Source organism: Malaclemys terrapin, chromosome 2 (genome assembly GCF_027887155.1).
Source record: "Malaclemys terrapin pileata isolate rMalTer1 chromosome 2, rMalTer1.hap1, whole genome shotgun sequence".
Classification (NCBI taxonomy): Eukaryota; Metazoa; Chordata; order Testudines; family Emydidae; genus Malaclemys; species Malaclemys terrapin.
Genome location: NC_071506.1, coordinates 270,652,349 through 270,796,527, shown reverse-complemented (window position 1 = coordinate 270,796,527; position 144,179 = coordinate 270,652,349). Strand labels below are relative to the sequence as shown.

General features: G+C 43.0%; 2 protein-coding genes across 6 annotated transcripts; one reads left to right on the top strand and one right to left on the bottom strand.

Moving 5' to 3' along the window:
• Window positions 1–1,753: 1,753 nt before the first annotated feature.
• Window positions 1,754–25,796, bottom strand: XRCC2 (X-ray repair cross complementing 2). The gene is made up of 3 exons (XM_054021173.1): window positions 25,661–25,796; window positions 18,880–18,961; window positions 1,754–3,715 (listed from the first exon to the last, which is right to left on the bottom strand). Exons 1-3 carry the CDS (start codon window positions 25,697–25,699, stop codon window positions 3,000–3,002), a joined length of 837 nt encoding a protein of 278 aa, XP_053877148.1. The 5' UTR covers window positions 25,700–25,796; the 3' UTR covers window positions 1,754–2,999.
• A 25,281-nt stretch (window positions 25,797–51,077) lies between these two features.
• ACTR3B (actin related protein 3B) lies at window positions 51,078–96,789 on the top strand. Of its 5 annotated transcripts, none has more exons than XM_054021171.1 (12): window positions 51,078–51,267; window positions 63,863–63,918; window positions 70,283–70,407; window positions 71,525–71,635; window positions 72,925–73,020; window positions 73,178–73,285; window positions 75,094–75,159; window positions 76,059–76,232; window positions 79,692–79,784; window positions 94,231–94,356; window positions 94,966–95,049; window positions 95,659–96,789. In XM_054021171.1, exons 1-12 carry the CDS (start codon window positions 51,224–51,226, stop codon window positions 95,791–95,793), a joined length of 1,218 nt encoding a protein of 405 aa, XP_053877146.1. In that variant the 5' UTR covers window positions 51,078–51,223; the 3' UTR covers window positions 95,794–96,789. The 5 variants fall into 5 exon arrangements, with proteins under 5 accessions (XP_053877146.1, XP_053877145.1, XP_053877143.1 ...); XM_054021170.1 differs by having other exon boundaries at window positions 75,091–75,159; XM_054021168.1 differs by having other exon boundaries at window positions 75,016–75,159.
• Window positions 96,790–144,179: the final 47,390 nt, after the last annotated feature.

Sequence of the window (144,179 nt, the reverse complement as noted above, 5' to 3'; positions counted from 1 at the left end):
ACGTTGTTCCTTGCCAGAACTGCACTGAATTTCCCATATGCTCTGAAGCTTGTTTGCCAGAGCTGCAACACGCCAAATCCTGCACACACATGTTCTACTTGAGCTTCATTCAGGAAGAGCTTCTTCTAGCTGCTTTAATTGTTCTGCAGTTACGTGTAGGAACTTGCAGCATTTGAGATCTCAGCTCAAGCCAAAGGCTAAAATGTGTAAACCCAGACTACACTAAGATACTGCCAAATAAAAGGCTAAACATAGAGGAAAGCAAATAGATTACGTGATGGAGAATTCTTACTGCTAGCCACGTGTTGGGGAACTCAGAGGAGGTAACATCACCCTTGAAACTGGCAGTGCCACTATTGGAGGCATTTTTTCCCTAGCTTGGATAAAGGTTCAGATGGAAATTTGGCCTGGAGTCAGGAGGGCATCCCAACCAGGCTGGGAGTTTGGCATTCAGCCAAGAGGGTATGCTCCAACTCACTGGAGAAATGGAAAGACAGCATGTGGGAAGAATCACATTGCTTTGCAAGCTTCAGATAAAGAAGGGTGGAATTCTAGATTGTCCAATGTAAAAGAAGGGTGATTCCTGGGATGGCCAATTCATCTGTATTAGAACACTAAAACAGCTTCAGTTTAGACTTCTTGAGCAAGATATGATCAGAATGAATTTCACAGACCTAACTTCTCATAGAAACACACACTTCAGAGTTGACACAGGAACCTATCATAATTCAGAGGTTAATTTTTTTTTTGGGGGGGGGAGGTTAAATGGATAGGGAGATGAGGTACAGTAGAAAAGCTGTCTGCTTTCCATGTGAGAAGGGTTCTGATAGGACTGTTCCAAGGGAACCTGAATTCACAGGCACTTCTTGGAAGGAGTGGAGCTCTAGCATGTCAGGCCAATGCATACAGAAGTGGTTACAGTCACGAGGAGGATGTACATTTACTGGATTGCATATTTAGTGTTTCTGAATAAATATGGAAGGAGCAAGCTCAAGTTTGTTTCTTTAGTTATTTCAATAATTTTACAGCACATATTTGAGTTTTCATATATATACTATGTTGCTTGTTTTTCCTGTATACATGATGTTCATTTTACTAGGAAGTGTTTCTGGATTCCTTATCCTCTCCATATACTCCTTGTTTCTTACCATGGTAGCAGTGCATATACATCTTTTTGTTCATTCACTCCTCATTATGTTTACTTTGATCTGCCTTTCAAATCACAATTTTATAATACATAAGTTGTGTCAGGGTGCCTCCATTCTCCCTTAAACAGATACAAACCTAAGATGGTGGTGGTGGTGGTAGTATATTACATTCACCACTGTAAATCAGTCTTTAGTGTCTGTGAAAGGAACCAAAATTAACAGCCATTGAAACTAAAGTATTCTCTATCCACCATTAGGGGCAGGAGGTGTGCAAGCTTTCCTTATCAATCTTCCATTCTCTACCCACTTCCTCTCTAGGCGTGAAAATGCGTCAGTCTCTCTTTATTGAAAATTCTGGGCTTCTGAGACTAGTAATTGTAATACCTTAGTGCTAGGAACTATACTTGGATGAAAATTCATTTCACAGAGGTGAAACAGTTGTAAAAGGGTAGTAACATTTAACAATACCTCTAAAAGGTTATGCAATAAGGAACTTATTGTATGATTACTAAACTAACTGATGCACATGGCTTTGAACATAAAGTGCACCAAGAAATATATGCTGTTTAGCCAGGAGTCTTCTCCTCTGCCTTTTTCAAATCATATGATTTACACATGTGTGTCTTTATTTATTAAAATACAGTGTGCAGGAGATAGCATGGTACAAAGAATGCTCAAATACTGGAGGACATGATATAAAACCTAGATCAAAAGAAAATGAAATGTAGAGGAGCTTTTTGAGAATACATTTTAGCATTATGATGGTCCATGCAATCCCTTGGCTTTGTAGAGCTGATACACCTAAAGGGGGACATAGGGTAGTGGACTGATGAACATTCGAAAGTAAGAGATCCCTAAGTTAGGTATTTACACAATTGGGTGAGCATTTCTGTGGCTAGATTGATTTTCCAAACAGTGTCTGGGATAATAATAAATGAGGATCTAAAACTTGTAACACAAACCACGTTGCTTGTGGTTGTGAGCAACCACAGCCTTTTGGCCCATAAAACTCAGAGATATGGCATTGCAGATTTGGGGGAGAAGGGGAGCTAGAAATTTTATTTAAAAAAATTAAGTTTCTAGCCCTTTTCCTTTCAAATGTTAACTACTTGCTAGGTCTGTCACTAACTTACAGGGGCCTCGAGCTACCTCCTAGGATCAGTCAACTATGGCCCTGTGTCCCTCAACTTTGGGAGGGCTGCAGATGCTTGTAGACTGCTGGCAGAACAGTGACAGCCATAATCCCTATTCCCCCAGCATGTGACACTCCACAAATGGGCAGTGCTGGCTAGGACCACCCTGACCAACACTACATATCTTTCCCTGCAGGAGATGAATCTCTCCGTCCCCTTGGGTGTAACTGTGCCTGCTGACACAGGATGTATGCACAGTGTATAGTCCCATGCTAATGGGAGTGAATTAAGACCAATATTTACAAAGAGCTAACATTTGCCTAAACACAATCACTAGCATAAGTCGCTGGAAGATGGTTATGACACAGAGCTGAAGTCAGTGCATTTGGTTGTATACTCTCTCTGTTACATTACATAAGTATATTAGGAGTTAAAGATGCCCTAAACTTTTAATCTTCTTCATTTAATCTCTTTATGCATCAACCACATACAAGCAGTTTCAACATTCTCCTCTATTTTAAGCTGACCTTCTGCAGAAATTCAAAGCTTTAAACTCCTCTGCCGTTTACTGAGTTTAAGATGTTTAAAGGTGGGTGACAAAATTAACAATCTGAGATAATAAAATAGGTTAAAAGATTTTTTTTTTAAACTACTTAAATTAAAGCTAAGTAGACTGTGATGTGCCAAGATTTACTACAGTTTTAGAGACAGGCTGAAGTTAAAACTGAACTCCACATTCTGCAACACTGAATGAACATTTTATGACATGTTTTTTTTTGGTGTGACAAGAAACAATCGAAAACGCTTTGCTACTGCTAAAATCACATTGCTTAGAGAAAAATATTCTGTGGGTTACCATTTGTTGCCATGATTTACAAAGATAAGGCCTATACTCTACATCAGCTTCACAGTGAAGTTTTAAAGGAATGGCGCTTTCTGTGGAGTTTGAAGATTTCTGCATAATCGTTTGTGTTGTTGCAAACAGGACCAAATGATGCTCCCTTACTAGCGTCTCAAGAAATTCAGCACATCTCTTCAGATTCATCTCCTGAATGTTAAAGCTCTCGCCTCCATTGCTTCTATCTATCCAATAAAAAGCTGATATACTATCTAAAATCACAATGCAGAGAGAAGGGTGAGCACAAAACTTGTTTTCTAGAGAGTAAAGAGTGAGAAGCAACTGGGTGCTGCTATTGCAATTAACCAGGAAAAGCCTTCCAAGGCACTGTTTGATCATTTCTTCTGTGCTTTGGGACAGTCTGTGTTCAAGAATGGTAACTAGGCGAAGCATGTCAAAATGGTAGTCTGTATCAATGAACATGACTTCTACTTCTAGGCCTCCTCCCGATTTTGGAAGGACACAGCGGGCTATCAGGTAATAAAGCATTTCTGTTTTTCCTGTTCCTTCTGGACCATGGAATTCAACGACATCTCCTGAGAATAAAAAAAGAAAACAAAATTAAAAAACCAAGCACATGAGATAGTTTGTAAGCAACATGTGCTCCATTTTCAAGGTTTACTGACCTGATTTTACTTCATTGGGAGCTGCTAGCGCGCATTGACAGCTGCAAGTGCTCATTGCTTCAGAAAAAAGAAGTCCAGAAGAGTATTTTGAGCCCCCTTGATCTACATCTACTAGTTCAGGGGTTCTCAAACTGGGGGTCGGGACCCCTCAAGGGGTCATGAGGCTATTACAAGGGGGGTTGTGAGCGGTCAGTCTCCATCCCAAACCCCACTTTGCCTCCAGCATTTATAATGGTGTTAAATATACAAAAATGTGTTTTTAATTTATAAGGTGTGTCAAGGCTCCTTCCCCACTCTGAACTTTAGGGAAAAGATGTGGGACCTGCATGAAAACTTCTAAGTTTAACTACCAGCTTAGATCTGGTCCGCTGCCACCACTCCTAATGGGCTAACTCCCTTCCCTGGGTAGCCTTGAGACTCTTCCACCAACTCCCTGGTGAACACTGATCCAAAACCCCTTGGATCTTAAAACAAGGAGGAATTAATAATTTCCCCCTCCCCTTCCCTTTCCCCCCCCAATTCCTGGTGAGTCCAGATCAATCCCCTTGGATTTTAGAATAAGGAAAAAATCAATCAGGTTCTTAAAAAGAAGACTTTTAATTAAAGAAAAAGGTAAAAATCATCTCTGTAAAATCAGAATGGAAAATAACTTTACAGGGTAATCAAACTTAAAGAGCCCAGAGGAACCCCCTCTAGCCTTAGGTTCAAAGTTACAGCAAACAGAGGTAAACACCCTAGCAAAAGGTACATTTACAAGTTGAGAAAACAAAGATAAAACTAACACGCCTTGCCTGGCTGTACTTACAAGTTTGAAATATGAGAGACTTGTTCAGAAAGATCTGGAGAGCATGGATTGATGTCTGGTCCCTCTTAGCCCCAAGAGCGAACTCCCCCCAAAACAAAGAGCACAAACAAAAGCCTTCCCCCTCACCAAGATTTGAAAGTATCTTGTCCGCTTATTGGTCCTTTGGGTCAGGTGTCAGCCAAGTTACCTGAGCTTCTTAACCCTTTACAGGTAAAAGGATTTTGGAGTCTCTGGCCAGGAGGGATTTTATAGTATTGTACACATGAGGGCTGTTACCCTTCCCTTTATAGTTATGACAAGGTGGGTGGTGGGGGGGTGTCGCACTCCGAGGCTTGCTATGTGAAAGGGGTCACCAGTAAAAAAAGAAAAGTTTGAGAATCACTGTACTTGTTACTGTTAAACCAGATTGCTACATCCTTATCAGAACTCCTGAAAATAAGCCAATTCTTCCTTTTGGCCCAGGGAACTCTGTGGCTTCTTGTTGTTTTGACAAGTAGAACAAATGTAGAACACTCCCTTCTCCCATTCCTGTCCCAGTCAGCCCCCTGAAAGAAGCAAGGAACATACATCACAGATTCAACTGATGATGCATGTCAATGGTATTCAGTACTAAAACATAAAATAAAGAGATCTCCTAAATGAAATTAAAAAGAACAACCGAGTTTTGACTTTTCACCCCAAAATCCCCAACAGTACATTTGCATTATTTTGCCTAATTTTGATGTCTAATTAAACCCTGCAAAATACAATTCTTCATGCTGCTTTATCAGTATGTCCTACAATGATTACTACAATGGTTAATGCAATATATGATAACACAGAAACTAAAATCACATTTCACATGAAAAATCCATTTTGTGGCTAATAGTTTAACAACTATATGCTACTGATGACTGCACATGAACAAGTAATTTCCTTTTTCTATTCCCCCTCCCACCGCAAACACATAATTAAGTTTCACCTGCTGTTAATTAAGGCTTGTCTATACAAAGGAGTTTAGTCTACACTAACTCAAGTTGGTCTGGTCCGAAAATGCCTTCGTACATGACGCAATTCCTTAGAGTGCACTAGCTCTGTATTTATCACAAACTCTGGAGTCCTCTTTCAAATTGTATTAAGTTTGATGCAAATTAGTGTGCTCTATTGTTCACGTGGATGCAATGATGTTGCACGTTACTTTGGCAGTCATCCAACTGCTATCCCACATTGCTCTGCAGCGCCCATTACTGACCTGTCTGTGCACCTGTGTGCTCTCCACTGCTATTGGGTGAAGTTGACCAGATGTCCCCGCTCCAGTTTAAAAGCTGGCACAATGCCAGGATCACCCCATTTGCTCCTGGATTCCAATATTATTGGCATTATAGCAATATGACTCTCACAGCCTTTACAACATAGCACAGCTCAAAACAGATGCTTGAGGCGAGACTCACTGCCATCTGAGCAGCAGAACTGGGGCAATAAGCTCTTGAGGCCAGCCTCTGCAATAAAGATATGTTTGTGGACACTGCTAGTCAGATGTCCACAGGTCACAACTGGGACACTGAGCAGTGCCAGATAAAGATCAAACAGCTCAAGGAAGCTTACTTTAAAAGTAGGATGCCAAGAAGCGGTCCAGACGTGGAAATATAACCTGCCTATTTTTTAAGAAGTTGGACAAGATATTATGTGATTACACCACTACTGAACCCAAGGAGGCTGTGGACCCTGCACCTCTCCCCCAAGGACAAGCAGCAAGAGTCATTGAAGGAGGGACATGAGGAGGGCAGTGAAGAGCTATCCATAGAAGCCAGGATTTCTTTGGTACTCCAGACCATGAGAGCAGCTGTGTAGAAAGTGAGCCTGATTCCCAGTCAAAAACCCAGCCTGGGACTCAGGAGGCTGATCCTATGGAGGGACCCTCAGCACGCAAGTCCAGTGCAGCTACTGGCCAATACAGGGTACTGGGAACACCATCATAATTTCCTGCTGTACCCGCCCTGCCATGCTCTCAGATGCCATTTATTTCCCTATCATACTGCTGTGCAACCTTCTGTTCCAGGTGCCACACACTGCAGCCATTTTTGTAAGATGTGAGCTGTGAGTTTTTCTGAGTCTCGAGCTCCAGCCTCCCTCAGCCATACGGTCCCTTTTCAAAATGGCAAGTGGATCAGCCAAGCAATCAGCTTCTGTCTTGATGGTCTGTCCTTTGCCCCTCTGAATAAGACCATTCTTTGCACCTGCCTCAGTGTAACGCTGTCCAGAGTCAGGACAGCCTAATAGGGATGCAGAGGGGATTACTGTCCCGTTTGAACATAAGAAAATAAGAATGGCCCTAATGGGTCAGACCAAGGGTCCATCTAGCCCATTATCCTGTCTTCCGACAGTGGCCAGTGCCAGGTGCCCCAGAGGGAATGAACAGAACAGGTAATCATCAAGTGATCCATCCCGTCGCTCATTCCCACCTTCTGGCAAACAGAGGCTAGGGACACCATTCCTGCCCATCCTGGCTAATAGCCATTGATGTACCCATCCTCCATGAATTTATCTAGTTCTTTTTTTGAACCCTGTTATAGTCTTGGCCTTCACAACATCCTCTGGCAAGGAGTTCCACAGGTTGACTGTGCGTTGTGTGAAGCAATACTTCCTTTTATTTGTTTTAAACCTGCTGCCTATTAATTTCATTTGATGACCCCTAGTTCTTGTGTTATGAGAAGTAGTAAACACCACTTCCTTATCTACTTTCTCTATACCAGTCATGATTTTATAGACCTCAATCATATCTCCCCTTCGCTGTCTCTTTTCCAAGCTGAAAAGTCCAAGTCTTAATCTCTCCTCATATGGCAGCTGCTCCATACCCCTAATAATTTTTGTTGCCCCTTTCTGAACCTTTTCCAATTCCAATATATCTTTTTTGAGATGGGGCAACCACATCTGCACACAGTATTCCAGATGTGGGCATAGATATTTGCCTCCAGATGTCCCCTGCTTACTCCTCCAACACTGCATAAGCACCCGCAAGGCACAGCCTAACTAACTACAAACACAGCCATAATTCCCAACCCCCCACAGCCTTCAGGGCACAACTACAAACCCAAAGAGCATACATTGCACACTCAAAAATCCCAAACTAGCCCCCATGCACACACCACTTACCATCTCTGAAGTCCACCCAAGACTGGAAAGAATCTTAGGGAGGGGAAATGAGAAATAGATGTTAAAAGCTATCATAGCCTCTTTGGAATATGAACAATAACCACTTGTTTTTTAACCCTACTCCCTGCAATGGCACCTGCAGCAGGCAGACACTGAAGGTCAGGGATTTATCAATGGCTGAGCGGCTGGCTAACTTTCATAGATTCCAAGGCCAAAAAAGACCATTGTGATCATCTAGTCTCACCTCCTGTATAACACAGGCCACAGACTTTCCCCAAAATAATTCCCAGAGCTGATCTTTTAGAACAAAACATCCAATCTTGATTTAAAAATTGCCAGTGGTGGAGAAGCCACCTTGAGGAGGAAAGAAAACTCAGGATGAAATGTTTGCAAACCTCACTGCAGACTCTCCCCAAAAGCTTGAAACCAATGGTGAGCTGAAGGTTGCACTTGAGGTCAGAGAGAAAAAGACATGGAGCTATCCAGAGAGAGCTGTAAAGTGGCTAGAGACAGTGTTGCTATGGCTAAAGACACTGCAGAGACATGCCGAGGCAACTCCTGGAGGGTAATACAGAAGCAGAATACTCTGCTGCAGTGCATGCTGCTAGTGAACACACAAACAATCCAGTGCCCTCAACCAGGACGCAGCCATGTTCTGCAGCCCTGGACAATACTGGGTACTGGGAACACCATCATAAGTTCCCTTCCTAATCCCACTGCCATTTATTTCCCTATCCCAAGCTCATGACAGCAAGAACAATTGCACTTGGGAGCCCGGCTCTTTCGAGCCATCTAACAGCCCAAAAACTTTGAGCCCTGATACTCGACACCAGAACGGAGAAGAACAAGAAGAGGCAGAGGCAGGGCGTTTACTCATCTATGAATTGGAACCTCTCTTTGCTCCCCCATGCTATTGTGTGCTGCCCTCTAATGCACGGCCTCATTTTAAAGCTGTGTTTCATTGTTGTTCTAATTAAAGGTTTATTTCTGGTTGTCACATACTAAATTGTTGTTTAATTAAAAAAAGGTATTCAGAAAGCATCTGCAATGAATGGTACACAGAAAAACTGTAAATTTTGCATAAGTATAAAGATACAGGCATAAGACAAAATAATGAGTGGCACGATGTTCCACTTCTACCACCCATAAGAGACACTGCAGTGCTCATAAACCATTCCTCCCTGCTCCCAGTTTCAGGCTTGAGACTCAAAGAAAGAGCAATAGGTATCCCTGACAGTATTGCCCAAGCTGTTTCCATTTTCTAGTCGATGCCTTGTTGGATGCTCAGACTGCTGAGCAAGTCTCTACACCTCAACCTCTCACCCATCGTTAAGCCTTTCTCCCTTACTCGCACAAATTCAGTGCAAAATACTACATGCAGCTATAATTTTAGGCAAGGTTTTTTCTGAGGCTTCCAACTTATTCCACAAACAGCACCACCTTCCTTATAGACAGCCAAATGCACACTCCACTCTCATCTGCAACTTCTGAGGTTATAGTTAAACAGTTCCTTCCTTTTGTCCAAGTGGTCTGTGAACAGCTTCACTAGCCAGGGAAGCAGAGGATGTGCTGGGTATCCCAGGATAATCAAACCAACATCCACTCCATTATTGTCCACAGTGATCTTGGGGGCAAAGTCTCCTATATTCATTACGGTCAATAGAGCTGAGTTGCAAAAGATCGTAGCATTGTGGACCCTTCCAGACCATCCCGCATTTATGTTATGAACCTGCCATGGTGGCCAATTAGCCTTGGAGCACCATGGAGAAATTCCCCTTTCTGTTTGTAAACTCAGAGCCCTGGTGTGTGTGGGAAAACAGGCACATGGGTCCCATCCACTGGCACAATACAGTTTGGGAGCCCCACGTATGCATAAGAACATAAGAATGGCTATGCTGGATCAGACCAATGGTATCCTGTCTTCCAACAGTGGCCAATGCCAGGTGCTTCAGAGCCAATGAACAGAACAGGCAATTATTGAGTGACGCATCCGCCGTTGTGCAAAGCCGTCAATAATCTCTTGAGCATTACCAAGCTTTATAACCTGGTGCAACAGTACCTTACCTTATGCATGGCACCACACACCTGCATGACAGGGAGATCGACTGTTGGGGCCACTATGCTGAATTTATTGGCTATGGACTGGTAACGTTCTGGGTGGCCAGCTTCCAGATGGCACCGGTGATCCACTTCTCAAATGATCTGTGTTACCACATGTTGGTACACTGTCACTGCAGCGCCAGTGCTAGTTCAGCACAGATCTGAAAAAAGGTTACCTTTTCCATTCTGAAATTCTCTTGCCACTGCTGGTCAGCCCAGGTCTGCAGAATGATTCTTTCCCACCAATCAACACTGGATTTCTGAGTCTAGAAATAATACTGCCCCATGTGAAGCTGCTCCAGAAAGAGCTCACATACTTGCAGTTGATTGTTGTCATCTTCCTCATCCTCCATCTTCTGCCAACACTGCTGTTGCTACTGGAGGAGCTGTTACTGCCGCCACATCATCTGCTCAGTGGTGCAGTGGGTGAAGTCCAAAGCCAAAGCCCTATAGCTTCAACAGCTCAAAAAAAGCCCAAACAGCCTCTGTATATTTGGGGTTGCCACCAAAGCTGCAAGATGCATTGTTGGTCCACGCTGACCAACAGACAGCAATTTAAAATGGTGCTAGCTTGCCCAGACAGAGAGGAAGCATGAGGTGGAGACAGCAGAATCATAGGATACTTTGAATTTCACCCCAAGTCCTAATATTCCACTGGCTTCCTCTATTCATCCCACAATGTGCAGTGAGAAAAATCCAAGAATGCACATAGGTCAGCAATGAAGCAAAGGACCATGGGATACCATCCTAGACTGCCATATGCTTAGTATGGGGGGTTGGACTAGATGACCTCCTGAGGTCCCTTCCAGCCCTGATATTCTATGATTCTATGCACCAAACCCCAGGCATGTATACACAATGATGCAAACTGAAAAAAGACACAGCTATCCCGAGTGCATGCTATTAGTATGGCGTACTAGTTGGTGTGCAAACTAAACCCCGACCCCCCATATAGACAAGGACTTAGTGTTAAAGAAATTGCTATTGATGAAAGATTGGCAACTGGACAACACTGACTGGCAGCACCTCTGTCATTACAGGTGGATAGGGCTTGAAGAGGGGGCTGCTACATAATAGACTAAGACTGTACTTTTATTTCTGATAAATATACAAAGAAAAAATAAAAATGGAGATAACATAGGGAAGAAAAAACATGTTACATGTCACTGTCATGTTTAGACATGTCTATTTTTGTAGAATCAACAGGCCTGTAGTGTTTCAGGTATGCAATGTGCTTGTTCCCCTTCACTAGCTAGTGATGTGTACCTGTGACTGACAATGGGAAAGTCAGCAGATTACCTTGCCTCAGTGCAGGGGACTGGACTAGATAAGTTAACAAGGTCCCTTCCAGTCCTACATTTCTATAATTCTATGATTTATTACATATTTTCTCAGACAGTGCTTGCAATATGAAACTGCATCTTTTGGGAAGATGGAATTGCAGATTGCAGGGGAGCTAGGAAGCTACTCTTCTGCCATCTGAGGTGGGGATTTTTCTCTTTGCAGGCAGATGCAACCTACTTGGAAAATTCTGCTTCATCTACAATTGAAATAATAAATTAAAAACACACTCCCGAATGCAAAGAAGTGTTAAAAAGACAAACTAGAAAGTATAATCCATTAGTAGGGAGGTGGTTCTTTTGTCAGATACACATGCAAGACACCTAAAAATTCAGTCTTACATCAGAGGAAGATAAAAGTTAACTTATTTATTAATTGCTCTCTTTTTCATTTTAGAAAGCTACTATTCTCTTTTTTATGGTGTATGCTAATTCCATGTAGGGCTTCACCCATTATGGTAAAAGCATATGCAGTAAGGTGGACATTTAACTGCTCTATTCTGGCAGAATTAGAATTGCACAACTGTAACTGCAGCAAGCTTTGCATTTCCATGACCAAGGCAAGTGTAAATGGGGTAAGAGCTTTCCAGAGGAAGGCAAGAGCAGAGAATTAATTGCAGCTTTGCTCCAATATGTTTGTGCCTGTCTGAGTTAATAGGGTTTTTCAAGTCATTACTCAACTTTCATAGGTTATTATTGTTCACAAGTACACAGACTATCATGGAGAAGTTGGGACAAGGGAAGTAGCAGTGAATCGAGACTCTTGCTTCACACACTGGAAGTGTTAGAGGTAATTTACACATGATGTGACAGTTCTAACCACTTCAGCCGCACATGAAAACTCTCTCTCCATGTGAAATTCAGCAGTGTCTTTTCAAACTGGAGTTCAATTTTTGATGTTTCCAAAATTATACGGAAGGGCCTGGGAGGCAGTCAGGGTTTGTTTGTTTGTGCTGAATACCCTTTGCTAGACTAAGGGCAAGGACTATTCAGTATATTAAATAAATCCTCACTTTCCTCTCCTATTCAGAGTTCGCAATATTTAACACTGCTACTTTCAGGCATCTGTTATGTCACATATACTGTGCTGAGGACATGACCACAATCACAGAACCCTGTTACAATATGAACCTGGCATGAAGAAGTCATTTCAAATATGCTGGGTGGTGTCATTTCCTCCAGCTCCTTCTCTGAGCCTTTGAAATATTTTAGAACTAATTTCTCTTTTTCTGAAAAGTGCTTTACAAAATATAGGCTCGGTCCTGGCATTGGCTTCTGCACAAGACTTCCATTGCCTTCAATGGCAATTTTGAATGTTGCTCAGTTACTGGATTTGTCAATTAAACATTAAGAGTTGTTTCATCCATCTCTGAAGTGAAATACAGCTTGTTCAAAACGCACACAACAATGCTACACAATGGTTTAGGTGAAGTAGGGGATAGCACTGTTTCACTGTTCTCAGTGGTGAGTTTAAGAAAATTATAAGTTATTCTATGAAGTAAATATTTGGTTTTGTCAGTTTAAAAGATGTTTTCGTTTTTGTGTGTATTCATATAAAGTTACCTTGTGTAAACTCTGCTTTGGGGAAAGAGTTCTCAGCAAGCATTGGGGACCGGTATGACCTGATAAATGCTTCCAAAAAGTTTAATTACATAAAAATGGTAAGTTTCATGAAAATCTATTCTAAAAGTTTCTCCGAGGGTTTACTGGTTTTAATCTAAGGACAAGACATCTTATTTAAACTCCTTCTGAAGTTTGTTGGATACTGTTAGGTACGACTTATGTCTGAATTGGACTTTGAAGTTAACACCCATTCTCTCAAAAGAAGTGCACTTTGGACTGTAAAAAAACTTGAAGGAGCAGGGAACTTCTGTGCCTTTGTGATTATCAAAGAGGCTGCCCGCAATAAGAACCACTATGTAATGAGAGCCCTTTATAGCATAATTTATAAATTTAGATTTTCACGAAGTTAGTGACTGGGCTGCTTGAGTAAGATAAGAGGAGGAAGTTCACCCTTGCGGATCAGAGCAAGCAAACCATGACACAACAGAGGAAGGAGAACTGGCTGACAACTGGACTTTCAAAAAAATCTTTGACAAAGTCTCTCACAAGAGACTGTTAAGGAAACAAAGTAATAAATATTAATACTACCTAATACCACCTGTTATATTTTTGTCAGTAGATCTCAAAGTGCTCTAAAAGAGGGGAAATAACTATGGGATAAGAAGTACTGTACTGTCATAGACTAAGATACAGAGCAGGAATAAGTGGCCAGTTTAATATGGAAGGAGGTTAACAGAAGGTTTCCATATTAGGACTGGTGATGCCTAATATTTACTAATAGACCATGTAGATGAACAGCAACATGAAAAAATGTGCTGATGGCATGGCAAAGTTTCCAGATGACACAAAGCTAATTAGATCAATCAAGGCTAGAGATTGAGGCCCTATCAGAGCGAGGTGAATGAGCAGCCAGATGTCAGATGAAATTCAGTACTGTAGAATTCAAGTTGATGCACACTGTAAAGAATACCCTGGATTATTCATAAGTACAGATTGGTTCTAATTATCTGTAATCATACAGGGAAAAAGATCTGGGTGTCACTGGCCCAGGAGCAAGGGCCAGAGACCGGAGTGGGACCAAGAGGTCCCCTGAAGGGAAGGGGAGCTGTAGTGCTGGGTGAGGGATGACTCCCAACATCCCGGTGGCCAGAAGTTACCTCCTGCCTGTCAGCTTTGCTCCCTGCTCCAGGCAAGCTCCGTGCAGCAGCAAGGAGGAGCTGGAACAGGAAGGCAGTAATGGTGCTTCCGGCCACTGCACTGGCTGCCTACAACACTGCTCCTCTGCTGCTGGGAACTCTGGGATACACCCAAAGGACTTCCGGGACCTGCAGAGTCCTGGGACCCTAGGTCTAAGCCCTAGGGTAGCACAATTGGTGTGTGCATGTAAAGAGAGTTAGGCTTCAGCCCAGGCTCAAGCCCGAATGTATGCTGCTGTATAGACATACCCTCAAATGCTATTATATAAATAGATGGTATGTTCTCACCTAGAATACTGTGCTTAGTTCTAGCCATCCTATCTCAGAAAGCACACAGCAGTAATTAAGTATTACTAATTAGCAAATGCTGGTAGAACTATTCCATTGCACTGCAGCCCAGTAGATAATTCAAGTCAGGCTATTATCACACTTAGTGCTAGTGATGGTGATGTGTATTATTCTATAGGTAAGGCTACAAGTCCTTCATGGAGGTCAGATTTCATGACTTTCCAGGATCTCTGTGACTTCTGCAGCGGCCAATGCAGCTGACCCCAGGGCCAGCTGCATCGGCCGCTGCTCAGGTGGCCCGGGGCCAGCAGCTGGTCCTGGGCGCTGCCCCAGAGAAGTGATGCCCCGGGCCACCCCCCACCCGGAGCAGCAGCAACGGGGCCCTGGACTGTCCCCTGCCTGGAGCAGCAGTGGCAGGGCCCCGGGCCATCCCTTCCCAGAGCAGCGTCAGCGCCCACTGGAGTGCTCCCGCCCCCCACCCCAACAGCTAAGATTTAGTTAGGGGTATTTATAGTACAAGCCATGGAGAGGTCAGGGGCTGTGACTTTTTGTTTCTTGCCCATGACCTGTGCATGACTTTTACTAAAAATACTCGTGACTAAATCGTAGCCTTAACTATAGGCTGTTGCAGCTTTCACACTATCAGATGCTTTGTGACAATGATAGGTTAGTCATTTAGGAAATTGGGCAGAGGCTGTCACTATTCTCTACTTTTTGCAAGTGAAGGTAGGGGGAGGAAATGTTTACCTCAAATTAATTTTGGGTGTCATATTAAAGCTGAAAATCAGAGCTGTACATTTACACCCACACCTAAGCTTGATATTCAAAGGTGGTAGAGAGAAACTTGATTGGCACTAGTGGAAAATTATTTTTAAAGCTCATGCCATTTCCACTATTTAGGAATACAGTACAGTATTATGTAATGTGCTGATGTATCCTTAAAGGCACAATTCCCTCATGATTAGGAACAGTGGCTGGAATATCACTACAGCTCCAAATGTTCGTTGCTTCTATTTTATGATGCTCTGACTATCCATTATGAATACTTGGTTGCCTATAATGGAATCATGTAGAATTTATTTAAACATTACAGTACATATTGTTCTGTTTCAAATACAATGAAAACAGGAAAAAGCATAGCTAATTTAATAAAATGCTAAAAAATAAATAAAATTTTCTGTGAAGATGTTTATGAAATAATTCACATATATGGCATGGTAACGTGGCTAAGACAACTTACAAAAATGAAACTAATTAAGGTGAGAGGACTAATAGAAAGTTAGATTTTCATCAGGGGTTTAAACCAGCATAGCTAGGAAAAAAGATCAAAATAACAAGTATATGGGCTCAGGTAAGTAAAAATGACTTGCAGGATTCTTTTAAATGAACTTGTAACATTAAGGGTCTGCATAACAAAAATTAATTAATACAGGTCAAAATCTGTACTAGTTTACATCCTGTACAACTCCACTTCTGTGAAGACCATATTTGGCCCTACCTACAAATTTAAGATTGGTATTATTTTGGTTCACATCCACAGAAAAGAGAAGGGCATCGGGGGGAGGGATAGCTTGGTGGTTTGAGCATTGGCCTGCTAAACCCAAAGTTGTGAGTTCAATCCTTGAGGGGGCCACTTAGGGATCTGGGGCAAAATAAGTACTTGGTCCTGCTAGTGAAGGCAGGGGGCTGGACTCAATGATCTTTCAGGGCCCCTTCCAGTTCTATGAGATAGGTATATCTCCATATATTATTATTATAAGAGAAGGGCATCAAGAAATAGTCCCAGCTAAATCTCTATTTGGTACTTTGCACCCAAGAAGTAAAGAACAGACTGAAAAGTCATTAGGTTTTTTTGTGTTTGTTTTAAAAAGAGAGGTTATCCTTTCTGCAAACCCTACAGAACATTATTTAGAGTACTTACCAATTTCAGTAGTTGGTTTTTCTTACTATTATGGAGTAAGAAAGCAGTCCTGAGCTGAGAAAACTTCACTAATGTGAATTAGCCTTATTGTGAAAGTGTTCAAACTTCTCTGAACCAAAAGGTTTCACCTGTATGACAGTTTGCTGGTGCAGGAAGCTGGAACAGGCACCCAAAAAAGCAGCTGTTACAGTGAATCTGTTTAATGCTTTCCCACTGGAAATGACAACTGCAAAATTTAATTCTTGAAACAAATATTAAATTGAGTCCATCTTTCAACAAAAGTAAATGTTGAGAAGATGAATATCTCAGTAAAAGTCCATACACTGATAGAGTACAAATAGGAGTTGCAAAAGCCATTGGATAAATTTTAATTTAGGTTATGAATTCGTACACTGAATACTAATCTAGGTGAGGGGGAGCCACGCATACATAGAGAGAATCTGTGCCCTCCCTACCCGCAAAGAAGGGCCTTTTGAAAGACAGTTGGTTCAAAAGTTTTACATGAATTCTCTCATTCAATTTTAAGTTGCCATATTTCCCCAATTATGACCCAGCCACTCCATGTGTCTGATAGCCTTAAAATACACATGCAATATGGCTGCAACAACTGCTGTAAGATCATACTGGCCAGTTTTCCCTACAACTGGGTTTATGCTTTCTTTCATGTTACCCACTATCATGGAACAGCCTTCCTGAGCTGATACTCCAGGCCATTACCCTTTTCCTCATTCAAATCCCTCCTGTTGATCTCCCAGTTCTTCTGCAAAGACTAAAAGAAATTAGTCATCTAAATCATCTACTTATTTTTTCATCTTTAAAAACCAACAACAAAAATCTTCACTTCATCATATTGTGCTCTACCCTTCATATAGTCTTACTGATGTTGCCTTGTTCTCCCAACTAGCCACCATCTTTGTTCCACATGTAGTCTAAATTCTATAAATACACAAATGCTCCACAATTAATCTTTTTTTAGACAGTACACACTTTCTTTTTCTCAGTCATCATGATCCTTTTTATTGCCTGTTATTTGTTCTAATTCTTCCTATACTCGTAGTAATTTGGAGGAATCAGAAGTATACACAATGAGTCAGATGCAGTTGCACCAGGGTTACGTAGAGTGGCACTACTGCCTCTCTAATTTTACATTAAATTCCCTCAGACAAACATAACAGCATTGGCATCTCACTGCAAGGTCCTTTTAGTTTATCATATTTGCTGCTTTCCAGATGGTGGTCCCCAAATTGACATGTATGCTGTTTGATTTCATAGATTCTAAGGTCAGAAGGGACCATTGCGATCATCTAGTCTGACCTCCTATACAACTCAGGCCATAAGACTCTGAATTAATTCCTGTTTGAACTACAGCATATCTTTTAGAAGAATTTCCAATCTGGATTTAAAAATCGCCAGTGATAAGAGTTTGCACCACAGCCCTAGGTAAGCAGTTCCACTGGTTAATTACACCCACTGTTAAAAGTGTGTGCCTTATTTTGAGACTCAGTTTGTCTAGCTCCAAATTCTGGCCATTTGATCTTGTTATATTTTTGTCTGCTAGATTGAACAGCCTTGTATTATCCAATTTCTGTATCCCAAACTTACAGACTGATCAAGTCACCCCTTAATCTTTTTGGTAAAACTAAACAGATTGAACTCTTTGAGTCTTTCACTATCAGGCATATCTTTCAGTCCTTTAACAGTTCTTGGGGCTCTCCAGTTTACCAACATCATTCCTGAATTGGACATCAGAACAGAACACAACAGTTCAGCAGCAGTTGCACCAGTGCCAAATACAGAGGTAATAACACTTCCCTATTCCTACTAGAGATTCCCTTGTTCCTGCACCCAAGGATTGCATTAGCCTTTTTGGCCACAATATTGCCCGTGGAACTCATGTTCAGTTGCTTATTCATTGTTACCCCCAAGTCTTTTTCAGAGTCACTGCTTCCCAGGACAGCATGGCCTTTGATCCTACATGAATGACTTTACATTCGGTCATATCAAAAAGTATATTATTTGCTTGTGTAACACTGACAGACCCCGGTCATCAGCGGGTGGGATTGAACCAGGGACCTCTGGCGCTTAGTGCATGTGCCTCTAATGCAGGAGCTAAAAGCCAAGTGGCTGTTAGCTAAGGCTGAGGAGCAGACTCATTTAACTCTCTCTAAGTGGTCTTGGTGCCACTAGATGTGACAGAACACCACACTAAGGAGGTGTCTGGGTTACACTTGCACCCAGTTTACTAAGTGATCTAGATTGCTCTGTATCAGTGACCTGTCCTCTTCATTATTAGCCATTCCCCCATTCTTTGTCTCATCTATAATTTTATATTTTCCTTTAGGTCACTGATAAAAATGCTAAATAGCACAAGGCCAAGAACTGATCCTTGCAGGACCCAGTAGTAACACACCCAGTCAAAGATGATTCCCCTTTTACAATTATATTTTCAGACCTATCAGTTAGTTAGTTTTCAATCCATTAAATGTGTGTCATGTTGATATACTATTCCAGTCTCATAATCAAAATGTTTTACAGTACCGATAGATGTAAATGCCTTACAGAAGTCTAAGTATATTATGTCAACATTTAGTCTCTCCCTGAATTTGGGATTTTACAGCTATTTGCATGCTCGAAGTAACCTGACTGACATAAACTTACTTTGATACTGTACAGTTTTGTAAGATCACACACACACATATATATATAAAATATATATATATATATTTTACCATAAATGGGAAATCCTTCATCTGCAAACAGACAAGGTTCAAGATTTTTCAGAGAACTTCTGCCCTCAAGTCGTGCAAGTAGCTTTAAAAACAAAAGATAAAAAGACGTCGTGTTAACTAAAAATAATGGGTCATGAGAATCAAGATACAACAGAACCACAGAACTTAGGGGGTTTTCAATGATAGCTCTGTCAACAGATTAATTTGATTTTAAAATGCCTTTCTGCAGACATGTGGCAAGCTCAGAGATTGGACAGTACAGTAATAGACGTTGACTTTCTATCTCTCCTAGCAACGAGCACCAGGATTCCATGGCGATAAGTGCCATGTAAGAACCTGTATTTACAAAACCACAAGAATGAGCTATGGCAGATAAAACTGCTGCAAGAATGGATGTCTTTGAAATATGGAAATGTTGCCATTTTATAGGATGAAAGGAAAGAAGCTCCTTTTGTAACAGCCATCAGACAGTGACTTCAAAGTAACGATCTGGAGGTGAAAGGCTGTATTCCCCATTATCAGTCTCCTGAGTCATCCAGTCCCTCAGCTCATTTATAAGTAAAAGCGTCTTACATATTTCAACTTACATTAGATGTGGGACTCCGATGGGCTACAGATCCTATCACCTCACCGTCACTTGTTCAAACACAGCACAGGCTGGTAGTTACCAAAAGTCATTACACGATGGCTGTTCAACAGCCTTTGTAAGGCAAGTGGGTGTTCTTAGGCCAGTTCTTAAATGGACAGGTGTCCACATAAAAAATGCACTATAGTTGGCAGTCTCAACAAAGAGGCCAACAATTCAAGAAATGAACACTTCACCCACTGTTAGAAATGTCCTTCCATACATGGATTAAAGCACATTGGCAAAAAAGCTTGCACTGCTGCCAGAGTACACGTCCTGAAGACAGAGCACTTCAGTCTCCATGAACCATCCATAAGCTCTAAATTAATGATTTTTAGAATAAAATAAATTCTGTACAAGTGTCTCAAATCTCCCTCCTAGCCATATCCTTTGGGCACTCAGCACATAACTCTAAACATAACTTCCCAGCACACATTTCTCCCTCCTCCACACTATATTTGATGGACTTTTCTTCTGAATCCCCTAGCTATTGTCAATTTAAATGATTTAAAAAACAATTTTCTGTGTTTTCTTTTAATGGTAGTATAAAAACTCTAAGTGACACTGAATTTGCTTCAAGAGGTTATGATGTGAATCCAAGTAAGACACTTCCACAGACATTGTACCATTCATTTCTATTAATAAAATGTCAATGTATTTGCCTTCGTAACTGTTCTGTTCAGGTGTGTTGATAAGAGTCTCATGAGATGCTCATTAAAAGTAGAATAAAAACACTTTAATAGACATTATACTGGATCTATTATTCATGCATTTGGTCAATGCATGAAATACTTGTATAATACATGTTAGATCCATGGTTACAGTTTTGACACTGCAACTTGTTACCAATGTTCACTGAAAAAATATATTATAGTATTCTGTATAAACAGGATCAGGGAAGAGACTGAATATAACTTGCTCTGTTATATTGTGCTGCTGCTGTTCCCTCGTGCTTATGGAATCTCTCCCTCCCGTGTTTATGTTCTCTCCATTCTCATCATCCTGCACTGCATCTTTCCCCTTTGTGAGTCTCCTGTTCCCTTCTGTCTTTGCTTACCTGCTTTCTCTGAACCATGACTTTTACTGCTCCACTGTGTTTAATATGATGGCAGCCAAGTGAAATTTACCAGAATATCATGATATGCAAGAACTCTAAAGAGTGTTTTAACACATTTACTTAGCTGTGAGACATTTTCATAGCAAATGGTTCATATTTACAAATGTCATTCATTTTATATATGTCCAGAAGATAACACATATCCATTAGTAATTGAAAAGGTTAGCTTGTTATCCTGCTATCTAGCCTTTTTCTCCTTACATTCTTTTGCTGCTATTTACTAGACAAAACACTCAGTCTACTTTGTTCTGCAAGTCAAATAAAGTTTACTAAAAAACTTACATAACAGTTCGGCTGGGAACAGTAATATTATATGAATATCTGTTTTAGAGATCCAAGTCTCGCAAGATCATGGACTGCTTTACTTTGATGCTTAAGAAGTCCTCAGCCATCAGGAGACACAGGCTGTCAAGCTGAGACACTAAGAATATATTTAAGACTTTTGAACAAACAGCCTTGCCTCTAGAATGATAAATTATTAGATTTCAGCTAAGTATGGTTTTTGAAGGCAAAGTTCCAATAGTGTTACTCTCTTTCAACCTAAAAAAAGGCATAAAGAGGGAGCAGCAAATAGACGTGTTTCTGTATTCATGTTTATTAAAACATTATTAAACGTTTAAGACTCTTTTAAATCCACAACACAAAGTGTGTTTAGGGCTCCCACAGCATCCTCGGCACAACCATGATATGATTAATTATTGCATTACATTACAGTGTTGCCAACTCTCATGATTTTTTTTGTGAATGACAAGATTTTGGCTGGGCCTGGAGCCTGTCTGGAGATGATGTGAGAAGCTCCACCCTTTATGCAAATTTAAGCCCTGCCTGGGGAAACCCCCTCTGATTTGCTGCATGCCTCACTTGCCAGCCTTCTAGGGCAAAGTAATCCATCAGAGCTGCTATAGCTAGAGCACTATCTCTCCCTCCCCTCAGCAACCTGAAGCCATTCTCATTGGGAGAGCACAGGGGATTGAACGAGCCCAGCAGCTCTGCTCCCTATTCCTCCACGCTTTTGAGCAAAGGAGAAAGCTCCTATGCTCCTCCCCCTCACACCCAGCCTGGGAAGATGCTGTTACAGCTCCTCTCCCCCCAGGCCTGGGAGATGGGGGTGAAGAGTCTAGGAGGAGCAGAGGTGAGGCTGTCGGGGCTGAACTGATGGGGTGTGGAGGGATGAGTTGAACTGATGTGGGGGAAGAACCGATGCAGGGACAGACAGGACAAGATAGATTTGGACAGTGGGGTGCAGAATTAATTACTGGGGAAATGATGTGCAGATGTGAGCATGAGAGCTCCTGCTGAGATCAAAATCATCTTAGCCAATAATTTTGGAAGAGTGAGAAACAAAATCTCACACACATACTGTGGATGGGCAAGGGGAGTTAAAAAAAAACAACAACAAAAAACAAAAAAACTCAACAAGACAGACCAAAACCCACCACAATATAATCTTTTACATATTTTATTTTTTTGGAGTCTGACTTATGATTTTTGATCTTCTGAATTTGGCAATACTACATTTATTTATCACAGCACTGCTCATCCACCATTCTGAAATTTCTTGTACTAGAATGCCTCTAAACATGAATGGGGGAAGACTTAAGTATGTTTTGAGATGTTCTTGCTTAAAAGGGTATAACTCAATATTTAGCTGGTATAGTGTTCAAGTTTTTCTTTCTTTTTAAAAAAAGGAAGATCTATGACATTTGGTGGTGTTCAAACTGAAATTATTCCCTACTTTTTAAATAGAACACACTTTATTGGAAAAGTTAGTAGTATGGATGTTTCAACAACTCTCCTGATACAAATTAAGACAAAATTACATTCAACTAACTCGGCAGTTTTGCATGGACAAGAAAATTCAATTTAGAAACTATGATTGAGATTTTCAGACCAGTGCAGGATTTAGCCACACATCTTAAAAGGATGGAGGATGTGAGGCTAAGTCACTTGTACTGCTCTACAAATATAAGGTACCCTGCTATGATGGCTGAACGTAGGCACCACTTCAAAAACTGCCATATCATTGCATCAAAGATTACCTTAATATGCATTTCCTAGTTTGTATTAAAAGCATGTACTTGTTTTTTGTAAGTCTCTGTACATTATGAAAACTACAAAAACAAGTGTGTCTTAGAACTAATGGCTCCTTGGAATCTCAAGAGAATATGAAGTGTGCTGGAAACCTGCCCTATGCTTTGCAGGTTCCTATTGTTTTACAAGGCTCTGCAAATGTGTACATGTAGTTGTTCACATTTAGTTAGTTGCTGAATGCTAAGGTAATATAAGCAGTCTGACTACTGGATGCAGCATTAATTTTAAAGAAGTGCTATTTCAGTTCCAGCTAAACGTGCATCTTTTTTTTTTAATCCATACTCTTCCCCTCCCCAACTTTCATTTTAGAATAGAAAATACTTTCTGTATAGGGCATTTCCTGGGGATTAGTTAGTAGTTCCTGATTGTTCCAGCTCCTTTCATCCAGTCATTAGTCCTCAGAAAATATCTGGTGCATTGATTATAGCTTAAATATGAACCTGTGGTTATCTGAACTGAATACTTACATATTTGAATGAAAATAACTACAGGTGCTTATCTTGAGCACTAAACAGATTATTCACAATTCATTGATGATAATGCATCTGTGTTTCTATGAAACTTGTGTTTTCTTCCTAGTTTTGAAGCAGAATCTCCACAGACACTTGCTCTGTTGGTATCATGCTATGCACCGTGGGATTTCCTGGCAGGATCAACAAGCAACTTTGCAATAAACTCTCTGAAAGGTCTGTCCATACTACACCTAATGAGGCTGAAGCAAAACTATGTTCAGATAAGACACAAGAGAGGAGACCTTACCATTTGTGGTTGTTAAAGATATATTGAACTTTTCGTGAGAGCTGGGACTACCTAGTCTCTTGGCCATATTCTGGCATAGGCAGTTTCATATTACCTTCTTAACATTTCTACTGTATAGGGTAAAATATTTGTAGTGATCAAAGGATCAGTCTGCAATAACAGAAATCACTTGCTTCTACCTTCTGTTGTGAATGGCTTAAATAACCAGTTAACACAGCACTGCTAAAGAAAGCAACTGAACAGAAAAAAATGGAAAAGATACAGCAACATCTGGTCACTATTGAGATCAGCATGCCATAATTTAATTATGGGTGCTTACTTCTTCCTTCACATAAACGTAACCTTTTTCCACAAAATGATTACCTTCCAGTGCTTTTCTGTGTGTATCTACCTTAGTAAGAGAGTAGCCTAGATGTGTTTTCAATACATTTCTGAATAATTGCACTTTACATTCTATCACAGTTGATCTTTTTGTGTGATTATTGGTGTGTAGAAAATAGGGGTCCCTGTGGACAAAAGACATTTGCCCATGTGGAATAAGTTTCAGGACAGGGGCCTTAAATGGTAAGTTTGCTGAGGAAAGGACACTGGGAAAATTTTTCAAAAAATGTCAAAATCACTTAGGAGCCTCAGTCCAATTGAAAATTAATGGTACTTTAAGTTCCATTGAAGAGTTTTTCCCTATGGCTTTTGGGAGGTACTCAGCACATTTTTGGGTGCCATTCAATAATATGCAACATTTCTCAGCAATATATTAAAAGTGTTAAGAGACCCACTGGTCAAAAAATGAGAGAGAGACATTTTTACCTTTCACAAGCTATTTGCTTAATCAAAATTCACTTACTCTTTTTTACTACCTTCACCTCTTACAGCTTCCATTATCACTCTGTTTTTACAAAGCTCATTTTATGAGATTTTTTGAAGAATTATTTGTTTGGCACAGAATTTTTTTACTTATGAGCTACACAACATTCTACAAGGAAGTGTTGCTGCAAGATTTAGACTTTCAGAGCATTGGTCAGGGTCAAAAGGTCAGAGAAAGAGGGTGGGTGGTGGGAGGGTGGAGAAAAACTGGATGAAGAGTTAAAGAAACATAAGCCTTATTGCTAGGAGCAAAACTTCACAGGGCAATTTTAAAATCTTCCAAGTTTTTAAAAAAGTGCTTACGTGACCACAATTCATCTCTACCTTTACGTCCATTAAGGTGAACAACAGTCTCTCAAACTTTCTGAGGCCTTATCTACACTATAAAAGTAGGGCTGTTTAACTACATCACTCAGGTGTGTGAAAGATCCAACGCCCTGAGTGATGCCATTAAGACAGCCTAACCCCCCCATATAGACAGTGCTACGTTGACAGAACCTTTTGGGGAGGTGGATTCCTACCCCAACGGGAACCCCTCTTGGCAGGATGGGAGGGATAGCTCAGTGGTTTGAGCATTGGCTTGCTAAACCCAGGGTTGTGAGCTCAATCCTTGAGGGGGCCACTTAGGGATCTAGGGCAAAAATCAGTACTTGGTCCTGCTAGTGAAGGTGGGGGTGGGGCTGCTGGACTTGATGACCTTTCGAGGTCCCTTCCAGCTTTTTGAGATAGGTGGATAGGTAGTGTTATCCACACTACTGAAGCTCTACAAGTCCCATGCATGGTTAATATCAGCATGCAGCTGTGTGTGGATACAGGCCCTGATTCAGCCATTCACCCTATTCAGCAAAGTATTTAAACATTTGCTTAACTCAAGTCACATACTTAAGCCCCGTTTTCTTCCACGGGAATTAAGCGCATACTTCAACACTTGGCGGCTTGGCCGGAGCGGGCCAGGGGCGCATATCTTGGGACACAGCCCCGCCGTGTCCGGGCAGGATGCAGTCTGCAGCGAGGCGAAACGGACGAGCCAGCGGGCAGAGACCGCGGCCGGGAGTTCCTGGGTTCCCAGCCCACATCCGAGGCGGGGCTTTTCAACGTGTCCGTGTCCTCCCTGCCCCCGCCAAAGGGGAACCCCTGCCCCGGCCAGGGTGCTGCGAGGGGCGGCACCACCCGGGACAGGCCGGCCCGGCCCGGCCCGCGCTGCGCTGCGCTACTCCGAGCCCCGCGTGGGGGCGGTGCGGGGAAGGCCGCTCCAGTCCTGGCGCCCGGGCCCTGCGGGGGCAGAGTGGCCAGGCCCGGGCCGGGGGGAGGGGGCGCTGCCTCACCTGAGTGCCCGACTCCGCCTTCCGGAACCCGTCACTCATAGCGCTGAGGAGGGGGTGGGGAGCGGGACCGGGCCCAGTAGCAGCGGCGCCTCCCGCCCCACCGCCCACTCGTCGCACATGCGCAGTGCACCACGTCCCTTCGCCCCCCTAGACTGGCACGACCAGTCCTTCTTGGGGCGCTGATGCTGCACATGCGCAGTGTCGCAGTAGTTTGTTCTGTTGCGGTTGCGCGTTAGGGGATTGAGTTGGTTCCCTGGACAGCTCAGCGTGCGCGAGCTCCAGGGGGGGGGTAAGGTTGTTATGGGGAGGGGTTAATTATGCACCTTGCATGGTCATCGCTCTATTTAAATTATTTTCGGTGATCATCAGAGGCCAGTAATGTTAAGGGGTGAGATTTTTAATTTATTTGGTGGCCAGAGTGGAATACTCACATGTGAAATAGAAACACTGGGCCAAAATCAGCCCTGATAAAGTGCGTGCAAATTCCACTGAAGGCCATTACATCAGGCAGGGATTTAGGATAACATTTTAAAATGTGGGACTCTAACACCGTACTTATCTGGCACGTTCCAGCTGAAGATCTCAAAGCACTTTGCAAACATTACTGTCTTTAATCCTGACAACATCTTGGAAAAGTACGATTATTGTTACAGGTGAATTCTGAGAAACAAGGGCATTATCTAATAAAATTAATGGCACACATTGAATGACAAAGGAAATAGTTCTCCGTGCGGCATATAGCTTTCGCCTGTGGAATTCACTCCTGCAACAAATCAGATTCAGTTTCTATAGCTGATTTTGAAAAGGGTCTGGAAATTTTTACAAGCCATAATTATTGGAATTATGTAGGCTAAAATAGGGTATACTCATGCTTTAGGGCATAAACTGATCACTGCAGGGATCTGAAAGGATGTCCAGGGGACTATGTACATTATGGAGATTTTCTGTGCCTTCACCAGAAGCTATGGACAGGATAGTGCACTTGACTTGAAGGGCCAATTATATGATCTAGAATGGCCCATCTTTTGTGGCTGTGTAGCTCCAGTTATGAGAGAGGATAGACTGTAGGGAGACATGGGAAACTCATTTGTAGGAGCTCTCCTCACATTGGTACAAAAAGGTTGGAAAATAATAACACGATCATTCATCATATCTACCTTTCAGCAGGTGCTAATTCAGAGTCCAGTGATGATACTTTAAATGCCAACATTGCTAATTATGTCACTGATCATTAAAACATGGAAGAAAGGAGAGGAAGTATCATGAAGATCTACGGCAGCCAAAGTTGGGAGCGTGGGGCAGAGGGGGAGGAAGACGTGCAAAGGACTAGCCAGGGCAGTAGCAGCTTGTGTATACAGGTTGTTGGGACAAGCACCCATCATATGTGTGTCATTAAATATTAATCTCAAATACAACAAATTTATATTAGCCTGCTATAGCTTTCTTGTGTTTGCAATTTGTATTTAGTACAGCAGCGAGGTGTTGTGCTCCACAGTCTCTGTGGCACATGCACAGATTGTGTGATCAAGATTTCACAGGAAGCAAAGACACAGTGATTTCCATTGGATTTGGGGTGGTGGATTCATTGTCCGATCTACAGGCTGTGCTGACTGGAGAGCATTCTAAAGTGTTGCGCTCTAACTGCCCTACGTAGACCTTGCTGGTGCACTCTAAAAAGTCCCTAGTTTGAGTTGATGTAGTTCTGTTTAAACAGAACTGCTTTAATGTGGCCTAGAAACTCATTAGAGCACGCCAGCAGGGTCTACACAGGGCAGTTAGAGCACAACATTTTAAAGCATTCTACAATTTACACATCTCCAGTCCTGACACAGATTAGTGGGAGTTGCTAAAGGTTAGCAGAACAGGGGGTAGGACCAGCTTAGGTGGCAGGCTTTCACTCCCTCTCTTGGTTTCTGCTGGCTGGGGCTGTGAGACATAGTGCTGCAGTGAAGGCCATGGAGCTGCTGGAGGAGACCTCGTGGAACAGGGCAGGAGGAGGTGTTGGCAGAGAGAGGGAATGCGAAAGAGGAAGAGGAGGATCCTGGGAAGGAGGTACAGGCCTGGGACTGGCAAAAGTAATTAAGGGCTGTATATGGTATAGGAGGGCAATTTGCCTAGGGTCAATCCTCCCCTTCTCCGGGTTTGGGGTATTGTGGTGCCATGGGAGGAAGCAGGCATGTTTTGTTTCTGCTACACTCCCTTTGCCCCAAAAGTTTTCCATCCACCACTGAGCCAGAGGGCACAGGAGATGCATGAATTAAGATGGATTGGCCTTTAATAATACGTGATGGGACTGCGATCAGGCACAGTTGGTTTCATTTTCCTGAAGAAAGGCTCATCTTTCCCAAGTTTGGGAAACATTGTAAGGAATAGAACTTCAAGAACTGTGATGACTGTGTCTGGAATGTTCTGTGTGGCAGAGTCCAAAAGGCTTGTTAGTTGTAAGAAATTGTACTTGGGAAGTGGTTGGAGGATGAACCTTCGTCAAGAATACCATGAACCCTACCTACTAACTGTGTCAACTGAATTAATTTTGTTGTTAATTGGTTCTGAGTTTAATCACTGCTGTAATTTAAAAAAGCCTGATTGTGTTATTTGGATCCAGAGACATAGACTATATTATGAAAACACCACTTGTCTCAAACCCCACCGCTAGCCTACCATTGACCATACTTCACTAGCGTTCTGTGGGAGCTTTTCTCCTTTCATGTCTGTAAAGTGTCATGCAAACCTATGAGATTAAATAAATAAGAATTATAAACCGATGGAATGTTACAATATAGTGCTGACTGGGTACCACAACTGAGGGGCAGACAGCTGCCCAACCCCCAAACAGAATAAAGCATAATGTTAGGATTCACTTCACAGATGAATTTATCTTCTATTCCCTGATGCATTCAGCACATAGCGTTTGACTCACTGTAGCAGGTCAGTTTGAAAGCCAGCTGGCCTACTGATCAGGCCATAGCTCCACAGTTCTTTTCAGTCTCTCTGCTTTTGAGGGGCCTGTTGGATTGTATACAGCAAGTCTCAGCCCCTCCTGTTTGTTTCCTCTTCTCCCCTTGGGGCTCTGCAATGACAGAGGGAGGGGGAAGGCTCTACTGGGTCCCAGCCCAGGGCCTTAAAGGGGTGTTGCAGTGTCCAGACCACCTGTTGGTTTACCCCAAGTTATACTTCCCCCTGGGTCTCTTCCTATCGGACTCCAGCTCCTCCCTTTTTTTGGAGCATGGTCACAGTTTTAGTAGTAGCAGTTTAGTCTGCCTGATAGGGTAACGTCCTGCTCTTTGAGGCCTCTCGTGAGTTCCCACCGCTGAAGGGAGACCACTGCTTCCATAGTGGTTTTATCAGAACCATAGTCACTCTGCCCCTAGCGCCACGCTTCAACCTCAATGCTATCCCCCGGCTGCCAGGGCACTTTTAAACTCTCTCTCCAACCAGAGCATGCCTCACAGCTGCTGAGGGGCAGGGCCTCCCTAGCTTAGTACTTATGCCTTGCTCTGGGTTAGTGTGGGGTTTGTAAACCTCATCACACACCCTCCCCTTCAGCTCTGGGCAGACATGTGCTGAGAGTACCCCCCATATCTCATGAAAAGAAGTGCATTTTATGGTCCTTGCTGGTTTGATATAGCACTTCAACGTACTATGGCTAGAGAGACAAATACCACTGCATGACTTGGGAGTTGGTGACCTTCATAGACTGTAGAGGTGCATGGTCAGTCACTAGCCAAAAGTGGGGACCCCATAGGCAGTGGTGCAGGGATTCTGCAGGCCCCTTTACTGCTAGGTCCTCCTCGATCACCAAGTAGGTGACTTCCTTCCAGGGATACAACTTCCTGCTAAGATAGAGGACAGGATGTTCCTATCGCCCCATCTTTTATGACAGTATGGCTCCAAGGCTGACATCAAATGCATCCATCTGCTAAATAAAAGACTGTGACAAGGCAAAGTGAAACAAAACAGTTCCTGATTTCTCCTGTTTTAGTAGCTGTTGTTGACATACTTCATTGTTGACCCCAGGCAAGCTGTTCGTAGGCTCACCTCATTATCAGAGCAACTTTTTGTTGTTCAATTGAGTCAACTTGCTTTGAGAGTAGGTCTGTACTGAGTTGTGTGATATATGGGTCCTTGGCTTGAGTCCCCATGGGGTTTAGGCCATCAGTAGGTGTGGGGCCATTCACTGGGGACATGGAGGTCACTTCCCCATGGTCATTGTCCCTCCCCAGCCCGGCCATTCCCTTGGGTTCTTCTATTGTTCTGTCCACAGACTTTGTCTTTTCTTCCTTCAGGGATTTCCCTTGCCCTGCCTCTATCAAGTACTGAAAGAACTTCCAGTCCCACCCAATTATCATGGGATAGGCCAGGTTTGTGGCTACCCCCTTGCAGGCTGTGTCCACATAGTACTTTCTAGTTAACTGCAATCATCTCATGGGGTTGGGGTGAATACCCTCTGGATGCATTGTAGAAATATGGTACTTGAGGGCTCTCCCTTGGCCCTTGCCAAACATTCTCTGATAGTTGTCTGACTACATCCTTAGTCTATTAAGCCTTAGACTCTGACATTATTAACCTGCACTGGGACCACCAGTTTTTCTGGTGCCTTTTTGCAGGCTCTGGATTCCATCACCAGACACACTCATAATTACAATCCATGAATGGGCAATCCCACCCAGAAGTGGCCCCGTTGTCCCATCTCTACATGAAGACGAATTCCAGATGGTGGTCTCTGCTTGGCTGACAACCTCACCCCTGGGTTGGGTAGCAAGGTTCCTCTCGCACCTCCTCTCCTCGCCCATCCTCTGGTTGTCTGAGTTGGTCAGGACTGGACCGGGTCCCCCCTTCATGTTTTTTGGACAGCATGTAGTTCTCGGTCAGCGTCCCCATTTCTGACAGAGTTTCCAGTTGATGTTAGGGATGTAAATATCGGTTAAAAAAGTTAACCGGTTAAATGATTAAAATTATATTGTTTAACCGGTTAACCGTTAACCAAGGTAGCTCAGGAGGTCTGGCATGGCCGGGACTGGGGCCTGCTCTGGCCTGGCTAGGGTTGGGGTCCGGCTGGTGCAGCTGGGGCTGGGGTCCCTCTGGCTGGCCGGCCCGATGTGGCTGGGGTTGCTCTACGCTACCGGCGTCCCTCCCGCTAGCACGGCACGGTCGGGGCTGGGGTCCATCACGCTGGCGCAGGACCGCTGGGGTTAACGATTATGGTCGGTTAACCGGTTAACCTTTTACATCCCGAGTTGATGTTGTACCATCCTCTCCCATACTCTGAGTGGGAGAATTTGGAGGAACTGCTCCAACACAATATTTTCCATCACCCATACTCTTGTTCTTTCCTGCGATTGGAGCCACTGTTAGCAGTGGTCCTTTAGAGTCTAGGCTACCGGCCTAGATCAAACTGCAGCTGAAAATCTCTCTTGCTCACCCTCTGGTGGTGCGTCTTGTTTTAAATGCCAAAAGTGTCTCGGATGGCTACTTTGAGTAGGGAATAGTCCTGCACAGCTGTCATGTGGAGGCTTGAGTATATGGCCTGGGCCATCCCTGTCAAGTATGGGGTGACCAGGATGGCCCAACTCTCCACTGGCCAAAAGACCGCCATGTGTGAGACCCTCTCAAATGTGACCAGGGATGCTTCAAGTCCATCATCTGGTTCCCTTTTTGTCAGTTTCAAGGTGAGGTTTGAAGCAGAGTTGGGGTTAACTGCTCCCACCAATGAGTTAGATGGCATGTTTTGGGGCTGCACCAGTGGCACCACCTGTTGCACCAGCTGTTGCTCCCTGTGTTGAGTGGCCAACTCCCTAATAAGCTACTGCTGCTGTTGCTGCAGAACCTGTTGCCGTTGTTCTTTTGCCAATTGCTGCAGCAATTGGGTCTGTTGATTCGCCATAACCCATTTTAGCAATTTGTCAAGATCCATCTCCAGGGCTCCCCTGCCCCCCTCCTTTAAAAAAAATACACCTCAGGCCATCAAAGCCATGTCATGGGTGACTCGTGGGCACAGAGTGAGATGCTCAGTAGCAGGGTCAACAGTCAGAGATCATTCAGGGCAAGGCCAGGTCAAAATAACAAAGTCAGAATCCATTGCTAAATTGAGAGCAACCAGCAAGAATTGGGATTGCGCCACACCAGAATCTTTCACCAGGGCAGCAATGGTCTTAAGCCGAAGACAGTAAACCAGGATCAGGGTCAGCAGTCTGGGATGAGGACAAGTTGCAGTGAGGCAGGATCTAAGGCAGAAGCCCACTGGAGGTCTGTATTCCTCAGCAAGCTCCTAAACATGTCTTCATGGTTTATATGGGGAGTGCCAGCCAAGCAGGGAATCGTGGACGGCTGTCGCTTATGCCCTTTAGGGTGGAACTTCCTGCAGGCCTCAGCCTCTCAGTACATCTTGGTGCCCCTATTGGTGATAAGGGAGCAGTGCCTCCTACACACCCCAGTTTTAGGCCCAGGGGTTCTTACACAGACTCCCTTCAGTTACAAAGTTGTTGCCTGCATTCTCCACGAATTTTTGTAGCGGGTCAGTCTGAAAGTCAGCTGGCCTAGTAGTCAGGCCGTAGCTCTACAATTCTTTTCAGTCTCTCTGGTCTGGAAGTCCAGGGGGTGGGGGAGCATTGCTGGGTTGTATACAGCAAGCTTCAGCCCCTCCTGTATGTTTCCTATTTTCCTCTTGGGGCTCGGTCACAACAGGCTGGGGGGAATGCTTTACTGGGTCCCAACCCAGGGCCCTAAAGGGGTGCTATAGTGTCCAGAATACCTGTTGGTCTACCCCAAGTTATACTCCCCCTGGATCTCTTCCTACCAGGCTGGAGCGCCTCCCTTTGGGGCATGGTCATAGACTTAGTAGTAGCAGTTTAGTCAGCCTGGGGGTGCAACATCCTGCTCTTCAGGGCCTCTTGTGGATTCCCACCATCGAAGGGGGAAGGGAATGCAGATCACCGCTTCTGGAGTGGTCTTACCAGGGCCCTCATCACTCTGCCCACAGCTCCAGGCCTCAGCTTCACTTCCTAGGGCAGCTGGTATCTCCCTTGGGCTACCAGTGCCATTTTAAATTGTCCCTCCACCTGGAGCATGCCTCACACCTGCTGAGTTGCAGAGCTTTCCTAACCCCAGTATTGCTCCATGTCTTGGTCTGGTATAGTGTGGGGTTGGTAAACTCCATCACACTCACACACATACAATTTTTTTTAAGTCAGTCTGTCTTTCATCATCAGTAGCATGTTGTTATTTTTTATTCTGTAAGGAAGACAATGTGCTTGGTACTATACAGTTAGCAAAATTCATTGTTACCTTGACATTGCTTCTACCCTCATTCATGCTTTTTATATTTAATTATCAATATCATTATCTTTTCTTTGGGTGCAGATGTGACAATCTGATACTGACAATGCTGCAAGTATCAAACCTTATCCAATTCAACACTCTGCTGTTTTTCAAAGCTCTCCATTGACTTTTCATCCACTGACTGACCTCTTTGATCTTAAATCTGCTTGTACAGTACATCTCTGCCAACTCTCTTTGCTCTCTCAGGGTGAAATCTTGGGCCCTGTGAAGTAAATAGCAAAACGCCCATTGACTTCAATGGAGCCAAGGTTTCACCCTCAATATTTGCCTCTTTTCTTTAGTTTTATTTGCAATCCTCCACATTTCTCAAGTAGTAGCCCAGAGATAATATACTGTGTGAGTGCAGGAGGCTATTCACACTTCCATTGCTCTCTCTTTTTTACAAAATAGAATCCTCCGTTAGTGTAGCAGGGCCAGACAGTAGAATATAGTGTCCAGGGACCTTGCGCACCAGCAGTTCCATTTATAGAGGTAGGAAATTAGGCTTTTTCTGCTTGGCATGTGAACAGCCTGAGGGTGCCCCTTGAGCCATCAGCACTGCTTGCATAGCAGTTACAGCTGCAAAAGATGCCAAAGCAATAGCTTTTCTGCAAGGAGAGCAGATGCTATGGGCATGCATCTCTTTCTTTCTGAACTTGTCTACTGGAGTATCTCCCTCCCACTCAATACAGGTTTGGAAAACAGAGTGAACATCCTGCATGGTGAGTTTCTGTGTTTCCCATTGCACGTGTTTAAGATACTCACTGTGCTAGATCAGTTCTTGAGAAGAAAGTGTTTAAAGTTGAACTGCAGCCCTAGGCAAAATGAGTTTGCTGGTTCTGCTCTTTTCCCACTGAAGGTTATATGTCAGTCACAACTAGTTTAATCCAACAGAAGGAGGCTAGTTAGTATGGGTCATGTGGTTAGTATGGATCCTGGGGAGGAAAAGACCAGCACAGCTCTCTGAGTGCTCTAGAGACATCAGAATTTAATCTTCAGTGCAGCAAAAGTTATTTTCTTAAAATAAAGCTTCATTTTAAATCAACAATTCGCCATTGAAGAATTATTACCGTTCTGTTCCAAATTTTACATTTGCCTATAAATTCCTTGAACAAAGATACAGTCTAAATATTTAAAAGCAAGAAACAAAAGCATTAAGGAAGCAAAAACACACTAAGAATCTAATAATATGGTATAAAGACATCTGTGAAAGGCTCAGTCTATAAAAGACGTCAACCCTTAGAAGTTAGGTAACAGCTGAGTTAGAAACTGGAATTAAAGTGAGCTAAGTAAGAGCTTCCTGTCTTCAATGTTCATTCTGCCAACGAGTTTCTTCCAAAAGGAGTTTTGTTATGTGTATTGTCACTTAATTTGCACTTGGTGGAACTGTATGGGTGACATTCGTTTGGCACTGGTTTGGGCTTGAATTCTCCTGCTTGGAGAAGATTCTCTCTCCATTCATATTGTTGAATTAAACTCTTTTAATAAAGTCAGTTGCTATTTTTCTAATTAACCTGTAGATTATTAAATACATTTACTCCAAACATGACAAATTGAAGGCCCCAGATTCATTAGGCAGCAGAACTACCCTGAGAGAGACAATAGAAAAGTTTAATTTCCTCTGTGTGTGTAATCTACCCATCTATCAGAAAACACCAGGCTTTCCAAGTAAAGCCTATCTCAGAGCTGTAAGTAAGACGCAATAAGAATGAATAAAAAAGGAAGCCTTCAGGCAGACACTGAATCCACCTGTGGCAGAACGAACAGGGAACTACTACTTGTTTCTGGGTGCACCTCTTCTGTTTCCAATCTCATGTGGCAATTCTCTGCCCCAGTGTTCCAAAAATTCTGTTGATCACTGATGTTATCTGTCAATAGGTTTCATTAGATCTTTCCTGAGCAGGATTGTTCCTCACACTTTTCACCTGTGAAGAGACCTGCATTTTTCCATTCATGACAGACTGAATTACACTGGTGCAAGCTCGTGGATTTTAGCAATAGTATGATGAGTTCGGTGTATAAAATGGAAAATATCAACCGAGAAGAAAATTTATTCCATTGATAGCCATGCCACTTTTAGAGAAAGGGATCTGTGGCCTCGACTGAGTTCTGTCATTTGCTATGTGAAAGTTTCATAGTTGGACACTTGACACTTTTCTATTTCATTGCTAATAATATTGTTAATATTGCAGATCATGGAGTTACATCAGGGTGAATCAGGCCTATGTGCCAATTCATGCTTTGAAAATATTTCCTATTCCTAAAGGCCAGTTTTCACCATTTTGCATTACTGAATTGGAATGATCCTTTTGTTGTTCATGCCAGGCTGTCTCCTTTACTCCTCTTCTCTCCTCCTTCAGAGCAGCTCTGCCCCACCTCATGGTGGAACAGATAGGTGCTCCTTGCCACAGTGATTAACTAGAATGGGTGAATATTGGTTTTGTGTACATTACATGAAGTTATGTTGGGAGAATGGTTTTTGTTACTTCTACAAAAATTGCCTTTATTTGGGACATAATCTGGTTTCATGGACTTAGTTTAGAATCCTTAAGATTCTCAGCGGTCAAGAGTGAGTGAATGCTTGATCAAACATGCTTAATAACCAGAGATGGCTGTCTGTCAAATTTCATTTTGGGCCTGATCCAAATCCCTCTGAATCCACTGGGCAAGCCTGTATCCCTCCATAGCTGTTCCGATACTCATGAAGGGCCTGATCCTGCACCCATTGAAGTTAATGGCACAGGATCGTGCCTTAATTAAAGGCACTTCTGAAAGTGTTCCTCAGTCCTCTGTTATGGCTGCCCAGCTATTCAGTGAAGTGGAAATGATCTTCCTAAAGTCCACCTGTTGTGCCCCCCACCACCCTACTGGAATGTATGCTACATCGTCACAGCCTATGCCCCTTATAAAAAGCAACTTTTGTAAATGTAACAAAAGAGCTATTCATACAGCATGATCTTCCAAGCAATTGGCACAAGCTCTCCTGCAGATTTACATTTAATTGTTCCACAAGGAGGGTAATCAGAGATGCAGCCATGTAGCTGAGGGTGAGATTTGGGCCTAATGGTGTTACACAGATGTAGCAGAACAGAATTTGCCCCTGATTGTCCTTTGAAAATACTGAGAAATACAGTCAAATAATACTGAGAAATAATGTCCAGTGTTCATGTCTAACCACTGAATAAAAACAAGAGGAATAACTGATTAATCCAGGCCATTTGCTCCCTTAAAGGGAAGAAAACTGACTAGGGAATCCCCATTTTTACCTTTTTTACACAAATTTAGCATTAAAGTTTCTGTTTTTTGTAATCCCCATAGACCTCCTGTCAGAATAAAATATACATCTATTTCTTTTCTTTTTGATCTTAACATTTGTAAGTAATAAATAATTGATTGCCGAAGGAATTCTGGGAATATATTCAGCTTAAATTGAGTACTAAACTATTTGCAAATGTACTTAGGCAGCAGCCCAAAAGATACATCAAAAGAATGTCAATTGGATATTGGGAAGTGAAGTGTCACCATATGTTAGAATTAGGAGGCATGAAATATAATAGAAGGATAATAGCTGTCAGATCTACTACCAGTAAAAATAGGAAAAGGTCTATTTCTACAGAGGGATATTAACTTTTATTCAAGCTAGACCACACTTTCAACCCAGCACTCTGGGTTGCATTAATTTATCTAGTTCTCTTTTGAACCCTGTTATAGTCCTAGTCTTCACAACCTCCTCAGGCAAGGAGTTCCACAGGTTGACTGTGCGCTGTCTGAAGAAGAACTTCCTTTTATTTGTTTTAAACCTGCTGCCCATTAATTTCATTTGGTGGCCCCAGTTCTTATATTATGGGAACAAGTAAATAACTTTTCCTTATTCACTTTCTCCACACCACTCATGATTTTATATACCTCTATCATGTCCCCCCTTAGTCTCCTCTTTTCCAAGATGAAAAGTCCTAGTCTCTTTAATCTCTCCTCATATGGGACCTGTTCCAAACCCCTAATCATTTTAGTTGCCCTTCTCTGAACCTTTTCTAATGCCAGTATATCTTTTTTGAGATGAGGAGGCCACATCTGTACGCAGTATTCAAGATGTGGGGGTACCATGGATTTATATAAGGGCAATAAGATATTCTCCATCTTATTCTCTATCCCCTTTTTAATGATTCCTAACATCCAAACCAATTTTTATTTGTGCTGTCAATTTGCAAAAATTTGTTGAGATTTTGACTTTTCGTCCCGCTTTAGGCTGGTAAAGCTTGGATGGTATGATATAGTGTACAGACCCCATCCTGGTACCGAAGGGATTAAAGGACAATATTGGGTCGATAGCCCTGCCCCTCCAGACCTGCAGTGCATGCTCCAGCTGGAGAGGAAACTTAAAAGGGAGCAACTCAACTCAGAAGATGGGGCTCGGGAGGAAGGCAGACCTACCTTGGGGGCTCCTGAACAAGGGTGCCAAAGAAGTCTTCCTGTGTGAGGAACAGAACTACATGCTGTGCCCAGTTGGGGCTAAAGGTTTAGTTGTCTTTTCTTTTTCTTTTGTTACCTTATATTAGATTTGAAGCCATGGGGAGAGAGAGATGGTAGGAAGTGACTCAGGGAAGATAACTCGGAGGGCACCTCAAGATACCGGACACTGTTAACCCTCACAGAGCCCCGACTCAGAGCCTGCTGGGGTGAAGCTAAGCCCATCCTTGGGTGAGGAACTGGACTGAAAGGGCCTCCCGCTGAGAGACAGTATTGAGTGCATTATCCACTGGACCACCTGGCCCTCCAAGGGCTCCATTACAGATGGGAAGATTGTTTTCTGCCCTACTTTAGCAAAGAGATGGGGTAACCCTCCAAGAATTCTATTAAGGTAGAGCAGAACAAAACATCCTTCTTAGGGATTGTCTATGCTTGAAAAGCTACAGCAGCACAGCTGCAGTGCTTCTATGTAGACCCTACCTACTCCAATGGAAGAGTAGGTAATCACCTCCCGAGAGGTGGTAGCTAGCTCAGTGGAAGAATTCTACTGTTGACCTAGCACTGTCTACATTGGGGCTTAGGTTGGCTTAACAACATCATCCCTGAGTGATGTAGCTGAGTCGACCTAACTTTTTAGTGTAGACCAGGCTTTATGATTTGACTATGTTTGCATATCCTGTAGTGAAACAAAAGTCAATTTAGCCTGGTTAATCTTTTAAAGTTCACCTAACAATAATAAAGAGTTATATGTGCTAAGAAAGAGGTTAGTTCTACTGGAAGAACTATCTGACATGCCCATTCAATAGGTACAATGCATAGCCTGAGCCTGCTCCTATTCTGATCATTGTTGAGAATTTTGCCATTATTTCACTGGGGGCAGTTTCAGCCCCATAATGTATGAGAGAAATGCAGGAGGTATGTGGGCAAACTCATCCTTGATGTAAGTCCCCTGAAGTCAATGGAGTTGCACCAGAAATGAGTTTGGCAGAATACATCAGCCTGTACTAAAGCATTTGATACATTCCTTAACAAAGTCTTGGATATGAGCACTACCTCGGATATGTCAAACAAGGACCCTCCACCAGAGTAGATAGTATCATGGAATGGGCCATAATACCCCTGAGAGAACCTGCTTCAATACACACACGCACAAAACCCCCTCTGATGTCACACTCCTTGTTGTCACCTACCTACCTTGCATTGGAATTCATATGGAGTATCATTAAACAATTACAATCCATACTTGAAGGGGACCACATTCTGAAATAAATCTTTCCTGAACTTCCTCTTTTGCCCTATAAACAACCCCCCAACCTTGCCATGCTCATCATCAGAGGCAAGCTCCCTGCAGACCAGGACCCAGCAACTCAAAGCAGCACCAGACCTTGCCATAACAAAAGATGCAAATGCTGCAGACATATCTCTACTGCTATGATGATCAACATCCTCCATAACACATCTTTCAAGATCCATGGGTCCTACACATGCCTACTACTACATGTGGTCCAGCTCATCCAGTGTACTAAATGCCCTAAAAAAACAACTATGTGGGTGAAATGAGACAATCACTATGCTCTCAAATGAACTCACATAGAAAAATGATAGAAGACAAAAACACCATATCACCTGTGTGTGAACCATTTTGACAAAACAATCATTTCATATCTGATCACCCAGTCCTTGTCCTCACAGGAAACCAGCACAACACCTTCAAAAGATGAGCCTGGGAGCTTAAATTCATAACTTTGTTTGGCACTAAAAATCATGGACTCAATAAAGACACTGGATTTATGACTAATTACTATGTCTTTGTCTACAGTGGTAATTGAATGACAAAACTTTTGTTTTTCAGAGGTGTTAAGAAAAAACACCCACCTGAAAGATAAGTTTTGCCAACGACAAGTGCCAGTGTGAGCAGCACTTTAGGAGAGCTCTCCTGCTGACAAAGCTAACCCAGCTCGTTGGGGGTGGAAGTTTTTGTTGGCAGGAGGGCCGACAAACAGGGACTACACTGCGCGACTTTTAGTGACACAGCTGTAGCGACACAGCCATGTCGCTATAAGCTATGTAGTGTAGACATAGCCTTAAATATATAAACCACTAACCCTCCTTTGTCCTACAACTGCAGAGATGTTAACTGCCCACTTCACCTTGAATTGTCTCTTACTACATATTAACTCCTTATGATAAACAATCTGTTCCACATTGTATTTAGCTGTGGCACCCTGAGTACCTGAAGAAGAGCTCTGTTTGAGCTCAAAAACTTGTCTCTTTCACCAATAGAAGTTGGTCCAATAAAATATATTAATTACCTCACCCACCTTGTCTCTCTAATATCCTTGGATCAACATGGCTACAACAACACTGCATACAAATGAAGTCAGTGGAAGTTTTGCTTAATTTACATCTACAGAATTTAGCTCTGAGTTATTTAGCTCCTATGAAAATAGGAGCTATTTAAAAAAAATTATCTGCAAAGGAGTTTTAAGTTTTAAATATAGCACAAAACTCAAACTTTATAATTTGGAGAATTTTTCTTCTTATTATTTATTTACAGGCGTGGCTACAAAGTGCTAAAATGCTTTCCAGATTTTCAAGAAGGATTGGTCCCTGCTCTGAGTACCTCATACTCTAAGGACAAACAGACAAGGGGACAGAAGAACACAAACAGGGCAGCTTGATTTCATTGTAAGTAGTGCCACATATGTCTTTTAAAAGGACGTAAAACTGGATGAAATGGTAACAATTTGAATCAATAAACATTGACAGTGTTCCTTCAAGGTAAATTTTTGTTGTTTATTTATCTGAATCTTCAGTATTTTCTTCTCTCACTCTCTCTTGGCAGCATGTAGTACTGAAGATGAACCGTAGGATTTCACATTGCACAATCTAAGTCATTCAGCCAACAATTTGATCTAAGCCATTGATTTCAAGAATTCACTCTTGGGTGTGTGTGCCTTGGCCTTTGCAAAGATCGATGTGCCCCTTGCTGTGACAACTCCTCCATTATTTGATGACATGCCTCTCTTCTTTGTATACTGAGGTTTGCATGCTGCACTCTGCATGTGGGTGTTCTTCAAGGCAGGTGGCTGCTACATTCTTCCCTCTTCATAAGCAGTTATTTTACTTCATTCCTGTGGTAGGATGCACTTTCCCACTGGCATATTGGACTCTCGATGGCATCAGTGGCTTGGCCCAGAAAGCCCTTGCTGGGTGATTATTATAACACTGCCTTCACAGTAACAACCACATGGTGACCACAGTACAAAAAATAGATTTCTTTGATTTTTTCCCCATAGGTTATCCAATCCCTTCCAGTTAAACAAATAACAGGTGAATCAGGCCTAGCCTGCATTGAGAAGATTGCTAATATTCTCCAGCTGTGAGTTTATAATTTTTTTTTTTTTTGTAGGATGAAAGTAATGACAATGTAGATTCTAAATATATCTGAGTTGTTCTCAGGTTCTGTGATTGTGCTGTAGGCTGTGTGAAATCTGTATTCTATGACATGCCTGCCTGCAATATTGCTTTAAGTGAGAACCTGTCTAATGCCCTAAGACAAAATCAGACACACACAAAGACCCAAAGGGAAATATACAGTAGTAATAGGCTGGCAGTGTTTGCCAGGAACTCTTATTCTGTTAGCAGGAGATGAGCCTGCTGGAAAATGTTTAGTGTATTGCTTGCTCACCATTACAGGAGGTTACCCACTGTGACAAAGTGGGGGATTTTCTTAGTGTTTTGTGTGAATACTATGTGTGTGTCAGTTTCCCCTGTGTGCTGTGTATTTAACGAGGTGGTGGGAGAGGGTGTTTGTTGTTGCAGAGGACCAGGTGTGACCTTGCTTACTACGCTGGACCCCAGACAATGGCCTGGAAATTGGGTACTGTAGCAACTGGTGACCCGGAGGCCCAACCCATCTTGGAAGTCAGTCAGTTCTGGCCAGTGGGAGGACAAAGGGCTGAGGAGAGAGGACCCCAGTGACCTGACCAGCCAGTTCCAGCCAGTGGGGGAACAAAGGATGGAAGAGAGAGGGCCCAGGTAACCTTTTTGCCTGGGACAGAAGACAAAGGATGGGGGAGGGGCTTTTGGGAAGGTGATATAGGATGATCGGCTGAAAGGAGCGGGGTGCTGGAGTGTGGACAAAGGGCAGCCTGAGCCACCTGGACTGGGACAGACCCAGATGGATGGTGCTGAGACTTTCTAGGCTCGAGGGCCTTGAGAACCTCCTGTGCTGCATTCAGAAGTTCAATAAACCCTTTTGTTTTACGCTGGCTCAGAGTCACTGCAGTCTAGAGATCGGGATTGCATTGCTCCCTCTGGGTGTGGAGGCCCCAAGGGTCCAGAGCGAGTTGGGATCTCCAATTGGCTAGTTTAGGCAGCTCCTCATCTAGCATGCTGGCTTTGTGAATCCCATTCTAAGGTGCCTATTTCTCCCCATTCATTGTATAGGGATTCTAGTACCTGATTTGGGTGTTGTGGATGGTAGTATTGTTCCTATGATTTTCTATGCACCTAAACGTTAGGTATTGTGATGCTGAATCCATTTTGTGGATTTAGGCCTTAGCCTCTCTGTACTTCAATTTCCCTCTGTAAAATGGGGATAATGCTACTTTTTTAGCACACAGGGGTGCTGTAAGGATAAATACATTAAAGATCATGAGGCACTCAGATACTATGGTAATGGGGTCCATATAAGTACCAAAGATAGATAGACATTTGTTATTTATTTTGATATTAAATTCAATTTATTTTATGTTGCCCCTGTTTTTCCCATTTTCAATGTGGGCAAATATTTGTATGGACAAAACATAACTACATCTCAGATGTTGTCAAGGGGAAGGTGGGGATGAATGGAGTGATTCACACCTCCTTTAGAGTTATTGTTTAGGCTCTCTGCAAATTCAGGAAGACAACACTGTTTTCAAGGTTTTCTTACACTTGTTGTCAAGGTTTCCTTCACAAACATGAGGGATTAGATTGTGGAGCACTATTTAGCAGCAAGAGGTTAATTTTGTGGCAAATTCTATGGGTGCAGAATCATGGAGTACACTGCGCCCTGAGTATATGGTACAAAATTGCTTGCTCCATTCTTTTATTTCTGTAATGCAGCAATGTCAGATGCATTTGAAATTTGCATTATATAGCTGTTAAAACATTTCTGCAGTATGCAGCTAAGAGATGGAAACCATAAATGTTGATGACAGCTATCCTCAGCTAGAACAAGGAGGGTGTCACTTTCAAGAATGAGACTCATGAGTGCAAGGGCCGAGCTTCCTTGGCGGATGGTTCTCAACTGTGGGACTAACTCCTAGATCACATTAGACTGACTTCAGTTCTCATGGTGTTCAGGGCAACATACAAAGGGGCAGATCTTCAGCTGGTGTGAGCTGAAGTCAATGGGCCTATGATAATTTATACCAGCTGATGCTCAGCCCCAAAATTCACTGTTTTGACTTTGCTTTCCCATAATAAACCAAAAGCAAAGAAATAAAGCCTGTTTATTAGGAGGGAATGCGAGCAACTTAAGATATAAGCCGTGTCAGTCCCCCTCCCATTTAAAAAAAAATTGTAATGTGTTCAGCTACCATGGTGATGAGTATGATATAAATAGAACATAGATTAGCTAGAACTACTCAAACACATTGCTGGATTCTACATTAACAGTAACCACTCAGGAAAGAGAACTAAGAAGTCATTGTGGACAGCTCAAGGAAAACATCTGCTAAATGTGCAAGCAGTGGTCAGAAAATCAAACAAAAATGATAGACTGTAGAGTGAATGGGATAGGAAATAGTTCTAAGAATATTATAATGCTATTGTATATATTGATGTTATGCCACCACCTAAAATACAAGATTCAGTTTTAATCACCCCTAGCCAGGGGTGCTGGAACAATTTTTATGAGGGGGGGTGGGGTGCTGAGAACCCTTGAACCAAACTGTTAGACCTGTATATAATGGAAACCACTTCAAGCTGGGGGGGCGGGAGGGGAGTGGGGCAGCGCCCCCAGCACCTCTAGTTCCAGCACCTATGCCCCTTGCTCAAAAAAGTTATAGAAAAAAATAGAAGGGATCCAGAAATGGGCAATGAAAATTAATAGAGGCATTGAAAGACGTTCATGAAGATAGACTGAAAGTTCTTTGGGGTAGGGTCTGTCATTTTAATAAGTGTTTGCCAGTGTCTAGCATAATGGGGCCCTGAATTCCTGATGAGACAAATATGAGTAATGACAGTGGTATATAAAATCATGAAAGACATACAAAAAAATAAATTAGGTGCTTCTGTTTACTCTGTCTCATAACACAAGACTATCCAATGCAATTGAAAGGCAACACATTTAAAAGTGATAAAGGAAGTACTTTTTTACACAATTACACAATAGATCTTTTACCTGTAGAATCCGCTACCATAAGACACTGAGTCCAAGAGCTCAGTAAGATTGAAACAGTTTAAGTTCCTTACTGAAGCAAGGTATTAGACATTTATAAGGATAATGAAAACAAGACAGTTATATTAAATAGCATAAAAATAGTATAAGTGATGTAACCCCTCTTGATTCAAGGCATAAGTGAACTACAAAGTTATAGAGTTAGGAAGAAACTTCCCATATTGGCTGGTTATTCCATAATTGCCTGTTTAGGAGATTTATGGATCTTCCTTTGAGGATCTAAGTCCTGGCTGAGACACTACACCCCATATTCGTCATAGTGATATTATTATGATATGAGTATAACATAATTATGATGCATCTGGTACAAGATATGTCTTGTGAGGTATCATTGAAAAAGTTATAATTTGCGGAATATGATTATCCTATTTGTGTGCAAGTATCATTTTTGTATCTGAAGTTATGAATATTGACTATGTATCTGTACTTCAAATGTGGTTACACCTGGGTGACACCCACTAGGCAAAATGCATCCAGTCTAGACAGTTGGTAGTGAAGGCCCTATTCAAGATAATGGGCCATTAGGGGAAACAATAGACCTTAGGAGAAGCTTATCCCCCACCTGGTGAGCCAGTCAGTCCAGACAGTCTATGGATAATGGGTGCTATGAGTCAGCAAGCCATGCAAGGGGATGTGACCAGAGATGACAACCTGAACTCCGTTTTTGTACCTGTACTTTTCCACAAACTGCACTGGGAACTGAGCTTGGAACAAAGGATTCCCGCCATATGGAAAAGCTATATAAGTTGGGGTGTGACATCATCTCTGGGTCTCACTGCCCACACAGAACTCTTGGAAACACCTGAGAAACAAAGACTGAACTGGGATGAGTGCTGGTCCCAGGCTAAAGGGATTTCTAACCTGTGTATGGAAACTTGGTGAACTGCTTGTATCATTAGTCAGGGTGAGAAATTGCCAGTTCAAATCCTATCTATCTAGTATGTTAGACTTAGTTTGCATTTTTGTTTATTTGCTAGGTAATCTGCTTTGATCTGTTTGCTATCACTTATAATAATTTAAAATCTATCTTTTGTAGTTAATAAACCTCTTTTATGTTTTATCTAAACCAGAGTGCCTTTAAGTGAAGTGTCTGGGGAAAATCTCAGCTTAGGTAACACCAGCTTGTTGTGCATATCTTTCACACATTGAGGGGAAAGCAAACTATATTAATGAGCTTACATTGTACAAATCCCTGTGAAGTGTAAAATGGTATAATTCTGGGTTTATATTTCAGCAGGAGTGCAAAGCTGGGAAGCTGGGAAATTCACTTTATGTCCTTGAGTGGCTTAGGTAAAGCACTCAGGTAACTCAATTCGGTGTGTGGTGTCACCTGCTGCCATGTTGGGTGATAACAGGGCCTGATGAGGTTGGCTGAATCTCCAGCAAAGCAGTGTGAGAGAGGCCTGCCCATCTGGGGAGTGAGAGCCCACAGTGGTTCCCACAGCTCCCAGACTGCACCCCGGGTGTGACAACACGTCACATTGGCCACTGTCTGAGAGGATATGGACAACATGGAGCATTGGTCTGCTCCACTATGGCAATTTATATGTAGATGGATAGATATGAAGAAAGAAAATCTCCAACAACATGATCTGTACTCTACAGGTGTCTACTTGCATTGCTACTTATGCTGTCTTGCTGCTTTTTCAATCAGCAGCTCTGAGGAAAGATCAGTTTTCCCAGCAATTGCATTTCCACTGACTGGAAAATACCAGAATCTGCTCCATCCCTGCAAGAGTGGTACACCGTACCATTGACAACCTTTCCTAATAATTGTATGATGACAGCTGCACAATATCTGCAATTATGTCTCCAAACTGACATCATATTTCAGCTGATCAGGAATATAACTTTGTCTTTTGTGTACCTACTTCTTGAATTTTTTTGTTTGTTATCTTTATTGTTTGCTACCAAGAAAACAAAAAGTCTGTACCAGCCAAAGCTGTAATCAAATCTTTATGACTAAGGAAAAAAATATGGTCCTTTGCTGGTCAGATCAGTGAAAATGGAGGGTATGGTGTAAATGACTTGAAAGTAATGTCTACCAGAATTGGATTGTCACCCTGTACTTGTGTGACGGAGCAGGGAGCAGGGCAGATTTGACCTGGGAATGTTGCAGGGGGGTTGCAGTGGGGATGTGGGACTTCCCTTGAAGGAAGCTACCTGAGCTGTAACCTGAGCCAGGAACGGGGGTGGGGAGAATTAACACCTTCTGCCCGGGAGACTGAACAAAGGAGAGGAGCAGCGGGAGGAGTTTTGAGTTTAGTTTCGGTTGGGGCTGGGTGGTGCAACGCAGGGAACCCCAAGCTGGGGTCTAAGCTCCCTGAACCTCCCAGAGGGACCTAATTGAGGGGGTCTGGTCGTACCTACACGCTCTGCTTGAGACTGTGTTCCTGTCCTTAAATAAACCTTCTGCTTTACTGGCTGGTTGAGAGTCGCAGTGAATCTCGGGAAGAGGGGTGCAGGGCCCTAACTCCCCCACACTCCGCAACAACTTGCTAGAACAAAGTGTAAATAATCAATGCCAAGATGCCTTTTGTCCAGATTTTTTTATTATATTTTTCTCCCTGTTTTTTGTAGTACTCTGCTTTAATTGTTTTTTTGGAGAGTAGTCAAGTATCAGAGGGGTAGCTGTGTTAGTCTGGATCTGTAAAAAGCAACAGAGAGTCCTGTGGCACCTTTAAGACTAACAGATGTATTAGTCTTGGAACGTGTATTGGAACGTGTATTGGAAGTGGGTATTCACCCACGAAAGCTTATGCTCCAATACATCTGTTAGTTTTAAAGGTGCCACAGGACTCTGTTGCTTTTTGGAGAGCAGCAGTCAGCCAGCACACAGCCTCAGGGGTAGTACTCTTCCAGCCTATCGCATCTAGATTCTGCTGTCCCACCTGAGCGGGGTCCAGGGTCCATTGGAATGCACTAAAGTGGTGTGACTCCTTTCTAGAGGGATGCACCCAAACAGCAGTGATGGGAAATTGCACCTTTGCCACTAGATCCCTTGCTTGTGGAGTCCCACAAGGATCAATTCTCTTCCTGGTCCTATTCAACATCTCCATGCAGCTAAACTGCTCAGGTGACATGAACTCACAGCCAGCAATATGGAGATGACACACAATTTGAGCTATCCTTAACCACATCTGACCACACCATTGTGGCCAAAATGGCATAGTGCTTGGATGAGATCAGCTCATGGATGAAGAACAGCTGCATGAACCCAAGCAAGACAGAGGTTATATTTGTGGGCAGAGGAAAACATTTTGAAGAGTTTGCAGCTACAGTACAGTCTCCTTTATTTGAAAGTACACACCCACAACCAGGTCCGTCTCTAGGTTTTTTTGCCGCCCCAAGCAAAAAAATTTGTGGCTGCCCCCGGCCCCAGCCCTGGGCTTCCCCCCCAAAACGTGACTTCCTCATTCACCACAGCAATCCCCGTTTACACTTGCAGTGGGGATCAAACCGTTTCTCCTATTTTTATTTCACTTTAGTATAAATCTGCCCCCCCCCCCGTCACCCCATCTTTAGTGTTCCAAATGCACATGGAAGGCATAGGGACTAACTCTCAAACCTTGTACCCGGAAAGAGATGGGGATCTAGTAAAGAGGGTTCAGGCAGGGGGAGCTGGGATCCGCGCCCCCTGCCCAGCCCAGCGGCACCCTGCACAGCCCACTCGGACAGGGAAACTCCACGCCGCCCTGGGGAGACTCAGAGCAGCAGCGGCAGCAGGACCCCTCCTCCCTCCCTGCATCCCGGACCCTGCTTCCCTCCCTCCCCCCCTCCCCGGCTCCTCACACACTCCGGGAGCCCCTCTCGCCGCCGCAGCCCGGCCTCGGCTCGAGGGGATGATGCTCTGACTCCTCAGTGGCAGGGCTCTGGCCAGGGCCGGCTCCCAGCTTTTTGCCATCCCAAGCACACACACACAAAAAATGGAGGGGGCGGAGTGCCGCCCCTTGGAAAGTGCTGCCCCAAGCACATGCTTGGAGTGCTGGTGCCTAGAGCCGGCCCTGCCCACAACTAGTCAATTCCGTCCTTAGTTTAGGAGTGCTCTTGGATTGCTGGGTGCTGCTAAGTTCTCACATAACAGCATTCCTGAGTAACCCTATCTACCATCTCTGGTGGCTAGAAGACTCCATCTCTTCCTGGCATTTGGGCACCTGGTCTCAGTTATAAAAGCCTTCATCACCTCATGGTCCCAGCATATCTAAAAGATTGCCTAAAGCTCCAGGATGAAGATTGTTGTTGACAACTTCCCTCCTCAGGTACAATGGAACTTTCTACTGTAAGGATAAACCTTGTTTTTGTAGGAGACAAAGCTTTGTTGAGGGCTGGTCTAAAACTGTGAAACAAATACCCATGGGAACTAAAGATCATCAGTAACCTCATGACTTTCTGCTCCAAGTGCAAAGTGCACTTCTTCATCCTGCCTTCTCTAATATAAACAAGACCAGTGTGTACAAAACACTACACTACACACACAATTCTCCCTCTGAGAAGAGGATAAAAGAAAGAACAAACAATACATGAGAAATCCGAAGAAGTGGGCTGTAGTCCATGAAAGCTTATGCTCTAATAAATTTGTTAGTCTCTAAGGTGCCACAAGTACTCCTGTTCTTCTTTTTGCGGATACAGACTAACACGGCTGCTACTCTGATACATGAGAAATGTTAGTCATGTGATTTAATACTATGTTGGAAGACACTCAGATACTACAGTGATGAGGATTGTATAAGAGCCTATTTAGAATAGCTCCATCCTGTGAGTTGCAAACATGAGACAACACACACAGTAGATTTGAAGATATTCAAAATATGATAGTCTGTGCTGCTTGGTTCCTCTTTTAAATCTGGCTCCTCCTTGGTGCAGTTTGAATACTAGGTAAAATTTTATGTCCTGTGTTATGCAAGAGGTCAGACTAGATGATCAAAATGGTCTCTTCTGGCCTTAAAATCGGTGTATCTATGCATATGCCCATGGGCTCTACCGGCCCTTGGTCTTGGCTCTTTGATAGGGAGGGGAAGCAGTGGTATCTCCCAAATCCCAGCCACTTGGGGCACCAAAAGAAGACTTAACTTACAGTAAATTGTCCAAACCAGAGATATTCCCTCTCCATTCTTCCATGAGGAATTAAATAGTTAACAATGTTGGCATTTAAATTGTTGCCACTGGGAAATACCTCTTTTGAGATGAATGAGGCAGCTCATACCACTCAGAGCTCATGGGGCAGATCCTCAGCTGGTTTAAATTGTCACAGATCAATGACACAGTTGTTCCAGACTTTCTGCTGACTCATCTCTATATCAGTTATATTTGGTTCACATTTTTGAAGTTTTTCTCCACAACCGTAACAGTTAGAGTTTTACTTAAAAAAAAAAAAGAGTGCTGAGATTCTAGAGAAAAGGATAGTATCTATATAGAGGTGCCCATATGGGTGCGTAACAGCTTTTTCTCAGCCCTGCACCATATATTGTACAACAGTGTGAGGGAGAGAAAATTTTAGTCAATGAAGTAGGACAAATCCCTATTTTCATATTATTTGATCTTTAATCAATGCCTTGGACTACTTTCAAAGGAGGCTGGGTGATCCCTATCAGGCTTTGAATCTGTAGTTCTGGAGTATAAATATTTTATACTGACTGCTTAAATTGCTAAAACAGCCCTCCCAGCAAACTAAATTTGGCTGGCTTCCATCATGTCATGGTGGATGAGCATATCTTCCAACATGTGTGAGAAAAATGGCATGAACAAGCATACTCTCAGGCCTGGTCTACATGAGGAAATTAGGTTGGTATAACTATGTAATCTGAGATGTGAAAAATCCACATCCCTGAGCAATTCAGTTAAACCAGCCTAAACCCTGGTATAAACAGCGCTAAGTCGATGGGAGAGTTCTCCCATCAGTGTAGCTACTGCCTGTCAGGGAGGTGGATATGCCAATGGGAGAACCCCTCCTGTTAATATAGGCAGCGTCTTCACCAAAGTGTTATAGTTGCTGTAATTGTTTAAACTCAGTCTGTGTTAAGTGACTGAACAAGCCACACGCATAGTGTATTTTTTGTTATCAGCCTGAACATATGGAATTCCTACAACTTGGAGAGCAATTTTTTTTGTTTTTTTAAATACAAACCCCAATTTTCTTAATAGGTGAGCCTTTGCTTAAGGAGTTGGAGGTTGAAGAGAGGGTGATAGAAAACCATACTCTTACCAGAAGGAGGTGGGTCTTGTGGTTAAGCATTGAGAGTAGGAGTCAGAAAAATGTGGGTTCTAGCTCTATCAGTCTTGCAATATGATCATGGGTAAGTCACAGGTATAAGACATTTCCCCATTTGTGAAATGGTGGCTAATAACCCCCTAGTTGACCAGGGTGTTGAAACTTAATTAATCATTTTTGTTTCAAGCTTGAGATCTTTGCATGGAACGTGTTATACTTTTCTTAGTGTGCCAAATACCACCTGTGATTAGGATGTCCAGACAGCAAATGTGAAAAATTGGGACAGGGATGGTGGTGGTGTAATAGGAACCTATATAGGAAAAAGACCCCAAAATTGGAACTGTTCCTATAAAATCGGGACATCTGGTCACCCTACGTGATTAAGATACTGTGGGTTCAATTGGAGAGTGTTGTACTGTAGGGTACCCACATACACCTAAAGAAACACAGGACAAGATTTTTATGATTTAATAAAGGGTTAGTGGCTATGACAGAAACTGAGTTTGAAACCTCATATTGACTGAAAAATGCAAAAGGCGGCAGAGTTTATTTTGAACTGGGTCGGCACCCATAACGTTACAGTCACAGGACACTCCACATCCCTACTGCATCCTTGGCAGAGCTAACGGCTTGAAAAAGATGCTTTTGATCGGATCAGATGCACCTTGGTCCTTACAGGACATGCCCTGTAGAGGGTGGCAGGCCGGCCGGCCACTAGGCTCCCAGTTAAGGGGTGGCCTGTAAAGTGCAGAGGAGAGGGTGGCTCTGTCTTTCCCTCCCTGGCGTTTCTGGCGCTGGGGGGCGCTGCGCAGCCCGCTGGGCTTGGGGCGCGGGGAGGGGCGGACGCGCGAGACTGGCCCGCAGCGCTGCCCGGGGACTATGGGGGCGGGGCGCTCCCAGCGGGCAGGCCCCCGAGGGGGAAGCCGGGTCACGTGGCGTGGGCGTGCACGGCGCATGCGTCCTGAAGCCGGCGCTGTCAGCCGGCTGCGGCATGGTGCCCGGGTCTCCTGCGCCGATGCAGTGAGGGCCGCGCGAGCGGCGGTGGCAGGCAGCGCCCGGGGCCGTCTCAGCCTCGGCGGCCTGGATGGTTGTGTAGGGTCCGTGGTGCCGCCTCCCGAGCATGGCGAGCTTCCTGCCCCCGTGTGTGATAGACGGAGGCACCGGGTAAGTGCGGGCAGGACCGGCCCGCCCGCAGCTCCCCCTCCCCGGGAACGGGCTCCCCCGGCCCGCCCGCAGCTCCCTCCCCCCAGCCCCCCGGGAACGGGCTCCCCCGGCCCGCCCGCAGCTCCCTCCCCCCAGCCCCCCGGGAACGGGCTCCCCCGGCCCGCCCGCAGCTCCCTCCCCCCAGCCCCCCGGGAACGGGCTCCCCCGGCCCGCCCGCAGCTCCCTCCCCCCAGCCCCCCGGGAACGGGCTCCCCCGGCCCGCCCGCAGCTCCCTCCCCCCAGCCCCCCGGGAACGGGCTCCCCCGGCCCGCCCGCAGCTCCCTCCCCCCAGCCCCCCGGGAACGGGCTCCCCCGGCCCGCCCGCAGCTCCCTCCCCCCAGCCCCCCGGGAACGGGCTCCCCCGGCCCGCCCGCAGCTCCCTCCCCCCAGCCCCCCGGGAACGGGCTCCCCCGGCCCGCCCGCAGCTCCCTCCCCCCAGCCCCCCGGGAACGGGCTCCCCCGGCCCGCCCGCAGCTCCCTCCCCCCAGCCCCCCGGGAACGGGCTCCCCCGGCCCGCCCGCAGCTCCCTCCCCCCAGCCCCCCGGGAACGGGCTCCCCCGGCCCGCCCGCAGCTCCCTCCCCCCAGCCCCCCGGGAACGGGCTCCCCCGGCCCGCCCGCAGCTCCCTCCCCCCAGCCCCCCGGGAACGGGCTCCCCCGGCCCGCCCGCAGCTCCCGCTCCCCCGACGCCCCACCCCGGCCTCGCCCCCCTGTACCCTTGGGGACCCAGCCCCTCTTTCCTCCGCAGGGGCACCATCTTCTCTCTGCCCTTGGGGAATCTCCTCTGCTGTCCTGCCCATTCTCCCAGGGAACCATCTCTTCTGCTTCCCTTCCCTACTGGGAGCCGGACCCTAACCCCCGGGAGGCATCCTCCCTCTGTCCCCTGGGAAATCACTTCTAGCTCCCTATCCCATAGCCTGGAGACTCTCACACACCCTCCCTCCCCCTGCAGATGTCCTCCATGGCACCACAACCCTACAACTCTTGTTAATTTTTGGTAAAGGTCTTTAATGTTTTTAAGGGATCATGGTTAAAATGTGAATTAATTACTCAAAATGACTAAGTTAGCAAAGGGATCACAGTTGGGAAGCTGGCTGTTTTATGCTGATAGTATTTTTTGGGTATTGGGCATCTTCTCCCAGTCTTTCCAAGTCATTCTGGGACTTTATCTTACCTGCTGCCTGTGATGATGAGTGGGAGATGGATGAAACTTCGGGAAAGTTCTAGATAAGCACTTCATTGGAGGATAAAATGAACACAGCAGCTTCAGCGCTCACAGCCCATAGATGTGAAAGGAGGCAGGTTGCCTCTCTGAGGAACAGATCCTATCACTTGTCTTTGGCCACAGAAGCTCATCTTGTGGAACTACTGTCTTTCTGCTGAGGTTTATTGGCCATTCCTGTTATGTGTCATGGGTGGAAGGCACAGAAGCTACTTTAACCTGAGGCTGGAGTAGCAAACATATAGTAGCTTCACTGCCTGAGTGCTCTGAGGAAGGGAGGAGATCTTGTCCCCCAAGGAACTATCCAGCGAACACCTTGGCTACTCAAGCTGTGCTCTGAGATCAGTCTCCCAGCAGAGTCAGGAAGACAACATTGCATTGGTTGAGTTTGTTTTACTTTTGGAAAATAATGTTCTCAGTCATAAAAGCTAAGAATGTTTTTTTTTTTTTGTTTAGTTTAGAGACTGATAGGTGAGCTCACCAGAGCTCCTACCACCATTGATGTGGAGTTGCTGTGAGTTCTTCTGTAGGAGGATGCCATACATTCATGTACATCTTTAATTACCCCAAATTGGATTAGTTACTTCTCCAGCAAAACTTAAAATAAATCTCACCTATATGTACACCAGTCTGTCACAAATTTATTATGGCCCTCTCAAGGCAGGTATGGTATAGTCCACAGTCCCCGTTGAGGGTTCCAGTAGTCCAGTATTCTCCGACATCAGTGGGATGGAGTACTTTGTCTCCCATTCTGCACATAGTTCTGCCTCTGTTTTAGATTCCTTTGGGCAGTTGGTGATTCTCACTCTGATTTACTTGAAATGAGTTGTGCCCTAGAGAAGTGTTAGTGTTACAGAAATATTTCCTACCAGATTGACCTAAAGAGTGTTTTCTCTTCGATGGAGATCTGTGGAAGTCTCAGAGTGGATCCCTCAGAAAAGTAGCACCATAAAATCCAGAAAATGCATTAAATATAATAGCTCTCTTTGGCAGGACACAAAACTTTTTGTTTTCTGTTTGAGGAGTGATTCCAAGACCTCACCATTTCAGACTTTACAGGTGAGGTACATCTGATCAGTTGTTATACAAAACAACTGAATGAGGAGACAAACCTCCTGCCAGTTATTGAAAAATGACCAAGCACATGGTTTGAGAGAGTAATAATTCAAGGTAAATGAAGAGATTGCTATTAGTTGATCTGGTGTATAGGGATTAAATTATAGGGGATTCCCCAGAAAATCTTCAATCAGACCATATCTGAAAAAAGCAATGCCTGTGATTTCCCAGTCCTTGCTTCCACCTCATCTTAATTCAAATAAGACAGGGCAGTGTCCTAAATTTACTAACATTTGGTTGGCTTGTAGTCTGCTCTCAGATGGAAAAGATTTTTCAGCAAAGGGATTTTAAATCCAAGATGAACAAGATTAAATCAGGAAGGAATGGGAACAAATACCGGAACAAGCCAGGCAAGGGCCAATCGTAGTGTTAATATCAAGAAATAGCTTGTGACTCACTGGTAGTCTCTAGAATGTTCCCATTGTATGTGTTGAAGACTGTCTTATTTTGTGGAATGATTGAAGGTGATTATAGACAAATGATAGAAGTAATTACAAAGGGATATGCCGGGGTGGCCAAACTTACTGACTCTCCAAGCTGAATACGACAATCTTCAGAAGTTTGAGAGCCGGGGCACACCTGCTGGGGCTTGGGGCTTCAGCCCTGCAGGAGGTGCCTGATTGAGCTCGGGGCTTCAGCCCCACTCTTGCTGAAGCCCCGAGACACTCCTCCCTGCTGCGCAGAAGACCACCCTCCTGCAAGGCAGAGGTCCCAAGCTCCTCCCCATCCAGTCTGGTAGGTGGAGAATGGACAGAGGCGTGGGGGGCTCCATGAGCTGCACTTTAATGCTAAAAGAGCCACATGTTGGCCACCCCTGGGATATGCTATTTAACTTGATCCATTTCCCATACAGGCTTCAGATTAATTAATTCAAATTCCCAAGGAAAAACTTAAAAATACAGATGTTTGGGAGTGCATAACAATAACTGAAGGATAAAAGTCCTTACTAGAACAAAATAGTTGGTTAACATTAAAAACAATCTCTCCCCCCACCCTCCCAGGCCTCCCCTGGGGAACTCAGAGTGAAGGTTAAAGTTAGAAGAACCTGAAATATTTGGAGGTATGGATATTCATAATTAAATTTGCCAAACTACCTTTATTCTGCTCTGGAGACATGCTTTTCCTTTTTTGCATCTTGAGTCCTGAAAATGTGCACCACAAGGATTGATTTTGTATTTTCTCCTACATGCATATCTCTGACACTGAAATCTGATGCTTTGTCCATGCATTAACCTTTGTTCTTCTCATGTAAGTAGGCCTACTAGGAGGTTTGTACATAGGAAACATACCGTGTCTCGGAGAGTTGCTTAACTGGCGGACACATGGAATTATAGGGTGTGCAGGAAGTGGGGATAGTGGGCTAGCTGGGAACTTATCATGACAGCAGAACAGGGATGCATACCTCCCCTGTCAGAAAGATGAATCTAAAAAACAATTTTAATTACTTCTCCATCTTCATTTGCAAACAAAGATGTGGTATGAAGTATTTTTTTTTATCTGGGGTGACCACTGCTTTTTAAAATGTCTTAGGTTGCAAACAGCTTGTCTGACTAACTTCATTTTTGGTGGACGAAATCATCCTTTCTCCATGGATGATTTTACTTAGTGATCAGTTTACATGTTCACATCAATCTCCACCTGGAAAAGGTCGATCTATTTTAAGACCATTAGACCTGATTTGCCTTTCTGACACTATTGAAATTGTTGTCAACTTTCAAAACTAGTTTTATTGCCTAATCTTTAGTTATGTGTATTAGATTGCTACTAGATAGACCCAGTAAACTGTTTAAAAAATAAATAAATCTGTATCTCCTACAGTTTTGCAACAAAGTATGTGTGTGTGGGAAGTTAGAAAACTTTACCTCCATTTTGCATGTGCGATAATTCTGGACCCCCTTTTTTAATTCACTTCACATTTGTTAAAAATATCCTTCTTTAGCCCAATCTCATCTGTCAGCTTCAAGGCAGATATTCCATTGTTTGTGGATTTTTTGGGGAAGAAGTGGTAGTCCAAAATTGGGCTTAAAATGGAAATTCAGATACACCTCTAATTACCGAAGTGTCTACTGCCACTCCATAATAATCTTTGAACAGCCATAATACACCAACATTATATTATTTCCCCTGTTAACCCTATTTAAGCATTTATTTGATCTCTACTCGCTCTTCTTTTTTAGTGCTTCTCAAAAAGTTGGGGAATATATGAGCAGTGTTGACCATAATCTCTCAGAAAATACAAGGAACTCAAACTTTTGTATGGAAATCCTGCACTGATATTAGTTTACTCTTCTGCAGTGGGGGATGTGACATACCAGAGTACAATTCAGACTAGTGGGGGGCTCTGTGACCCCTAACTTGTAGCCTTAGGTGCCTTACAATGCCTTGCTGAAGCAGCCTGGGTGGGAGCTGCTTTAGCAAGGCATTCACAAAGGCTTTTGGCATTAAGTAACAGTTTAATAACTATCACAGACTCTAAAACTTGTTTAAAATTGCCAGAACTGTTGTATCCATAAGACCTGAACCAAAAAGCATCAAGAACTGAAAAGAATTTGAAAGCTTCAACAGCAAGGTTTATCTTTGAGTTTTAACTTTACTACTATAAAAGTGAAAGCAACATCGGTGAGCCATGTATTGAGGTGGATAAAGTCAGCCACCTGAGTTTAAGCATTTATATTTCTAGATTATATAGCTTTAGTTGTTATGCTCCAAAAGCCAATTCCTGGGTTGGAATTTGAATCGGAAATATAGTCATTTTAAAAAAATGAGTTAAAAGTAGTTCAGGGTGCTGTATTCATTTCTGAGTCCTCCTGTCATCTTTACAATCACTTTTTCCTATTTTTAAAAAGTTTTTCTCTACTCACACAAGAAAACTGATTAAACCTATGTGGGAATCAGTAATATTGATTATATCCAAACTAAATAACTGAAAAAAGGTATCTATTCATAAGAATATAAGAACGGCCGTACCGGGTCAGACCAAAGGTCCATCTAGCCCAGTATCCTGTCTACTGACAGTGGCCAATGCCAGGTGCCCCAGAGGGAGTGGACCAACAGGCAATGATCAAGTGATCTCTCTCCTGCCATCCATCTCCATCCTCTGACAAACAGAGGCTAGGGACACCATTCCTTACCCATCCTGGCTAATAGCCATTAATGGACTTAACCACCATGAATTTATCCAGTTCTCTTCCTGTGCATGTAATATACTTTTTCTAATGTCTTTGTTCTATTAATCTTAAGGGTTACTTGTCACAACAGGTTATACTTTCAGGCAAAAGTGCGACTTTTAATAACAGTGGTCCTTTAAATGCCTTTTTAAAAAAGCATCTTGATCCTCTTAAATGGTTTCTCAGCTATTATGTATGCTCAGGAGAGTTTCCAATAGGCTTCTATCTCATTGGCAATAAATGCTGTAATTTTTGTGAAATTAATATGGAATTATAAGCATCTGCAGGATTCATTCCTTAATTTACAGATCACAGGACATTGCATTAGCATTATTCTACTATCCTGTAATAGAGGAGAAAAAAAGCAAGGCATAAACTGAAAATTCAGAAAAAATAAGAGTAAAAGAACTGAGGTTTTGAGGAAATTACCATGATTTTGTTGTCTTCTCAGTCCTATGTGAAGAAGAAATAAAATATCCAAAGTTATTGTCTTGCAATGATTGTCTTAATCAGAAACCTATGCCTCAAGATCCATAGGATCTTTAGCAGAGAAATTCAGTCAAGGACATTAGTAAGCCTGCAAGATAGTGAGCTGTGCATTTTTGTTGAGCATTCTAAGTTACCCTACAGGCCCCCTCTGATGCATCATTTGAGAGAAAAAGCTGTTTCAAACTCCAGTCCAAAGAGGTTCTTGAAACATGATTTTTTTTCATATTAAGTTGTAATTTGGCAAGTCAGATGAGTCTAGTAAGTATGGAGGAGTCTAAGTTATGTGCTCTGGGAGTGTGAAGGAGGTGTAAATTACACCAATTTAGACTCTCTCTGAATTTGGGTCAGTGTTTATTTTAGAGAAACTGATCCTGAATAATTTAAAGCTTCCTGAAACTTATACATATTTTGTTCTAACTTTCAGTCTGTTGGACAGTTGGGTCTCAATATGTTGAAGTAGGACCATTTGTGATTAAATGGAGTTGCAGCTAGCAAGGGATGTGAAGGATAACAAGAAGGATTTCTACAGGAATGTTAGTAACAAGAAGGTGGTCAGGGAAAGTGTGGGACCCTTACTGTATGGGGAAGGCAACGTAGTGACAGATGATGTGGAAAAAGCTGAAGTACTCAATGCTTTTTTTGCCTCGGTCTTGACAGACAAGGTCAGCTCCCAGACTGCTGCACTGGGCAACACAGTATGGGGAGGAGGTGAGCGGCTCCCAATGGTGAAAGAACAGGTTAATGACTATTTAGAAAAGCTGGACATGCACAAGTCCGTGGGTCCAGATTTAATGCATCCAAGGGTGCTGAGGGAGTTGGCTGATGTGATTGCAGAGTCATTGGCCATTATCTTCGAAACCTCGTGGCAATCAGGGGAGGTGCCGGATGATCGGAAAAAGGCAAATATAGTGCCCATATTTAAAAAAGGGAAGAAAGAGAACCCGGGGAACTACAGACAGGTCAGCCTTATTTTAGTCCCCAGCAAAATCATGGAGCAGGTCCTCAAGGAATCCATTTTGAAGCACTTAGAGGAGAGGAAGGTGATCAGGAACAGTCAACATGGATTCATCAAAGGCAAGTCATGCCAGACCAACCTGATTGCCTTCTATGATGAGATAACTGGCACTGTGGATATGGGGAAAGTGGTGGATGTGATGTATCTTGACTTTAGCAAAGCTTTTGATCCGGTTTCCCACAGTATTCTTGCCAGTAAGTTAAAAAAGTATGGATTGGATGAATGGACTATAAGATGGATAGAAAGCTGGCTAGATTGTCGGGCTCAACGGGTAGTGATCAATGACTCGATGTCTAGTTGCAGCTGGTATCAAGCGGAGTGCCTCAGGGGTCGGTCCTGAGGCCGTTTTTGTTCAACATCTTTATTAATGATCTGGATGATGGGATTAATTGCACCCTCAGCAAGTTCGTAGATGACACTAAGCTGGGGGGAGAGGTCTAGGTTGGATATCAGGAAACACTATTTCACTAGGAGGGTGGTGAAGCACTGGAATGGCTTACCTAGGGAGGTGGTGGAATCTCCATCCTTAGAGGTTTTTAAAGCCCGTCTTGACAAAGCCCTGGCTAGGATGATTGAGTGGGTGTTAGTCCTGCTTTCAGCTGGGGGTTGGACTAGATGACCTCCTGAGGTCTCTTCCAACCCTAATATTTTATGATTTTATCATTCTAAATCAGAGAAACAGATCTTTTAGATTACAGCCTCGCTTGTTCTTGCGGCAGGCATTTGAGCAAAGCCCACTTAACAAAAACCAAAGGTAAATATCAGAGTTCTTGAGATCCTATTCATACTCCTTAGAAGCATGGTTCTGTCACTCACTTAGTTGGGTATTCACTCCAGGCTTCATCATAAAACTTTAAACGAATTCTTATGGTGCTAATCATAAAGTGTCAGTTTTGTGCATAAACCAGTCCATTTAGGGACTGTAATTGAAACCTCTCTGAAGCTTTAGTAAATATCCAAGGCACTTCAGAATGAGAGCTATAGCATATGTCCAGGTAAAATTATATCGTCCCTATCTTGTTAGCCTTGAAAAGGTTTTAAAGAGACCAGATAATATAAAAGTATGATCCTTTTGTATAATTGAAAATTGTGGCTGGATCTTGGAAAAGATTTTGAAATGGGCAGTATCTAACAGGCAGGGTCACAGCTAATTTGATTTAATTTCTTAAGCTAACAGACTGTCTGTTAATGAGTTTTTACAGTACATACTCCATAAAGAAACATTTATTGTTTAAGCTGCTATGTGGTAAGGAGGAAAAAACTTTCTACTATAGGGATAGCCTAATAGTGTTTGAGCTATTTGTAGTGGGCTCTATGGAGACTGTAAGATTTTAAATGTGCCTATGCACTGACAATGCAGCTCCCTAGCTTTGTGTGGAACGAGTGCAGTTTACCTGCATCGCACTCTCTGTGTGCTTTTATCCTGACTTGAGGGGAGAGCACCTCTAAGGGTAGGAAGGCAATTCAATCTTCAGGATACCAGTGTTGTTACTTTTGTAATGTGGACACTTGTGCTTGAGGCAACCAGTCCTTGTAGTCTCAGATGTTAACTACTTTTGCTTGCTACTGACCTGAGCTAGATTGCAACCAGTGATCTAATGCAGTAGATTTAGGCTCCACATTGGAGCACCCATTTCCAGAGCCTTCTGTTTCTCTTTTCTGTTGATCGATATAAAAGGAATTTTTCTGACACTCTCTCAACCTACTTGTAATGATTTCTTCATATTGTCCATTCTGTCATCAAGACAATTTATCAATTCATTGTCACTGCTATGAAGTAGGTAAATATCACCATTTCACAGATGCAGGAAATTGAGGTAAAGAAGTAGGGTGGAGTGATTTAAATCGCCAAGTGGAAAGCCTTGATTTAAATAATTGATTATAATCAACTTTTCCATTTGTATTTCAGTTATTTGCTAAAGAAAGGCACATTCTGATTGGTTGATATAACCATTAAAAATGTTGATTTACAACTAAATAGCATCTTTGCACTAGATTTGGTGCATCTTTTTGCTATATGAGGGAGTACATTTTAATTATATACACTTATTTAAGCAATTATACAGCTTATTATTTCAGATTCTTATAAACTGTATATGTTTAGTATGTTACAAAATGGTGAATGATAATTAACTTTTTGCTTCTGATTTGTGTCAAGCTATATGAAGATGGTATTTAATTTAAACACACAAACCAGCATATAACACTTACTTTTATTAAACAAAACCTTAAATGTTTTGGATGCTACTTTTTTTTATCAAAACATGTTTCACATTTACAACTAAATGATTTACTAAAGGAACAGAGGGATTAACTTTAGTCAGTGAATTAAACAGATTATTTCAGGTCAGCCTGGAAAATTTTCAAATGTGCCTAAGTGAAAGTGACTGGAGCTTAAATTCTCACTTGTCTAAATCTCTTGAAAAAGAGACTGACTCCTAAGTAAGTTAAGTTGTCTTTCAAACTTTTAAAACTGGTAGATCTCGTCCCTTCCTTCCTCATTTTTATTCATAGACTGGAAGAATGAGACAAGTTTTCCTGCTTTTTTTAACTCCCGGTCGATTTCTCAACTTCGAATGAATGAAGAAAATATTATTTCTGTGCCCGCAGAAGAGGCTACTGCCTGTTTAGGTCTTCAGAAAACTCTGGTTCCAGCTGCTTTGCTAGTAATATCTATCAGTAGAGTCATATGACTTTCTTTTAAACTTCAGCAAATGTGTAGTGTTTGAATGGTTCACCTTCAGCCCTGAAATTTATTATGGCTGTCGTTATTGATGGGTGATTATTAGATGCCCATGTCATAGCAGCAGCATCTTCTTCAGTGGTTAGGGATTTACCCTGGGTAGATCATATTCGCAAGAAAACATGGCAGAGTAAGTGCTACATCCGTCTGCTTTTTTACTGCCTGCAATTTAACTGTGTTATCGCTGGTATTTCTTTGTCCAATGTTTCAAAGTTCTTTCCAAATTTCAACAGCATTGCAATACCGCTGCAATCTTTCTGCAGTTTGTCCAAGGCCATGGAAATAGATTCCATATTTCTGTTTAGTCCAATGTTCACTGCTTTGGCTGTGCTAGTTTCATTAATTTTGTTCTCAATTTTCTTCACAAATTGTCATCAGAATAGGCCAGTTCTTAATAAAAAGCTTAAAACAGTCGACCACTGAATTCCATCATAGTTCTTGGGGGAGAATTAGTTTGGATTCCCCTGCGCTTTTCAGTGAAGCTGAAGGAAGTGTTTGCTATGGAAGTGTTTTGCAATTTCAGCAACATTTTTCTATATTTCCGGAGTTGTACTTCAGTTTTCGGCAGAAAGATGCATCAAATAAGCTCCGTACCCATATTTTAGAAGTTTCAGATTCTCTTCGTTATCTTCTAGATTTCTTCTTGTTTTTGCTGCATTTGCAACATTGTGTGGGACAAAGCTATGCACTTGATACTTGAATTTTTGTTCAGTTTGTTATAGCTTTGACTGCTACTTCTTAAGTGTTCTGCTCTATGGGCATTTCCTGAAGTATCAGTTGTTTCTGTAAGATAGACAATGCCATATTCTGTTGTCACACAAGCACATATTACTGAATCCTTGTGTACATTGCACCACCCATCAAAACTCAGGTTAACCAATTTCCTATCAATGTTTTTTGCACACTGTTCAATTTCCTTCTCATACGCTGTATCTAGCAACCTTACAGCATCGTCTGCTCTGCCAGGCTTAATATAGCCTGGTCATAACGATTGAACCGTGTCAATGAAATGTCCCTTCTGAACAAGATGAAAGGGAAAATTTGTTGCGTAAATGAACCAAACAATCTTTTCATCTTGGAGTCAAAATGGAGTCATGTTGCAGTTTGCTGGTCCTTATTATGAACTCATCCTTGGTTTTACTAGACAAAGACAGCCTTTTTTTTTTTTTTTTTTTTTTTCTTTTGATACAGCTAATTTACTGACATGTTTAGTTGCAGCACTGCTGGTGGTACCAGCAGACAACTGAAGTTGTAGACATTACAGATGGTGGTACTGTTGAGATAGCTGGTGCACAGCTTCATAAGCCAGGAAAGCAAATAGGTAGGCTGGGTTACCCAGGATCATTATTGGCAATTCCAACATTCCCAGTGGTAATCTGCTAGTTGGGAAAGAAAGTGCCTGATTGCACCTTTCTGAAAAGTCCTGTGTCCTTTACCTTCCCTGACCAGCTAACACTGTCAGTGAAGCACTCCCAGTGATCCACCAGTGCTTGCATAACCATAGAAAAGTAGCCTTTTCTGTTGATATGCTTTGTGGCAAGATGATTTGATATCCAAATAGCACACACATCCCTATCTGTCACTCCAGCGCAATTCGGGAACCCCATTTTTGCAGATCCATCCACTATGTTGTTCATATTGCCGAGAGTCACAATCCGACATAGCAGGAGGTGATTAGTGGTTCAGCACATTTGCATGACAGTGGCCTCCAAGGTGGATTTCCTGACTCCAAATTGATTTACAACGGACCAGTAGCAATTGGTATTGCAGGTTTCCACAGTGCAATTGCCACTCGCTTCTCCACTGTCAGCGCAGCTTTCATTTTAGTGTTGCTGTGCAGGAGGTCTGGGGTGAGCTCAGCGCATAGATCCAGGAATGTTGGCTTGCATATCTGAAAGTTCTGCAGCCACTGCTTGTCATCCTAAGCCTACGTTACGATGCGATCCCACCAGTCAGTGGTCATTTCTTGGGTCCAGAAGTGGCACTCCACCATCTGCAGCTGCTCCGTGCATGCCGCCAACAGCCTTGAATTAGTTCTCATTATGTTCCACAGCACTCTGTCCTCCAAGAAATCGTCATGTTCCCCACTGTTTTGGTTTTTCTAGTGGCTTTGCAAATACTGCAAGATTATATCTGCTTGCAGTGCTCATGATGGTAGTGCAGAATGGTGCAGGCTCCATGGTTCTGTCAAAGATGGTAGACGGTAAGGGGGGCCATGTGGGTTTGTGGGATTTTGAGAAAAGGCACAAAAATTATGGGATGCAGGTGACATTATGGGAACTGAAGCTGGGAATGGGTGACAGGGGATGGATCTCTTGATGATTGCCTGTTCTGTTCATTCCCTCTATGGCACCTGGCATTGGCCACTGTCGGAAGACAGGATACTGGGCTAGATGGACCTTTGGTCTGACCCAGTATGGCTGTTCTTATGTTCTTAACAGAATAATATGTCCTGCAGAATCTTTTTCTCTCGCTCTTTTTTTTTTTTTACAGGTGATAAGTGAGATGGAGAAAACCTAAGTTGAGTTGATAATTAGAAGGGGGGGAGGAATACCTTTTCACTTGTAAACTAAGAATGTTTGATACTTAAATAATTGGACATAAATATGGAACTCCACTATATGACGTTTGGTCATTTTTTCAGAGCAGAGCTGTGCTTAACAATGTAGATAGTCCATACTTTTGTTTGGCTTTCACACCGCAAGAAGCATGATTAGTGTCTTTACTTTGTATAGTCCGTATTGAGCTTGAAAATGAACTGATTTTTTTCTTGATGCATCTAAAGACCTGTTGATAACTCTTTTAGGTACACAAAACTTGGCTATGCAGGAAATACGGAACCACAGTTCATTATTCCATCATGTAAGTAACTTTTGCCCCAGCTTCTGATGTACAAAGTTATTCATGAAAATGATGAGCAATAAATAATTTGCTTTTCAGATCTTAACTCAGTCTTCCAAGGTCTCTTGTCCATATTCACTATATCTGCATCTTTGACTCGAGTATAGCTAATGAAAACTCTTTCCTGCAGTTTGCCAGGACTATTCCTCATTAAATCAGTTTCTGGTTGCTATGACTGAGATGAAAAGAGCTCTAGTACCATTTCCTTCCTATCTCTATTGTTTTTCTGCCAGGATTCTGGCTTAGACAGAATACAAGGTACTTCCTCTTTACCTGACTCTGTGGTTACAGCTTGGGTAGTATGAGGGAGGCCTCTTGTCAATTTCAGTACTGAAATGCAGGTACCACTTGGCAGCAATGTGTATCCATCTTTATGCTGACTAGGACTCTAGACAGAGAAAAAAAAATTAAATAACAGTGTCCCTGGTTGGGAGTCTTATACGGTATACTCCTATATATCTGAACCTCCACATTATCAGAATCCCTTCCTTGTCCCCCAGCATGAGATACATGCTGCAGAGGGCATAGAATTCATGTATCTCATGCTGGGGAACAAGGAAGGAATTCTGATAATGTGGCGGTTTGGATAATAGAGCAGAGCCCCCAGCCAGACTGTGAGGAGGAGGAGGAGCAGGACAAACCCTTGGCTGCCAGGGAGGTCACCCTGGTGCTGAATGGCTCTTGCAGCAGTGCAGGGAGCCCATTGCAGCCCAGCTGTCCGTGAGCAGGGTTGTGACAGCTGAGCTGCAGAGGGCTCCCTGTGCTGCTGCAGGCTGGTGATACCCAACCCCGGCCAGGTGCAAGATGTAAGCAGGGAGGCTGCAGTCCTAGTAGGGCAGAGCAGAGATCCCTGGCCAAGATTCTGCTTTGCCCTGTCAGGACTGCAGCCTCTGCACCTTGCTCCTGCAGGGATTGGGTATCACCAGCTCTGCGGCAGCGCAGGGATCCCTCTGCAGTTCCACTGTCATGGCAGTGGGGCCGTGACACTGGAGCTGCAGAGAGCTTCCTGTGCTGCTGCTGAGCTGATGACACCTAATCCCTTCAGGCGCAAGGTGTGGGGAGAGGCTGCAGTCCTGGCGGGGCAGAGCAGAGACCCCTGGCCAGCACTGCAAGGAAAAGGAAGAGCTCCTGGCTGTGGGGGAGGCCACCCTGCAGCTGAATGGTTCCTGCCCTCTCAATTATCTGAATAAAATCCATAACTCCCACGCTATTCAGATAAGAGGAGGTTACTTACCTGTAACTGGAGGTTCTTCGAGATGTGTGGTCCCTATTTGTATTCCACTCAGGGTTATACACGTGCCCCTGGAGCTGGAGCTTTTCAAAGTAGTGTTGCACGGGGGTCAGAGCATGCGCCCCTGTCCTGCCTCCTGTTTTCACCCAAGGTGATAAAGAGTGGGGCGGACTGGCCACGTCTCCAGTTCCTTCTCCACCGTAGACCTACAGAGCTGTGGCAGAGGGGAAGGAGGGTGGGATTGGAATACAGATAGAGCCCACACATCTTGAAGAACTCCAGTTACCGGTAAGTAACCTCCTCTTCTTCAAGTGATGGTCCGAGTTGTATTCCATTGAGGGTGATTGATAAGCAATACTTAGATAGGAGGAGGGTGTGAGGAAGATGGTCCTTTGTTCTGTGGTTCCGCTGCTGCACCGAATGAGGATAATGAGAGGAAAAGGTGTGTACCGAACTCCACATGGCCTCCTTACATATGTTCGTAAGGGGTTTGTCGTGGAGTGCGGCTGTGGTCGATGCTTGTACTCTCATGGAATGGGCTTGTATCCTATCTGGTGGGGAGAGCCTTGACAAGTGATAGCAGCGCGTAATGCACTCTGAGATCCACTTAGAGATTCTCTGGGTGGAAATGGCCTATCCTTTAATTCTCTCCGCTATGATGACAAATAGTCTGGGAGACTTCCAGAATGGCTTTGTCCCAGGGCCCTATGCACTTTGAGGGAATGAAGCCACTGTTCCTCATTCGAGGCATGTGGGTTTGGAAAGAAGGTAGGCAGATGTATGGGTTGGTTGAGGTGGACTTGGAATAGCACCTTTGGCAGAAACTAGGGAAGCAGTTGTAGGTAGACCTTGTCCTTATGGAATGCAGTAAAAGGGGGGTTTGCCATCATGGCTCCCAGCTCACCAGCCTTCCTCGCTGAGGTAATGGCAGCAAGGAAAGTGACCTTCATGGAGAGGGGGGAGAGAGAGAGGGCAGGAGGCCAGTGGTTCAAAGAGAGAGTTCACTAAAGAGATAAGGACCCATTGGGGAGTAATGGGCTGAATGAGTGGATATTTACATAAAAGGCCCTTTCAGAATTGAGTGGTCAAGGTTTGGATAAAAATGGACTGCCCTTCCACTGGAGGATGGAAAGTGCTAATGGCTGCTGCATGCACTCTGATAGAGCAGAGAGCCAGTCCCTAGGTTTTCATGTCGAGGAAATAGCCTAAGAGCACTTAGGGGATGCTCACAGCTTCGGGGGCAAGACCTTGCTGTTGGGTCCAGGACTCATACCCTTTAAGGTCGGAAGGGACCATTGTGATCAAGTCTGACTTCCTGCACATTGTAGGCCACAGAACCTAACCCAGCCATTCCTAAAATAGACCCCTAAGCTCTGGTTGAGTTACTGATGTCCTCAAATCATGGTTTAAAGACTTCAAGTTATAAAGAATTCAGCATTTACACTAGTTTAAATCTGCAAGTGACCCAGGCCCAATGCTGCAGAGGAAGGAGAACCCCACCCCTAAAGGTCTCTGTCAATCTGACCTGGAGGTGAAGTGTGTCCATTTGCCTGATAGGATCGCCTTGTGAAGTCCTTTCAGCTACTGGAGAGGATATCTTGCACTGCCAATGAGCATTCTTGTACAAATGGAAGTGTCTATCCAAAACCCATGCTGTCAGTTGTAGCGTCCATGGGTCTGGATGTCCGAGTCTGCCGTTGTTTTGTGTCAGTAGTTCCAGAAATGTATGTAGCAGGAGTGGAGGTTATTTCAACAGACAGAGAAGATGAGGGAGCCAGAATTGGCGAGGTCAGAATGGAGTGATCAGAATGGCTGTCGCTTTCTCCTGCCAGAGTTTATGGAGGAAGCGGGATAGGAGTGTGGGTGGGTGGGTGGGGGAGGCGTAGTTCATCTGATCTGACCAATCCATGACTAGAGCATTGCCAGTGAGTGGGCACAGAGTCCTCCTGTGGAGCAATACTGGGTACATTTGGTGTTGGTGTGAGATGCAAAGAGGTCTTTGGTGTACCCCAGTGACCAAAGATGTCCACGATTATTGTGTCGTGCAACTCCCATTTGTAGTCCGTTGCAAAGTTCCTGCTGAGAGAATCTTCAATCACGTTCTAGGTGCCAGGCAGGTAGGCTGCTGGCAAAAGGATATGTGGTTTGATGCACCATTCCCAGGGGCAAATCGCTTCCATACACAGTGCTGGGGACCTCGTGCCCCCTTGTTTGTTTATGAAGTATACTGTGGTGGTGGTGTCTGACATGATGAGGATGTGGCAATAACAGATAGCTGGTAAGAACACGTGGCATTCTTCGTGTACTGCCCAAAGTTTGAGAATGTTTATGTGCATCCTGGCCTCTTGTGTGGGTCAGGTGTCTTGTGTCATGTGATCTCCAGTGTGAGTGCCCCAGCCTGAGAGTGACGCATCTGTTATGACTGTCATGGTCAGCGAGGATGGGAGGAAGGGCATCCCGGAGCAGACTTGTATTGGGTCTGTCCACCATTGAAGAGAAGAGATGATTTCTGGTGGAAAGTTGAGCATAGTGCATAAGGGAATAAACTCTTTGCAGCCACAGCTGTAGACAGTGAAGGTGCAGGCGGGTGAAGGACGTGATATATGTACACACCACCATGTGCCCTAGGATGGAGAGGTAAGTCCTGGCTGAGACAGAAGGGTTGGACTTTATCCGTGCTATTTGCTCCAGTAGGCTCTGGGATCTGTCTTGTGGCAGATAAGCTCAGGCAGAGGTCAAATTGATGCGAGCTCCTATGAATTCCAGGGGCCGAGTATGGTGCAAGGTTTATTTTTCAACATTCTTGCTCACTCCTAGGGAGGAGAAGAGTAGAAGAAGCTGGGATGTGCATGCTTCCATGGCTCCTGGCTAGACCACAATGCGGGGTCTGTAGCACGGATACTGGTTGATCTGGACGGAGGCTCCAGGGTACGGGGAGTGCTCTTGTATTGCTCAGACTGATGTATGGGGATGGTTCCTGGCCAGGATCCGACTTTGGGCCCATAGGGTGCTTCTTGAGGTGGAGAGCTCAGCCTTCCTGTGTACGGGCTGTGAAGGAGAGGCAGATACTGCCATGTGGCCTTCCCCCAAACAACATAAACAGCCTTGGTGTTCGTTGCTGATGGAAAATGAGTGAGGGCAGGAAGCACAGGCTTTGAATCCTGGCATCTTCAGCATAAACCAGTACCCAGACCTGGGAGCTGCGTGGGGGTAAAAGAGGGGGAGATTGTTTGGGGAGAAAAACTGCTGAAGCGGCATCCCAAATCCTTAATTATAAAAAATACTAGGAATTACCAAAGTACAACGAAAAACAATAAAATTTTAACTAATGAATGAAAATAAGAACTGTTTTTGTAAAATTTTTTGAAAACGCGTCACTAACAATGAGAGGGCAGCAGAAGCTTCAGCTTGGACCATGTGGCCGTGAGAAGGAATTGGAGACGTGGACGATCTTTCCCACCCTTTATCGCCTCAGGAGAAACTATAAGGCAATACAAGAGTGCATGTGTGGACCGCCAGGCAATACTACTTTGAACAGCTCTGCAGGCATGGTGCACGTGCATAACTCTCAATAGAATACAATAGGGACCATCACTCGAAGAAGAATCAGGAATATACTGCACCACTTTTTGTGGTGCGTACATGCTGTGCCCATAGCATATTAAAATGATCTCATTATTTGGATTTGCTACCTATTTTTTTTATTGGCCCATATTAACACCAAAAATTTTTAAATCTAAAGTTGATACCTTTCTAAACTCCATTGATTTTAGTTTTCCTTTATTTCAGTAATGTCTTGTAGTCTTGTATCTTAAGCTTAAAAACTTTGTATGGACTACATATTGCTTTAAATTTGAGGTGCTAATTATGCTTCTGCTGTATTTGAAAAGGTTTATGGGACTTTGTTCAGTTAATCTAACAAAACATCTAGTTTTCTAATGTCCACAGTATTTTTTTGCCTGTCTTGAATGCTGACTTTTTTTTTTTTTTTGATAGATGCTACAAGGTAAGGAAATATTAAATAAACCCAGAGGTCCAAAGAAGTAACTGGGGAAGCACTCTCTATCAGAACTACAGTGTAGTAACTATGTAGTTTAGTTAACATAGTTTTAAGTGTTAAAGCAATTTTCTAAATCAAGAGTTTATAAAGATATATGTATGTGTTGTGCTAAATAGGTTTATGTATTCACCATATGGTAGAAAATATTTCCCATAACTATTAATTTAATATAAATCCTGCTTTTGTCAATTGGAATATTTTGTGGGGGTCTGGTGTATGTTTCTGAAAGAAGTTTTCAAACTGAAGAATCCTTTGGCATAATACTATTAAAAGCATTCTTAAGTGATTATTCTACATACTGCCTGTTCTCCATTATAAGTTGTTGAGTGTGTGATTCTGGCTTACTGAAACAAGATTGTAAATAAACAGGCTACGTTTTATTCTGTTTTTATTTATAGTTTGCCCTAGATTTCTTGCTGCTTAATCTTTCTGTCTACACTAGCCTTCTGCTAGTGATTTTAGTGATAGGTGCCTCCTGCTAAAAGCAAGCATGAATGTCTCAATAGGCTTCTCTGTAGGGCTGCAAATTGATTTTTTTTCTACCAGCCAGAATAATGGCTCAGTAATTTAATGTTTTCGAATATTTTCTTCATGCTCCCACTTCCTCCCCTTTTTCTTAATTCTCCAACTTGCCTGGTATATTGAGACCCAGAAAAACCTGTCATTTCCTCACTTCAGGAGTGCCTACTGGATTGGAAATCAAAAGTATACAGTTCTCTTGAGCGCTATACTTGGTAATGGGTTAAATTTTTAAAGTGGTGTGAGTGAGTGAGAGGGGATTTGGGCGCAACTCCCACTGATGTTAATTGGAGATAAGTGACCAAATCCCCTGCACTGCACTGAAGATGTACCCTAACATATTAGTGTCAGCTTATCACTTCCTACATTCCAGTCTTTGTTTTTGAGAAAAGAAACCTTGTTTGCTTTATTTAAAGCAGGAAAGGGGAACACTTAACACCTCACATTGTTCTATGTTTAGAAAAGGAGTTTCATTTTCAATGTATTCTTTTGTGATGGATTATTTATTTATTTAGGTATTGCAATCAGAGAGTCACCAAAAGTAGGCGACCAAGCCCAGAGGAGAGTATTGAAGGGAGTTGATGATCTAGACTTCTTCATAGGAGATGAAGCCATAGATAAACCTACCTATGCTACAAAAGTAAGAATATATAATGAAGCTTTAAACATCTTTCAGAAATCTTTTAGAATTGACTCTATATTTTTATTATTGTAGATTGTTTAAATGCCTCTCAAGAAGATTTGAAATAAACACTTATCTGAAGTTTGCTATCATTAAGTATACTAGTCATTGAAGTTGCAGAATGAAAGGATTGAATTTAGTTGGCTTCAGTTTAGCATGTACAAATTTTGTTGGTTGGCCTCGTTTAAAATAGTTGTTCTACCAATGCTTTAGCAACAGTTGATGACAGATCCATTTTGGGAGGATCCATTAATATAATGCGATTTCTTTTCCCCTGTAATGTCAGTAGCTAATATAGTCATAGATACCAAATCTTTTTATTTCCTCTTGCCGAAAATTATATGGGACTTATATTGATAAAATTACTGACTATTTTGGTGCTGATCAGTTTGCTTTGAGAAATGTCAGAACATGTCCCCTGGCCCCTGTGCACAGGGTCATCCTATAAGTCCATTTCTCTGTGAGTCAGTTTTTCTTTTTCCTGTAAAGGATCCTTTTCTGTGGGGGCTTAATGAAGTAAGGTATATGTTAAATATTCATAAAATACATTTCCGATATTAGTTTCTTATATATTAGATTAAGCACCAACTGTGTGCTGGGCACTAAACAAAATGCAAAGATAGCCGCTGCTTATAGGAACCTATGGTCTAAAATAATATAATACTGAAGTCTTGGTTTGTCTTCTTACCTCTGATCATTCATAGATTGCAAAATGCTTACAAAGGATCAGAAGTATCATTATCCCTAGTTTACAGATGGGGTAACTGATGCACAGGGAGGTGAAGTGCCTTGCCCAGGTCACACAGTAAAGCAGTTGCAGAACTAAGAATAGAACCTAGGTCTTCTGACTCCCAGTCCAGTCCCCTATCCACAAACAGAATCATAATGAGAGATCCAGGAGAGGATGATGACTTAAAAATTATTGGCTTTCTTTTAAAAGTAGAACAGTGACGCAACGTTTCTATAGGCGAGTATTTATGGTTCTCATAGATACTAGGATTTTGCTTCCCGTGTTCATTGTATTGTTACCTACTGGCTCATACACTGACATGTTTAAAATGTTCTCTTGCTTCAGTGGCCCATACGACACGGTCTTGTTGAAGACTGGGATCTCATGGAGAGATTCATGGAGCAAGTAATTTTTAAATATCTTCGCGCTGAACCCGAGGATCATTACTTTTTAATGGTGAGTAATAGAACTGGGTAAGAAAATGCTTCCACAAATGGGAGATGGTATAATTGTGGTGGATAACATTCAAGTAGGTTTTGTTATGTATATAAAGCCTAGAAGCCTTTTGTAACTTTTCATTTTTTTTTATTGTTGTAGAAATAATATATAAAATCGCATTAGAGCCAGTTTCCAGTACACTTCTGAAACAGGCTTCTTGGTTTGGGCTTTATTTTTTTAAAAAAGCTTTGGATGGTTTGATTGAATTACAGATGCTGCTTAAAATAATTGGCTGACTTCAGTCAAACAAAATAAAGCATTACAGTGAAATAGGGGGAAATGTCACTTAGCAATATGCTGTATGTTAGCAATCGTGCACAATTATGTATTACCTTCTGTGAAAGGTTTCTGTTGAAGATGAAATTAGTTACTTAATGCAAAATGCTTTTTAAAAAATCAGTGGTTTTGCATAGGAGGAGATAAATATAAAGAATACATAATTCATAGCTGGACTTTTTTTTTTAAAATAAAGACCACTGTTAAGTAGTTAAGGTCCCAAATTGGATCAGCCTTGAAACTTGTTCACCACTAAACATCAGGCTGTTTATATGAATTGTTTGGAAAGATGGTTGTAATTTATTACACTAGGTAGTTGTATGCAACCGGATTTCCTTGTTTGTTTTGCAGGATTCCACATAATCTAATTTTAGTTTATTTTAAAATTAATGCACATTCTTTCATCTGTTTTCCTTGGTAATTCATCCCATCCCAGGTAGGAGTAGCAGCGATGTGAAGAATCCTTAGACGTTAAGTTTGTTCCCTGTACATAATGCAGATTATCCCTTATACACCAGTCTTGCAAACACACATACACTGTGTTTAACTTTATTATGGTGAGTAGTCCTGTTGAGATCAATGGGACCATTTACGGTAGGAAAGTTAGGCAGTTGCAGAAGTGTTTGCAGGATCAGTTTCTTACTCTGGATGTGTTTCCTCCTTACATGTACTTATATGTCAAAGTCATACTACTTATTGTGCTCACAGTGTCATTTCTGTTCACATGTCAAACCAAACTTTTTTGCTAATCATCAGTAATTTTTCAAAGAAATGTTAACAACCATGTTGTGGAAGGTTGGGTCTGTGTCTACCGGCCAAAGAGTAAATGGATCAGGTCTATTTACCTGGGACTTATTTGGGATTCTTGAGCGCACTTATAAACTGAAAAATTGGTTACTGCTGCATCAGGAGCCAAGTTTAATAAAGTCTGAACTGCATTTGATATTTAATAAGGTGACTTTTCTTTACAGACAGAACCTCCACTGAACACTCCAGAAAACAGAGAGTATCTTGCAGAAATCATGTTTGAATCTTTTAACGTACCAGGACTTTACATTGCTGTTCAGGTGAACAAAGTGAATCTATACTTCTAAAGTACAGTATAGCTGGAGTATGTATGGTCTTCTGCAAGCATATACCTGAAATGTTTGAAGCAGGATCTTCTAAGATTATCTGTTAACATGTTCTATCCATATCTAAATATTAACTTTGTTTCTTATCTAGGCAGTGTTGGCCTTAGCCGCATCTTGGACTTCACGGCAGGTTGGCGAACGTACATTAACAGGAATAGTCATTGACAGTGGTGATGGAGTAACACATGTAATTCCTGTGGTAGGTGGTAGGATGCAGTTTAAGATCTTAAATTGTTTGTGTGACTGAAAGTTTTCTTGGTCTTCAGTTAATAGACCAATTTTATTTTTTCCAGATTTTGTGGATATTAATGGTGACACTGTGGAGGAGTAGTGGAGGTTAGGGAAAAGGAATGTGTATATATAATGTGTTAAAGGGACACTGTCATATTAATTTTAGGACCAAATTATAGATAATGCATTAGAAATTTATGCAATAGAAGATATGTAACTATAAATCAGATTTTTAAAATTTTAAACTTTATAGTGGTGATATTTTACATAAAAAAGTCAGCATTTTTCAAATGAGTCTTCATAATGTGGTTACAGTAGTTGTGGTTTTGGAAAAAATTGAAATCCAAGTTCATTAAATACCATTACAGCTTTTTCTCTTTGAGGTCAGTAAGAACTGCCATACTGGCTCAGACCAATAGGTCCCTCTAGCCCAGTATCCTGTCTTCCGATATGAAGGCCATGAAAAAGGAGCCAATATGCCTATTGGAGATTCCTATTCTTGTATAAATCCTGTCCACACATCCTGCTGTATCCAAAATTTTCCCATGACCAATATTTGTTAATACTGCTCAAATTTAGAAAGTTGGTCAGTGTAGTGGATATTCTCACATGATGGAGAGATTTCATCTTTGCCTGAATGAGTAGCACTTTTCTGTGTGTTGAGTTCCATATCCAAAAAGTTTTTGGCTGGACATTTGTATAGTATTCTTCCTTTCACATATGGGGTATTTCCTTATGCTATTCTCAAAAAAATTAGAGTGCACGTTACTTGTGTGAAACAAAGGCAAGCTTATATAAATACAACACAAGCATCTAGTCAATTTCTAATTGTCTAAACCTCTCAGGATACAAAGATGTAATCATTATTTATGCACTCTAATTTCTGTTCCAATTATGCCATCCAGTATATTTGCGAAACAGGTAATGTGCCTGAATGATATCTAAGTACTGCCATATATTATAGTGCTGTGGGCTCCATTAACATTTTTAAGCTTATTGCATGTTGGTAGTTATCTATACCCTGCAGTATTTGCTATACGGAACTTAAAATGGGAACTATTAGAAACAACACAAGCTTGCCATATGAATAGTCATTGCTGTGTTTACTATTACTAGCTATGGCCAATATATTACCCTGTTCCTTTTTCTCTTGTCTTTATTTATTACCTTTTTCACAATGCATTTTAAAACATCACTTTTCCTTACTGTGATTTTTGGTCACTTTCCCTTCCTTTAATAGTTTTTGTTGTTGTTTCTTCGGTATTTTTTGTAACCTTTGTTCTTCTCTATCCATTTTTCAGTCTCTCATGCAGGTTACCTACTTTCTCTTCTCATGAATACTTTTTGCCTTTTTAGATCATTCCTGAAAAAGACCTCATAGTTGGAACGTCTCTATCTTCAGCATGCATTTAAGATTATCCTTTAACTTTTTTTTTTTTTACATTCACTGCTGATTTTTGTATTAGATAATATTAAGCAGCATCAGTTCTGCAAATAGTAATCAAGGGCCTTAGAAAGTAGCATCTAGCATCATTAGGGTTTACAAATTTGAGGTCACTTTGAAAGGTGCCAAAATTTCACTTTTAGTTTTTTTTTAAAAAACCCAAGAAGCTGCTGGGGAAAAAAATGAAATTATATTCTGCTGTTAACTTTTGGTACTTCATACACCAGCTTTTTCTAAGCATTTTTTTTCCATAGGCAGAAGGTTATGTAATTGGAAGTTGCATCAAACATATCCCTATTGCAGGTAGAGATATTACATATTTCATTCAGCAGATCCTAAGGGAGAGGGAGGTAGGAATTCCCCCTGAACAATCTCTGGAGACAGCAAAAGCCATAAAGGTAAAAATTTGATGTGAAATTTACCTTTCTTTTAAGAGAGGTAGATTTTTGTTTTTTGTTTTAACATATTGCCAGTGACCCTTTTTACATATACAAATATAGGAATTGTCTAACTATACTTTTCCTTCTATTTAAGTTCTTCACAAAATGAGGGGGAAAAGATGTAAAGCGGAAACCAGGAGAAATATGAATAATTATCAAGCAAGACTTTTCTTTAGAATTAATATGTACGTGTTTTAAAGGTGAAATTGGGATTTGATTCAGGCTTTAGTATTTGCTTCAAATTTGAACTATGCTAGTTAAGAAAATTCTCCATAAAACCTCGACCTCTGAGTCTTGCATATATTGCATAATATCACTGGGATGATCACCAGGGATATCTCAGTGGTTTGACCGTTGGCCTGCTAAACCCAGGGTTGTGAGTTCAATTCTTGAGGGAGCCATTTAGAGATCGGGGCAAAAATTGGGGATTGGTCCTGCTTTGAGCAGGGGGTTGGACTAGATGACCTCCTGAGGTCCCTTCCAACCCTGATATTCTATGATTCTATGAAATGCATACAGGTGGAGCGATTTCAGAGACATTCCATGTAAGTTAAGGAGTTTGCCAGTGCGGAGCCCCATTGAAATTAATGGGGTCTTGTGCATCTCTTAATGCAGGATTGGGGGCCTTACCAATTGATTATGTAGGACTTTTCCTGACCAGTCTGTTCCTTAAGAATAAGGTTAGAATTGTAAGAACAGTAGTTACCAAATGTGAATCGTAGGTTAATAGATTTAGACCTTGCTTTTGATTCTCCAATTAAGTAATTTTCACTGTTTTTCTGAAATATTCCTTAATGTATTTAATAATTACGTATGATCAATTTAGGCAACTTTTAATGCATGGTATTTCTTTACAGGAAAAATATTGTTACATTTGCCCTGACATAGTAAAAGAATTTGCCAAATATGATATAAATCCACAAAAATGGATCAAACAGTACACAGGCATCAATGCAATCAACAAAAATAAATTCACTATAGATATTGGTTATGAAAGGTTTCTTGGACCTGAAATTTTCTTTCATCCTGAGGTAAGAAACAGTGCCTAGCATTGCATTTTTATTTTTTTTGTAAAAAAAGTGCAATATAATTCTTGATGCAAGAGCACCACCTTGTGGAAATTAATACCAGTAAGCCTTGTCTGAGAGGGCTGGAAGACTTGTGGTTAATATATGCACAGATGCACAATAATAGGTAGATAACTGCCTAATCTTTTGTTTTTCCTGTTGAGGTATATAATGTCTAAATCTTTCAGTTTTTCAGAAACATAAACTAAAACAAAAAACATTTACCTGAAATCTCAGATCTTGACTGAGGCTTTTTTTTTTTTTTTTTTTAAATACTGGTTTAAATTTGCAAACTTCATGAATTATATACAGCATATTTAGTTGTATAGTCAAACCCTTTGAACATCACTCCTGCTTATAGCAATTTACCAGAAGTAGTATTTTAATTCTTGGACACTTATATTTGAGGTGCCTTTTAGGTAAGGAAACTCCAATAAACAGATCCTATTATAGTGACTGTCCTTGTAAAACTGAAGGCCAAATTCATCCTTGAATCAAGTCTCTTAAAATTGGTTGTCATTAAGCAGGTCTGAGTAGATTTAAAATTACCATTGATTGTATAAGCCTAACTGACATGTCATGATGTTTCCCACCTAACAAACAACCCGCACAGCAAGTAATTCACTTGCGAGAGCTGCGTCAAGTAGGCCCCCCATGGCAGGGGAAAGAACCCAGTTTATATGACTCAGACAGATAGCGTACAGGGCGAAGGCTAGGAAGCAGAGATGCTCACCTTTCTTCCAGGCAGACAGCCTGTGGAGTGAATCCTGTAGGTGGTAGGTAGGCTCCTGCAAAAGACCCTGGGTGAGGGGAAAAGGACATAATCGATATGTTGAACTTGTGTTAAACAACTTAATCTGAAGAAATAAAACTGAACCCAGAAAGGAAAGGGATGGCAATCCTGTGGCTGGAAAGGGTTTTCTGGTGCATGGTTCAGTGAGTTAGCCCACCTGCTTGAAGTCATGGAGTATACTGCAGTGATTCTGGACTATGCTAAAGCATCTATCCACCCTGAAAACACTTACTCTTCCTGCTGGGTGTATCTTGTTTAGAGCTCTTATAGGGTACACAGAAGGGTTTTTTTGACATCCAAACTTTAAATACAAAAAACCCAGAACCCTTTCAACATCTGTGCAAATGCTACATGTTTGGTGTAAAGTCAATCATGATCAAAATTGGAAAGATACTGAACATACAGCTAGATCCAAGCTGCAGCATGATCAGGAAAGAATAGAATAATGCTGGCTATGGCAGTTGTGGAGATCTGGTACTGACAAACACAAAAATCATATATCTAAAGAGGGGAAAAACAACAGGTGCAAAATGTGGGGGAATTTAATGTAACCGCTGCATCCATCCCCATTAAAGAAACGTTTATTTTCATCTTGTCTCATTTATACTGCCCGAATGTTACTAATGTATGTCACCAAAAAGTGTTGTAATTGGAAGGAAAAGTTGGCCCATAAGGGAATCTCTGAGAAGTGTCCACAATATGAAAAAGTTTCACCCATATGTGTCGTCTTATGTGTTGGTACTGGCTTCAGACAGCACCTCTAAGCCCATATTCATCCCTAGCATCTGAGTGAAGGGCTGTGATCCTTGAAAGTCCTAAGATCTCTGCTCACTTAATTTTTTTAAGTGTTTTTAATCATTCTTCAGGTCCCTACCCTACATTATTACAAAGACATGGCAGGCTGGGTGTAGTTCCCTCTGGAGCCTTCTAGCACTGATCTTGACATGACAGGAGGCCAAGTGCACTGCCTGCACTTTGCTCCCGGATTCTGGAGTAGAACCACTGTTGAATGTCTGATCCCTACCCCAGATTGAATTGGGTTGGCATGCCAGCTGAATGTGTCAATTCTGTTAAAACACAAAACAAAACTAAACAAAAATGCTTCAGTCCATTCATGCCACACCGTGGTGCAGGGTCTGCAAGAAACATATCCTGTGACATTTTTAATAAACACACCACAGATGGTCCCAGCTGTGGTGAAATGCTTTATTTTCATCTATTGGAGTGACTTGATCACTGACTTGTAACTCTCTATTACTTTGCCACATGTGAGCAAAGTCTATAATTAATTTAGGCTGCAAGCTACTGGTGTGTAGTGCTTGTGTACACATACTCGTGCCGTCTCTCATCGAGCTAGAGCAAGTATAAATAGTGATGTAGCAGTGGGAGCGTGGGGAGTGGTAGTAAAGAGACAGCAGAGCCATGCTGACTACGTATCCTTGGTTTCAAGAAGACTTGTATTCAGCACGGTTCAGCCGTACCTCTGCTGCCACTACTAGTGTTACTGTGTCTACCCTACTGTTTATATTCTCGCTAGCTCAGTGATGGCCAGCTCAAGTATGTGCATGTGAGCAGTGGAATCACAGCCCTAACTCGTAGTGTAAGACAGCCTTAGAAAAACCATGTCCATTAAGTCTAACTTACATAAAGATATTGGGACACTTGAATATTTGGATACCAGGCCATTTGGCTCTTCAATTTTAGAGGACGTTAGCCAGGTTTGCATTTAACTGAGTGTGTGCTTGGCCATGTACAAATAAGAACAAGACTTGTTTTACCTTTTTTTAAAGGGAATTTAAACTAATGTTAATGCAGTGTTGGAGTGATCCATGCTAACATTGTGGCTCTCTGACCGCTCTAGTGGCCAGATAATTTATTATAGATTTGAGTCTGCTACTGCCTCTGAGCTAGTGGACCTTATTCGTTAGCTCAGTAAACTTTTGGATCCAGAGATCCCACGTTCAATCCCTGCAGATAGCGGAACAGGAGCATTGTTACATTAGGGTTAAGATGTCTAGCACTGAAGTCAGAAAATTCCAAATCTCTCTCCTGCCTCAATGTTAATCTATCCATGCTGCATATGTGTTATATCTTCTTCTGTCCCTTTTCCTTAAATGTAAATGCTATTAATATGCGCAATATGGCTGAGTTTAATATTGCGGAAGAGCTCATAATTAATTTCCTAAAGCATGAGTGCTTGATTTCTCAATCTTAATTTTTTATATGTCCTATATATACACACACACACACACATGAACTTTAGATTGTGTATGTTTACATATCTGTTGATATACCCTCTTGATATACAACTCTATTGGCAGTGAAATACACGATTTGGAGTTGAGGCAGGGCAAATATTAAGATTAGTCTAAAGATTTGGAGAGTGAAATAAAGCCTATATTTTACTACAACAGTAAAAATTTTTAACACCTCTGTGGCATTATTTCCCTTTTATTTATATGGAGGAGTTTATTTTGGTCACTACAAGTACATACCATATTGAATAAGGAGAAGCAACATCAGCCCCTGTGAATTTTTTACAGAAAAATGTTGCTGTAACATATTGTTCATGGAAATTAACTCTAGAGTCCTCTCATGTCATTTGTATGTCTGTATTCCACTTCTTTTAGCTTGCTAATCCAGATTTTATGGAATCCATTTCGGATGTAGTTGATGAAGTTATACAGAACTGTCCCATTGATGTTCGTCGTCCATTATATAAGGTATGGTCTTTTTGTGGTAAGACTGACTCACTTCACCTGAAAATTAAAGGCCCATATTCTCACAATGAACTATTTAATCATGTAAGTACCATTCCCATCTGGTATGGGAAAGGCAAGCTCTAGGTATAAGTACTACACCTCTACCCCGATATAATGCTGTCCCCGGGAGCCAAAAAATCTTACCGTGTTATAGGTGAAACCGTGTTCTATCGAACTTGCTTTGATCTGCCGGAGCACGCAGCCCCGCCCCCCTGGAGATCTGCTTTACCACGTTGTATCCGAATTCGTGTTATATCGGGTCGCGTTATGTCGGGGTAGAGGTGTACTAGAAAAAAACTTTCTGCGGGAATCCAAATAACTTGGATTTCTTATTGAAAGGTACTTAGTATTTACCGTTTTTCATTTTTGAAGCACTTGAATTCTTGCAACAGCCATGTGAAATCGGTAAGTGTTATCTCCATGTTACCAATGGAGGAACTGAGGCAGAGAAGTTAAGTAACCTGCCCAAGCCACATGTGGAGTCTGTAGCAGAGCTGGGATTATAACTTGAGTTCCTAGAAATTTATTAATATACCATGGCTTGAAAACTTGTATGTTTTTGGTAATCTTGACTCTTGCATTTCCCCCTTCCCTCCCCCTTCCCCCCAAATAGCTAAATACTAAAGCTAGGTATTAAAATATGTAAAGAAGAAAAAATAGTGACGTAATCCAGGCTATTAACCCTGTATACGTTTATCAGGCCTCAGCCAAGAGAGATCTTTGTTACCGGCTTGTTAGAATATGAAAATGGAGATTCCTTAACTACAGCCCATAAATCCTCAGTCTGACTTTAAAACATAGGCCTGCAGTGAGCTTTCTCTCTGAGTTGGAAGGACAACCTATGTTCGTTGTTTTTCACCATTGCAGCTGTGATGCACTTCAGATGAGTAAAAGATGCCAGGTTATTGTGGAGGTTTGTTTGTTTACCTATATAAGTGGTGATGGTTTTCTCCTAAGTTGACTAAGAAGATAGCTTGATCTCCTCACAGCTGACCTCAAATGCATCTTCCCTGGTTGTTGAATGTGGTGGTGTTTGTTGAGGTGTCTGAGTTACATAGTAATGTTGGCCTTTCAAAGGTGGTGTATGTGGGATGGTGCTGGAAAACATTTTGCTCAGTAAAGCAGGTATGCTAAGTAAGGGCTCGTCTACACTACTTGCCAGGTTGGCGGGCAGCTATTGATCCAGCGGGGGTCAATTTATCGCGTCTAGTATAGACACGATAAATCAACAACTGAGCGCTCTGCCATCGACTCCGGTACTCCATCAGAATGAGGAGCGCAAGCGGAGTTGACGGGAGAGCGTCAGCTGTTGACTTACCGCAGTGAAGACACCGAAGTAAATAGATCTATGTCGACTTCAGCTACGCTATTCACATAGCTGAAGTTGTGTATCTTAGATCAACCCCACGCGGTAGTGTAGACAAGCCCTAAGTCAGCTCTCGGGGCCACTTGAAACCAGTAGATGTTTTGTGACCAAATTTGTGAGTGGCTTATTTACTTAACAGCTCAGTCTGGTCTTTCCAGACTTGAGTGCGTTTTTTTTATTTGAAGTCTCCATTTTTAATGCACTCTTCCTTTTTCTTTGCTTGCTAAAAATATCTTATTTCTATAGTGCCTTCTGTAAATAGAGACCTAATGAACCCTGCACAGCAAGTCTGCACAACAGTTCAGGACAGGAAGTAAAAAATACTGTATAAAGTTGACACAGTTGGGATAACTGGCATTTTGATTAGGACCCCAAGATTAATTTTTTTCTAGTTTTGTAAAAAATCTAATGAGAGCTTCAGTGCCCACAGGTATTTAGTCTGTCCATACTTCTTTTTTTCTAAGAGACCACAACTCCAAAAGGGCATTTCCTGCACCCAGTGCTAGGGAATTGATTAGTGCCACCTCCTGAATTGCTAGTACCACTCTCCTCCGCATGTAGGTGTTTCTTTTTTGGGGAGAAGTTGGTCTCCCTGTCAAATATTGATTAGTTCCATGCTGAATTAATCTGAGGTCTGTCAGGATCACAATGAGATGGCATGGCTGCATGCACTAACCAGGGTTGCCACTTCGCTAGTTTATAAAAGCTAAATCTGGCTCCCCTTTTTAGCATCAAAGTCAGCCTGGCAAATAACCTTTCCTTGGCTAAGTCACCAAGTGAGATATTTATTTGCCTTTTCTCCTTGTTCACTTTATTACTTTTTAGGCATAGTACTGCCAGTGGTTTTTTTTTTTTTTTTAAACTCCTGTTACTCCATCTTGACTTTACTTCTGGGAAGCATTGATTCCTTTGTCTCTCTTTACATGGAGTTAATAGTTCCAAAATAATTGATGGGAAGTGCTGCTCTTTCCTTAGATGGAAGATGATGGGCAGGTCACTAGGGACTGGAAGCAGAGAGAAGACATAATACAGAGGCTTATTTTTATGATTTTATTTCTGTACTTGGAATAGGGGAAAGGAAAATAGAAGGAAACTGTTTGAGGTGAACTACCAGTCCAGAAATCATAGCGTCTAGTGGGGATTTTTACTTGGTGACTAAGTAATAGGCTTTCTTCCACTCTGATCCCTGTCTGTGTATCTTAAGTATTTCTAGAATGCAGCAGTAACTTAAAAGCTAAACACAGTACTATAGATTCCCTTAGGATGTCCCCTATGGACACTGTTAGTAGATCACACTCTTTTGTTGTTCTCTCTCTCTTCCATTCTGTTCCTTTTCCCTCTCACCGGTTTTCACTCACGTACAGATTTTCCATTCTGGCTGAGAGATCTTAGGGCTTCCCTGCTGTGCTGCCCTTTCTCATTGTGCTGAACTTTCAGAAGGTAGAAATCCCGTGAATGACTGATAAGGGGGGAGGGATAGCTCAGTGGTTTGAGCATTGGCCTGTTAAACCCAGGGTTGTGAGTTCAATCCTTGAGGGGGTCATTTAGGGAACTGGGGTAAAAATCTGTCTGGGGATTGGTCCTGCTTTGAGCAGGGGGTTGGACTAGATGACTTCCTGAGGTCCTTTCCAACCCTGAGAGTCTATGATTCTATAAGAGGCGCGTCTTCCACCTGGGCTCAGTCAGGGCAACAGGGGACAAGTCCACCCACCAGTGGGAGCCTCCAAGTAAAAGTTAAGTTCAGATCTCCCCAAAGGGTCCAGCTTCTCTAGTTCTACTTAAGGATGGGTTCCAGACTTGTTGCTTCACTCTTGTAATTTTTGCCCTGTTGAGCACCTATGATGATTTTTACCCTTTCCATTCCCCTGTTTTCCCCCAATTTATCCTTTTTTCTAACCCTTATGTTAATTATTTTGAAGTCAAAGTTGCTGTTGGTAAAAGTGGCTAAAGAGGGAGAGAGCAATAGGATGGAAAAGAATTTTACTTGGGTTTGGCAGAGGCACATAAGTTTGTTTGAGTCACTAGGTAAATAGTAAGTGTACTTATTTTCAGTATTATAGGGAATAATACACACCCAGTCTACTTCCGAGCTGAAAACCCACCTCCGCTTTCTATAGCTGTCTGGCTCCCTGTTGTCTCTACAGGTAATAACATGACTGTAGCAGATGTTAGTACTGGATGATCTTCAGTGGTGTTGTCCCGAGATTACCATTTTATTTATCTGAAAGTGTTATGGGAAGTCTTGAAACTAAAGCTCACCATGTCTCTTGCACACCAATGATTCCATAATATGATGAAATCTGGGGCCTGGACTACACTGGGGGCAGGAGGGGCGAGCTAAGTCGGTCTAAGTTACGCAACTTCAGCTACGAAAATAGTGTTTTCACTGCAGTAGGTCGACTGCTGACGCTCCTCTGTCAACTGCGCATATGCTTCTTGCTCCAGTGGAGTACTGGAGTTGACGGGAGAGCACTCGCCGGTTGATATATCACATCTTCACTAGATGCGATAAATCGACCCCCGCTGGATCGATCGCTCTGGAGGTAAGTGTAGACATGCCCTGAGTGTTGTGAAGGGAGCAGTAGTCAAACATCCAAGGCCCATGGTGCAATTCTGGATATAGTTACAGTAATTTTACAGATGCGCTCAATGGTCTTATATAATTCTTGTAAAATTTCTCGATCTTTGTAAAAGAACATTTCTGTTGGTGACAGGTAGCTACAGAAAATTCACGGCATGCCGTTGTTCTTACCTATCTGATCTGCCTCATTTTTGCTCAATTAAAATTTCTCAGTAGTACCTTCTAGTTTTTTTGGTGGCTGCTGTAATCTCATCTGACCAGGAGGCTCGAATTGATTGCCAGCTCCTAAGATCTGTGCCTGTCTTGGTCAGCAGGAGGGGCTCTAAGAGTAGTGCAGCTGGCATCCCCATCACTCATTTCTTTATTCCCTCCCGTTCTCTCATCTACTGAGAGCAAATGTGTGGAAGCAGGGAGGGGTGAAGCGTTGGGGAAAAAAATGTTCAGGTTATGTGAGGGAGTTAGTACCACCTGTATTCAGAGGTGACTGCAAAAGATCTTGAATGAATGTGTTTTAATATGATTAATTTAGATCTGGGTTTATGTAGTAGTTCTAATAGCCATAGCATCATAAGTCTTTTTAAAATAATGCATTAAATTTTGGCTGGACAATGGTTGTGAAGTTGACTGGAGAGCATTACTCACAAGTTTGACATAGTTCACATATAGTCATTTCAGAGTAACAGCCGTGTTAGTCTGTATCCGCAAAAAGAAGAACAGGAATACTTGTGGCACCTTAGAGACTAACAAATTTATTAGAGCATAAGCTTTCGTGGACTACAGCCCACTTCTTCGGATGCATATAGAATGGAACATATATTGAGGAGATATATATACACACATACAGAGAGCATAAACAGGTGGGAGTTGTCTTACCAACTCTGAGAGGCCAATTAATTAAGAGAAAAAAAACTTTTGAAGTGATAATCAAGCTAGCCCAGTACAGACAGTTTGATAAGTGTGAGAGTAGTTACAAGGGGAGATAGAGTCAATGTTTGTAATGGCTCAGCCATTCCCAGTCCTTATTCAAACCGGAGTTGATTGTGTCTAGTTTGCATATCAATTCTAGCTCTGCAGTCTCTCTTTGGAGTCTGTTTTTGAAGTTTTTCTGTTGTAACTAAAACCTCTCCAGCGCATCATCAGAGATCTACAACCTATCCTGAAAGATGATCCTTTACTCTCACAGATCTTGGGAGACAGACCTGTCCTCGCTTACAGACAACCCCCCAACCTAAAGCAAATACTCACCAGCAACCACACATCACTGAACAAAACCACTAACCCAGGAACCTATCCTTGTAACAAACCCCGATGCCAACTCTGTCCACATATCTATTCAAGTGACATCATCATAGGACCTAATCACATCAGCCATACCATCAGGGGCTCGTTCACCTGCACATCTACCAATGTGATATATGCCATCATGTGCCAGCAATGCCCCTCTGCCATGTACATTGGCCAAACCGGACAGTCTCTACGCAAAAGAATTAATAGCCACAAATCTGACATCAGGAATCAAAATACTCAAAAACCAGTGGGAGAACACTTTAACCTGTCTGGTCATTCAGTGACAGACCTGCGGGTGGCTATATTACAACAGAAAAACTTCAAAAACAGACTCCAAAGAGAGACTGCAGAGCTAGAATTGATATGCAATATAGTCATTGACAGTCTCAGGGTTTTTATGGGAGGAATGGTGCTCATTGGCCAGAATTCTGAGAATATCAGCTCTTTTTGAACTCTCATTCTGTCTTTAACTTCCACTTGGACATGCAACTGAGATGGTGTCACATTCCAGGGTGCAATCCAGGTGGTGTGTCACTGCCTGCCCTGCAGCCTTGGGTGCCTCACAGTGCTTTGCTGTTGTAGCTCCCAGCCTGCGCTGCTCACAAACAGCATATCAATAAACAATACGAATGTCTGTATATAGCTACTGCCCTAGTACAGCAAGTCTGATCCCAGCAGCCTGTCAGCAATATGCCAGCCACACTCAAGCAAGGCTGTTGGAAGCTAATTACTTGCAGGGTGACCCCCAACACGCCCCCAATCCTGAATTTTCCCCCAAAACATGGTCTGCACTGTCCAGCCCTCTCCTAAGCAATTCAGGTATTAGAGGTTCATTACCCCTGTAAAAGATCAATATTCAACAGTTTTCTGCTTTAACTGGAGTTACCAAACAGTTCAGTTTAAACACAACACTGGATTCATTTAGATTAAAAATAAAACAAGATTATTTATCTACAAAGAAAGAGATTTTAAGTGAATTCACATATCATTAAAGTCAGAAATGGTTACAGAAAAATAAAGATAAAATGTTTTCTAGTAGCTAAAACTTAAGAAGCTAGACTTGGTTCAAGGTAAAAAAAATAATCCTTACCATAAGTTCCCAGTAACAGGGATAACCAAATTCTCAGGCCAGAATCTTCCCCAGGATCAAAAGGCCGGTTCCTTTGTCATCTTAGGTGAGAGAGGGAGAGATGCTTTGGGGTGTTTTTGCCCCTCACTTTTATGGTCTGGTCACCCTTTGAAGTGCACTCTTCTGAGGATTACCCCTCAAAGCAAAGTTCATTCAAACAGTAATGAAGGTGACATGGAGTCTGGTGATGCTCTTTCTGAAATACAGATGTGCATGTGGGGGGAGGGATAGCTCAGTGGTTTGAGCATTGGCCTGCTAAACCCAGGGTTGTGAGTTCAATCCTTGAGGGGGCCACTTGGGGATCTGGGGCAAAATCAGTATTTGGTCCTGCTAGTGAAGGCAGGGGGCTGGACTGGATGACCTTTCAAGGTCCCTTCCAGTTCTAGGAGATGGGATATCTCCATTATTTATTTATATTTATTTATATTGTCTCTTGCCATTTCTCCCTCTTGCTGTCTCCAGGACTCTGTTTACTACTTACATGTAAACTGAGGTTAACATACATTCCTTTGTTTAGGATTTAACAAATGCCTAGTCAGGGCTGTGTGGGTCTGAACATGTGCTAACATCATCATACAGGGGGAATTAATAACTTTACATATAATGTTGCTATGTACATTTCAGCATGATTTTATTGACCAGCAAGTTGTTAGTTTTCAAATGATACCTCGCAGGGCATATTTTGTACAAAGATTATTACAGTAGCATGTAGGTTACTTTTGGTCACAAATGGGCAACAGTGATCTCTGCTCACTGTTTAAGGTTTCACTTGAAAAATAGAGTTTCAGGGTGCAGTATCTCCCTACTGCTGCACTATGGGGTCAGCATTAGGTGTGAATCTGTGTTTTGTCATGAGACTTGAGCTCTAGCTCCCAGCTGAACCATCCTGACATCTAACTGAGTTTCTGGTAGCACATTCTGCTTCTGAGCATGTGTCATGTCTCTCCCCCAAGCTGTAAGATACTCTCCACAATATGTGGCACATAGGAGTTCTACTTGTGCATATCTGTTGGAATGTGGAGGGTTAAGAACAATTATGGGTGGTGGTGAAAATTTTCCTCTGAAGTCTTCTAACATATCATGCCATTTTAAACCCTTTCTGAAGGTTGCTTAAAAAAATGCACTGAATGATAGGTAGGTGGCACTGTCTGACCGTCATACTGTGCATGTTTTCAGGTCCAATAACCAAATATGGTGATTTGTGAATTACAAATGAGGATTTATTCTGCAGCAGTTCCCAGCTCAATTGTCCTCAGTTTTCTTTTCTGCATTTTTGGTTCTTCGGAAACTATGTGAAGCTTTGGAAATGTTATCGAGAATCTCGCTGATCTGTGCTTCAGCAAATAGAAAATCCACAGTTGGCAGTTTAATGGGAGTGCAGAGCAGGGAGGCTGGCAGGAGGGACCAGTGCTGGTGGTGATGCCATTAGGTCCATGTTAAAGCATCTCTTGGCACTGAGTTTTGACTACAGAAGTTAAGCAACTTATTTCTATCTTTCTTCCTGTTGCTCAGCGTGGGGCGTGCCATCCTATCAGTACTGTTGCCATAGTGCAGCCCCTGCAGGAGCATTAAGGAGGAACCCTTCTCTTCCTCTTCAGTGGCAGCTCTTAAGAGAGCCCATGTCACTTCTTTACTCTATGGCATTCAGCCCAGCTGTTGGGAGAGATTAAAGATGGCTGCTGCTATCTCCCTGTGCTGCGGAGAAAAGATCTCCCCATAGTTCCAACCTCCACTTTTTCTCATCCAGTGAGAAGTGATGTGCATTCCCTTAGCGGGCTGTGAAGTGTATGACTACATACTGCACATGGATGACTAAAAATGGTGGTGATGGACACATGCTCCAAGTACGGTGTGTTCAGATGCTGCATAAAGTATGTTAGACTTGACTTACCCACACGGTCTGGGTCCTTTCAAGGCTTCTGCTTATGCCAAACTCTGTGGTGGTTTTACAGTTCTGACAAATGGGGACTAGGATTGAGCAATGCCTATTTTAGCTTGTTACAACTGGAATTTGACCCCTATTCATTGTTATGAAGAACTAGTACATGAACCAGTTACATCACCTAAACCTTTGCTGTTACAAATTATAAGTGAGTGGGAACTATACCCAAAACAAATGATTGTCTGCTTGTACAAAATGTAGTGTAAGAAGTAGGTTAAACTTTACATTATTGTTATTTGGGATGAGCTGAATTAATCTGTATGATCTTGGAATTTGCTAACAGATTGTTAAATTGATTCTGTGGTAATGTCTTAATTTATTTACAGTCTGATTGGAGACTTACTAATGACGTAGTCTGGTTACAGGCTTGACATACTGTGCCTCTCTTAATCATTCAGAAGAACAGCTGAGGTGACCCTCTTAAGGTATGATGTGGAGATGGAGGTGTCATTTCCAGTTGGGGTAGGCATATCTGAGCTAGCAGGCTAAAGATCGCAGTGAAGCTGTGACTGCACAGGCAGTAGGGCGGGCTGGCTGCCCCGAGTGCAATCCCATCTGAAACCCCAGGTGCATACTCTGGGCAGCCCGCAGGTGCTGCTACACTGCTGTTTTTAGTGTATTCGTGCGGGTATGTCTACCTGAGCTGGAAATTACACCCAAATGTTAAGTATGTACTGAAAATGTACTTTTAAGGGAATTTTAAGTCCTGCTTATTCCTGTCTAAAAGTCAAGTTTAGTTCAGAAATACATTGTTGATTACAAGGCATCTTCCTGACATGCAGTGTAGTTGTAATAGGATTTTAATCAAATAATTAAAAATATGGCTCCAGTTGTGACTCAATTTATTTACCTTTACCTCTAAATAGGTTGTTTTCCTACATTGAAGATTTGGGAGAAGAACCAGTCTAGTTGCTTTCATAGATTAATTAAAAGAATAAGCAAACAAATATGAAGCTAAAAAAATCACTATCTAATTTACTCCTGACTTCCCCAAACTAATGAAATATAACACAATGCAATGATCAAATTAAGGTTACAATTGAAATTCGATCAATAGATCAGCAGTTCAATTTATCCAGCTCACCAATACAAAGATTATTAAATCAATTTATAAAGTTAACATAAGAATTACTTCAGTGCTTCCCAGGGAATTAAGGAAGAATGCCTTTCTTTTAATCTAATAAATTGGGCTAAGAGTCTGCTAAAAGCAGAAGCGCCACAGCTGCAGCTGTGCTGCTGTAGCGCTAGATGCTCCCCATGATGACGGAAGGGGCTTTTTGGTCTATGTAGTTAATCCACCCCCTGAGAGATGGTGGCTAGGTTGACAGAAGAATTGTTCCATCAACCTAGCCGCATGGACACCGGGGTTAGGTCAATCTAGCTACGGTGCCCAGGACATGAAACTTTTCACACCCCTGAGCTAAGTAACTAGGTTACTTAGTAAATCTAATTTTTAAGTGTACACCAGGTCATAGAATCTGGAATTCATGTGATTGGTCTTAGCTAAGAACTAGTTCCGGTGTTGTAAATAACTTGAGCTTGTTTCATATGCAAGGGGAGGTGGTCGGTTTCTTCTCTCTGTTAGTTGTAGACTTAAGGCTTGGCTTAGCTGATGATCAGTCTTTCACTTCTTCTCTGGATGGCTAGTCCAGGGAAGATAGCAGGATACAGGTTCAGGTGTTGATGTGAGAGAATCCCCGCTTTCCTTCTGCATGGTTAGTCTTGTATAGGGTTCAGTGTCCCCTTGCTCTGCCTCAGGGACCATCCTTTTCCACTTAGAGATTCCAGTGTGTTGGCTATAGCTCATCATGGACCAATCATTTGGTTTCTTGATCTGAGGTCATAGTAGAAGATTCCAATCGAGGTGGACATTTTCTTGCAAAATCTGTTGCTGACCAGCAGCTGATGTCTTCATTGTAAGTCAATAAAATCAGGCTGGTATGAGGAGCTGGCAAAAGACTTCTAACTAATGGAATAAGGCACAGTCTCACTTCACTAAATATAATTAAAGGTTAATTGTCAATTATCCTTTCACACACTTTCCTTGTGACAGTAAACATGACAGGGCAAAAGGGACTCTGAGAGGAGGCCAAGCCCAGGATGAGTGCATGGCCTACTCCAGTGTCCTTTCACCTAAAATCAGAGCTGCTTTAGCATTCCATAATATAAACTCCATTTAGCATTTGACCAAATAAAGTTATCCAAGCCCAAACTCAAGTCTGGCACATGTTCCCTACAGCAAGGTACTGTCTAATCTTTTGTCTCAGTGTAATACTTGTGTGTGTAATTATCCCAATCATATTTGCTATTTGTATAGCCCTTTATCTTAAAACTGCTTTACAAATATTAAACCCCATAATGTGTCTGAGAGGCTGGTAAATATTGTTCCTTTTAACGGAGAACCGAGACCAAGAAATTAATTGACTTGCTGAAGTCACATGTGGCTTCAACTGATTTTCCGTTGTTGCCCAGCAATAAGTCTTATTAGTGCTTGCATCAAATTTCTGTGGCATGTTAAGCCAGTTTTATTTCAGGTAATCAATAGGAAGGAGAGACCCATTTGACAAGCTTTTGAAAGTGAGAAGTTGAAACTGGTAAATATGAAAGGCAATGAAACCTGTTCAGCCTAGTACAGCAAGGGCTGGGAGATGTCTCATCTGTACCATCTCTCAGACTTCAGTATCCCAGGGGGCATTTGCTTAATATTAAAAGCAAGGGAAGCAAGTGTAAGGGGAAGTCTTTTGTTCCTGCCAGTCACTTGAGAGCAGTGGTTTTCAACCTGTGGTCCTTGGACCTCTCAGTGTGGGCAGACTATGTCTAAGATTTCCAAAGGGGTCCGTACCTCGATTCAAAATTTTGTAGGGGTCCACAAATTAAAAATATTGAAACCCACTGCTTTAGAGGGTAATGTGTTCTCTACTTGGAGGGGTGGAGTTAATTTTCCTAGTTGTCCCTGAAATGTGAACTCACATGGGGCTCACTGTATTGTTCAGTCCATCCCGTGTAGCTAGTCTTGCATATATATGTTATTTGTCCATTAAGGAAAAGCACGTTTTAAAACCCGCTTCTTGTTTAGGGCTATCTCTTTGAAAAATAAGATCTTTTAACTGGATCTGTCTGGCTCCTGAGGGATATCATGACAGTGTCTGCAGTGGGTCCTGTGGTCTGCTTAGTTTTCTTCTGAGTCTACAGATTCTCCATGTTCAAGCACAATATTTTAAAAATCTTGATTAAAAGAACTGCCTGGATGAGAACAGCTGTTTAGACTTCACCTTCCCTGACAGGCTTCCTCTAGAAGGCTGAAGAATTCCAGGGCATGTCACTGTGGTGAAATGCTGAGGTTTTTAGTATGACCAATCTTTTTTAACATGCTTCACAGAAGTCTTTTGCTCTAGTAGCTTTTTGAATGTAATGCTGAGTTCTACCTGGTAAAATGTCCAAGACAATAGGGTTTTGGGTTTTTGTAATGTTTTGGTTGAGTGACAAAAATGTATGCAGATTCCTTTTGCCTTGTGCACAAAAACATTTTGGCTTTTGTTCTCCTGGGAGAAAACAGATCTCCTGAGTTCAGGCAATGTGTTGAAGCCTAGATGTGAACACAGCTGTCTTCTGTCAAAGCGGTCTTAGGTTTGGCCCAGCACTGGCAGCCACACATTTAACAGAAGAATTCTGAGAGGTTATCTAATAATCTATTAACAAGTGTGATCTAATGTTAAAAAAAATATTTGGTATAGCAAATGCGCCATTAAAGAAATACTTAAGATCTGCAACAAATTTGACCTGGCTTGTCCAGATATCAGTTGAGATGATTCACTATTTTCCCAACATGTTTTAATGCCTCTGATGATCTTCATGTACAACAGCGTTTACAGTCATTTAGAAATAATATTTTCTGTGTTCTGTTATAGTATATCCAAGTTGGAAGTACCTTCTGAACAACGTGTAATTTGCCCCCTTAAAAAGTTTGCTGTAATAGCAACAGTAGCAGTGGGAGGATATTAGGTTTGTAGTTAGTTGCACACTTCCTTTCTAGGAAGACCATTTTAAATCATGTGCTCTATAAGACTCTTACAAATCTCCTCTTTTTTTTTTTTTTTTATCGCTCTCACTTCATCCAAGAAATTTACAGTTGAACTTGCTTAAATCCTGAACAGAATTATCACTGTCCCTCTCTAGGCTATCTTCCAAGCAATAGATTTTGATGGCATCTTCTTAATTCCCATTTCATCAAATAAGTTCCAATGGTCCCCCCCCCCTTTTTTTTTTTTTAAACCACCTCTGTTTTGCTTTTGCATATTGAACTGTTTTCCTTTTGCATATTCCATCTGCAGCTAGTAACTCATCTGGACAGAGAGAAGACCTTGCTTAATTTTTCTGCACTTCATTTTGGTATTTGCTGCAGCTGCTCTGGTTTTGATGGCAGATTCAAGCTTTTTTTTATTTTTTTTAAACTCTTTATTAATGTGTGTGTGTGTGTGTGTATATATATATATATATGTATGTATGTGTGTGTATATATATATATGTATGTATGTGTGTATATATATTTTTGCAAGGACCTCTTCTCCATAGTATTCTTTTTTTGCTTATGTTATTAAATGTAATCTGAATGAACCCCCAAGTCACACTTTTTCTGTCAACAGGACTTTGACAAATGCCCAGATTATCATCATAAACAGAGAAGCAAGCTGTTCTTTTATTTTACAAGGGAAAACAAGGTTTTCTTCTATCCATTATTAAAATTAACCCCAAGCAGTTAATTCTGCATCCTGCAAGATGAATGTTTATTACAGATGTCATGGACTCCAGGACTTTCTTTATTTAAAAAAAAATCTACATGGGGACTGGATAGTTCAAAGGATTGCTACAGGGAATCTTTCACTTCTGGTTCAGTGGCTGAATTCCAGTCTAGGTCTGTGGTGTCAGAAAACTTTTACCATCTGATAGAAGCTTGGTCTGCATGAAATGAGTGCCTGATCACATTTAGTAAAGCTCCTAGTATATGTGGTCCGCACCACAAAAGTGATTGCAGTAAGTACTAATTGGCACCTTGGTTTGTAGTTGCAGCAGAGTGAACGGACACAGACTGAGTTTCTTTCTGACCCTTATGGAGCATGTCTTCAGTCAGGGATTAGACACCTTGTAGAGGTGCTTGCTGTGCCACTGCCTGGGCTGTGTTAGATACACAGCATTTAAGTTTCCAGGCTCCTGTTTGTCATCTTCCAAAGCACTGAAACAATTTCATTAATTCTCAGAGTTGCAGGACAGTAAGTGAATGTACATATGATTTTTCAATGTCCTGTATTTAGTGTCTTAACACAATCCATTGGAGTGCACAGGACCAGACTAGTGGGCTTTCAATAGGGCCCTGAAAACCTAGGGCAATACAAGACAATCAGGTATAGGTGGGCACCCTCTGAAGTAAGACACTTAAAGAAAAGAGAAGTCTGGGATATTGTACCTCTCTCTGTTATAGAGTTTGTTGGCCAGGTACCTTTGAAATCATGAAGTGGCACAAAACTCAACAGTAACTATATTTGGAGGGCTGGGTCTGAAAAGGTCAATTGGTTAATGAAATATGTAACTTGTCATTGTTGTTATGATTTCCCAAAACATATCATGACAAACCTAAAGCTTTATTTGACGCCAAGAATAAAACTCCTTATCTGGATTATCTCCAGTAACTTCACTGATGATGCAGTATAGAATACATGTGCTTTGATTTATGCAGCTATATTGCTTTTGCAAGAGGGTAATAAAAGTTTAAAAACACATTAAGAAGTGGCTAGCAGTAAGCAGGTACATGGATCACCAACATGCCATTTTAATGTCTGTTTTTCTCTTTTTAATCACATACTTGTCTTAAAACCCTGAAATGTAGCTCAAAGCTGGTATTTTTAACATTTTTTTGTCAAGCATAAAGTGAAATGTAAAGAAACCAATTCAAGAAAACTAACTTGCCTCCAAGTAAGACAGAGTTGCGGGCCTGCTGTGCGAATGAGGGGGTGGGGTATTTTATATATTTTGACAGCTTCAGAACAGTTCTTGTTGGGAAATTGACTTTTGCATGTAAAGGAAGAGTTTCTTGTCTTTGTCTTGTAGAATGTGGTTCTTTCAGGAGGATCCACAATGTTCAGGGATTTTGGACGTCGACTACAGAGAGACTTGAAAAGAATAGTGGATGCAAGATTGAAACTTAGCGAAGAACTCAGTGGTGGTCGGATAAAGGTGAACAAGAATTTCAAATATATCGGTTACATGAGTGAGTGAAATGAATGTGAATGCTTTAAAGCAACTATTGCGTTAATTAATAGATTTCATTTCTGCATAAGAACCCAGGGAGCATGGGACATATGAGGGTAACCAGATGTAGAGTTCAGCTGCGTCTGCACCATATTAATAAAATTACGTTGTATGTACCATTAAAACAGGTGGTTAACCATACACCTGGTGGTGCAGTGGCAACCTGTTGTATTGCCTTATAGGAGACGTAGGTTAGCAAGCAGCATCAAGGGCCCCTTCTCTCAATGACAATGGAAACTAGGTGCAGAGTGATAATAGAACTTAATCTCTAGTGGGGAAGGATGTGTCCATTGCAATCCCCTTCCGTGTATGGTATAACTCAGGGCATGGAACTTCATTAACAAGTCCTGAGGAGGCACTGAGACCTGCTTTCCTGAAGGAAGGTTTGGATTGTGTGCTCTGCAGTGGGGGTGGAGGAACACGGGAGCTTCCAGCCCTGGGTAAAGATGTGTGCCTCTCTCATTCAGAGAAGAGACACTTGCCAGCAAAATAAAATTATATGATTGACTAAATTTGAACCATTTTACTTTCTAGCCCAAACCAGTTGAAGTTCAAGTGATAACACACCAGATGCAGCGCTATGCAGTTTGGTTTGGAGGTTCCATGCTTGCTTCAACAGTATGTCTTCATGAAAATCTTTCTGAATTGTCCTTTCTGTGCAATCTTTCTGCCATTGGACATGTTTGATATGCATACCCAGTTTAATATGCTTTCACTTTGGTGAAATGGTACATGCTATACTGAAACTTAACAAATCCTGGAATCTTTACCCAGTTTTTAATTGGGAAAACCCCCCATTGAACCGATGAGTTTTATCTGATTAAGGACTTCAGAATTTGACCCACTTTTGAACTATCCCGTATTTGACATCTATAACATGGGATCACCCGAATTCCATAAATCAGTGCTTAAGAATTGCAAAGACTCTTGGGATTCAAGGCCCAATCCTAGCTTATTAATCATAAGAGAAACAAATACAAGAAAACTGGGCACAATTTATACTGACTTCACTAGACCCTCCCCCAGACAGATTTCCACTCATTAACTTTCATTTGATTCGCCAAAGAGTTCCTAGCTTGCTCTGCTCTTAAGGGGATAGCACCATGTCCCAGCACTGTAGTCCAGAAAAAATACAGTTATATAGATGATCCTTTACTGGTGTATAGATTTATTGACAGGTTTCTGCAGTTTTATGTTCTTGATTTATTTTTGTTTTTCCTTAGACAGAGTTTTTCCAAGTATGTCACACCAAGAAGGACTATGAAGAATATGGCCCTAGTATTTGTCGTCATAATCCTGTCTTTGGAGTCATGTCATAGCACTTGTCTAATGGAAGTCATGGGTCAGATATCTTGCTGGTGAAGAAACTCTTCTGAAATGGAAGAAGGCAGCAGTTACTGTAAATATTGAAGCAAGAAGTGGACGTTCATCTCTTGGAGCGTTTGGATCTCATAGTGTACTACATACGGCCCAAAACCATTTCAGTGAAAGCCATTTATGTGCCAACTACCTTTAAAACCTATCCCTCTCTTCCTTCCTAAATGTGAGCTTCTAGGTAATAGACACGTCTCTGTTTAGGAGAATGTGCAAAACACTATTGGAGTCAGTCTAGAAGATTACAGCATTGTCTTACTGCCTCTGGAAAGGAAAAAGGATTTAAGCCTTTCCCACTTCGGCTGTTATCCTGCAATCCAACCTCAATGGATGGATCGCTGTACCTGTGTGGAGTCCCATTGCCTTCAGTGGGACTCTGCATGGGTATAAGTGTCCACCTGCACAGATTACATTGCGGGATTGGGGCCTTTCTTTGTACATAAATGTTCTAAACTTGGAATACAAATGTATGTTTCACATTATTTTCAAGTTGATGATATTGGGAGGGTGAAATGCGAGTTCGAAGCACAAACAGCTATCAGTGGCATGGAGTGATGTTACAAGTTTCCAATTGCGAGGCATGTACTGGATTTGTACTGGTGCGTCTTGTTGGCAAAACAAAAAAAGATTTTTTTTTATTTTTATTTTTTTGCCACGTGTGCTAGAAAATGGTATTTTGTTTGAGTGACATGAACTTTAAGCAGTTTACTGGATTGTTTGAGATTTATTACAGCCTATATCAGGGGTCGGCAACGTTTGGCACGCGGCTCGCCAGGGTAAGCACCCTGGCGGGCCGGGCCAGTTTTATTTACCTGCTGACGCGTCAGGTTCGGCCGATCGCGGCCCCCACTGGCCGCGATTCGCTGTCCCGGGCCAATGGGGGCGGCGAGAAGTTGCGGCCAGCACATCCCTCGCCCGTGCTGCTTCTCGTCGCCCCCATTGGCCCGGGACGGCGAACCGCGGCCAGTGGGGGCCGCGATCGACCGAACCTGCCGCGTCAGCAGGTAAATAAAACTGGCCCGGCCTCCCAGGGTGCTTACCCTGGTGAGCCGTGTGCCGAACGTTGCCGACCCCTGGCCTATATACTACTTTTTGTTATGTTTGAATTTTCTGAAGCTATTTGATAGACAATTAAATTTTGTTTTGGTGTTGGTGAGTGGTGTATGAAATGCTGCCTTGCACCGGTGAAATAAAAGCTGTTAATGTCTTTACAAATACTGTTGTAGTTTGATTTATAAATTCCTTTACCTCCATTTTATGTTTGTCAAAGATGTGTTTTTAATTCCCAGGACAGCTTTCCATATGTTCATCAATGTATATGATGCACCTATTGCAAACTGTAGATGTAGGTACATAATTATTTAAATCACTTACTTTATCGTCATTCTATATCTGTTTTAATGTATCCACCTAGGGTCTCAAAGAACTTGGCAAAAAACTCCCCTTCCACCCAGTTCAGGTCACCTCTTTAAGCAAAAGCCCGAGTAAATGGAAAGCCTGGGAACCAGGGCTTGAATGTCAATGAATTTGTCAAAAAATCAGAGGAAATTAATCCTGAAGTCAGAGGCCCTCCATTGAGAATGCCCTGCTTCCAGCTCCCACATGTGAAATCTAAAGGTTATTAGTAAAGTCTCTTCAGCTGGTCTCTACCGAGGTGGAAGGTGAGGATAGAAGTGGACACTTAGTCTTAGTTAGGTGCTGCAATACAAAGGCGATGGGACAGATTAGTGAGCCTAAACATAAAACGTAGGATTTCATAGAACAAAACCAGTGTTGACAGTTAAAGTAGAGAGACCATTAATTAATGCTAGACATCAGCTGTGTGATGTTTTTTACAAGTCATTTTTAAATGAATACTGATGCATTGTAAGAGGTCAGCCTGGATTAAACTGGATATTTTTGCCTTTCAACAGGATGTAAAATCCCACAAAATGCTAGTTATTTTGGAACCTCATACCCCAGGGCAATGACCAACTCCACTGGTATTGAGACAAAGCTACATGGTACTCAAACTGAAGGGTAAAATAATTAGGAAATAGATCTGGCCACTTGAGCAAGTTTATTCTTTATTTTGTGTATGTGTGTGAACTTAGTGCTTCTGAAAAGAAACAATTAGTTCACCATCCTGGAGACGGAAGGTTCCTAACCACAGAAAGAAGACCAAGAACAGTCACGATGCAAACTCACAAACACTGCTTCTGCCAAATACGTTTCAATTCTGAACTAGAGAAGAATCTCCTTTAGGAATGACAAATTGGTTCTGTTTCCAGGCTCATTTCAGTTCTTCGTGTATCTGAGACTAACGGACACAAGTTGCAGTGTGGGTTAGTAGATAGAGCTCTGGTCTGGGACTTGAGCCTTGCATTCTATCCCTCACTGTGCTGCTCTCCTGCTGGGTGACCTCAAGCAAGTCGTTTCACCTCTCTGGGCCTCAGTTGGCGGTAATGATATTGACCTCCTTTGTAAAGCACTTTGAGTCATACTGATGTGTAGTAGTATTCAAGAGCTAGGTATTAGTGTTTAAACCAACCTGAACTGCTGTCAGAAGTTAGAGCTGTGTAGAGCAGACTTAACTTCTGTTGGTGAGAGAGAGAGAGAGCTTGTCTCTCTCACCAACAGAAATTGGTCCAATAAATGATATTGCCTCATCCACCTCTCTGATATCCTGGGATTGACACGGCTACAACAACACTGCATACTTCACAGGTCTAACGGGCGTAAATTTTGATGGTTTATAATGTGGTCATTTGACTATCAATTAGGAATTGAGACCACCAGCCCATTTCACTGAATCACCAAAGAGTTATCAGCTAATGGTTTTTAGTTTAGTCCAGCTCAGGCTGGATTTGAGCCAGCACCCTGAAGGCGGAAGGCAACATCTCCCATTACCAATCCCCTGAGCGGTCTCCTTTTCCAGTAGTAAGTGTTTAATAGCACTGAAGGTTTTTTATGAACCTAACGAATAGTGTGCATATGTTCACTGTGGTACTTTCAATTAAATACAATTAGTGAAGCCCTGATGTGACCCGAAGTACTAATCTGTCTGTAAATAATTCATTCTTTATGATTGCTGTGTTCTCTCTCATTTTGAAAAAATATGGTTGTGTCAAACACGCAGCTGAGACGGATCATGTGACAAGCTTCTTTAAACCTGCTAGCGATATCAAGCAGGAATAGATCACCTCATTCTTAATTGAAGAGCATTACATAATGTTAAAAATTATGTGCAGCGGTGGTGAAATAATTATGGTAAATGGAGGCTCTGAGGTAAAATTGTGTGGTACAGTTATAGCTAGTTATGTCAGTCTTGAATGGCCAGATTTTTGAAACAGCATTTTTAAATGGGGAAAGGGAAATGGTTAGGAGAAAAACTGCCACCTAGCGTATTTGTGTGATTTTAAAAGATTGTGTTTCCACACAGAATGCTTGTGACATTTGAGAGGTTCAGACTCTAACACAATCCTTGTAGGTGGACAATTTGTTGGTTCTGTGGTCTGTTTTAGTCAATGTTTCAACTCTGACAATTCTGCCAAGGGCTCAGAGCAGGGGTGGGCAAAATTTTGGCCCAAGGGCCACATCTGGGTGGGGAAATTGCATGCAGGGCCATGAATGTAGGGCTGGGGCAGGGGGTTGGGGTGCGGGAGGGAGTGCAGGGTATGGGGGGGGTGCAGTGTGCAGGAAGGGGCTCAGGGCAAGGGCTTGGGTGGAGGAGGGGTGCGGGGTGGAGGAGGGGTGCGGGGTGGAGGAGGGGGCTCAGGGCAGGGCGTTGGGGTGTAGGAGGGGTGCAGAATGCGGGAGGGGATTCAGGGCAAGGGCTTGGGGTGCAGGAGGGGTGTGGGGTGCAGCAGGGGATTGGGGACTCGGCAGGGAGTTGGGCTGCAGGAGGGGTGTGGCAGGGAGATCAGGGCAGGGAGTTGGGGTGCAGGAGGGGGTGCAGCAGGGGGCTCAGGGCAGGGGGTTTGGGTGCAAGAGGGGTTATGCCTCACCGCCTACACTGCTGTTATACCTGCACTGCCTGGGTGTGCAGTGTCTGTGCTGCACATGCTGCTGTAAGTGTACATGTACTTGGTGGCTTGTTTTGGTTTTCACAGCTTTATTCTAGCTCAGTGCAAGTCCAATATTTTTGGGTGACAATTTACTACAGTTTTTGTCAGCAATTTAAAACTGACTCATATAAAATGCAGCGTATTCTCATACAGGTAAAGCATGTGTTGAGACAGCAGATTTGACAAACTGCAGGAAATGCCAGATCCTCCAATAGCAGCCATGTTGCATTCCGGACATAACTAATGCCATACAGTAGGAAGTGAGTTTTACTAATCTGCCCTGACTTATGGCATGTTATTGTGTGAGAGGAGAAAACTCCACCATCCACCAGTATATAGACAGCATTTTAAAAGGGCAGTTATGTCTTAAAGCATTCTTCCAGTCTTCTGATTGAGTCTAAGAACCTACATACGTAGCCTTCAGTTATTGTAAAAGTAAAAGACAAGATAAATCAAAACGTATGGCCTCTCATACAAACCAAAACTGAGCAGAATTAGGGGGAGGGGTATGATTTGCGCAGGTATTGTAAGTTTTATCATTGCACTAAGTATAGGAGTGCAAGCTGGATTTTTTGTGTTGTGCGGGGTACAGGGTTAATGATCTAACAAGTATTCATAAATAAGAAAATGGAAATCTCCCATATATTGCAAAGGGTAAAGGAAATACTTTCTTTTCAACTTATCTTTTTCCACACTTAGGACAAATTCAAGTGGTAATAATGTTAAATATGATGAGTGACATTTAACCCTTCTGTCTGTGTAAATGGGAGGAGAGAAGGAACTAATCTGGACCCTAAAAGCAATGTTTCAACATCACATCACTTTGTGGTGAGTGATGACTTATTGGTGGGATAGCCTCTGGGCGTTGCAATGTTGAGATGTCTCTGAGACCATGTTGTGCTTCTCTGCAACAACATTTAATCATAGAATCATAGAATATCAGAGTTGGAAGGGACCTCAAGAGGTCATCTAGTCCAACCCCCTGCTCAAAGCAGGACCAATTCCCAGCTAAATCATCCCAGCCAGGGCTTTGTCAAGCCGGGCCTTAAAAACCTCCAAGGAAGGAGACTCCACCACCTCCCTAGGTAACACATTCCAGTGTTTCACCACCCTCCTAGTGAAATAGTTTTTCCTGATATCCAACCTGTACCTCCCCCACTGCAACTTGAGACCATTGCTCCTTGTTCTGTCATCTGCCACCACTGAGAACAGCCGAGCTCCATCCTCTTTGGAACCTCCCTTCAGGTAGTTGAAGGCTACTATCAAATCCCCCCTCATTCTTCTCTTCTGGAGACTAAACAATCCCAGTTCCCTCAGCCTCTCCTCATAAGTCATGTGCTCCAGACCCCTAATCATTTTTGTTGCCCTCCACTGGACTCTTTCCAATTTTTCCACATCTTTCTTGTAGTGTGGGGCCCAAAACTGGACACAGTATTCCAGATGAGGCCTCACCAATGTCGAATAAAGGGGGAACGATCACGTTCCTCGATCTGCTGGCAATGCCCCTACTTATACAGCCCAAAATGCCGTTAGCCTTCTTGGCAGCAAGAGCACACTGTTGACTCATATCCAGCTTCTCGTCCCCTGTGACCCCTAGGTCCTTTTCTGCAGAACTGCTTCCTAGCCATTCGGTCCCTAGTCTGTAGCAGTGCATGGGATTCTTCCGTCCTAAGTGCAGGACTCTGCACTTGTCCTTGTTGAACCTCATCAGGTTTTTTTCGGCCCAATCCTCTAATTTGTCTAGGTCCCTCTGTATCCGATCCCTACCCTCTAGTGTATCTACCATGCCTCCTAGTTTAGTGTCATCTGCAAACTTGCTGAGAGTGCAGTCCACACCATCCTCCAGATCGTTAATAAAGATATTAAACGAAACCGGCCCCAGGACCGACCCTTGGGGCACTCCGCTTGAAACCGGCTGCCAACTAGACATGGAGCCATTGATCACTACCCGTTGAGCCCGGCGATCTAGCCAGCTTTCTATCCACCTTACAGTCCATTCATCCAGCCCATACTTCTTTAACTTGGCGGCAAGAATACTGTGGGAGACCGTATCAAAAGCTTTGCTAAAGTCAAGGAATAATACATCCACTGCTTTCTCCTCATCCACAGAGCCAGTTATCTCATCATAGAAGGCAATTAGGTTAGTCAGGCACGACTTCCCCTTCGTGAATCCATGCTGACTGTTCCTGATCACTTTCCTTTCCTCTAAATGTTTCATAATTGATTCCTTGAGGACCTGCTCCATGATTTTTCCAGGGACTGAGGTGAGGCTGACTGGCCTGTAGTTCCCCGGATCATCCTCCTTCCCTTTTTTAAAGATGGGCACTACATTAGCCTTTTTCCAGTCATCTGGGACCTCCCCTGATCGCCATGAGTTTTCAAAAATAATGGCTAATGGCTCTGCAATCTCACCCGCCAACTCCTTTAGCACCCTCGGATGCAGCGCATCCGGCCCCATGGACTTGTGCACATCCAGTTTTTCTAAATAGTCCCGAACCACTTCTTTCTCCACAGAGGGTTGGTCATCTTCTCCCCATGCTGTACTGCCCAGTGCAGCAATCTGGGAGCTGACCTTGTGCGTGAAGACAGAGGCAAAAAAATCATTGAGTACATTAGCTTTTTCCACATCCTCGGTCACTAGGTTGCCTCCCTCATTCAGTAAGGGGCCCACACATTCCTTGATTTTCTTCTTGTTGCTAACATACCTGAAGAAACCCTTCTTGTTACTCTTAACATCTCTTGCTAACTGCAACTCCAAGTGTGATTTGGCCTTCCTGATTTCACTCCTGCACGCCTGAGCAATATTTTTATACTCCTCCCTGGTCATTTGTCCAATCTTCCACTTCTTGTAAGCTTCTTTTTTGCGTTTAAGATCAGCAAGGATTTCACTGTTTAGCCAAGCTGGTCGCCTGCCATATTTATTATTCTTTCTACACATCGGGATGGTTTGTTCCTGCAACCTCAATAAGGATTCTTTAAAATACAGCCAGCTCTCCTGGACCCCTTTGCCCTTCACGTTATTCTCCCAGGGGATCCTGCCCATCTGTTCCCTGAGGGAGTCAAAGTCTGCTTTTCTGAAGTCCAGGTTCCGTATTCTGCTGCTCTCCTTTCTTCCTTGTGTTCAGGATCCTGAACATCTCATGGTCACTGCCTCCCAGGTTCCCATCCACTTTTGCTTCCCCTACTAGTTCTTCCCTGTTTGTGAGTAGCAGGTCAAGAAAAGCTTTGCCCCTAGTCGGTTCCTCCAGCACTTGCACCAGGAAATTGTCCCCTACACTATCCAAAAATTTTCTGGATTGCCTGTGCACCGCTGTATTGCTCTCCCAGCAGATATCAGGGTGATTAAAGTCTCCCATGAGAACCAGGGCCTGCGATCTAGCAACTGTGACTCTCCTGCCATGAAAAAGTGACTCTCCTGCCATGAAAACTATGCTTTGATGGACAAACAGATGGTGCAATTTTTAAAGCTGGAAAGTGAAATTCAACCCTGGTATAATCTTTAGTGTCTGCTTTGGCGTGTCGTTGGTTCCCCACTATCTTAGGGGACAACAGCAAAATGGCAGCTACTTTTATAAGGGAAAAAAGTCCACACAGGTGTGAACGGGTGGTTGGTTTTTATATGGATTATGGATATTGATTCCCCCCCCTCCCCGCAGACCCATATGGTAGCCTAATCTCAATTAACGTGGTGATTTTAGTTTTGTGTAGGAGATTGAGACTGTGTGTGTCTGGGTTATAATTCACATCTATGCTGAGGACCAACACGAGGCCTGTGCAGTGCAGCCGAACTGATAGGGCTTCAGTGGGACTGAAGTGGTGCATAATAGACTTTGTCTTTCTGCACAGGAGTGAATTTCACCCTGTGTGAATAGTGTGCTGTAACCTTGTATGAAAGGTTGCCCAGAAAGATACTGGACTGCACCCAAATCTCACTCTCTGTAGTACATGCTGTGCTCTTTTATTTACAAAAATGGCATAAGTTTGTCAGCCTCAGTTTACTGAGCTAAAAGTGGGAGGATGTTGACAATAGCATGGAGAATATAAATTACAGATATGGCTGCACTCTAATCCACAAGGGCCTCAGGGTAAATGTTCGGTTGCAGTTTTATTTCACTTTGGTGTGGGTCAGCATTTACTGCAATCAAATTAATGACTTCTATTCAAACGTCAGTCCCAAGAAATGTATTCCTGCCCCTCTGCTTGATGTGATTGACTGGTGGCAGTTTGACACATTTTGCTCTGCAGTTAATATTCTGTACATCCCAGGACCTAGGGAACCCAACTGTCGATGTGACAAAGGTACAGATTGGCACTATGGATTTTGATATTTCTATACCATATTTTCCATTCCTTATTACCCATGCATCATGTTTAAGACCCTGCTTTGCTGGCTCGGCTGTCACTTTTATGTGGCTGACTTAGAGAATGTTTTAGTTCATTTAGTTCTACGGTATGTCTTTAATGCATTAAAGGATTATGGCCAGGATATAATTATGGCCCTGTGGAATAAAGGCTTCAAATGATTTTGCTGCAGTCTATAACTGTACTGCATGTGCCCTGATGGCAAGGATTAATAGAGGATTACAAACTGTTTTCTTGTACCATGCAGTTCATAGCTATGCCATTTACAGTTCAGTGGCTTTAAGAAGTTAGTGACCTCTCCCTGGAAATTTTATTAAAGGACAGTTCCTAAGTGGAATTTCTCCCATATCATATTTTGCTTATGTCTGTCCATCACTTCAGATTTATCACCCTGTGAGTAGCTGAGATCAGCTGAGGTTCTTGAGCCAAAAATCCCTAGGTCTAAATAGCTGGAGACTGAAAGCAGAGTGGCCATAGTTTGGTTTTGTGTGAGTGGAAAGTTGGCAATCCTAATATACTTGCCCCACCCCCAACCCCTCCCCTTCTCTGAGGCCCCACCCACAGTCACTCCATTCCCCCCTCCTTTGGTCGGTCGCTCGCTCTCCCCACACTCACTCATTTTCACCAGGCTGTCTCGGGGTTGGGGCGCAGGAGGAGGTCACGGATGCCGACTCCGGGCGGCATTTACCTCAAGCATCTCCCGGAAGCAGGGGCATGTCCCCACTCCAGCTCCTATGCGGAACTGCGGCCAAGTGGCTCTGTGTGCAGCTCCCTCTGCAGGCACCACCCCTGCAGCTTCCATTGGCTGTGGTTCCCTGCCAATGGGAGCTGCCCGAGCCAGTGCTTGGGGTGGGGCCAGTGTATGGAGCTCCCTGGTTGCCCCTACGCATAGGAGTCAGAATGGGGACATGCCGCTGCTTCCAGGAGCCGCGCAGAGCCACGGCAGGCAGGGAACCTGTCTTAGCCCCGCTGCCCCGTGGAGCGGACTTTTAATGTCATAAAAAAATGGACACCTGGCAACCCTAACCGTAGTGCAGGGCCCTTGATTTTCAAACTTGATCTTCTTCTTGGTCTGCTAGAGCTGGACATGGTATAAGGCTCATCCATTGACTCAGACTTCTTCCTTAGTGGAGTAGGGGTGGAGCTGCGTGGGTGGGTAATGGATTGTCTGTTAAATATTGCACAAGTACTAGGAGTGTGTTAGACCCTCACTTATAAATCAGAAAATGATTCTCTATGAGAGAGGGCTTTAATTGTAGGGATTTTGAAAGGGAGAACTGCAGCGATTTTGTTATACTGCAGATACATGACTAGTAATACCAGTCACGTTAGATAAGAATACAATAGTCTAAGTATCATCTTTGGTATAGCTAGGCTCCCTTGAGCCACAGGTTCAAATCCCACTATGGTTGACTTATCTGTCATCCTTTTAAATTACAGTAGATAGAAAACTGCATGGTCCTTATTTTATTTGTCTTTTAGATCAATGGTTCTCAAAGCCGGTCCGCCGCTTGTTCAGGGAAAGTCCCTGGCGGGCAGGATCGGTTTGTTTACCTGCCACGTCTGCAGGTTCGGCCGATCGCGGCTCCCACTGTCAGTGGTTTGCCGCTCCAGGCCAATGAGGGCTGCGGGAAGCGGCACGGGCCAAGGATATGCTGGCCTCCCTTCCCGTAGCCTCCATTGGCCTGGAGTGGTGAACTGCGGCCAGTGGGAGCCGCGATCAGCCGAACCTGCAGACGTGGCAGGTAAATAAAGCGGCCCGGCCCGCCAGGGGCTTTTCCTGAACAAGCGGCGGACTGGCTTTTAGAACCACTGTTTTAGATGACACTTTTTTGCATAGAATTACTCTAAAATGACATATTTTCACTACCCAAATCTGTTCCCTGTGCATATGCAGTGGCAGTGTTGTCAACATTTGACTCCTGTGATATTTGATGTGTTTCTTAAACTCCCAGCTCTTGGAGTCATGTTATTTAATATGTGAGAATATCAGCTTTTTCAGAACAAGAAAAGCAAATTTCTAGCTATCATGAGTGCAGAGAAAATGTGAACCTTAAAGACTGAAATACCAGTGGTAAATAAAAGATCGAAGATTTATTATTTTAAAATCTCATGATTTTTTAAGACATTCTAATTATTCTGCCTCATGAAATTTGAGAGCATGGGGTTACCAATACTGCATAGCTGCTATCTTCACTGACCTAAATCATCCTTTTGCTGTTCTGTACTCCTGTTAGCCCTGCAGTGCTGATAGTTAAGAGAATGTGAGATGATGTATTTAACTATTTATAGATATATTTTTTGCATCAGTAACATAATTGTTTACTAAGTTCTAATCAGTTATATTTATGTAAGCTTACCTGAGGGCTCTAGGGTTGCACAGGTGTAACTGAAGGTCTAATTTGGCTTGCAGAATCTTTTCTGCTGATGGTGTGTGAGAAAGAAAGGAGAACCAGTTTGACTCTCAGATCACAGGGTGAGGTTGTAGGGCTGGTAGACAGAGAAAACAGCTCCTTTTTCTGTAAACTGAGCATACTTGATTTGGAAATCTTTTTGATATACACAAAACATGGAACTGTGCAGTGCTTTTTTGTCATAGTTAGAACTGACTTTTTAAAATCTGTCCTGCATGAACAGGAAAGGACCCATGTCTTTTCTTCCCCTCAAGAGTAGTTTACCCTACCATCAAAATTCCCTTCTTTCCAATCTAATGTGTGTAGTATGCTTACACTACTCTAAGATCTTCAGCAATCTAAAAATGCCAGATGCTCTGTTTGCACAGGCAGTTTCAGAAGAAAAAAATGCAACACCCACCATCCAGCAAGGCATAATCTTTCAAAACTGTGGAATCCCAACTAAGATGGAAAGTTAATGAATATGTAAAGCTGAATTAAAATCTGTTGCTAGATGCAGTTGCCATGGTTGTTTGTCTAGAAGCTGCATAACAATGAAAGGCAAATTGTGACACTAGCCCAAGAAGAGTGCAGCTACGTATGCTGTGGGGTTTTTTTGTTTGTTTTTTTTTCAGCCTGGATCATTCTCTTTCAAATTCTATATTGGGACTGGATAATACAGAAAGGCTAAATGCACAAAGTAAAACGTAAGCAAACAAACATCTAAGGGAATAAAATTTGTACTACTTAAGGCATAGACACCCAGCTGAGGGAATTCCTAACTTTTATAACTAGTACTTCTTTAAAAACAACAATCCTGCGTTTCTTTCTTTGGGGACAGATGTAATCAGACATTGCAGCCATATTATCATTAGTTATACAGTGTAAAAAAAAAATCCAAAAGATTACGCTAAACAAATTGTAGCAAAGCCAAAGCAGTTTTGTCCCAAGGGGAAGCCTGCGTGTTAAAATCATTACGGGTACCTTAGGTTTTTATAACAGGAACCTTATAAAAAAAAGTCTCATTAAAGTAGGATCAGCCAGTCTTAAACACATTAGGCTTCTAACCATGAGCAAATTTATATCACAAGCCCAAAACCTTTGGTGCAATGTTCCTAATTTCTTAAAAATCTTTTCTTAATGGTGTCTATTATTAAAGCTACTTTTTCCTCCTGGGTGTATGCAGAGACAAACAGCTCATGAATAAATACACCTCAGGGGTGCAGGCTGTGGTATTTATTGATTTATGAGCTGTTGTCTTCTCAGAAGGCAAAAAAACCCCACATTTTAATTTTTAAAGCAGGCACATGAAACTTTTACACTCAAATAATACATTCTAGGGAAGCAGGTCTGCCCTGAGGAACTTCTCTACACCTGCTCCAGCCATCACTGGAAACCATGGGTCAGATCCAAAACACCACTGAAGTCAATGAGAGTCTTTTCAATGCCTTCAAGAGGTTTTTGATTAGGTCCTCTGAGATGGAGTTCAACAGATGTTCATTTTTTGAATGCAATCTGGCCAGGGAGCCTCTCTCATACAGGAGAATAGGAGCATAATGCACCTGAACTGTGGGCTCAAAACATTCCGTTTTGAATTGCAATATTTCAGTTTTCAGCCAGTATTTCACTTTCAATCCTTGGCTGAAAAGTTGAAATTTTTCACTGAGAACTTCAATGAAAAATATCATTTGGAGCAAATTTTTCTGTAGACCAGCTGTACTTAACTGAGCCATGCACATCTGGCACACTCCGAAACAGTAACTCTCACCCACCACTACTTCTCTACAATCCAAGTCTTATCCAGAATAAACACTCCTAGGAAGGGCAGACCTGCACTCGGAACACATATCACTAGACACCGGTGGCCAATCAAATACAGTCAGGCAGCAACCGCTTCACACAGGCGTGCAACAGGGACAGGTAAACACCAGGATCTCAAGCTCCTACTGAGCAATGCAAGATCAGTGCTTAGGAGGACCCTTATTCAGAACTTTAGCACAAACGACTCCCCCCCCCCCCCCCCCCCCCCCCCAAAGTGGCCCGCGTGATGGGAGCTGCAGGCTTGGTGCTAGCTCATGTCAGACAGCCAGGTTACTCACTGCTTCTCAGACTTAGACCCCTAAAAACTCAAACGCAAGAAAGGACACTTGGAGGCAAATTCATTTGAGCACTTTCAACTACTCTGAATCCAGAGACAAGTCCAACATGTGCATTCTGCTCACATATGGAACTGCAGAAAGCAAAGGGTTCTGGCGGGGAGCACGTTGTGATACTGTCTGACATGGTGGTGAAGTTACTAAAACATATTGTCCTGGGAGCCTTCAGCATCCAGGTTGACAATGTTTCTGATGCAATGACCCAAAACTTCATCTTCACAATACTTACCCTAGGTTTCTCCCAGTTAGTCTCTGGACATAGGCATGCAGCTGAGTTTACTCTGAACCAGTTTTTCAGCTTATATATAAATATAGGGAATGCAAGAAACACATCCCTATCAGACATGCCAAACCCGTGAAAAAAACACAGAAATTGGGCTTGTTTTTGGCTTAATTGGCTTGTGATTTGCTTGTTGGCTAGTTTTTGGCTTGTAGCTTGTTACTTGTTTGGCTTGTAGCTTGTTGCGTCTTTTTTTTTTTTTTTTGATCGGCTCCTGGCAAGCAGGGACAAGGGGGAGGTAGGGGAAAGAGAGTCGGGATGCACAGCAGGCCCACCACAGTCCTAGACTGCATGGCAGGGGGATCTAGTCACACAGCGTTGGAGTTCTTAGGGATTGGCTTGTTTTGGCCTTGTTTTGAAATGGGATTAGCTTGATTTTTGGCTTATTGTGAAAGTCAGGGTGCTTATTTACCATGTGAAGGTTGGTAACTGTGGTCCCTATGCTGGATTTTCCTTCTTCTGTGGGATGAGAGCAGAATCCTTCTGGTCTTCAGGCACAAAGCAACAATAATAGATTACTCCTGGGATCTCCTAGATACAGTCAAATTCCAAAACTTCCTTGCAAGTCCTTCTAGTCCACCAAAAGGCCATGGAATAGAAGGTCTAGTAAATCACTATGATTGCTCATTTTCCACTACCGCTCCCACTCTGTGGCATTAAAGCATCAACTCCCTCCCCATCAGCCTCCCAGATCTCCTTTGTTTTCAGACCTGTAACAGCATAAGCAGGAATGAAAAAAAAAAACTTACGGCTCAGTGCAGAAAATCATGGATAGAAGCAGGCTCCAGCACAAGGAATTTTTTCCAGCTGGTCTTGGCCATGAAAGAGGCATAGAAAGCCCACCTCTCTTCCATCATAGCAGCTGAGAAGTCACATCCTGCTGACTTATTCCACAAATCATCTTGTTAAGTCAGAATACCTCCACCTATCTCCAGAATCCAACACCATCACTTCATAGGACTGTTAGCCTTATGTCAGATGGCTTTTGAGGAACCACACCTAGGCCCTTCCCTCTCTGAGTTTTGCCCAGTCACACAACAGGAAGCCCTAGAAGTGCTTCATTTGTGTTTCATAGTTCCACTTTTGAGGCCACCTTGCTTCCTATTGATACAGAACCTTCAACATTTCTCTTCTCTTTAGCAAACAACATTGAAGTCACTCCCCCTCACTGTGATCTTAACAAATACTATAGGCATAGATTAAGCTGAGTTGTTTATTATTTGTACTGCGGTAACATCTAAGAGCCCCAGTCATGGACCAGGGCCACATTGTTCTAGGCACTGTACAAGTTCATGACAAAGATGGCCCCTGCCTCAGAGTCAATACTTGGATCAGAGATCTCAAAGGAAAACCACTTTCTGCAGACGTCTGGATTTTAGTGATGGAGATGGTTGACACTCCACTATGTGAGACCCTCTGGAATGAAGGGCCACAGCATGGTACTATAGATCATTGTACTACCAGAGGTGTTGTCTTGTGGATGGCATGTACAAGCAAGTTCCTGATTATTTTTTGTTAAAGATCCCCCCCAACACAATTTATCAACCTGGCTTCCAGGAAACATTCCATTTCAAGTAAGTACTATTTTGCCTAAATGTCTCCTTGTAGTTTTAAACTGGATGAAATATTCTTTACATCCTATTCTAAGCTGTTGTGTTGTACAATCACCCTATCATCCTAATGGTGGATGTACTTCAGCAGAAGATGAATTATGGGGCCTATTCCTGCAACCAAATCAAAGGCCAAATTCCCCAAATCAGTTTTGTAAATTGCTCTGAGATCCTTTGGGATGCACATCTTTAGCCTAACTTGTCCAAAACGAGAGCAAGAGCTACTGAAAAAAAGGTTGCGGAGGAAGAGGAGGTGCTCATCTCTCTCTCTTACGTGTGCACACGCACGCACTTGCACACACACGAAAGGAACAAAACATTCCATTAACTTTCTAGGGAGGAAGGAAAAATTCAAAGTACTTGTTGGAACCTTCCTTGTGTTGTTTCTTTTTTAGGAGGCGCTCAGATACTGCAGAGGAGAGTGCCCGATAAGGACCTAGATGGATGGGGCTGGAAGGTGCCATATAACTGCCACCTTGTTATCTCGATTGCTCATCTGTTGTTCTCAGATTAATGTTAATGGGAGTTACTGAGAACTCAAAGCCATTATGGCACCAGAGAGAGAGATGCAGATGTCTTTGCTGTAACGAAGCATTTTCAACAACTGATCTGCTGCTTTTCGTGTCTCTAATTGATGTATGCTCTAGGCCAGACAGCACCTGCCCTTGAATTTTAATACCCAACTTAAGATTCTCTTCCATGTCTATGAAAAATGTGATGCAATGTTATGTTGAAGATCACAGAAGAAATGTTGTTTTTGTTCTCATTTGACCTAGGCTGATTTGCTATGCAATCCTCTAGCTTGTGTATAAGGAATTGGTAAAAATAGATAAGGTATTTCCCTCATTTACTGTAAATGAATATACAGAACAATGCAAGGTTCATTACCTAACACATTTTAAATTCATGTGTGGTTCAATTCTAGAAATAAAATAGCCCATATTCAGATTGGCACTCACCAACCGAAAAATTGTGTGACTTGCATCCATCTACTCTTGTCGCCTTACCCAGTAAGTTACTTTCCAGCATCTCTGGTTTCAGCCATCTTTTTCTCACAAGGTCATTATCTGTCTAGTCTACATATCTTCACATAGTGTGGCATCAGAATGGTTACTGACATAGTTGCTTTCTTCTTGGCTAGCGATGGAAGTCCACTTAAGAACTTTTGTCAATGAATCTTGAGGCACATCACAAGTTTTTCTCATCATGGGAAGGTCAGTCAGTGTGATTGGGTGTCCTGCTTTAATTGTGAATTTGGTGAAACCAAATGAACAAGAAAATGTAGCATGTAGAGAATGTGTGCGTATGCTATATTCACCTATAGATTTTTGTGCAGTATAGTGCCTGTTTAGGCAACATCTTGAAGATTGCATATTGTTAAAAAAACTGTAACCTAGCAGAAAATATAATCACCCCCAAATAGGTACAATAAACTATGCAAACTTAAACTAATAATACTTAGCATTTATATAGGGTTTTCATCCTTAGAGCTCAAAGCATTTTACCAAGGTGAGTAAATGTTTCTCCATCTGTAAAAGGGGGATAACTGAGACACCGGAAGGTTGTAACATTCCCCAAGTCACACAAAGGGTCAATGACTGAGCTGGGAATAGAATATTGGTATGCTAAAGTTCCTCTGTCACCTGCCAGCTTAGATGGGAGAATTCCCCTCTTTACAGAGAGATCTGGATATTAACATTCTCCTTCTATGGATGTGATGTTGCTCTAACATATTGCTCATAGGATGGAGTTCTAATTAAATTGTTTGCAAATGTGTGATTTACTGAACTACCCTAATGCTGTCTTAATAAAACTGGCTTCCCTGAGGGGTCAGTGTTTTAATGTAAAGGGTATTTCAGCTGAATTGAGCTGGAGCACCAGCCACATCCAAGGGTTGTTAGGTTCATCATAAAGAAATTTTCTTCATGCATAACCCAGGAAAGGTCGGCAGCACTGCTTTCTGAGTGAATGAAAAGACACGAGTAGCCCAAATGTTGCTGTGACACTTCGTTAGAACTGTGAGTAACCTTGTTTACCCCTCTGCCTCAGCTAGAGAGAGATTTGCTGCTGCTGCTATACTGTGCGTCAGCTGCCAGCCCAACAAACTTCTCAGGACTCTGCGGGTCCCTTTCCTTGCCTTGGAGATAACTCTTGGTGTCCCCAATTCTCGAACCACCCGGAAGAGCGTTCCTCTGCAGTATCCAGCCCCTTTTCCTGGACACTTGCAGAAATTACCAAGTTAGCTGCCTCCAAAGAGACAGAATACACACCAGTCTGTTGGCTCAGCTGAGGATGCACATCTGACTCTGACAGGTCTGAGATGAATTTATAATAAAACAAGAATAAGTTTATTAATAAAAAAACAGAGATTTCAGTGTTTTACTCAAGCGTCCTTGTATATTCACACTCCTGGGATGCTCCAGACTGGTGAAGCCTGACAGGTGGAGCATTAGCTAGCAGTAGCCATTGGAGCACACGCATGCATGTCCCTCCCCTCAGTGAGCATAGAGTGTTCCAGGGTGAAGATATAAAGGGGCATGGCAATCCAGTCACCTCACTTCCTTCTAACTGCGACCAGCTGAATGATTTGTGTGGAGCTCCAGAATCCTCCCGGTTTCATGATTAGTTAGCTGGCTTATATCTTAGTTGTTAAGAAGGCTGTAGTTAGTTTAGTTTTACAGTTAGTTATAATAGGATAGTTGGTACTTAATGGAGCCAAAAGAAGAAACCTGGTTTCAAAAGATGTGCATCTTGTCCGGGGTTTTTCTGGCGTCTGATACATGTGCTAGGTGGCTGTCATGTTTAGGTGCAGGACACTCACCTTCCAAGTGTTCAATTTGCACTACATTTACATCGAGAGCAAAGAAAGAGACAGAATAGACTACAAGCAATTATGTTAGCAGTCGTGTTGGCAAATACATCTGGAACCAGCAGAGAATAGAGTCCCAAGACAATGCATAGACCATCATCAGCTCCGGATAATTCCACCAAGAAAAAAAAATAGTCTTCCTCCAACTTTGAGAGGTCCAGTGACAAAGTCCAGAGAAAGATAACTTCTCAGGTGTCGGCCTCTGTGTCTAGAGCCAATTGTAACCACTTAGTTCCTTTTATCATCCATTTATCATAGTGGTAGTTAGTCTTTATATGAACATAGTAGAGCTGAGAACAATCAGATTGGTCTTAGTCATTTTTACCTTAGGTCCAATACGAGGTAGTTCAGGTAGGAAAGATAATATACTGGTTTATATTATTTGAACAAACAAGGAGTGGGCTTATTCTCTACAGTTATGCACGGAGGTGAAGAGCTTTGGAACTGGTGGATAGATCACAATGTTCACCCAATGGCAATCAATGTAGCAGGGGAACAAAACACCCTTGCAGCCCAACAGAGCAGGTCAAAATGTCAGATGCATGAGTGGTTTCTGAAGGACATAATAACACAGCTTTTCAATTTATGGGGGAACTTGATGACCTCTATTTGCATCCAGCAATAGCAAGAAGTGCCAGAATTTTTGCTCGAGAGCAGGCTGAGATGTAATCAATATTGGCTGCCTTTCTATTACTTTGGGGTCAGAGTCTGATGTATGCATTTCTCCCAAGTCCCCTCATTCAGAAAATCATAAACAAGATAAGTGCTGCTGGAGCTGTGTCAGCCCCAGGATATTAGAGAGACAAGGTTGGTGAGGTAATATCTTTTATTGGACCAACTTCTGTTGGGGGGAGAGAAAAGCTTTTGAGCTTACATAGAGCTCTTTGTCAGGTCTGTGTAAGCTCAAAAGCTTGTCTCTCTCACCAACTGAAGCTGGTCCAATAAAAGATATTATCTCCCCCATCTTGTCCCTCAAATAAATAAGCTAAGAAAGGACAAGGCCAGTGTAATTTTAATAGTGCCAGCATGGCCCAGACAGCAGTGGTATCAGGACTTAGTTCACCTACCACAAAGCCTAATGGAGCCCTTACCTCTGGTACAAGACTTGCTGGCCCAGCAATATGGGATGATCTATCACCCAGATCTTCAGTCATTCCATCTAACAATGGGGGGTAGGGGATGTAGCATCCTGGGACTGTTAGAAAAGAATTGCTCATTAGAGATGCAAAATGTATTGTTGCATTCTAGGAAAGAGTCCATAAGATAATGCTACAGTCATAAATGAAAAGGATTTTAATGTGGATTTCTATGTATGGGATAGAGTCACTTATGGGACCAATTAGTTACATTTTATAATATTTGTGGCACTTAAAAAAAAAAAAAAAAAAAAAAAAAAAAAAGCAGATCGCTCTCACTGATGGTAAAGGTAAAGCCCTGAGCCATATCTGCATATCATGTATCTATGGAGAGAAAATTAATTTTTACTAATAGGGCAGTTAAAAGGTTATTTAAAGGGCTTAACAATTTATGCCCTCCAATAAGATGCATTATGCCATTTTGGGATTGAAACATAGTACTCTCTCAACTGATGAGACCTCCTTTTGAGTCTTTGGGAAGCTGTAATTTATTTCATTTGTCCATTAAGACTATGTTTTGATAGTCACTATGTCTGCAAGACCTCTCAGTGAATTGCATGCGTCGATGGCTGATCTGTCATTCACTCTTTTTCTCATAAAGACCAGGTAGTTCTTTGTACACACCCAAGCTTTTTACCAAAAGTGGTCTCATCAGCTTTCCATGTAAGCGAGTCCATGTGTTTGCTGGTTTTCTTTCCAAAACACCATACACGTGATGTGGAGACTGTGTTGCATACTCTGGATGTTTGAAGGGCTTTAGCCTTTTATTTAAATAGGACCAAATTGTTTATTGCTTATGGAAGAAAGAACAAGGGAAAACCTATTTCTATACAAACACTTTCTAGATGCATTAGATTATGTATTAAAGTAACTTATGAATTGAAGTGGTTGTCCTTTCCCTAAGGAGTTAGGAAACATTCTACTTGATTGAAGACAGGGTCTATGGTCTTTTCTAGGCAAATTCCTCTAATAAAAGTCTGCAGAATGGCAACGTGGAGTTCTGTCCACACCTTTACTTAATGCTACGCTGTAGATTTTGAATCTAGATCTGATGTAAGATTTGGCAAAGCAGTGCTTATTTAATTCAAACTCTGTGTTCCCACCTGGTCTAGTCTGCCTATTAATCTATTTTATGAGTGGGAATATGCAGAGGACATTTGAAAGGAGGAATGAAGGTTATTTATCTGTAAATGAGGTTCTTTGAGCTGGACTTTGCATTGTCACACTTCCCGCTTGCCTTTCCACACTATCTTGGAGCGCTACTTATCAAAGGGCTTGGGGTCCCGGGGGAATGAACTGAGGTAGCTGGTAGGCCATGCCCTTTTCATACTCTCACTCTGGAATGTTCTATGTTCTCTGAGGGGAGGGACAAGGGAGGCATGTGAGCTCACCAACAGCTACCATTCAGGCTGCACTAGTCTGGAGCCTCCCGTGAATGTGCAGAGTCCATCTTGAAGAATCTCAGTTACAGTTAAGTAACCTGGAGATACTAAGCAGAGATAATAGAAGCAGAAATGATTACAAACAAAACAAAAGTAGAACATGCTTTGAAGAGCCTACATACAACACTAGTTGACTCCAAGCTTTGTCTAAAGCAGTTCTCACCTACAGCTATTTCATTAGTGTTACTAACCACATGGTTGGGGAGCCATTGTTCATAGATGCAAAGAGCACTGGCCTCTTTGTTCCCTGAGTGATGAAGAACAACATGCCCTTTTGCTTCTCCTTGGATTCCCAAATTGCGTTGTCTTTGTCTCAAGAGTCAAAGTTCCCCGCAGAGTTCAGCTGCTTTGTGTCCGGTGTGCTGATACCATGCTCTTTCCTCACCCTCATGATAATGTGATTACCTCAGATGCAAATGAACTGCCCATTGTCTCTGGCATCACCGTGCTCAATTTACATGAGAGATGCAGGCAAATCAACATTCCTTTGTCTAGGACACACTTGTTGATCAAGTCTGCCTCCAAAACATATTTTAGGAACACTTTTCCAGCAGAGATACATAACTCTTTATACACCATCTATACATACATCACACAATGATATTAATGCCTGGTATGCCACTAGCTTTCATTTGATACGTCACACAATACCCTTTACAGAGAAATACTATGAGAGCAATGTGTTTAGGTCTAGTGACTGTAATGGTCCAATAGGAGTTACAGAACAGCAGGCCCGCTGCCAGTTGGCATTAAGGAGCTCTTAGGGTCAAAGCTGCTTCTCAATGTCATTTTTAATCCTATTCAAGACAATAATTTTTTCTTCATCGTGACCTCTATCATGAAGATTTTGAGGCCTATATTATGTAGGTAGATCAGGCAGATCAATAGTCCGTGTCTGCATGCCCCAGGAGTCTTTTAATAGTTTTAGAGCAAGCCAAGTCTCTAGGCACTAGCATGCGTTGTTGGGTAAATCCTGTCTCTCTTCTGTGGCTGTGGAGAGCCTTGGCTATAGCAGACCCCACATCATTCTGATGTGCAGGGTGAAGATTGAGGGGGGAAGGGACTGGTGCAGGAGGTTCCTGAAGAAGGAATGAATTGGAGGAATAGACCATCATTGTTGCTGCTGTGTTGGATGCATTAGCTGTTGCTTCCTGCAGGACAGGGATGCAGAAGCAACACAGATTATATCAATGCTGCAAACTGGCTCTGGATACTGCTCTTTTACCCATGGGAAGGGTTTCTTCCTCTCTTGGGGACCAGACTTAGCCCTATAAGCCACACTTGTGATGATATGTGGGATGTAATTTTAAGAAACTTTCCTAGAAGGTCCAGAATAATTGAAACAGAAATAGCATACGAGAGCCAAATGGCCAGTGCAGGGTGGGAATGATAAACGAGATTCCAGGAACATAAAGAATTGTTTGACACGAAAAGGCTGGGTTACAGCTGTTCGCCTTAGTATTTATTGTTAAACCTATTTCTCTTATTTGTGACTGATTCATTTTGCCTTGGCTGCTCTTACTTGAACATTACATGTACCGGTAGAGTGAAATGTGGAACAGTACGTCCAGAAATTGTCAATTTCATCTTAATTTTTAAATTCTGTCCTTTGATTAAAGTGACACTTAAGATCAAAGTTATGAGTCAGATCCTCAGCTGGTGTAAATTTGTGTAGCCCCATGATACCAATGGAGCAATGCCGATGGACACCATGTGAGGATCAGGGCCCAGGCTTTTAAGAAAATTTCTTGCATGTATAACTTTTGCTATTTAACTGGAAATTATTAAAAGCCTCAATACCTTTAAAATGTGACTTACCTGGACCAAAACGACTTTGTGGTGTTCTCCAGTAAGGAAAGGTCTTAACTCCTTTACAATTTCTTCTTAACAAACATTCCTATAACTTGGAATCATACTAGCTACTCTGACAAAGTGGGTATTCACCCATGAAAACTTATGCTCCAATACGTCTGTTAGTCTATAAGGTGCCACCGGACTCTTTGTTGCTTTTTACAGATCCAGACTAACACGGCTCCCCCTCTGATACTAGCTACTTTCTGTTTCTTCTTCCCTGGGGCAATCATTCTTTTATAAGGCAAAGTGAATAAAACCCCAAGGACTTCAGATGGGGCCTTGCTTTTTCTGAATACAGGTTTTGTTTGTATTCTTTTTTTGTATACCTTCAAGGTCTCCCGCTACACCATTTGCTTTTTGTTGTTGATGCAGATATTCACTGTGCTAATGGCTTCAAGGACTTCTCTGCAATAATTGCAAAATTCTTTTTCTATTCTGAGCAAGGACATGAAACAATGAACAAAGTATGAATGTACAGTAGCCTTTTATATATGTAAAATATGTAGTTAGTAGAAAAGGATGAGTAGGATAGTAAGCAATGTGTGCAGCTGTGGCCCAGCATGTAGTGCAGTGTCTGAACAGTTCATGAGCTAGATGGGAATTGGCCAGTCATAAAGTGCATGATCTGATATGATAGTATTAAGTATGAGTGTGGTAGGTGGGCCAATTAAATGCCCAGGCTGCACCTGGAGGAGGATCCCGGGAGCAGGGATTAATTTGATGTAACTTTAGTGCCCTCGTGGCCAAGATGGAGTCTGCTCTGCAGGCAGTTCTGGCCAAGAGATGGCGCGCGCAGGAATGCAGCAGGAGAAATCCCTTCCATCCCAGGGGCACCTGTTCCAAACCCCCCAGGATGAACACACCCACCCCAGGAAAAGTACAGTGGATATAACAAGGGAAATATTTATTTACAGAGGGATGAGAGGAGAAAAACAACAAGGGGAAATATAGGGGGAGCAGTTAAAACAGGGTTGCATCCAAACCAAGGCCCTACAGGCCCAGTGGTAGCACAGTCTGGAAGGGCAGACACCGAGCAATGTGTCTGCACACAGAGTTCAAGAGTCCTGAGCAAGTTCCAATACAGTCATTGTGGTTTTAGAGATGTTGGTATCTCAGAAATAGGCCGAGACCATCAACTCATTTCGCATAAGTCAGTGGTGCTCACACTTTTTCAGTAACATCCCCATTTATTAGTAACAGAATCTGGCTGTGCCCCCTTCCCCCTACCCCCCCATTACTGTACAGCCCAGGCTTCCTCAGGAGTAGAGCTTGAGTTGAAGGCGGAACTGATCTTGGGGCTAAGAAGGAATGAGGGCAGAGTCTGGCTAGGGGCAGAATGGATCTGTTGCTGGGGTCGGAGCTGGTCTGAGGGCGGAGAGGGAATGAAGGCAGTGCTGGGCCTGGAGGTGGAGCAGGACTGGGGACTGAGTGGGGTTGGGGGAGGTGTGAGGCTGGGGGCAGAGCTGGTCTGGGGGTGGAACGGGGCTGGAAGCATGGCGCTCCCTCTTCACCCCCCCGTGGGAGCTGGCCCTGGCCCTACCACGCACCCCCCGGAATGTTCCTTCTTACCCCCTTAGGGGGCTGCACCCCACAGTTTGGGGACCACTGGCATGGCTACTGAACATGCTTTATAATGTGGAAACTTTCAGCCATGACCCACCACCAGCCTGAACTAATTGTGAACTAGTGATGGGCAGAGGAAAGTTTCTATATCACATTATCAACCCCTTGAGCTATCCAGTCCTCCAGCAACACAAATAACTTAATTTAAAAGCCTAGTTTTCAAATGCATTTCACGGATTTTACATAGTAAGAAGAGAATCTGATATGATGAGCCAAACTGGTTCAAGATTTCCTTTGAAGAAGATCGTTTACCTGCCTCACGTATTGCCGAGACAAGATCGGTGAGGTAATATCTTTTATTGAAGCAACTTCTGTTGGTGAGAGGGACAAGCTTTCAAGCTTACACAGAGCTTTCTAGAGTGAAGCGGGATCATTTAAAAGTAGGTTTAAAAAAAAACTCTGAAAAATCTAAACATGGACAGACTGAATCCTGAAAGCCTTCCTGCTAACTTGAACTTCTTTTAATGTCCACGGCAGTTTCAAAACATCTTTCTTCTTCTCCACCTTCCTCTTCTTTTTTCTCAGGACTAAAAATAGTCTGACTTCTTAGATTATGTTCAGTTCTGTCTTAACTTTTATAATACAAGTCCACTTTATAGCAGTGTTTAGACATCACTACCAAGCAGTAAACTTCCCAGAGAGCCACCCATATATGGTAGATGTGTTTTAACATCTTTTTGAGTGTGTGAATTAAAATAAAGTGGCAAACTAATACAAACAAGTTCCATCCTTATGGAAAGGCGATTTAAGGTACTAATTGGAAAGGATTTGCATTAATTTGACCAGCATGACTAGGGAAATGCCTGAGGAAGCCAACAATCCATCTCCGCAATCGTGTTTCTCAGAAATTCTAATTAGAGATATCAACTGGGTTCTTTAAAAACATTTTTTTTTGCATGCACTCCAAGCAACATGAAACCAATTAACTTTCTTATTACATCTATATGCTACTTTATATACAGAGTAGAGTGATAGAAGACATTTCTATTTAACTCTTGCCTCTTGGCCTTTAATAGAGAATCAGTTAGTTGCAGTTTATTAGCCTATTAGAGAGCACACAGGAAATCAAACTTTTATCATTTCCAGCAGTAAGAAAATTCTAGACCTTCATATGCACTGTACAAAGTTTCTAAAACTGTGATTTTTCAGCAATTTTATAAACCCTGATAAGAATACACATGAATTAAAGCTTAGCTGAAAAAAACATCTTTGCAATTAATCTCTAAAGTCCAACTGCAGTTCTATACAGAAAGCTTTCCTTTGATATGAACAGGCATTTAACCAGGATTTTGTTCTTAAGAAAAGAGACATATAAGCTTGAGTCGGAGCACTGTGTATAATCACACAAGGGATGAGCGCTAACTAGGGCTGTCAATTAATTGCAGTTAACTCACGTGATTAACTCAAATATTAATCGTGATTAAAAAAATTAATTGTGATTAATCACAGTTTTAATCACACTGTTAAACAATAGAATACCAACTGAAATTTTCTTAAATATTTTTGGATGTTTTTCTACATTCTCAAATATATTCATTTCAGTTATAACCCAGAATACAAACTGTACAGTGGCCACTTTATATTATTTTTTATTACAAATATTTGCACTGTAAAACTGATAAACAAAAGAAACAGTATTTTTCAATTCACCTCATACAAGTACTGTAGTGCAATCTCTTTATTGTGAAAGTGCCACTTACAATGTAGGTTTTTTTGTTACATAACTGCACTCAAAACAAAACAATGTAGAACTGTAGAGCCTACAAGTCCACTCAATCCTACTTCTTTTTCAGCCAATCGCTCAGACAAACAAGTTTGTTTACATTTACAGGAGATAATGCTGCCCACCCCCTCTCTCAATGTGGTGAGGAATACACAACAGCTTTCTGCCCCAAGTTATGATTCCCACACACTGGTTTTAAACAAAGCTAAAACAAGTTTATTAACTACAAAAGATAGATTATAAGGGACAGCAAACAGATCAAAGCAGATTACCTAGCAAATAAACAAAACCGCAATCTAAGCTTAATATACTACAGTAAAAGCTTTTTTATCCATCAAGTTGGGGGAATGGGGGATGCCGGTAAGTGAAAAATTCTGGTTAACTAAGAGCAAGGGAGTTTGGGCATGGGATGGGGTGTGGGGCTAGGGGTTGGGGCATGCGGGGGGTTGGGGCACGGGGGGAGGGCTGGGTATGGGCTCTGGGAGGGAGTTTGGGTGTGAGAGGGGGCTCAGGGCAGGGGGTTGGGGCACAGGAGGGGTTTTGGGGTGCCAGATCAAGGGGGCGCTCCCCTCGGGTGGCTCCACACAAGCAGCGACCTGTCCCTGCTGCTCCTAGATGGAGGTGTGGTAGGTGGCTCTGCATGCTGCCCCCACCCCAAGCGCTGGCTCTGAAGCTACCATTGGCCGGGGAAGGGGGTGGCATCTGTGGGCGGAGGCAGTGTGCAGAGCCGCCTGCCACGCCTCTGTCTAGGAGCAGCAGGGACAGATTGCCGCTTGCGGGAACCCATCCGAGTTGAGCACCCCCCAAATCCGGCACCCTGAAATCCCTCCCATGCCCCAACCCTCTGTCCCGAGCCCCCGCCCATCTCCCCCTCCCATGTCCCAACCCCCAGCCCCACACCCCCTCCCACACTCTGAACTCTTCATGGCTGTTCCTCCATTTAGGAGGAGCAGGGACATGTTGCTGCTTCCGGTGAGCCACACAGAGCCTGGTAGGGAGCCTGCTGGCCCCATGCCAACCGGACTATAAACTGGGCTTTCTGTGAAGATTAGAAATGCCGGTTTATAGAGCGTTCCAGTTGGTACAGGGCTGGATAACACAGCTTTTACTGTACATAGATTGGATATGAATAGCAAATCCTCACCCTAAGTGATGATACAAGCAGGCTGCAGATTCTTAAGGGGCAAGCTAAACTTGCTTACAGCTTGGAATCCCCGTGTGTTTCATTCACAGGCAAAAAATCCCTTTAGCCTGGATCCAGCACTTCCCTCAGTTCAGTCTTTGTTCCTCAGGTGTTTCCAGGAGTCTCTTTGGGTGGGGAGTCAGTGAAGAACCATGATGATGTTGTCACTCCCCTGCTTTATATAGTTTTGCATATGACAGGAACCCTCTGTTTCAAAGCTTGGTTCCCATGCCAGTCAGTGGAAAAATACTGACATCCCAAGATGGAGTCCAGCACCAGGTGACCTGTGTGGTGGGTACTGTGGCGAGTTGCCCCCATTTAAGGTGCCACCTGATGTACAGGGATACCACTGAGCCCACCTGTTCTGCCAGCCTGGGCCCCCTATTTTGCTGAGCCAGGCTCTTAAGCCTCCTCTAGCACACACACAGGCAGGGCCACACCCAGCTGCAGAAAGACACAGACACTGAGATCAGCTCTGGGAAGACTCAGCTTAAGGGACTTGCCCCAGCACTCAGGTGCCCATCTCTCTTGGACTGCAGACCCAAAGGTATGTTGTGAAATCCCCCTCTTCCCTCAAAGTGGAGGAGGGTATGCACAGCCTCTCTCTCTCCCCCCCCCTTATGAATTACACAAACTTGGTTTCAGAATAAACAACAACAAGTGTATTAACTAGAAAAGATAGATTTTAAGTGATTATAAGAGGTAGCAAACAGAACAAAGCAAATTACTGAGCAAATAAAACAAAACTCGCACACTAAACTTAATACACTAAAGAAATTGGTTACAAATAGTAATTTCTCACCCTAAATGTTATCTTATAGAGATTCTTGAAAGCCAGCTGCACTGGCCTGCGGCTTGAAACTTCAGGTATTTTCACTCACAGGCTGGACACCCTGGGCTCAGCTCTTCTCCCCCCAGTTCTGTTCTTGTTTCCAGGTGTTTTCCAGTGTCTCTTTGGGCGGGGAGGCAGCGGAGAACCACGATGATGTAACTTCCCTGCCTGATATAGCTTTTGTGTATGGTGGGAAACCTTTGTCTTCCAGTGGAAAAACACTAGCATTCCAAGGTGGGGTCCAGTACCAGGTGACTTAGGCCTTGGCTACACTGACACTGTACAGCGCTGCAACTTGCTGCGCTCAGGGGTATGAAAACACCTCCTCCCGCGTGCAGCGAGTGCAGCGCTGTAATGCGCCAGTGTAATCAGAGCCTGCAGTGCTGCACGCTCGCTCGCAGCGCTGCAAGCTACTCCCCTTGGAGAGGTGGAGTACATACAGCGCTGCGAGAGCTCTTTTGCAGCGCTGGTGGTGCGACTACACTCGCGCTTCACAGCGCTGCCACGGCGGCACTTGCAGCAGTGCTGCCGTGGCAGTGCTGTGAAGTCCCGAGTGTAGCCAAGCCCTTAGTCACATGTCTCTGCAGGGTCATAGCAGCCATTACTTGAAGGCTGTTTGGAGCGTCCACAGGAAGACTAAGTTCTTTCACAGTCCATTGTCCTTGCTGATGGGTCATCAACCCTGTCTGACTTTTCCTTTGTTGTACCTGAAGGGCTAGTTGTGGGTGTCACCCAAAGTAGCACCTTTGAAATACAGATATGTGGTCAATATTCCTAGCTTTAGATACAAAAATGACACATGCATACACATTGGATAAGCACATTCAGTAGATCATAACCTTTTCAATGATACCTCACATGACCCCTCTTGCATAAAACATATCTCAGTTATGCCATATTCATATCATATCATAACAATATTTCTATGAAGAATATGGGGTGTAACATCACAACCTGGTCACATATCCCTGTAGTGTCACAGCAGCCATGAGCCGGAGGCTGTCTGTAGCATCCTCAGGAAGGCCCCCCAGGTGGGAGATAAGCTTCTTGTAAGGTCTATTGTTTCATCCTACTGGCTCATTAACCTGAAAGGGCCCTTCCCAGCCAGCCATCTAGACTGAGAGCCTTTTGCCTAGTGGGCATTACCCAGGTATAACTACATGTGAGATACAGATACATAGTCAATATTCATAACTTCAGATACAAAAATAATACATGCATACAAATAGGATAATCATATTCAGCAAATCATAACCTTTCCAATGATATCTCACATGACTTATCTTGCATAAAATACATCATAACTATGTCATAATCATATCATAATAATATCACTGCGAAGAATATGGGGTGCAGTGTCCCAGTATGCTATATTAATAGTGAAGACTAGCCGGGGTTGAAATACTTGGCACTGTCTTCCCTCTGCTGACCATACATAACTGTCACAGAGTCATTGTGTGGTCTTGGGGAAGACACTTCACCTCTCCGTTCCTCCATTTCCCCATCTGTAAAATGGGGAAAATGACACTTTCCTTTCATGCAAAGTGCTTTGAGATTTTCCAGTGAGGATGAAAGCACTATGCGAGAATGCTTACAGTATTTGCAAGGATTTTGAATTGGTGTGGTCTGCAGTGTGGCACTCTTGAAGTGTACAGCATCACCCTTTATAAGGTCATAACTTCTAAATAGATAAGGCAAAATAGAGACATAAAACCAAGACCACTGCTTTCATTGAATCTCACGGCATTTATATTGCCAGAGCAGTGTTTGCCTTTGTCTCCAGGCCAAATCCCAACAGACGTTACTAACTGCATTTTGTTTATCTAAATTCCCTATATTCCCATTACATTATTTCAATGGGATGATAATTCTTTATTTTCCCCCTTCTAAAACCAGAAATCCTTCACATAGTTTTGCTATGTCCTGTTAAACAGCTGTGCCTTTCACCTCAGAAGTGGCTGCATTTTGTATAAGCTTAACAATTCCCACTTCACAGATGTATAAAAAGAAAATTTAAGTTTAACATCCTGACCCTGAGATGTATGGTTCTGAGGATGTGGAGAAAGGGAAAGGAAAGGGAGGAAAAAACATCTCTAAGGCCTTGGCTACACTTACCCGGTAGTTCGGCAGCGAGCGATCGAACTTCTGGGTTCGACTTATCGCGTCTAGTCTGGACGCGATAAGTCGAACCCGGAAGTGCTTGCCATCGACTGCGGTACTCCAGCTCGGCGAGAGGAGTACCGCGGAGTCGACGGGGGAGCCTGCCTGCCGAGTGTGGACCAAGGTAAGTTCGAACTAAGGTACTTCGAACTTCAGCTATGTTATTCACGTAGCTGAAGTTGCGTACCTTAGTTCGAATTAGGGGGGTAGTGTAGACCTGGCCTAACTCTTTTTCAGCTAGAGTGGACAAAACTCTAACAATGTACTTTGGGGGCAATCCTGTTTTCTCTGGGAAATAGACTAGATGACCTACTAAGTCTTATCTGCTTTTACCTCTCTGAAGGTAAGTCAAAGTATAACTTCATACTGTAGATATGCCATTGCTGCTATTATTTATTGAGGCTTATTTCACAAAGTAGTAGATCTGTATCTGCATTGCTGTATGTTTCAGGATGCAGCCTGGTGCTACAGAAAACGCTACAGCGAGCTAGAGGGAGCTCTGCCTTTGTCTAAAATCACATAATTCCAGCCCTGCCTTTCTGTCCAGAAACATCTGTACTCATTTCACTGGCTTGGGCTGCTTGTTTTGTTCATGCATTTAAAAAAAAAAACATTTGGAACAGGTTTTGTCCCAAAATATCAGAAAAAGCTCCTCTCTCTTTTAGTGGGGGAGTTTCTGTATGACTGTCTTGTCTTTAGAAAAGAGAAGGTCAGCTCTGTAGTTACACTGTTTTGGTTAAGTTGAATTCCGGCTGCTAATGATAAATCTGCAGTGTGGCCAGCTCTTGTGATTTTATTGCCATGTCTCTCAGGTCTGGTCTATACTACCCGCCTGAATCGGCGGGTAGAAATCGACCTCTCGGGGATCGATTTATCGCGTCCCGTCAGGACACGACAATCGATCCCCGAATCGGCGCTCTAACTCCACCAGCGGAGGTGGTAGTAAGCGCCGCCGACAAAAAGCGGCAGAAGTCGATTTTGCCGCCGTCCTCACAACGGGGTAAATCGGCTGCAATACGTCGAATTCAGCTACGCTATTCACGTAGCTGAATTTGCGTATCTTAAATCGACTCCCCGCTGTAGTGTAGATGTACCCTCAGTATGTGGTATTGATCTTAAAACCTCAGCTCCTGGAGTCATGTTATAACCTGAGAATCTCTCCTTTCAATTAAAAGGGGGTGAGATGGGGGGAGTAAGTGTCTAGCTTTCATAACTGCGGAGAAGAGCTCAAAACTGAGAATCCTAAAGGCTCAAAAATGAGAAGGCAAATACCCCCCCTCATTTATTAAAAAAAAAATATTATTTTTAAGCCAATCCTTTCCTTTGAGCCATAACCCATGATTTTCTAATAATGCTGAATCTAAGCAGTGATTATCAGTGAAATTTTTCCTTGCTTAGGGACTTTTATGGGCTTTGGATCAGGTCCTAATTCTTGGCCGTCAAAGTTTTAACCATCTCACATCCTGATTGTCCAGATTTCCCTTTCTGGCAATGTCTCCTTCCTGTCCCTTGTGTATAATTTTTGAAAAATAGTCTTAGTACTTTACATGTGTATAGGTAGCACATTCCCAGGTTCTCAAAGTGTCTTATACTTATTAACTAAGTGTCCCAACCCCATCTGAGGTATGGAAGTACTATGATCATTTTACAGCTGGAGAAACTGAGGCACAGAGAGGGTAAGTAACATGTTTAAGGTCTCTCGGGAATTAAGTGGCAGGACTGAGATCTGAACCCAGGTCTCCTGTCCTTCTCCACTTCCAGTGCTTCAGCAACAATACTATCTTTGATTTCAGTGTTTATATATTTCTAGGAATTTGGGTAGACTCTGAGTCCTATCACTGAACCCCCTCTGTCTCCATCACACTTCTGTTGCAGTGCTGTTTTTGAACATCAGTGTGGGCAGCATGATATTCATGAGATGTGTAATGCTGGAGTGCAAAAAAAGAAAAGAAAAGAAAACCCAACAAGCCAACCTATAGCAAAAAGTAAGTGCATACAATGGGTATGATGCTTCTTCATTTGTTTGCCTTTTGGAAACCATCTGGTAAGCTGTTGCAAATGGCACTGTTTTAAAATCAGATTCCCTCGCCAGAACTTATCATTCATAGTTGCAGGATGCATTTTTGTCTGGCCTACATGCTAAAAAGTTAGGCTGACCCAGCTACATTGCTCAGGAGTGTGAAAAATCCACACCCCTGAATGACATAGTTAAGCTGATCTGACCCCGGTGTAGACAGCGCAAGGCCAGTGAGGTGGATTACCGACACCAATGAGAGAACTCCTCTCATCGACGTAAGTCGTGTCTACACTGAAGCACTATAGCAGCACAGCTGCAGTTGCACTGTGGTAGTGTTTCAAGTGTAGAGAAGTCCTCAGGCTCTTTCATTGTGGGAGGATAACAAGGGCTGAGTTCAGGAGTGGCCCTAGCCATTTTGCTGGCCAGGGAGGTATATGTTTTTGGCACACACCCCGAGCAGTCAAGCCAAGCTAAGTAAATAAAAACAACCATGGCTGGCCAATCAGCAAAGCAAAAAACACACAGCTGAGTGGCACAGTGGTATGGCGCTCCCTGGAAGAAGGCACCCAGGGCAACAACCCTGCTCACCTGCCCCTAGACCTGGCCCTGGCATAGTCTAGAATACCCTTGTAAAAAACAATTCTAAAAACTATAGAACCTGGGCTCCTTTTGTGCACAAATGAAATAAAGAGTTCCTTTCAATTGCACCTGCCAGACATCATGTCAGGCTCTGGGGAATAGTTAATGACATTGATGAAGACTTTTGAAGACAAAAGGGGCAGTTAGGTACCCAACTCCCATTGAAAGACAATTTTGCTAATTCCACCTTTGTGCCTTTGAGATCTCTTCTCAGTAAATACCAGCCTCATACCCTTTTTGGATGATTCTTGCAAGTTTTGTGTTGACACTAGAACCAAATTATTCAACCAGTCCAATGCATTTAATCAGCAGGTGGCCCAGATGCAACTGGCTGTCCAAGTGGAAATGCACCATGGCACTTGATCACCAGAGGTGGCGGGGCAGCGTGGTGTGTGGGGAAGGAGTGCATAGTGCTGTGCCACCCTGAAGTCTGATCCCATCGGATCTCACACTAAGCAGCACAGGGCCTGGGTAGTATTTGAATGGGTGGCCTCAAAGGAGAACAAAAGAGTTGGGCAGGTCAGTCAGTAGTAGGGTGACCAAATGTTCCGATTTTATAGGGACAGTCCCGATTTTGGGGTCTTTTTCTTAAATAGGCTCTTATTACCCTCCACCCCCTGTCCTGATTTTTCACATTTGCTGTCTGGTCACCCTAGTCAGTAGGTGGCATGCTTCAGAATTGTTATGGAGCCGAAGGGCCAGGATGTTGCTGGGACGCATTATGCCACAGAAGCTGCTGTAGTTTGCATGAGACATGAAACTGAAGGTATTGTCCACCCATAGTCATTAAATGTCTGATGGTGCTTTTCCAGATAACGCAAGGGGGATGGCTCAAGTTTCCTGAGTAAGTCCTACTTTGGGTGAACACTGTGCTTACTTAAAACTCCCCCGGGAGTATCAGTGGAATACAACATTCTTCATTATTTCTTGTCCTTAGCTGTTGTGTAGTGTTGCTGTGTACCATTAAACAGCTGGTGAGTTCCACCTTGGAGGGCAGTGTATTTCAGTTGTGGGTAAAACAATTCCAAGTATTTCTCTGAAGCAGCAGTTAAGAGATGGGCAAGCCAGTCTTATACTTTATTTATCCATGGGCTATTCACCCTTACATTATTCCTGGATGACCCACTTTCTAGGTGATCTTTGAGCACAGTAATCAGTCAGTTGGCCTTAAGGAGTGCAATTCAGGCTTCCCAGTCAGAAATAAGGTTTTCATCCCTATCTATTTTCAGAGACGCTCCAGTTGGCAGCTCTCAGTGACGTCCTTTCCAATCTCATTTTATGTAGCTACTCTGCCAGCTGTTAGAGGCTTATGTATTAGCAGCAAATTCTCCCCTCCCTGGAGAAGCTGGCAATAATAATGCCAACCGGCCAGATCCAGCTCTCCTCCCTGGAGAAATTCTCCCCTCACTGGAGAAGCTGGCAATAATAATGCCAACCAGCCAGATCCGCAGCTGCAGCCAAGGCTCGCATTGGGCTGATCAGAAGGAGAGGGTAGGAAAAGTGGTGTAAAGCTCACCTTTACATGCCTTACAACCCTAGGCCGGTGTCCTAGGGTAAGCTAGAGCAGTCATCCTTTTCCCCATTCTTTGCCTGACTTGTCTATTTAGATTATACACACTTTGGGGGCAAGGCATGCCTCTGAATATGTGTTTGTACAGCACTCAGCCGGGCCCATGGGGATGAGGCATAGAGAAGCCTTGGCAACATCCACCACACTGGCAGCAAAGAGGAATGGGTGCTGTAGAAGCCACTATGTTAACTCTGGGACAGGAAGGCCTGCTAGTGAAGGCAGGGAGCTGGACTCAATGACCTTTCAGGGTCCCTTCCAGTTCTATGAGCTAGGTATATCTCCATATATTTCTATTATAAGGCCCTCCCACACACACTGCTAAGATTCTCCTGTGGCCAGTTAAACATCACACCCCAGGATCTGACCTCTAGAACTCCCAGTGACTGTATCATCTGCTATTAAAAAATCCCTCACCTAGGATCTCTTGCCAGTTTTATGGACTTTTTTTCCATTGTTCCTCTTTCTAGAGGAACTCTGTTGAACTTTTTGTCTCTGCTATATAGAACTTTTTAAAAATTAGGAACTTAAGTGAAAATGATGAGGGCTGGAAGCCAAGGCTTTTATTCTGGAAGTCTAGGAACTGCTCCAAAGATGGTTTAAGTGCTCATTTTAAATATTAACTCTATGGTTTAGCAAGCATTTGGGGGTCTTTAAAGTTTAAAGGTGGCATTATACAAACATGATATATATGAGAAAACTGACACTTTAAGGGGAAAAAATGAGTACTAACTTTCCGTAACTGTTGTTCTTTGAGATTTGTTGCTCATGTCCATTCCAAAGTAGGTGACTCACAAGCAGTTGCGCAGGTGGAGGGCTTGGAGTTCATTGGCATACTGATTGTAATACTGCTCGGCCGAAACCCGCATTGTCTCTAGCCTGCTGGGTGATGTCATAGTGAGATGCAAAAGTGTGGTCTGATGACCATGTTGCCACTCTACAGATGTCCTGGATAGGAACTTGAGCTATGAACACCGCCAAAGATGCTTAAACCCTTTTAGAATGTGCTCTCAGGGCAGGAGGAGCGGAGACCTTTGCTGGGTTGTAACGTGTGCGGGTACAAGAAGTGTTCCATGATGAAGTTCTCTGGGCTGAGCTGTCTGCAATGGCTACAAAAGGCTCAGTAGATTTTCAGAATGATTTAGTTCTTTCTGTATAGAAAGCTAGTGCATGTCTGACATGCAGTGAGTGGAGTCTCTGTTCCTCCTTGTTGGTATGCGGCTTTGGATAGAAAACCGGTAGGAAGAAATCTTGGGTACTATAGAATTGCGAGACCACCTTTGGAAGGAAGGCTGGATGTGGCCACAATTGAACCTTGTCCTTGAAGAACACTGTATAAGGTGGTTCTGAAGTAAGGGCTCAGACCTTCGATACCCTTCTGAAAGAAGTAATGGCCACCAGGAAGGCTACCTTCCAGGATAGGTAGGTGAGAGAGCACATTGCCAGCGGTTCAAATGAAGGTCCTGTTAGCCTTCCCAACACCAAGTTGAGGTCCCAAGTATGGAGTGGCTGCCATATCTGGGGGGATAACCTCTCCTGGCCCTTAAGAAAATGACTACAGATAGAGTTTGAGAAAACAGAACGGCTGTTAACTCATGGGTAAAAAGCCGAGATTGCCGCTAGATGGACCCTCATAGATTACATGGTTAGGCTTTGTTTCAAGTGGATTAAGTAATCTAAAATGAAAGGCAGTGTTGACTGTGTAGGTGAAACACCCTTCTGCATAGACCAGATCAAGATCTTTTCCACTTTGCCAGATAAATGGCTCTAGTGGCCAGAGTGCAAAAGCACCTTGCAAACTGACCTAGTGCTTCTAGGCCATGACATGAAGGGACTTAAGGTTTGGCTGACGTAGATGGCTGTGGTCCTGTGAGATCAGGTCCGGAAATGGAGGCAGGCAGATTGGAATTTCCACTGAGAGGTCTAGGAGTGTGGTGAACCAGTGAAGACGGGGCTATCAGGATAAGATGCATCTTGTCCCTTCTGACTTTCAGAAAGACCTTGTGTATGAGAGGGATGGGAAGAAACACATAGAAGAGATGGTCCATCCAGGGGAGGAGGAAAGCATCTGTGAACCTGTGAGCGACCCCGGTCTGTGACCCAGGAAGGAGCATAACTGAAGATACTTCCTGTTGTGCTTTGTTGCAAACAGATCTATCTGGGGAGTCCCCCACTTCTGGAAGATGCCTTTCATGACATCTGGACAGATTGACCACTCGTGGTGGTTGGAGAAAGATCTGCTGAAGTGATCAGCCAGCTTGTTCTGCAAGCCTGGGAGAGAACCAGGGCCGGCTCCAGGGTTTTTGCTGCCCCAGTCAGCCAAAAAAAAAAAAAGCCGCGATCGCAATTGCGATCTGTGGTGGCAATTCGGCGGGAGGTCCTTCGCTTCGAGCGGGAGTGAGGGACCGTCCGCCGAATTGCCGCCGAATAGCTGGACGTGCCGCCCCTCTCTGGAGTGGCCGCCCCAAGCACCTGCTTGCCAAGCTGGTGCCTGGAGCTGGCCCTGGAGAGAGCAGGCTTCAAGGTGGATTGAGTGGGCTATGCAGAATTCCCACAAGTGAAGAGCTTCCTGGCACAGGTGAGAAGCATGTGCTCCACCCTGCCTGTTTATATAAAACATCGCTGTTGTGTTGTCTGTAAGGACCGACACACACTTGCCCTCCGAGTGGGGTTGGAAAGCCTGGCAGACTAGGCAAACTGCCCTGATTTCCCTGATGTTGCTGTGTAGTGAGTGCTCTTCCAGAGACCAGAGGCTCTGAGTCCTGAAGGTCCCCAAGTGAACTCCCTAGCCCATCGCCGACGCGTCTGTGATGAAAGAGATTGCTGGTTTGGGTCTCGAGAATGGGACTCCAGCACATATTGCCGGTGGGTCCAACCACCAAAGAAGGGAGGTGATCACTGATGAGGGAAGTGTGATGACCATGTCGGGTTGTGTTGGCCCGTGCATATATACCGACGCCAGCCAGGCCCGAAGAGGTCTGAGCCGTAGTCTTGCAAGCTGCACCAGATAGGTAGGTGCATGATGCCATATAGCCCAGGAGCTTTAGGCATTTTATTTCCCGGGTGATGGGGTGGTTGCTGATGCTTTCTATGAGCACCCCTATTGCTTGGAACCAGGCTTCCAGGAGGAAGGCTCTGGCTTAGACCGAGTCGAGGATCACCATGATACATTCTATCCTTTGAACAAGGGAGAGAGTAGACTTATGTATAGTTATTAACAGACCTAAGTCCTGGAAAGTTGACTGTATTAACTTTACTGCCATGCACTTTGTGAACACATGTTGACAAGCCGAATAGGAACACGGCAAACTGGTAATGCACATGGTCAATGATGAATCTGAGGAACCTTTTGTGTCCCTGAAAGATTGCAATATGAAAATAAGCATTGTTCAAATTGAGGGTGGCATACTAGTCCCCTGGATCCAGGGAGGAGATGATGGAGGCCAGAGTCAATGATACCGGGTGAACTGCTGGTGTCTCAGAGTGGCCCAGCCTGGGTCACACTCTGCCAGTGTCTCTGTGTCCCATGGACCTTGGGGTTAGGAATCTCCCCCGTCCATTGTCTTCTGCTTCTTTCTCAGCAATGGAGAGTGGTGCTGTGAGTCCCTTGCAGGAGTAATCTTCTTCGACACTGGTGATGACCTATGGTGCTAGGAATCCTGAGAAGCAGAAGAAGAAACATCCTTTCTTGCTGCGAGAAGCAGAACAGCGCTGCATCTCTCTGAGACGCCGGGCTGCTTCTTACTGAGGCCGAAGCATTCAGTGACGCGTTGGAGTGGCTCGGCTCTGAGGGAGGACAAAGTGCTGTCTCCATGAGGAGGAACTTAAGTCTGGTGTCCCTGGCTTTCTTAGTGTGGGGCCTGAACCCTTTGTAGATTCTGCCACGCTTCTGCATGTGGGCTTCCCCCAGACACTTGTGGCAGCTGGAATGGGGGATCACTGACAGGCATAGGCTTTTGGCACAACGCACAAGACTTAAACTCCAGAGACCGAGGCATGCCCTGGTGCCAAGGGGCAGGGTAACCCCGATAAGCAGGGTCCGCTAATCAATCTAACTAACTAACTAACTGAAACGTAACCACTATAAATAACTATGTACACGTAGAAGAACAAAGTCCACTGAGAGAGGTACTTGTGGGAAAACGCAAGGACGAGCTGAAGTTCCAGCAACTGTCATGGGTGGTAAGAAGGAACTGGGGGGGCAGCGGGTTGGCAGTCCCTTTATATCGGCACATGAGTGTGTGACTCCAGGGGGCACCGGAGCCAACCTGACAGATGCCACTGAGGGAAAAACTTTCCAGCGGTGGTGCTCGGGGTGAGCACACACCTACTTTGGAATGGACATGAGCAAGCACTCGAAGAAGAATTATTATTTTCATGTCTATAGCGCCTTTTTTTTTGGAGAATCTTAAAGCATGTAAAATATTAACCGATTAAGACCCTAAACACTCAGGTCAGAGAGGCCAGAGGTACATCGTGCAGAGAGACCACTTCACCACTGAAACACAGCCGAGTAATGGTGCACAAAGCATTACACGAATACCATATACATTTAGATGGTGGGCAGGATGAAATTACCTGCATTGGAACTGGTGCAGAATACTAGAGCTGATGGTCTAACGCAGGGGTAGGCAACCTATGGCACGCGTGCCGAAGGCGGCATGGGAGCTGATTTTCAGTGGCACTCACACTGCCCAGGTCCTGGCCACCGGTCCAAGGGGCTCTGCATTTTAATTTAATTTTAAATGAAGCTTCTTAAACATTTTAAAAACCTTATTTACTTTACATACAACAAAAGTTTAGTTATATATTACAGACTTATAGAGAAAGACTTTCTAAAAACGTTGAAATGTATTACCGGCATGCGAAACCTTAAATGAGAGTGAATAAATGAAGACTCGGCACACCACTTCTGAAAGGTTGCTGACCCCCGGTCTAACGCCTATGAAAAGTGACATGACATATTAAATGACCATAAAGGGTTAGGACCTAAGCTTTGTACGTCATCCAAAAGACATAATGTCCAGCAGGATGCTGTCCCCTGGCACAACAGTACTAATGGTCCAGTACTAATTCAAAGAAATCAAAAGCAGGAAATTCAAATTACCACCTAGGGAACCATCCCCACCCCCACCACTTCTTGCAGCACCTAGATGGTCTCCAGTCTCAGGGTGACTCAGCTTGATCCTGTTTTCCTTGAGAGAGGCGCTAGAATCACAGCATAAGGGGGTAGTGTTTTCTAGCGCTATACAAACGCAGCTCAGTGTTCAAAGGGTTAACATAATTACAAACCAAAATACAGAGTGGCTTTACAGAGCATCTGTTAGTGGGACAAGGGTGGTGCATGTTGCTGGTTGCGCTATTCCTCTTAAAGTTAGGGGAGGCCCATGCACCACTTTGAAAATGTAGGTCAAAGTTTTATCTAACGCAGGCTAATTCTAGTGGCCGTACAACAAAACCCTGTCTTAAGGTTGAGAATGTGCAAGCTTCATGGACAAAGTGCACAGACACTACATTTTCCTGGCAAAAATACAGAGAAATGAAAACTTCAAAGGCATTTTGATGAAGTCATTTAAACCTTGTGAACTGCTGAAACAGCATGTCTGGTTAGGGCTATCTACTGTAGCTGTATGTATCAGGTAGTATATTACTGGGGGTGTGTTATCTTTGACAAGATTAAGTACGTTCCTGTCATATAGGATTTTCCAATAAAGATTTCATTCTCTCTTCCCCACGTACAAAATGATAAGTGACCCTGATAGACCTCTGCTCAACTTTATCAATGAAAATTGTTTTGGTTGGATTATTCCTGGTTGAGTCTTAATGAAGTGGCATTCGATTAGGTGCCAGTCAGTCCCCAAACAAGAAAGACATGGGAAATCTGAACCAGACACTGACATCAGCAGGTATACGTCACACACTGAAACAGATACACTGTACAGGGGATTTGATCCACTTCACCCATTTAAAAATAATTAGTGAGAAAGAGAAATAGATTACCTGATGAACCTGATTCATCACCTTGAAGCATATTATTGCTTGATGAAACAGATATATTGCCTATTGAATCAGACAGGTCATCCCTTCATGTAGACGCATCACAACTGATTTAGACAGAGATCCTAAATTAAAGTTACCACTTTTGGGCTGGAATATATGGCCTGTTGGAAAAACATCAATAGGGCCACATATATCCCCAGAAAAATTAAATATTCGCTGCAGTACGTGAAAGGTGAATCAATAAGGTCTGAGGTATGCACAGGTTTCAGAGTAGCAGCCGTGTTAGTCTGTATCCGCAAAAAGAACAGGAGTACTTGTGGCACCTTAGAGACTAACAAATTTATTAGAGCATAAGCTTTCGTGGATTATCCGAAGAAATGGGCTGTAGTCCACGAAAGCTTATGCTCTAATAAATTTGTTAGTCTCTAAGGTGCCACAAGTACTCCTGTTCTTTTTGAGGTATGCACATTAACTGAATTCATGGTGCCATCTACTGCATCCAATAAGTCAGTTATTGAAACGTACTCATCACCTATTCAAACCTGATGCATCAGCTCCCAGGGAGACTAGGGTTAACAGTGGCATTCAGTTCTAGTGGTGTTCTAGTGTGAACTGTGTAACTGAAAAGTCAGCCCAGTGAAGCAAGTGTGAGGAAAGATGATTGTTTTTCTAATGGGGCTTGTGAGGTACAGGAAAATAGCCAAGCCAAAGAGAGGAGCACAGAAGTGATTAGCTGAAGCTTACATGGGTTGGTGAGGCTTGTGTGGGCTGGGGGTAGAGTTTCCCATGAAGCGTGGCTCTGCAACTGGTCAGTGATCACAGAACTGGGAGTTAGATTTTGACAGATGGAGAGAGTTTCTGGCAGCAGAAGCAACAGGGAAGCCTGAACCTGGAGCTGAAGAGAGAGAAAGAGAGAGAGACTGGGCTGAGATGTCACAGAGGAGGATCTGCTACTGGTATCCAGTGGTGATTGCAGCCAGAATTACATTTGGACTTGGAGGTAAAGGAGCAGGTTGGGACCCAGTTTACAGTAGTTTGGGGACAGATTGCAAGAGAGATTGAGAGAGCTTGAAGCTTGTCTTGCATAGAACGTGGAATGTACCCTCTGACCTATGCTTGTCAGTGACAGTAGCTATGGAGTGATGGGGAATTCTGCCAAGAGCCAGAAGGATGAATAGTGAGTGCAATAAGAGGACCCTTGGGGGTCACCAGAGGCATGACATGAATCAATGTGACCCCCTCACCAAGCTTGAAACCACAGGATGGACTTAAGGATCGTAGCCTTGGAGTAGCTGAGTCTTTGTATCTATCTGAGAACAAAGAGTTGGGAAATCCATCTGGGTCTGCAGTAGGTAATCATCCAGGTCACTAGGAGCTGCTGGTGATGGTGCAGCTGGTTTCATAGGTGTCATAGTTTTCAATGCCCATTATGAGATGAAGTGTGTTACATTTACAATGCGGTGCGTTTATTTTTAGTGTGCAGTGTCTGCATTTTACCAGTGACGTATATTTCAATTTTTAATGTATCCGTCTCCCTGTATTATACTACTACTGCGTACTTACGATCTCTCGGCGTGTAGCCTTGAACAGCATCTCGTGGCAGGTAACTAATTAAACAGATCGTGGTTTGCTAACAGTGTTGTGAACATTAACTTCTGAAAGCTTTTTCATTTATCATTGCTTTATTCCTTGGCATTAGGATTACTGTGGTTTTATAAGTAATAAGACTTTACAGCAACTTACGACTGCCAGAAAGTCCTGCCTGCAGCAGTGCTATGCTAGATGTCAGTGTAATGGGCAGGGCTGGCATTAGGGGGTAGCAAGCAGGGCAATTGCCCAGGGCCCCTGCGCAGCTGGGCTCGGGCTTAGGCTTCAGCCCTGCCTGGTGGGGCTCGGGCTTCAGCTTCAGAGATGTTGCAGAAATCCAATGTGTGAACAGGTAAGGGAGGCAGGGTGGGGCCAACTCCTTGGTTTCTGCTCTGGGCCCCAAGCGAGTCTAATACCAGCCCTGGTAATGGAATTAATAATGTTCATGCAGACTGTCTCTGCATCAGCATTTCATCCCTTCTCTTTTCTGAGCGTTTTATTTGTGTCCCTCTCACATTTGGGCTGGAGGTGATTGGGACCGCAGTCTTTTTTACCCTCGACTTCACACTTTAACACTAACATATACTCTGGTCATGAAGTTAATGCTATAAGGTGAAGTTTTCAAAAATTCCTACATGACTTAGGAGAACAAGTAAGTCAATGGAACTTGTGCTCTAAAGTCACTTAGGTGCTTTTGAAAATCTCACCCATAGAGCATAGTTAGGGTGACCATACGTCCCTTTTTGGCCAGGACAGTCCCTTTTTTATGCCCTATCTCAGCCATCCCGACTTTTTTTTGACAAAAGTGGGCATTTGTCCCGTTTGCTCTTGCCGACTTGATCAGTTGACAAGAGCAAACGGGACAAATGCACACTTTTGTCAAAAAAGTGGGATGCGGAGGAACATTTGTGTGTGTGTGTGGGGGGGGGAGGCGAGCGGTGATGTCAGCCCCAGCCCCACTCGGGGCAGGAGGGGAAAGGGCCCCAGGTGAGTGGCTTGGGCCAACCCTGCACGGGAGGGATGGGGGAAGGCTCGGGCTAGCCCCACATGGTGTCCCATTTCCCCTTTGGGAAATATGATCATCCTAAGCATAATGTGGTCTGCACCCATACCCACCTCAACATAAGAACATAAGAATGGCCCTACTGGGTCAGACCAAAGGTCCATCTAGCCCAGTATCCTGTCTTCCAACAGTGGCCAGTGCCAGGTGCCCAAGAGGGAATTAACAGAACAGGTAATCATCAAGTGATCCATTGCCTTCATAACAACCTCTGGCAAGGAGTTCCACAGGTTGACTGTGTGTTGTGTGAAGAAATACTTCCTTTTATTTGTTTTAATAAATAAATTTCCCATTAATTTCATTTGGTGACCCCTAGTTCTTGTGTTATGGGAAGTAGTAAACAACACTTTCTTATTTATTTTCTCCACAACAGTCATGCTTTTATAGACCTCAATCATATCTCCCCTTAGCTGTCTCTTTTCCAAGCTGGAAAGTCCCAGTGAAGGTGAGACACAGATCCCAGAAGCTGACACAGGTTAGCCCAGGCCTTGGATGTGAGACCTCTGGGGAAAAGGTGTTTCAGGAAATGATACTGGTAGTTCACTAAAACCCTGCCTATAATAGAAATTAGTGTGTGTAACTACACCAGTGTAAACCTGTAATATAGATGCACTGTTGTAGTAAAGTGGGGTTTACACCAATGCAGTTTACTCCAGTAATTTACTGGATTAATCACAGCAGTGTAAACCCTGTTTTGCAGTGGTGAAGCGCATCTACATTAGGACTGTGCACTGATGTACACAACACTGGTGTATGCTTTTGCAAATGTTTCTAATGTAGATAGGCCCTGGGGTTGCTCTGAGTCAGAAGTGAACCTGTGCCTCAGGATCATGCCAAGAAGTATGCTGGTGGAAGTGCCATTGTTTGGAACTCACAGAAAATCAAAGTCTTACACTCCCGTGGGTATTAAAGATCCCATAGCCCTCTTCAAAAACCCGGGGATGTTCATCCCAGTATACTGGCCAATCACCAATGTGGGGAATTATGCTGCATGCTCAATGTGATGCTGTCAGACCAGGTGCCAGCTCATGCCAAGGCCCCTAGGTCTCAAATGAAAACACAAATATATAGCTAGAACCAATCTGGTTCACCTATTAATTCGTATTGTTAAAATAGGTATTAGAGCTATAAAAATGTGCTTAGTATTTAGACTTTATTGAATGCTTGTAAGTTGCTGCCTGCCTTAATGTCACTTATAACATCTGCACCCCACCTTATAAGGTGATGTTTAAGTGTTTGCTCTGAAATTGTAAATCACCAGACAGGAGAGAAGCATTAACAAGTGTCAATAAGAGGAGATGTTATCTCCTGCCCCACAGGCAAGGCTCATTGACACCAGAAGAACTATTGTGGCACAGAGGACAAAAAACTTTGCTGCTTGCTCTTCCCCCTCCAGTTCCCCAGTGAAGAGGAGATGTGCAAGGAAATTCCAAACAGCTGACTTTGCAACTTGAAGCAGAAGGGGGGAAGGAATAAAAAGCCCTAACAAGGAGAAATTCTACCTTTTATGCTGTTTGGACTCTGAGGGACAAGGTTTACTAAGCATAAGCAAAAAATCCCCAGTACTTGGCCGGGGTTAGCCTTAAAGGACTTCTAGAGCTTGCTGATTATAGAAGCTTCTCTTACTTTTTGAAACTTAAGACTATAACTCATTTGTGTGTATACAGATTTACCTGATTTAACCTTGGAAATAACTCTCTTATTTCCTTTTCCATGCTAATAAATCTTTAGATAGTTTATTATAGGATTGGCTACAAGCATTGTCTTTGGTGTGATATCTAAGGTACTGACTTGGGGTAAGTGACTGGTCCTTGGGGACAGGGAGTAACCTGAATTATTGTGATTTTTGGTGTAAGGAACCATCTATCACAAAGACATGCTTACCTACGGGACAAAAGGATTGGAGTGTCCACGGGGACTGTCTGTGACTCCATGGTTAGGCTGTTATAGTGCCTGAGGAGTTTATACTTGATAATTGGCTGGTAAATCTAAGGATTGAACTCCCAGCTAATTTGGAGTTTGTGCCTTGCTCTGAGGTTTGTACTCAGGCTCTTGAGTGAACCTGTGCCTCAGGACAGAACGACACTGGCGTAGTCTTGGCAGGATTCACACGACACAGGCCAGTTAAGGTTACAGCTCATAACTCCAGTGCTATCAACATTTAAACTTGAGATAGAGAGTTTGAAATGTTATAGAATAGACACAATGAGTGAACCACAGTCATGTGATGGTCTTCAGAGAAAAGAGCTTGAAAGTTTATGCTTGCAGAGGGGAATATCCTTTAAAAGGAAAACCCCAGATCAGGAGCTGAGAGCTTTGCTCGTAAGGCACCAGAGGAAGAAGAGGTGGTGAAGCCTGAGAACTCTTTTTGCCTCAGGTGCCATAGAAGACACCACCATAGGGGAACTGGCCCAACTGCAGCACCTGACAGCCCAGGAAGAATATGAGCACCAGACACTGATGGCAGAACTGTGGATCAGGGAGGCCGAAGCACCAGAAGCAGCTGAAAAGAGAGCCCACCAGAGGCTGATGGAAGTTCAAGCAATGCAGCTCAAAATACTGAAGCAGCAAAAGGAGCTTCTCCATCCAGTGAGTACAACCCCCACAACACAAGGGAGTGGGAGGAAGTCTTGCCATATAAAGAAACTGAAGAGTACCTGTCCACTTTGGGAGAGACTATGTGGGACGAACAACATCAAACAGATGCCTATCCTCTTAACCAGATTAACTGGGAAAGCCAGACAAGTTTTTAATCATATGAAGAGGGTGATGCTAAAGCGTATATGAAATTGAAAGAAAATGTATAGAAAAGATTGAAGATTACCCCCGAGAACAATCGACTGAAGTTTCGAAACCTCAGAATGTATGACAATATCACTCATTCTGAATATGTACATAAAATATGTAATTTTATGAGAAAACGGATAAGGGGGATGGAGGATGAAGATGATTGTGGAAAACTGTTTGATCTGATGGCCCAAGAGCAATTATTATAGGTAGTTATAGATGAGGTAAAGACAGCCATCTGTGACTAAAAACCTTCCACTGTTTCAGAGGCTGCAGAAATTGCAGAGGAATATGTTGAATCAATGGCCCATGGTGTTACCCAGGGTTTTCAGATCCCAAAGCAGTGGTAACTTAACAGTTTATTTCCAGGTGGTGACAGGAATAAATCAGTGGGGACACAGCTCCCCTGTCTGATAAATGATTGATACAAACAAGAGTGCTTTTACCTAAAACTACTCTTTATTAGGTCACACACACACATGCTGTAGCAGTAGGCCCAGAGCATCCTAAACCTTTATATTTACCAAAGTCTAAGATGGTTTTGAGGAATCAGCAGCCAGCCTTCCAGGGGCCCTCCTTCTATCAAGCTGCTGGCGAGTTTTGGTGTCAGATCCTTGCTCAAAGATAAGCTTCCTCAGACCGCTCCACTTTTTAACTAAACTCTTTATAGATTTTCTTCTGACAAAGCACATAACTCATGATAGGCCCTAATAGGCTAACAATTTCCCTAGAATCAGCCAATAACAATTCATTATTCTCCTTATCAGCAAAGCAGCATCAGCAAAAAATCGTACAAGCACAGACAACCAAAATCAAGGTCTCTACATTCCCACTTTCCCCATGCCATGATGAATCTGTTTTTCACTTTATCTATTTCTGTCAGTAGAAATGCAACTTGGAGCTGTTTTTATTCTGTTTGCCAAACCAAGGCCAAATTATTCCTATGTGGTGTCCTTGCTTCCATCTTGGGGAAGGGGGGAGGGATAAGTGCACAAGATGGCTGCGGATTGTGTGAAATCCAGTTCTCTCACAACAATGGGGGGAGGGGTGTGTGAAAATGGCAGTGGAAGGGAAATCAATGTATCATCCAGGTTAAGAGGGAAGAGGGGCCTGGATATAAACCTAAGCCCAAGGGAGCCTGGGTTTTAAAGCCCCCTACCAAAAGGGAAGGCAAATAGTCTGCCATCACTGTGGGGCTCCTGGTCATATAAACTCAGTTGCCCCACATGATTTATACCTCCACCTGCCATGATGAATGCCTCTACCATTGCTCCAGAGGCAGTAGTAAAGAAGGAGAAAATCCCAGTGAACTATCTGAGGACTGAGTCTTGGGAGGGTAGTGAAGAATTTATTAAAAATGCTAAGGTAAGTGGCATAGGTTGTAAGGGCTGGAGGGATACAGCATTCCAAGTCACTTTGGTCAAGGAAAGTTTGGTACGGCAGGAAGAAAGGCTTCCTGGTAAAAGTTTAAATCTATTAGCTTTGACCGAATTCCCTGTTTCTTTGGCCAAGGTTTACCTAGAGTGCAAGGATTTTAAGGGAGATATTTATTGTAGGCATTAGGAATCTGCTTCCCACTGATATTTGAATAGGTAATGATATTTTAGCCATGTCTAAGCAGGTTAATATCATAACTCTCAGCCAGAAAGAGTACGGCTCTATCTCACCTGTTTTGTCTGTGGACAGCAGGGAGGGCTGCAACGGGGAGGGAAACACACTTAGTCCTTTGTCAGCTGAAAGTAACAGAGAAGGGGTTTGGAGATGCCACTGCTTTGCCAGATTCTGCTCTTAAGTGCAATTCAAAAGGAGTTTGGGGTCTTGAGCCCTAGACAAGGAGAGAAATACGGCTCAAAACAGTACCCTCAACTGGCATAGGGAAGGGCAGATTGATTCTAGAGGGAGGTTTGTTGTACAGGGAGGCTCCCATAGGGGAAAAAGAGGTGCCCTGGTGAGGTTTGCAAGCAGGTGCTTGTGCCTGATAAGTACGAGAGAGAATTGCTGCAGGTAGTTCGTGATTTCCCCTTTGCTGGACGCTTAGGAGTGGAGAGAACCTATGATAGACATTCCGTTGGAGTCTATCGGCCTCACATCTTTGAGACAGTAAAAAATTACTGTAAGAGTTGTCTTAGGTCAGAAGGGTAAGAGGCTAATAGGACCCTGCAAGGCAGCCATTGCCCATCATTAAGGAGGTGTTTGCCAGAGTGTCTGTAGATATGGTGGGACACCTACCCAGACCTTCCAGAAATGGAAAGGAATGTCTACTGGTTGTGGTGGATTCCACCACCAGATACCCTGAAGCCACTGCTCTATCTAATATAGAAGCTGAAACTGTGGCTACTGCCCTAATCACCATTTCTTAGCAGAGTAGGTTTCCCCACGGAAATCCTGACTGACTGTGGTGCAAATTTCATGTCTGTAGTTTTCAAAAAGTTATGGGAGTTGTGTGGAGTGAGGCCACCCCCCATCATCCAGAAACCAATCGTCTGGTAGAAAGATTCAATGGGACACTGAAGTCTGTGGTGAGGATTTGTTACCAGGCAAGAGAATGACTGGGATGTGTTGCTCCCTTATTTGCATACAGGAGTGTACTCCAAGAGTTCATGGGGTTCACCCTCTTTACAGGAGACCCTAGATGTAATTTGAGGCTCTTAGGAGGGAAGTATAGAAGAGTCAGGATAGCCTGTCGGGGAGTATGTCACTCATTTTAAAGAGAACTTAAAGGCTATGATGGACTTGGTGCATCAGAACCTTGAAAGGAGTCAGGTATCTCAGAAAGCTTGGTAGGACAGGCATGCTGGAGAAAGATCTTTTGATCTGGGTGATTTGGAGCTAGTGTTGATTCTGGTGAGGAAAAACAAGATGCAAGATTGTTGAGAGGGACCTTTCAAGGTGATAGAGAGAGTGGATGAGGTTGCTTATGATGTAAGAGAGCCCCACAGCAGGGGAGCTGTGCTGTGCAAACAGTACATGTCAAAAGATTGAAGGCTTACTATGAAAGAGAGGTGGGGAGTGAATATGATATGTTGTGCTGATGAGGGAACATTCACT

What these genes read in the sequence shown, in the direction of transcription:
- XRCC2 (XM_054021173.1), bottom strand. Translation starts at nt 25,699, where the DNA reads ATGAGTGACGGGTTCCGGAAGGCGGAGTCGGGCACTCAG. An exon ending in AGGCGGAGTCGGGCACTCAG is followed by an intron (nt 18,962 to 25,660) that starts GTGAGGCAGCGC and finishes TTGTTTTTAAAG; the next exon opens with CTACTTGCACGACTTGAGGG. An exon ending in TGAAGGATTTCCCATTTATG is followed by an intron (nt 3,716 to 18,879) that starts GTAAAATATATA and finishes TTTTATTCTCAG; the next exon opens with GAGATGTCGTTGAATTCCAT.
- ACTR3B (XM_054021168.1), top strand. Translation starts at nt 51,224, where the DNA reads ATGGCGAGCTTCCTGCCCCCGTGTGTGATAGACGGAGGCACCGG. An exon ending in AGGATCATTACTTTTTAATG is followed by an intron (nt 71,636 to 72,924) that starts GTGAGTAATAGA and finishes TTTTCTTTACAG; the next exon opens with ACAGAACCTCCACTGAACAC. An exon ending in GACTTTACATTGCTGTTCAG is followed by an intron (nt 73,021 to 73,177) that starts GTGAACAAAGTG and finishes TTTCTTATCTAG; the next exon opens with GCAGTGTTGGCCTTAGCCGC.